Below are 132,365 nucleotides of genomic sequence, written 5' to 3' on the forward strand. Positions count from 1 at the left end.
GACTTTCCCACCCTGATTAAAATACATTCCTGAGGGAAAAACTGAATTCCTCTAATTTGTTGGACTTCTGTGGCATAAAAATGGTCAGATTCAATTGTTCAAATGTCAGCACATTATTTGCTTTTGGAAGCTACAATTCCAAAATATCCCCTTCAGTATCCACCCTCAAATATCTGCCTGCTCCTCGTTTCTCCTTCTTCACCTCCCACCCTAACGTTTTCTTATTCCTCATGTTTTCCTTTTCTCTCTGTGGAAAAACCCCTCATGTCTGTCTCGTTAGTGAGGAAGTAAACCTGTCCAACACCCACAGAGCAGAACTGAGCTGATCTGACAGCAGCACAACACTCTTATACAGTTAGGCAGTGGCAAAACACTGTGAAACTACTGAAACTGTTTGGTTCAGCCTTAATCAGCAGACTCTCGCTTTCTTTGTCAGGTTTACACTTCAATTTGATAATGTTTTAAGTGAGTTTTACTTCATCAATAACTTCATTGGTTAGAAATTTGCTGCAGCCAGCAAAGCATTTACCCACAGATTAAACCAACATAGAGCTTCTGCATGAACCTTTCATGACATGTTTAAAAGATAAGGCACTTCCATGAGTGGGATTGGATCATTCCAAAACACCATTGCAGCAAGGTCTCCATCCTACTGGTTTGTATTTGTGTACTCTCCTTTTTTATAAACAAATTAAGGAGAAAAAACCCTGAGGTTTGAATTAACTGCTGCGAGGTGTGAGAGCGCAAAAAATAAAACCCTGCCTAGCGGTCGCGGAAAGATGATTAACACATTTCTGCCTCACCAATTTGTTTGTATTTTAATCCACCCTTTATTCATTTAAATTACTGTTTAATTTGACCTCTTCAGGGCTTTAACAATTACTGAAATATAATGAGGCATTGGCAAAATTAAGAATATTTATTCAAATTTATAATTTAATCATACGAAGATTTATAATCGAACAATTGACCATGAAGATACACAACATCTGGGACATTATTAAAGCTTTTTCAGTCATGCAACATTTTACCTATAATGCAACTGATATTATAATATGGATTATCTGCAGTTACACTAGGTGTTCTGCAGAAAAGACCAAACCAGACATGTTTTTTGGCTGTTTATCCAGACAGGGAGGCAGACTGAGGATGGAAACATTTGGTTGCGGTTCGTATACACACTGCAGCAAGTGGGGCCTTGTGCTTTGACAAGAAGTAAATATACTATTTGAAGGGCTTGAAATGTAAAATATATTAAACAAAATGTAACAAAACTAGACATTTCCAAGAGGTTTTGTTTCCAAAGGATGTAGTAAGGAACAGTGGATAATTCAACATAAGTACAACAAGGTTGGGAAAGACCATATTTCTATGGGTTACTGGACAAAAAATAATACTGCTGCCTGTCACATAAATACTACAATACTATTAAATGTTATATTTGATGAAATACACTTGATGACCGTAAGTACAGTATGCATGTGGACACCCTAACATTACATCTCCTTGCCAAAATCAGACAAAAGATCTGTACCATGTAATAATAGCTCTCAGCAATTTAAATTTAATAGAGCAATGTTTTGATCTCACCAATCTTTGTCAGGCATTGTGAAATCACATCACAAAGCAGAGCAAGACACAAACACATGTATCACTCAGGTGGTTGTGATATTTATTGTGTCAATCTTCTCTCAGACTTTGTTGTCATTCCTCCAAACCGTTGCCACAAAGAGCTGAACAGCTCGCCTTATATGGCAATTTTAGCGGCGTTGACTATGTCAATGATCAAATCTCAGGAGCGCACCCCTTCTCATGGGCCGCATTCATCAGGCTGAAACTTGTAATCTATCTATCTAAGTGTGTAAGTAAAAAGTAAGAGAGGATGTGAAATAGCATGAGGTTCAACATCTTACTAAAAAGAAATTCACACAATCACAAAATCCTCTAAAAAAATGTCTTTCAAAGCAACCTTATCTTCTTAACTGTTCAGATAGGAGCTTGCAGTGGTTCCAGTCAGTATACTGGACTGTATATTGCTGGTGCAGATGGTATACAGTGGACCGGCCACCACACCTATGAAAATATCAAGGCAAGCAGCAAGTTAAACCAGCACACACAGGATATGAGACAGACATGTTACAGGTTACTTTACAGAGCTTTTCCATACATTTCTGATTGTTTCTAATCAGTTCAATAAGGACACATGTACAAGTGAATGTGGGTTAGTGAAAGTAGGACCAGAAGATTAATGAAGTACAAAAAATAAAAATGAAACTATCCGGATGTTGTTTTTTCACCCTCATGGAGACACTCGTAATTGAGAGTGCAGTTAAATTGTATGGGAATTGGGTTGCCTCCCATCCTCTTTCACCATCGGACTACTTGTGTTTGTGAACTCAATGCCCTGCCTGAGTCAGCAAACCCTCAGCACCACTTCATGTCTGTGGTTGTTCCTCTCAGGGGCTTTTTTGACTTTCAAAACCCCTTTCCCACCCTGTCCCTCCCTTTACTCACCCTCTGGATGAAACGTATGCCAGGAGTAACATGCCTGACATCACTGAATAATACAATTTAACATGGAAACCTTCTCTCCATGTAAAGATGCATATATCAAACATGTGGTGCTGTTCCATGTCCCTGTCTTTAATTTTTTATTTAAAGTTATTTTGACCAGAAAATTCCCCTCAAGACCCTCAGCAACTCCTAGCTTTAAGTGAAACCAGGAGTCCCCAGATGGGCCCTGCTCCAGATCAGAGTGGAGGTCTTGACCACAACTCATAAAGCCAAATGAGCCCCTCTCCGAACCTCTGTTGACATCCAAGCCATTTAGGTGCCCTCTGACTGGAATGTGTGGTCTCCTTCACAAAACTATAAACGCCTGGTATGTGTTTCTGCAGACGGCGAAGCTGAAGTTATAGACAAGTTATGACAAGAACATTTTCTTTTATTGTGGTTCGGCAGTGAAATGGGAGCTTTTCAGAGTCACAATCCCATTAACGCATCATAATTTCTCAGGACTAAAACCAATTTGGACAGCCTGGGTAAGTTTACAGGGGTTCGAGGCCAAAGGGGCGTGTGCACGATTCCCTAATAAACCATCAGTGTTTACTGAAGAGTATATTTGCACATCTGTACATCTACTACAATCTACCCAGTTACTGCCAGGTGTAAACGTTAGCTAACGAAAGCAACAAAAGTAGCGTTTACTCGCTTGTTTGTTCCGATTGACGAGGTAATGGGTCAAAAAATGGTCTAAATTGATTGTGATACAACTGTAACTTCCTGTTACATAGTTGATTGTTTTTATGGTGTTACCTGAATCACTACTATGAAAGATAGGAAGACATCTTGGACAGACTTTTCACATATTTAGCCGTGGATTTATGAATACCTGCCAACCCAATAGTTGGTTTGTGTGCACGCACGGACATTGCTATGTTGAAACAGAAAAACTGTTGACACAAAGTTAGAGGCAGAACATTGTCTGGAAAATCATTGTGTTCTAGTATTAACAAACCAAGCCAAACTACACAGAAGTATGTGCGCAAAAATAAATGAAAAAGTGTACACTGCGTACAGAAAGAACAAATCAAGATGACATCCTCCCCGTTCTCCTTTTAATCCAAATTCAAAATGCTTTGACTGTAAATGTGTAACGCTGGCACAGCAGAAGTGGAATTGAAAACAACAAAATCTCTCTGTCTGTACCTCCCTTTCTCTTCTCCCCTTCCCTCACTCTTTCCTTCTCCTCTGCCAGCCATACACCTGCCTCAGCTCCTCTGACTCCCACTCCCACCCCCACCTCCCCTACAGCCCTGAGAGGAATGTATGAGGCAGCATGTTTAGATCAGGTCGGGTAGAGCTGGAAACCACATTAACAGACCTCCTGTATTGTTCTCTGGGAGCTGTATATGTTCTTTCGGAGTTAACTTTCTGTATCGACTCACTGTTCAATGCAGCATCTCTCTGCTCAACAGGAGCAGAGACACAATGTTCTGACTGAAATATTTGTTTAATTTGGTTTCCTTTTGTTTTTTTCTTGCACGCTTTCCTTAATTTCCTGTAATTGGTCATGTAAAATAAAATCCAAACACACACTCCCAGCTTTCTGAAAAACAGTACTAAAATCCAAAAACCCATATCAAGCAACTGCATTATAACCTGCATCTAAATATGTTTTATAACGTGTTGTTCTCACAACCACACTGCAGAGCCTACATCAATACAGCATCCTTTTTTTTTTTTTTTCCTGCAGAGAAAGCCGAAAGCAATTTCTCATTTCAAACGTCAGTTTATCCGGCTGAATTGACAAATGTTGCTCGCAGACTTTATAGGCTGGAGCTCGCTATGAAGCTAAAGTGAGAGAAAACTTAGTCTACAGACTTTTCAATAATTCAAGCTGACGTATTTTAAAATGAGAACCCTATAAAAGAAACCTAAATATGAACTTGCTGACCACTTATGAAATCGTGCTAAAAGCCTGAAGCTAAAGCTACGCCCTCCGCAAAAAGATCTATGTAGATCGCAAACTAACACTAAATAAAGAAACAGCGTTGTTATTGTATTGCAGTGTGAAGCTAATTTGTTCTCGTAAAAATAGTTATTATAAAGAAAAATGTAATATTGTGTAATTCTAACTGATCCAGATTCACATTTACATTTAACATTGCAAGAGGCTGTTAGGATGATGACTAAACAATCAGCTGGCGGTAACGTTGGCGTGTGTTGCTGGACTGTAGTTACCGTTGCTAAGCTATGATTGGATAATTGCTGTTTAGGTTCAGTGTAGTCTATTAAAACAGCCCTCAAGAGAAACACCATCAAAACAAAAGCAAAGGAAAGAGGCATCAAGTTGTGTAAAAGAAAAAAGAGTTTACTTTGATTTAAGTTAACAATAATAAATACTGGAATGTGGCCATCATATATGCCAATTACAGTTGGTAATGAATATGTCAACACATGTTATTCATATTTTCAAGCTGCTACCTCACGTGATTTATTCCTCCTTCTCATTTCCTTTCTTTCCCACTGTAACCTCCCATCTCTGTCCGCCTTCCACTTCTTATACTATATATGTCTGGGAAGCATGCATGAGCCCCGGCCCCCTTCAAAGCCAGTGGCAGCTCTCCTTTCATGCCATGTTGTGAGAAAGCTCAAATTCAGATGTTATGTTTTCATTCACCCTCTTTTAAAGCGGCAGATTGGCAGGGCCAGGGAACATTTTATGTTTCATGAAGCGGTGCTGCGGTGTGTGCGCGCACACGCATAGAGATTTAAAGCTGACTGATCAAAGTCTCACATCCAAGAACAACAAACCGGCACTCTCTCAGGATCCACAGTGCCAAGATTCACAGCAGATGAGAAGCATATGTGGTCGCTGGGTCTCTGTGCAGGTGCCTGCCTGAATGCCACAATGACGGATACTGTTCCTGTCTCTATTTTGAAGTATTTGTAATAGTGGAAAATGCACCGAGGTGTTTTTGCAAGAATAGAGAGTAGGAAGATATAATTCACAGGTGCTCAGAATTCACACAATACAATAACCCTGAAGAAGTCAGAGAAAGTACTTTACCTTTCATGATTCTTCACTTAAGAATCCTTTACAAACAAGTTGTGGTCTAGTTTGCTGATGTTCAACTTGGCTGTGGTAATATGGCAGTCCTCTTCAATTGTTTTACACAAAGCAAGTGTCCAGGAACAACAAAGGTAGTCAGCAAGGTAGCTTTGAGGTGCCAGCAAACTCATCCGTGAAACATTTTCCAGTTTTGCAAAGACAGAAGAAAGCCCAAAAGTCCCAAAATGTCTTAATTCCACATCTGTAAATAAAAAGCGAGGACTTCAGGTTTTAGCCAGATTGGATGTTCTTCCATGTGGGCAAAATGCAAATGCACCTGTGCAACCTAAAAAACTGTCTGATGTCTATATTACTTCAAATATTCTTGCAAGTCTATCAGTGCTGAAGGACAAAGCACCTCTTGAGTTTGGAACATGTGTGTCAGCCTGCAGCTTTCTGGCATCATCCCTCTCCCATCCAGAGCTTGAAGAAACTAAACCTCCTCAGACAGAAACCATGTGCAACTTTTGAGAGGGAGGAAATGGAGCGAGAGGGGGTGAAAAGGAAGAAGAAGGTTGGAAGGAAAGAGCGAGAGGGAGAAAGAGATGGGAGGGGAACAAAGAAACTGGAAAATGAGGGAGGGACTGGAAAAGGGACAGGGTGAAAAAAAAAGGGCAGCGAGAGGGAAGGAGGGAGGGTCCATGTGTTTTGTTGAAAGTCAGTTTTGTGGCCGAGGCTAATTGGTAACAAATGTTTGAACATTGTGGTGTGAGCACCTTGAATATCTATGGCCTTGGCCTGCAAGACCGGCAAATATAGGTTCTGTGAACACACACTTACTCTCACATGTCAAAGCTATAATCCCTGTCTGGCACCAGCGCGCAGTCTTCTCAGCTTGATCCCGCTAACCTCGACTCCCAGTAAGACTAAACAGCAGGTGTAATATTCTCACCAACGCACACATCCGACCATCCAGCTGACGAGGCACATCCAGTGGCTGTCTGGCATCGTGGAGTTTTAGCTCCTTTATTTCCTTTCCTGCACTCACTATGACACTTTAACATGCACATACACACACACAGAAATATGAAGTTGTGTGTATATTCTACTGGGTTATTATACTCATCCACTAAAGGTGAACAAAACTCCACTGCTGTGTAGTTTCAGAGACTTAGCAATGGTGGTAGAAGTACACAAGATACACTCCTGCATTCAAATGTTTACTTCAGTAAAATTCTAAAAGTATTTGCATCAAATGTACTTAAAGCTGCTAGGAACTTTAATTGTGTGTCGATTTTGGCGGTCCCTGTGGATAAAAGCGTAGGTGGTCAACAAATGGTCTACGGATAAAGAAAAACAATTTAGAGAAACACTTTCCAGGCCCAAAAGGACATTGCTCAAAATGATTAATACAGAAGATTTTCAGAAGATCCTATCACGGTATGTCAGTGCTGCCAAATCTTTCTGCATTACAACTCAACCGTAATAATCGGAGTGAATAATGCCCTTTTGATGATTACTTCTTCATCCCTGAATGACTTTGAAGCTTCATCTTCCTCTCTCCCATCTTATCCTTTTCAAGTTATTTGGCCTTTGGATGCTACGGTTTGTAAAAATGAGAAACCCATGAGGTAATTTAATGCCCAACATGTGTTCGCTGGACTTTATCACAAAGCCACTGGCCTTTGATCATAAAACTTTCTTAATCATTCGGCTCATGCACATTCCAACACAGAAACACGATTTCCCCTAAATTGATACCAGAATCGTCCAAATGTTTGAAGCTCATTTGGGTCTTGTCAGCCACGGGTCGTTCCGTACCACCAATGGACCAATTAAGCCTGGTGGTAGTTGTGTTTTGTGTTGAATTGTTCAAATTCATGCCACTGGCTGAGGATTGGCTGCAGAACTTCAAGGTTTCAAATCACTAGATGGCCAATTACACACTAGAGCAGTTTGGCACATGATGCCCACACACACACACACACACACACACACACACACACACAGACAAAGTGGAGCAAAACACAAGTTTACAAAGGGTCACGTAACAGATAATTAGTGGAGTCACACTGGATCTGCGGCTAGTAAACTGTCCACACAGAGCAACACAAACCCCCGAGGCCAGCAGGTTTTAACTCCACATGTGCACTGTTGGCCATGTGGCGTCTAACTTACGTAAGTTACTGGTAACTGCGGAAACAAAGGAAGTCGTAGCCGATGGCTGGTTACCCTTTTTTCACTTCAGCGGCAGTGCTTGAGCCAGAGCTGGAGACTTGAAGAGATTTTAAGTCTTGGATATAACTGTGAAGTGGGACTTTAGCATCCTTTGTAGCTCCAGAGGGAGCTGTGTGAAGTTTGACAAATTAAACCTACAGTGTGGAACTTTTGTGTCCACTCTCTAGTAGTGAGAGTGATTAAACAATCCCTGTTGACACATGCTTATGACGAATGCCGGCAGGTCAGCTTGCTGCAAAATAAAAAAGTACATCCTAACGTCCTAACTCTTTTCCTTGACCTCGATAGAAAACGTCATGAGGTCAAGGAAAGATGTGAAGGAGAATTCACAAGGATTTTAAGAAAAGACAACTGCAGTGCTTCGTGACTCCGACTCCATCGCGATGTTAATTAGCTTGTTGACAGTTTGCTATACTTACTGTTCATTGTATTTGTTATTCTTGTTTAGTTTTTCACTTATTTGTTACATATTTTAAATAAATAAATATGAAAACAATGAACCACAATGGTTTGTCCCTGTCCACTCATAATTATAAACATGAAGGGTTATAAGGAATCAACAGTCCATGACTGTATGAAAATAATTGTGAAATCTGTGCAACATGTTGCACAGATTGTTTGTTCTCATGGATGGACGAATGGAGCCTCAATTTTAATTGTTGGTTAGGTATAAAGTTAATGAAAAGAATCTGGAGGTGTGCAGTTAGAAAGTAGTAAGTTGCATTGTGGGTAATAGTCACCATGTTTTGATAAGGAGGAAGAATGCGTGGAATAAAAAAGAACAACATCTCTCATTCTGCTGCAGTCATGTAATTCTTCACACTGGTGTACAAAAATTATATTTAAAAAACAGAAACTCAAACATATTAAACAAGCAAGTACACATAGGCAGCCTCGACCAATTCACTGATGTGCTAATGTGATTAAGATGTGCAGTGAATTTATCTAGTTATGCTAGTCAATGTATAATTCCAACATAAGTATTGTAAATATGGAAGACATATCGGAGGCTTTGCTCCATATTCATCTTCAAAACAATCGGTTTTGTTTTTGTTAGCATGTTTATCCAGATGATGCTCTTGCACAGTCATCATCTAAATATGATGGACTAAAATAAATTGTGCATGAGTTGTCCAGAACTGTTAGTTCTTAGTTCTTAGTTATTATTGTTCAGTACGGGATGAGGAGCAACTTTTAGGAACACTGTGTGTGTGCGAGTGAGTCCAGTGTGGCTATAAATCATTGTCAAGGATAAACACAGCAAGACCCTCCAAGAATCCCATCTCCTGCAGTGCTGCCAGACAGAAAGTAACTCTTTTGCTACAACAGCCATCATGGTTTGATGAAGCTCCATCCGGAGTTTGTTGTGAAGCAAACAAGTCTCCAGAAAAAGCCAGTTCCAAAAAAGGAAAAACATATGACTAACACAAAGTGATAAAACTATTTGAAAATGGTTATCTGGCTTGTGTCACTCCTCACCACATGAGCACTGATTTTAGTACTGTTTGAATGGATAGAAACTTAGTTTAGTAGATGCAATCAAATGAAGCTGCTGTTATGAAAACTGCCGAGCCGCTGAGGGATGTGGTGTCATGGCTGGCTGCAATTTCACACGTGGAGGCCATATTGGACAGAGCATAGAGGACATTTTTTCACAGTGTCTCACTCTTATCTGTAAGTATTCTCTTCATCCTCATTATCTTAGCACAGATGTTCTGGTCGCTATTGTTGATTTATTTAGACCCAGTTGGAGGCTGTTAACAGGCTCAAAGTGACTCGATTTGGTGAATGGACCACACTGAAATGTTGTTTACAGACAAAAATCAGACAAATATGGATTTAAATGATATTCCTAATTGGACTTCATTCTTTCAAGATCATCTTCATAAGTACTGGGAAGGAAAATAAATATCCAACACTTCATAAACAATTGAAATATTGATTATAAACAGCGATGGGATCTCTAGGAAGAAGAATTTACTGAATAAGAATGGCGCTCCTGCCACCTAGTGTCACATTCAGCTTTTGCACTGAGGGACAAGAAAACTTCATCACTTGTAAAAAAGACACCCTGTAACAGATTTAGAATATTAAAACCCTAATTTCTTCGTGAAACATTGTGGTATTTTATGTGGATGTGCTTCAGCTGCAGGCAGCAAAGAACAAGACAGCAGCCAAATGCACAGACTTGGTTCCTTCATAAAAAATAAATTGTGAAGATATAATCATTAACATTACTTAAAATAGAATAATTTGCATGATCAGTTCCACTTTTATCTCGGAGAGCATTTTTGTGATGCTGAATGTGGGGTGCATGTAAATTACCCCAAATTAATATTAAGTGTGGTGTACAACAATTGATGGTATGTCTTTATATTTGTATTTAGCAAGACCGTAGGTAATTTCAAAAGTGGGGAGTTCAAATGTCTTGATTAATTAAGATAGAGATACCAGAACCTTCAGTAGTAATACTACACCTTTGCGAGTGACCGATGACCTTTGACCTCGTGATGCATTATGCGCGACCGAACACCTAACAGGTGGCACACTGTCGGCTATTATCCAAGTGAAATAATAATCCTCAGTCACTTACGAATGGTAAGGCCTAGTTTTATTAAAGTGTTTCTCACGTTATCACATACAACAATTTAAATTCAATGAAACAGTTTCAGTGTCACATGCAACTAAAAATAAATGGTTAGTTTTATCCAGATTCAGACCTGGTGAAAACACACACTTCTGTTAGCAGAAGTTTCTAAGTGTTCCGGGGTTTTCTAAATCAGGCTGTCCCCAAGTCAAGCTTTAAAGCAGTGAGCCCTGTCCCAACCCCTGATCGTTCTCCTCTTTTGGTAAAGATGCTTATTAAATCCAGTTTTTTCAGAGATCTGGTGAAATCCCTATTCAGACATAGAGCTATGGTGGAAATCCTTCTGTGCATCACAGACACACTTTTTACCCCTCCTCTTTTTCTTCACTGGTCAATCCTAGATCCTATCGCTAAGGTCAACCACAGGGTAAACTACAACACAGCTATGTTACCATACAGGTTTGAACACAGGTTTGAACACAGGTTTGTTACCATACAGGTTTGAACACAGGTTTGACCACAGGTTTGTTACCATACAGGTTTGAACACAGGTTTGGACACAGGTGTGTTACCACAGCCCACAAACCTGTGGCCTATGTGGCCTCATTCTGTATAATGAACCCCATTCATCTGTGATTGTTATCATATTGTCAGATGCATCAACGGCTGCCGTGGCATTCGTACTCCTCCCCAATGTGAATATACGTTGGAGATGTTTCTTGACTTACAAAGCTCAGTCACTAATTGTGTTAATTTTAAATTGCAACTGCGTAATTCACCGATTTCATTTAGCAGTTTGACATATTGGGTATTTGAACCCCCACTCTGGTCTTCAACCTCTCCTGTTTGTACAAGTGATTGCAGGTTTGGTGTCAGTAGCAGAGCCCCGCAAACAACCTGCCTCCATCATTCAGACTCCATTCGGTCCACTGCTTTAACTCTTCAAGAAATGCATCGTCATTAATAGCAGTATCTGGTTGTATAGCTACAGATCCCCATTGTATACAGCAAACTGCATTTTCTCTAAAGAATGGGAACAAAATGAACAAATTATTATACCTAAAACTGAGGCACAAAGAGTTTTGATGAAACTCCACCAATCTTTGGGCCATATTGGTTTAGAGAGAATGAAACCGTTCCTCAAAGACCGTAAGTTAACCTTGCAATGGAAATGAATTAACCTCATCAATCTCCTTTAGAGAAAACAAATGTGATGTGAAACACTTAAATGTCTTTAAGTATTTATTAAACAGAAACTTGAAATAATTCAATTGAATGGACAGAGCTCGTCACCACAGATTGTTCGGAGGTCTGACCAGGAAGCATAGTTCAACATGAGTTTTATATATCAACAATTATTATTGAAATGTTTGTCCTCTCCCCCCTGCTCCTCCTCGCAGATCCTCCTTCCCACCAGACAAGCCTTGATGCCTGACTGGAGGATGTTGTTTGGCTGCGGCCCTGAGAGGCAAGAGTGAGAGAGAAAAGGAGAAAACAAAAGGAAAGGAATCCAAAACAATACAGAGATCCACCGGTTATTGCTTCACACGGATGGCGCTGATTAGACTGGGTCAAGATCAACAGAACTCTGCTTTCAGAGTTCAGCTATACACATTTAAGAATAAAGCACTTATGATAAATTTCCACCACAAACGTTTCATAAACTAAAAGAGAATTTTAATATAATGAAAAGACAATGTGACGATTGCGCGCTAAAAGGTGGCAAAAAGTGAGATGAGACACATTAACACTCATAAAACTGGAGAACACTTTTTGGCTGACGTAGCGGGACCTTTAAACCCATCAACCCTGGGTAGCAAATATGTTGTAGTTATCACAGATAGTGGGGGTGAAGATGCATACGTGTATCCTGTTCGTACTGCCACAGCAAGAACCATCAGCAGAGCAGGTGCATTGCAGGCTGTTTTACAGGCAAAACCCTGTTGACCCTCGGAATGGATAATGGCACACACTTAAAAAATAAATCAGTCACCAAACTATTAGAACAAACATGGTGTAAAAGCGGAGAGGGCTGTGAGACCTGCAAAGGAATGTGAGATGACCCATTACCAGTAAATGACCTGGAAAACTGTAAACAACCAGGATAATCAATACAAATTCCCTATTCAAATAGGGGAGATATCAGACCCTGAAAATCCTGCTCATTATCTCACCTGGAGTGAATATATACCAGGACAATGTGTAATTTGTGAAACAACAAAAGCAGCACTAATATGGCAAGAGGTTAGTCCGCCTAGAAAGAAAACACTTCCAGGATGATTATTAATTTGGAATGATGTAGCTGTAAGACTCTAACCCAAATCATAAGACAATATGTGAACATTCTCTCTGAAAAGGTTGATTCTGATGAAGTGAAGCAGAAATCTGTTCCATTTGAATTTTTTCATGGTTTAAAAAATATTGTTGATCCTTTCAATGATTATTTTGTGGATGTTAGAACTACTCTGGCCAAAACAAATAGTTGTGCCTGACAACAACAACAAAAAAGATTTGTTAACTTAACTTAGCTTCACTCAATCAAACCCAAACTTCGCACATATACTCCTAACATATAGCACTATGTTATATATTAAATTCAGCATTCATTCATATAGTTACGATATAATAAAATAACTTTTAGTTTTCTTTTTTCCCTTTTCTGTGTACTATCATAAACTAATATACCCTTAACACATATCTGAACTTATTATCTATATTCACAAGGGTTTTCTGTATATTATAGCCTTTTAAATTCTTAAAATAGACCTTGGGGTTGAGAAGATATTCAGTATTTAGTTGAATGCAAACCATTCGCAATTTCGCCATTAAATTGGCTGGAGCTAAGAAGGTTTTAAAGATTGCCATTGCCAATTAGAAGAGGTCAACTAAGGGCGGGGTCCTCCAAAACCTTACACTGAGGTTGAAATCCGATCCAGTTTGAGATTGTGCAGTCTGGTTCAGTAAGGTTTAACTTAGAAGTGTCGAGCTGATGTAAAAACATTTCAAGGAAGTTTCTCCCCCATAACATCCTGTTAGTATGTCATGCATTAGGTTAGTATTCTTGTCCTGGTTGCAGCTGCAGTATCAGTAGGCTGCACAACAAGTGCCGACCTCTGTTATAGTCATGTTTATAATAACTTGTAATATATTTTTCTCTCCTTGCCATTTTATTCCTATAGCTTCCTCTCATATTGTCGAGAGGTCACTGGTGTTTCCCCCTGCACATGAAAGGTCAGTTGCCCAGTCTTCAGCGGTAACGGTGCATGCATTGCACTTAAACGGCTTATCCACGTGTCTCCACATCTGCCAGGTGTCAGCAATAAAATCCCCTAATTTTGTAGGGTTTCATTATCCCTTTTTCTTGTTTTACTGCTGTTAGAATTATTCTGCTTTTGTCATCCTTCTTTGTGCACTGATGGTGTATTAATTCAACTAATTCCATCACTGTAGGGATTGAAGTTGTCCTGGTCAGGACATCTGTTTTGAGACAGGCGCCAGGTGGGATTATGAGCGGGATTTTCAGGATTTTCAGGGTCTGATAACTTCCCTATTTGAATAAGGAATTTGTATTGGTTATCCTGGTTGTTTATTCGCTCTGTCTACCCACACCTGGATATGAGAGGACACATATTCTAAGATAAGATAAGATAATCCTTTATTAGTCCCGTAGTGGGGAAATTGCAGGATCTTTCCCAGACAGTTGTCTAGATAATTTACTGGTAATGGGTCATCTCACATTCCTTTGCAGGTCTCACAGCCCTCTCCACTTTTACACCATGTTTGTTCTAATAGTTTGGTGACTAATTTATTTTTTAAGTGTGTGCCATTATCCATTCCGAGGGTCAACAGGGTTTTGCCTGTAAAAAAGCCTGCAATGCACCTGCTCTGCTGATGGTTCTTGCTGTGGCAGTACGAACAGGATACTCTTATGTAGCTTCACCCCCATTATCTGTGATAACTACAACATATTTTTTACCCAGGGTTGATGGCTTTAAAGGTCCCGCCAAGTCAGCCAAAGAGTGTTCTCCAGTTTTATGAGTGTTAATGTGTCTCATCTCACTTTTTGCCACCTTTTAGCGCGCAATCGTCACATTGTCTTTTCATTATATTAAAATTATCTTTTAGTTTATGAAAGGCTTATGGTGGAAATCTATCATAAGTGCTTCATTCTTAAATGTGTATAGCTGAACTCTGAAAGCAGAGTTCTGTTGATCTTGACCCAGTCTAATCAGCGCCATCCGTGTGAAGCAATAACCGGTGGATCTCTGTATTGTTTTGGATTCCTTTCCTTTTGTTTTCTCCTTTTCTCTCTCACTCTTGCCTCTCAGGGCCGCAGCAAAACAACATCCTCCAGTCAGGCATCAAGGCTTGTCTGGTGGGAAGGAGGACGCTGCGAGGAGGAGCAGGGGGGAGAGGACAAACATTTCAATAATAATTGTTGATATATAAAACTCATGTTGAATTATTTTTCCTGGTCAGACCTCCGAACCATCTGTGGTGACGAGCTCTGTCCATTCAATTGAATTATTTCAAGTTTCTGTTTAGTAAATACTTAAAGACATTTAAGTTTTTCACATCGCATTTGTTTTCTCTAAAGGAGATTGATGAGGTTAATTCATTTCCATTACAAGGTTAACTTACGGTCTTTGAGGAACGGTTTCATTCTCTCTAAACCAATATGGCCCAAAGATTGGTGGAGTTTCATCAAAACTCTTTGTGCCTCAGTTTTAGGTATAATAATCTGTTCATTTTGTTCCCATTCTTTAGAGAAAATGCAGTTTGCTGTATACAATGGGGATCTGTAGAGCTATACAACCAGATACTGCTATTAATGACGATCTATTTCTTGAAAAGTTAAAGCAGTGGACCGAATGGAATCTGAATGATGGAGGCAGGTTGTTTGCGGGGCTCCGCTAATGACGCCAAACCTGCAATCACTTGTACAAACAGGAGAGGTTGAAGACCAGAGTGGGGGTTCAAATACCCAATATGTCAAACTGCTAAATGAAATTGGTGAATTATGCAGTTCCAACTTAAAATCAACAGAATTAGTGACTGAGCTTTGTAAGTCAAGAAACATCTCCAAAGTATATTCACATTGGAGAGGAGTATGAATGCCACAGCAGCCGTTGATGTATCTGACAACAGATGAATGGGGTTCATTATACAGAATGAGGCCACATAGGCCACAGGTGTGTGGGCTATGGTAACAAACCTGTGGTCAAACCTGTGTCCAAACCTGTGTCCAAACCTGTATGGTAACAAACCTGTGTTCAAACCTGTATGGTAACAAACCTGTGTTCAAACCTGTATGTTAACATAGCTGTGTTGTAGTTTACCCTGTGGTTGACCTTAGCGATCAGATCTAGGATTGACCAGTGAAGAGAAAGAGGAGGGGTAAAAAGTGTGTCTGTGATGCACAGAAGGATTTCCACCACAGCTCTATGTCTGAATAGAGATTTCACCAGATCTCTGAAAAAAATGGATTTAAGAAGCATCTTTACCAAAAGAGGAGAACAATCAGGGGTTGGGACAGGGCTCCCTGCTTTAGAGACTAGACTTTAACAAGCTCCTTTTATTTTCAAGGTTTAAAGCTTGACTTGGGGACAGCCTTATTTAGAAAACCCCGGAACACTTAGAAACTTCTGCTAACAGAAGTGTGTGTTTTCACCAGGTCTGAATCTGGATAAAACTAACCATTTATTTTTAGTTGCATGTGACACTGAAACTGTTTCATTGAATTTAAATTGTTGTATGTGATAACGTGAGAAAAACTTTAATAAAACTAGGCCTTACTATTAGTAAATGACTGAGGATTATTATTTCCTCCGGGATCACTTGGATGATAGCCGACGATGTGCCACCTGTTATATTTTCACTATCAATGTTTTAAATTCCCAAAAGTCTCCTCACACTGGCACAGGTTTTTCAGTCAAAACAGTGTCATTAAAAAAATACTGAGTCTAGCTTTGTTGTGTCTTTGTTTTAGTTTTTAAATTGTTTATACATTTAATACAAGATAAACGATCTGTGTTACAAGGCTACATTTAATAATACCTTTAGTAAGTATAAATACTAATTGTTAATTAAGGTGTTGCTTAATGCATTCTGCCATTGTAGAAATTGTGTTATTATCTGTATTGGGATTTTTTCTAACGCTGGATTTATTTATGAAACTAGTTTACATATTTGTGTGTGAAAGTGCACATATAATCTGGTTTGGTAATGCAGACAAAAACACATTAAAGTTAATTTATTAAACGTTGAGCCACGATCGGGATGAATCAACTGTTTGTCTTTCTGAGAGTTGCTGCCAATACACGACACAACTTGTGGAAAAGTCTTACAGCTCAGGAGCATCAAGTCAAGGAGAGTTAAACGCCATACCTACCGGAAAAACGAATTTAGATTTCAAAATAAAACTAAACTAAAGATCTGTTTAGTTAGAGTGGAGGAACTGAAGGGTCTTTCGGGTTGTGCACATACAAAAATTAAAAGTGAAATTGCTAGCTTCATATAATATATATAAAAAAGATATGTCTTGGCCTTATACATTTTCTGTCTCGAGGCGCTATCTTACATGACTCCTACTGAGACTAATCTTATACACAAACACATATACACACACGATATGTAATGCAAGCCTCAGTGAAAGGTCTAAACCACAGAAAACCTATCTAAGACAAAGACATTGTTGTTGACCTAACGTTACCGTTGTATAATATGCAACTATTTATGATCATTGTGTAATTTTGTATGCAAAAATGACAAACAGTTTGTGGTTTCAGCTTCTCAAATGGAAGAATTTTCTCCTCTTCTTTTTATTTATTTCAATAATTTAAGTGGGTCTGAGGTGTATATTATCGCTGTAAGTGATGCCATTTAACACTAACACACACACACACACACACACACACACACACACACACACACACACACACACACACACACACACACACACACATATTTATATATCTATATATATATATATATATATATATCTATATATATCTATAGATGTATATAGATATATATAAAAAGTATACTTCTGCGGAGAAAGAAATCTATTAAAATAATGATTTACTTGCATACAAATAGTAAAAAATTAGCTCCACATACCTCAACTAACTACAAGCTAAATGTAAAATCCTGCTTTTAGATTAATACAGAATACACTACCTATTTTAGCCTACTTAAGCAACATTTTCATTACTTTTATTAGTATTTAATTAGTATTTTCACCGTGTGGTATTAGTATTTCTAAATAAATAAATAAAGCATCACGAAAGCGATTTATTTTGAAAGGCTCTACAGGAATCTGTCTTTTGATTGGCTGCAGCTTGACGGTGGCCGCGGAGGACCGATGAGTCACGTGTCTGCACCGTCCCCGTTATCCGCTGGTATAAAAACGAGCAGCAGAGAGGTCAGCTTCAGACGGTTTGGACTCTCAGGAAACAAACAGAGGTGAGTCAGAGGGCTTTTTTTTTTATTTGTTTGAAAGTCTGCAGCTCGGTAATGCTCAGAGGAAAATGGCCTCTCTATATTCCAGCTGATTATAATGTTGTGATAAATGAGAATAGAAAATAGTGCAACGCATTTTCCAGGTTCAGTTTATGAAATGTCTACATTTCTAACTTTAATTCGAATGTGCGTGTTTTTAATTTTTTATTTTTTTTATTTCTATTTTAATTCTGGCCTCTGCAGTTGTTTTTCTCCGTGCAGACTTAATGGCTGACAAGGTGACAGCTGTTTTGTGTTGCTTAATCATGGGTGTGACCTCCATCTTTGGTTCAAAACAACTGGTTGGTTCACTTTAATCATTTTTAGGCTAGGCGCACCCAGCATCAATACGAAGTTTAAAATATGAATATTAACTAGCTCTTTGATACAAAATGATGAGTGTTGCATACAGAAATTGAGGATATTAGTCCTCCAACTGTATACTGTAGAGAAGCTATTTGCAATATTAGTTCTAAAAATGGAAAATGTTGAACAATAGAACTGACCCTAATTCTTCTGCCACATGACAGGTGAATCCTCTGGGTGCAGACCTCTCCAAACACTTAAAATGAGGTCACACGTGACAGTCCCATTTGTGGCCAATGGAGCCCAAATGATCCAGATTAGTTCATTGTTCCAGCTTCTGGCATTGGGGAAGTTGTTTGTTTGAGACAGAAATAGGCGGAATTAATCAATTGTGAAAACAAGCACCAGCTGCAGTTATCAGCTGATGTATAAATGTTAGAAAAATATAGCATACCACTTTATTGAATTGATGTCACAGCAAAACAGTAAGAGGTACTATGAAGTTAGGAACATAAATACATTTTTCGAAAACCTTGCTGATCAATATTAAGCAATTCATCCACAAAACCTGTCAGTTGATATTCAAGTTGTGTATAAAATAAACGAACTCTACAGTATTAAAATGTGGTGACATGCACGCTGTATACAGAAAGAGAGAATATAGCCAAACATGTTATCTAAAGACACAATAATACCAATTTAATATTAGAGTATTATTATAAACTGTGATATGTATTGTTATGCAATGTAGGATGTTATTTTTAGATATGGACTCAAACAAAGCATCTGATGTTTTATTTGACTTGAAGCAGAACTTAGAAGGTCATGAACGCAACATCTGCAAGTTGGTGGTTGGCATTCTTTCAGTTGTGTAACTAGGATGTGCAGCAAACGATGTAACGAGACATCTGCAATAGCACTTATTTCTCCTTTTTTATATTTGTTTAACTTTCTCTCCGTCAACCTTTCTCTGTCTTAACTTTTTTTTTTTTTTTTTTTAAACTATCGCTCCTTCTTTCCTGCTTTTGCATCTCAAGTCTTACTCATTCTGGGTTTTTGGTATTTCATTAAAAGCATCAGGGTCACAGTCTGCCCCTGATTACAAACCTTCCAGTAGCTGGCCTGCTGTGATTAAAGCGAGCGGCTTATTGTCACATGAATAATGACCTCGTTGTGTAAGCGCCTGCAGTTTGCTGCACTGAAGTTGTTAAACTCGTGAAGGCATGAGCTCATGTAGCTGAAGAGGAGAATGTAGGACGTTTCTTAGCTCCCAGGTGGTGTTCAGCCCTTTTTTCAGTTTTTAACTGCAGACTAAAACCACAGAAATTCAGAGAGGTTATACCATCGAAACATTCACTATCACACACAGACTAAATCTACTTTATCAAACTTAATAGTTGCTGAGAAATGTATCTAAAGGGTTAGAAAAATATTTTTTCAACCCACAATTTTAAAGGATTTTTAAGGGATCCAGAAGTTTTCTTACTTCTGGCCTTCCCCTACACAACTTTGTTAAGGAGACCCGTGCCAACCAGGTGGAGACTCAAAAGGCCCCAAGAGACACATAAAATGACAAACAGCTGGAAAGAGGCACAACGAGATCCCATTGAGATGCAAAACAACTATTAAAAAGACTCAAAATGACCACAAAGGGATGCAAAGTTGTTTTTTTGCATAGAGTTGCATAACGATTACAAAGAGTCACAAAATGACTATTGAGACACAAACCAGAGAAATGTGGGAGGAAGATGGGAAAACACTAAGAGAAACTAAACGGCTATGAAGTGTGTCTTGGTCCTATGTTGAGGAGATAATGAGGTCAAAATGATACAAAACCAACATGCTGTGCACACTGTACTCTGCTGGTTTCCATAGGAACCGGAGATCATAGGCAGGCACAAACCGCACAAACTTCAGCGGGCGAGGGATGAATTAATGAAACAAAGTTACATAAGATGTGTTTTTTGTTTTGAGGACATTTTCTGTTTTACATTTAATAAAATCACTGATCAGGTAGTAAACAAATGAGTCAACATCTCTCTTGGTTTGGAGAATATAATGGCGTAGCTTACGCTACATAGTCAAACGTATGTGGACACGTTCCTACACTCTGTTGAAGATGTCATTGTTGAATATACAGGCAGCTGACTAGGCACACGTCATAGAGAAAATGAGTAAACAGAGAAAGGGCCTGCTGTTGGCTTTATATAATGCAGTTGGTCACAGGAAACACTGATCTGAGGTCAGTGTGACGACCCTCTCTGCCACTGTCCGTTGGCCCTGCAGGTGGGCGTGGCAGACAGGGTCGTCAGAGAGTGGGCACACCTGCAAGGCCCTGGGTTTGTGCTCGCGCTCTTTGCCCTGAGACACCGGTTGGGTTAGTGAAGATCAAGGTTTGTTCTGATTTTGTGCAAGTTAATGCACCCTCTTTTCTGTTAAACTGCTCATTTTGTCTGTATCCCCTTCTGTCGTGGCCAGTTTGGTCATTATGTCCTTTTTAATTGTCTTAGTCATGAAACGGGAGACGCGGTTAGTGACTCGCTCAGCAGGCATGAGTCTAAATTATTAATAAGTATTGATCAGTGCTGTTATTTTTATGTTGTGCTGAGGAGGCATGGGGAAACTGCTGATCAATGACAGTTACTTTCTACTGCGTAGGTCTCTGCTTTCTTTACAGCGTGTGTCTCCCTCTAGAGGAGATGGAGGAGCATTACAACATCACAAAACAAGCCAGGAGTTCATAAAGGACCCGGATGTTCATGTTTTGTTTCCCCCCCCAGGCTTTTTTTCTCATAATTTCCTGCTGGCCCCGTGAGAGTCAGAGAGGATGTTAATGATGATGATGATGATGAAGAAGAAGGGGTCGAAGTCTCTGGCTGTGGTCGCTTTTCTTCTGGCCTCAGTCAACTGTATCCTTCCTCCATCAGAAGAAGATCTTAACAGTAAGTAAATCAGATATTGTGGCACCAGCAGAAATGACAAACGAATAACTAAAAGCCTGCAGAACTACAACTAAAGTAGCATATGAAAGGCTACATATCACAAGAGAAGGAAAAGTCAGGAGTCTGAATTGTCACCTGCAGTAACTATGTTGTGTTTGCTTTTTACAGAGATCTCACTCCAGGGAGAAAAGTATCTGGATAAAAAGATTGAAACCGCTGTTATTGGAGTGAATGAGATGAAGAGTGTGATGCAGACATCTTCAGAGGACCACCAGAAGTTATTGGATGTTCTGGAGAAAACCAAGGAGCAGAAAGAGGTAGAAACATGCCACAGCACTGATGCTAGAATGAGATGTTTCTTTGTTACAGGATTTACTAGTGATTAACAGGTGCTTGTTTTTCATACATAGATGGAGGTGATAAAATATGATCCACTGGTTAATTTTGTTGTATAAATCTTATGCTGCGACTACAAGAACCCAAGGTCATACCTTATTTCATCAGGTGCACAATGACACGCCAAACAATTTTCCGGCATTACAGGGCTATATATTTGGGGGCAATTTATTTTTTAATGAAGATTATTGCCATCTGTATAATAAACACTTTTTGGATGACTGAGCAAGAAAGAAAAAGTTAAATAACGGGGTGTTATCAAGTTTAAAAGCTGGAAGAAGTTTCTTTCATATATTGAAAACAATCTTCAAACGGACTCTAAATATATTTCATTATATTACAATCACTTTGTTCTAACTGACCAAATCTCCACTGTGACCGGATGCAATGAGTTCTTGGATCCCACTGAAATAAGAGCTTACCTGATGAGTTATTTTATCTTCACAACAGGATGCAATACTTGTGGCTCAGGAGCTGGAGGCCAAGCTGGAGCAGGAGCAGGAGGTTTGTAACGAGAGCATTAAGGCTCTGTGGGAGGAGTGCAAGCCCTGTCTGAAGAACACCTGCGTGAAATACTTCTCCCGAACATGTAGCAGCGGATCTGGACTGGTGGGACGGCAGGTCAGACCATCGCATGTACACATGCATGTACACATGCATGTGCTCATCCTAGATCATACATACAGGGCTTTGACTACAATCCAGATGTTAGCTGCCTCCCTTTTTATGAGGGTGCGGTTTCATTGATTACATATTGCTTTGAGAATCAATACTTTGATTGTCAGGGAAATGTAAATAGTCCAATGTAATATTATTACAAGGCACAACTAAAACTACTACAACAAAGATTAGCATCAGAAACACAAAAGATGAAATGCAATCACTCATACTGCAACACTCTTTCCCATCCCCTTTCTCTCGCGTCTTCACTCCTGATGAAAATATGATCATATTTTAGATCCAAAATCATAAGTTCTCCTTTGACCTGCAGCTGGAGGAGGTTCTCAACAGAACATCTCCTGTCTCCATCTGGACCAACGGGGAGAATCTAAACGTCCTAGAGCGTGTGGGGCAGCGACAAAGCCAAGCGTTGGAGAACATGGAAGGCAAAATAACAGAGATGCGGGCTGTTGTGGACAACATACTTGCAGCGAATAAGAAGGTAATGTTTACTTGATAGACCGATGGATGTAAACACTGGACACAGATACATAGCGTCACCTTCCTAAAATAATGGCCCAAGTCATTATTTTTTTTTTTTTTTAAACACAAAAAACTTGTAATAGGGGTGCACAAGCTGCCTCTAGACACTGACTCCGCAACAGGCATACTGTAATACCGGTCAAATTCTGTTTATGATTGCTAATTTTATTTTTAAGATTTTCATTGACAAAAATGCTAACTTAAATACTAGCTTCAAAATGCCATATTGAAAAGCTTGTAAAAAAAGTCACATTGTCTTTTGGCTTAGGCAAAATAAAATGGCCTAAGTCACACTCATAGGGCGTTATACTACAGGTGTAGAATCGTATGATCTGTTCAACTGAGGATGTAGATGATTTCACCAGAGGTGGCCAGTATCATGAGGAGATGGCTTAGGCAAGAAAATCATTTGTCAAAAAATGACATGGGCCATTATTTTAGGAAGGTGACGATATGTAGGATTTGGCATAATCTACTGGCAGAAATGGAATAAAGTACTCGTTACTGTATTTGTGTACAATTACCTGTAACTAATAATCGCAGCAAGCCCTTTTCACTGAGTCCGCCATGTTTCTACAGTCGCCAACAGACAAACCAAACACTGGCTCCAGAGAGGGTTACCTGAAGGCCAAAGCCTTGGTAAAGGAGGGGTATTCAGTTGGTTGAAATCTGCAACCTCACGACTAGATGCCACTGAATTCTACATGCTGGCCCTTTTTTTTAAATGGCAACCAGCACATAATAAACTATGGCAGCAGTTAAGGAAATGTGGACAGCCACCATTCAAGCAGCAACCAGATTTAACGGAATTAGACATCTGATAATACCAGCTTTGAAATCTCTGAAACCAAAGTTTAAATCTGCACAAATCAACATTTGTACAGGGAATTTTGTGTTTACAGCTCATTCTGCTGAATCTTGATTATGGATCTTGAATCGTGCTTAAACCAAAGAGATATGGATACAACAGCACACTAACTGCAGAACAAAGAAGTTAACATGCTTCTGTGTCGTTTGTCTCAGGCGGTTGAGCGTGTGCGCGCCAGCATTCCAGTGTTCTCTATTCCCACTTTCCTGGGACCGAGGCGACGAGCTCGCGCTCTCTTAAACGACCCGATCCACGGCTTCACGGACAAGAACCGCTTCAGCTCTATAAGCTCTATGAGCTCTATAAACTCTATGAGCTCCATGACGGACTCAAGCTGGGCGCCTAATGAAGGTACATCTTCTGACTTGTTCTCATGCCCTGTTTACTTATTCAGAAAGCTTTTTCCAGTTCGTCAAACCATACATGTAAACTTAAAATGACCATTAGGTTGTGAATTGGAAAAAACAACAGCGTGTGTCTGTATCTGGTCGCAGACGGCGCCGTGGACGAGGACGTGGTCATCACCAAACCTTTTGGCAGCGGCAGTATGACCTGCAGAGAAATCCGCCGCAACTCAGCCGGCTGCCTCAAGTTCCGCGACCAGTGTCAGAAATGCAAAGAGATCCAGCATATCGGTAACATGACACTCGGACGAAAGAATAAAATGCGTCATCAATGTTCTGTGATCAATATTAGTCCAACGCATTAACATTGATACAAGATGTATAACATATGGGCTGCATAATCAAAACAGATTAATATTACAGAGATGCTTTTATTGGAGCAACGCAATCCGGAATTTCCAATAGTTTTGTAAAAAATGGCCACTGTCGTAATGAAAATATTGCTTTAAATACAACCCAGTGAACGCTTTGGTCAGCTGGGATCAAAATGCAAACAACAATATTTAAAAAAAATCATGCGATGAAACATGTGTCCTCTTCTAGTTAATATAATCCCAGTGTAGTAACGCAAAGTGATTCTTCCTTTACTCAAGCTCCATGATGTTTTCTTCACAGACTGCTCCGAGACGAAACCTCTGGGCCCTCTGAAGGAGGACCTGGAGGAGGCGTTGGCCGTGGCCGAGCGCTTGACTCGGCAGTACAGCCGCCTCCTGACGACGTTCCAGGAGCAGATGGTCAACACCTCCTTAGTCCTGGATCGGCTCAACAGGGAGTTCGGCTGGGTGTCGTCTCTGGGCAACACCACCAACAGCCAGGACGACATCTTCCAGGTTACGATGGTACGGAGAAGCCTTCAGTCCTGTCATTATCACACGTGACATCTTTTTTTACTTCCTGTTGTGTAATCACTGATGGCGCTTTCCTAAATCGGAATAGAATACAAATTCATAACACGCTGGATTGAGAAAATTTATCAAGAAATAATATTTTCAGGGTCAGCAGAGTGAGAAATAAGAAGAATATGAGAACATAAACTATGCATCTCCACAAAAATGAACATTTTTAACAATGTACATGTTTTTATGAATGATTTGGTTATTTTAATTGTTTGAAAGTGTTTAATTTTGTGACATTGTCTTTGCAGCAATATCTTTAATGCGTGACATTGTTTCTTTTGGAGGACAATAAATCCTTACTCTTTCATACTTTTAGCTTTACGACCACCTTGCAAGTTGTATCTAATACTAGGAATAATGTACTATTTCATTTTGTGACGGCAATAATGCAAATTGGAGCAGTAAAAGCCACCATGTCTGCATATACTGAGTTTAGAGTATCAGTGTTGTAAATGCATGTGTGCAGTGCCACTAACAGAAAGGGAAACCGTCCCTGTGATGCAGGTTAACAGCGCAAACAGTGAGGAGACAAATGTGTCCGTGCATGTCTTCGGCTCTCCACTCCTGACCTTCAGCGTGCCGAGCGACATCCACTGGAGCGACCCCAAGTTCTCCGAGGTGGTGGCCCAGGAGGCTCTGGACCGCTACAAGGAAATCAGCATGTGAGTGTCGAGCGAAGCTGACCAGCGTGTTTTTTTTTCCCAAAAGATCTATGACTATTTCTCAAAGCATTCGTATGTTTTCTTATTTGATTATGTTATGATCTTGAACTGCCACATGTCCTCAAGTTCACCCACAATGGCGCTTCAGAGCTGTGAATTTCTCATTTTCTAGATAACGGCAGTGAACCAAAGTAACAGGGCAGAGTTGCTGTAATGTTTTTCTTCAGTAGCGCAAACTACAAATCCTACTTAAATTATTTGAGAACGGCAACATTTTTGAAGAGATGTATGTGTTTATTGCCCATTTAGGGCTCTTTAGTCGTCTGTGGGGAGAAATCAACTTTCTAAGGGCGCTAGGATATAAATGAATCACGGACTATCTTTCTCTTTGTTTTTCCAGTGTGGTCAAATAAAGTCATAACCTGCGCTGCTGAATGTTCTGGACTCATCAAAACACACGAGACCCCGACGATGAACATACCTGAGCAGAAATACAACCTGAAGGCAACACTGGTTCTGTTGTAAATCCTCTTCAAGTCCTGCTTTTGCAAACAACTCAGTTTAACCTCGAAGATTTATATCATCACATTAGAGCTCTTTGTCCTGCTGTAAGAATATATTCAGTAGCTGTAGATGGCAGGTCATGTCTATAGTACCTTCCTCAAAGGCCTCCAAACACATGCGAGCTGGGGTTTGCAAAACGGGGCCGTTCTGCTTGTGCTTCGCGTCTGAAAGGCTTTTTTTTTTTTTTTTTTCTGCATTCAGCCTTTCAAAAGCATGAAGAATTGAACTGATATTTCTTTTGCCACAATAAAACAAATTTGGTTTGTTGCAAAGATTTGTAGAAAACTAAAGTTTAGAGCAAGTGTATTTTAAACTGTGTATAAAGACCTGATCTTCTCTTGATCTCTATCTATGAGCTGGCTGAAGTGGTTTGCTGGTGTTAAACTCTGATTGGAGTTGGAACAGGAGTTGATTATGTTCAGGATTGCTTTGAGCACCTATGTACAACAGTCTAATAAAACCTGCTCAACCTATTCAGTGTCTTTGCGTTTCTATTGACAGTATTTTTGTTTATTTATGCATTTAAGAATCTTTCTCATGTGTGGAAACAAATGGTGTGGGGGAATGGTGGCTAGGGACTTCAAAGTTCTTGTGACTTAACTGTTACGCTTAAGGGAGCCCAGGGTGCTAATCGAGAAAATAAGAGAAATGTGTCCTCTAGGCTCTCATAGCAAACGGTGCCAACAGTGGCTCGTTCACATGCACTAACATGCAGAGTACAGCAGCCTTATAATGTTACACACAGAAGCTCATTACAACAGAGGGGGAGTGACTTGGTTCTCTGCTCAGGGAGACATTACTCTACTTTCCAATGTGACTGGACTGTTGCTCTATGCACAAATGGCAAATAAAAAAACCTTGATAGCAAATAGATGTGTTGCTCTAGAAGTGCTCTGAATATGGCTCAACAAGGCTTCAATAGAGAAGCAGGTGAACACTGAACTGTTACCTCTCAGCTCAGCTGCATCCTGTTAGACTGTCCTTCAGACCTCTTGAACTTGAAGACTAGGCTGTAGCTTGTTTTTTCCGTCCTTATCCTTGCATCTTCATCGTCTGCTCGTCACTAAGTTCTTCTCTTATCCTTGTTGGATTTGAGTACTTCACTTTCATATTTATGTAGTATTATCAGATATACTATTAATTGCTACGCAAACAACAATGTTTGGGATTTTTTTTTTTAATCCCCCCATCTATTCAATAACTATCAGTAGAAAGACAAACTGTCAAACTCGGGACAGGTGAGAATCTTTTAAAATAGCTTTGTTTTAACGTTAAATATGCTTTTTAAAAAGTTAATAGAAAAATCTTGTGCAAAATATCCCAAAACTGCTCTAACCTTGGCAGAAATGTGTCATGTGGGACCTGACTGCTAATAAAGAGGCAAAGGTGAAACGGGCACCTTTAACAAGCAAAGAGAGCAGTGTTTAAAATATTGTGCCGTTTTTATTTTTGTGTAAAAATCACACAGCTGCTAGTTGACTCTGCAGAGATACAGTACATCCATGCAGTTAAACATCTAGGATCCCACAGCCAAGAGAAGAAATTAAATAGAATATTCTTTCGCTGTTAGTCAGCCATTAATGCAAATGTACATATGAGTCCAAAAAGTGTGTATCATATACAATATACAACACAGAGCTGGGAGCATATAGCATTCAAAATCCCATCAAAGACTTTGTGATTGCTCCTGCCTGCCTAGATTGCCTTTTGGGTTTAAGATGAATGGGGAGCTATTGTGCTAGCAAACAAAGGATTTTTAAAATGGTATTAGTTCCAGGTCTGGATCAATGTAACACAGGCACACATACACACACACCAAGTAAATCATCATCCTCAACAGCAGAAGAAAAAAAAAAAGGCGACCCTTGATACAACAAGGAAGAGAGGTCAGTCAGCCGCCGCGGAAACCTGAACGCCAGTCGGGAAGTAAGGCTTTAGTAGAAGAAGGGTTCTTCACGAACACACAGGAAGCTCTGGGGACAAAACAAACTGAAGATAAAACTTGAGTGGTTCATCATTATCTTTTTCTTCTTAAAGCTTTTTTTCTTTTTTCTATAAATGCATGTGGAAAGACGAGACCAACATGCAAACGTTAAAAGAAAGCAGAAGAGGGATGTAATATAAATACAAATAGAAAAAAAAGAAGGCGGTTGGGCGGGGTTAAGTTCAAAGTGCAGTTGGGTCATTCAGGTCTCCCATTGTGCTGACTGGTCTCTGATGTAATCCTGTTGAGCTTCATCTACACCCAGCAAGAGTCACATCTTGCAGATTTGGGTTGAACGTGTCCTGATAAGACACTGGAGGAGGGGAGGGGAGCTCCAGGGAAAGAGAAAGGCCAAATGAATCACAAACATACAGTAGATGGTGTCCTGGAAGATCTAAGATACAGAGTACACTGTTCACACAGTTGCTACTATCATAGTACCAGCACAGAAGCAGAGTTGGTCTGTGAGGATGTATCGCCCGTGCTTGCATAGTGCCGACTGCCCGATTAGAAAACAGAATCTTTAAACCAATATCAACTCTTATCCGCACAATCGGTTTGGATCTGTTGCTGATCGAAAAAAGAAAAATCAAAAAGGAGGAATTCTCCCCGATCAGTAACACAATTCTTCACAAATGCCGCCTCCTGCAGTCTAGCAGCTGGAATACCTTCAACCCCTTCAAGTGATTGATGTTTAACTAAATTGTTTCCCAGCCGGGTGAAGGTAAAAAGACAGGAAATGACCGCAGCAACCGAGTTTAAGATGTTTAAAAGAAAGACGAGATGTCGATGCACTGTTATGTTTGAAAATAAATCAAGATAAACCTGTAGGAGGGGAAAAGAGGTCGCTGTTCTTTTCTACACGGAGCTAACACAGAGGTGCGCGAGCAGGGGGATAGTTCAGTCATTTGGCATAAAGTTAAACCATTTAGTCACATCTAACCCCGGACACTGTTTAACAAACAGAAAAATAATAATAAAAAGACAATCTTTCACCACATCTGGCCATCAATATACAATCACACACACAGTAGACTTCAAGGGGCAGTAACAAGAGAAGTGGGCTGAATTCATATCACAGGATGAGTAAAAAAAAAAAATAAAAAAAAAATAGCCTTCACCATGAGGATTTAGCTGTTTAAGGCCTCACAAAAACACACACACAATTCCTGTCCAGAAGTAGCCCAGTATGTTTAATGAGACAAACCACACCAAACCCCAGTCAAAAAAAAAGGGTACATTTTAAGCTCGCTTACTGGCAGACGTAGCCTCCCGATGTAGAATGTTTTAAAAAGCCTCCGACGTATGTGTGGTAGCATCTCTTTGATCTATGTGTTAGCAGAGTATTTGAAGATGGGTGAATGTTCAATAGATAGATGATCTTTGGTGATATTTAAAAATCAGAAATGCTTTCAGAGTTTTCCACAAAGGCAGTAGAAAAGGAGATGTGCCAATAAATGATATTAAATGATAAGACATTTAAAGGAATAATTCTACTTTTTGAGAAATACAAATAAGGTTTCTTCTATAGTCAGTCGAAGCAATTTCAAACAGTTCTAGCATTTAACTCCTAAACTAAAAAACAACTTTTAAAAATGAATTTTAGGTGTGGGAAGTGTGGTTTGGAACTTTGGATAGAGCCAGGCTAGCTGTTTCCCCCTGCTTATGCTAAGCTAAGCTGCACTAACACACATGAGATTGATATGGATCTTCTCTATGAAAGAAAGCAAAGTGTATGTCACAAAAGTACTACACTGCTTCTTTAAATCTGCCTGATTTTAACAGGAGTTTGGTGCTGAGGAGTCTTTCCCTTAAGGGAGCATAAACACATCGGTGCTAGATTCAAGCAAGTCAATAAACAGGAACACAAATACACATGATCACACACACACACACACACACACACACACACACACACACACACACACACACACACACACACACACACACACACACACACACACACACACACACCAAACACACGCCGCCTTTCTTCTTCAGTCATTCAGAGAGTAAAGTAATCCGACACCAGCAGTTTGTCTTGAGACGACACTCGCAGTAGGAGCGTCTTGTCCGCCGCTGCGAACCGTTTCTCAGTCCGCTGTCGTCCTCGCGTTCACCTCTCTTTAGAGAAAATTGAAAAGTGCCAGTTTGTATAGTCTCCTCCCCTCACACTCCTGCCCCCCTCCTCCTCGTGGTAAGACTGTGCTCTCAGGTCCTTCCGGTTTTTGATTAATTAAGTGTGTGATTGAGCGCAAGAGTTTTAAGGGAGCACCCTGCAGCAGGTCGGAGCCTCCGGGGAAAGCCGTGACGGTGGGAGGAGGAGGGAGGGGTGGCGGGGGAGTCACACTGAGGGCCACAGCCTTGCTTCACTACAGCAGAGTTTTCCTCCTCACGTTGGTTAAAGATGAGAGAAAGGTCTGAGCTGCTCCAGCTGGACTTCTAGGGATATCCTCTCTTCAAGCAGGTCCTGGATAATGACAAGTTATCAGTGATCTTTTTGTTTTCGCCAGAGGGAAAAAGAGACTGAAGGAAAACGTTTGAATCCTACGTACCTTCAGCTGTTGCTGCAGTTCACTGTTAAGTCGTGCCAACACTGTGTTCGTCTCCTTGTTTCTTCTGATTGAAGCTTGAATTGCCTTTTTGTCTTTTCCTACTGACCTGAAAACACACACACACGTTTTTTTAAATTGATGTATTACTAAAATACATACAAAAACTAAATTAAACAATAACTTCCAAAGTTAACCAACCAAGTTTTTACCTGGGTATGGAGGGCTGAGTGGCCAGGACGGCAGCGATGACGTTTGATTTCTGCGGACCATGTTGCTCGTCCTCTGGTCGAAGCTCGTCTTCAGATTTCAACCTTCGCCGCACAGGCTTTGGAGGAGGCGCTAGCGGACCAGACCCAGAACCTTTGGCCTGATGGGAGGGAAAAAGTGAAAAAAAAATATTACTATGATCAGCATTTATATAAGAAACAAATCAATTAAATAATCAAAATAATAAAAGTAAATCGGCTGCTTAATCTTCAATGAAAATAATAATGGTTAGCTGCAGCCTCTACTTATCTTTAACTTTATCACATTAATACAATTGTTACTATTCTGCAAATGTGTTCACACTATTTACCAAAGACAAGACATGCATCTTCATTACATGTTGTAAATATTGTTCAGATTGTACTGTTGGAAGTATTAGATAATATATTCAGTTTGTTCACATTTTCCTGTTGACTTACAGAGTTGACAGTAGCGGAGGCTCTCTCATCTGCTTGGCCGTCGCTCTTGACCGTTCTTAAAGGGCCGGCTCCCTCCAATGACTTCTCCACTTGCTAATACAAAAAACATGACAGTTTATCTGTAAAATTATGGCTCAAATTTTTTTTGGGACATACATCCATCAAATTAACTGAATTATGATCAGAACTTTAATTCCCTTAAGACTTGTTGTTATAATGGAAAAGCGCCGACTGTCAAGGTCATTATTCTTATTGGAAATAATAAATAGTTATCATCCGTGGCTGTTGCGCAACGATAAATGGAAGAACCCTTGCAATGTTATCTGAATGCAAAATTAACTAGATGATACTGTTTTGCTAAATATAAAGTTAAAGATAAAGTTATTTTAATAGACAGTTGATTGTTTGCATGATGACTCGTTGTGAAGGCTTTGAACACTGAATGGCATCGTCAATTAAAGGATGACAGATGTCAACGTGCCTTCAGGAAGTTCAGAATGAGAGAAGAGCGGCGTTCCTCACAGCATGGTCAAGTATCAAGAGTTAATAGTGAAAGGATTATAATGAACAACTACTTAGTGACAGAGACACACAAACTCCAGGTGACAACATACCTGTCCGGGCTCACTGTGTACATCGACCTCCGGCAGACTGGAAGGCTGTTCAGATGCAGCGAAGGCCTGAAACTGACTGAAGTCAGCGAAGTTGGGCTGCTGGGGAATCTGTTGGGGGGAGGTGGTGGCGGTAAGCGCCGCACCGCCTCCTGGTGCACCTTCAGCCTCTGCACGAAGCCCCGTGTGTGGTGCTGATGTCTAGAAAGAGGGAGAGAGGAGTAGGGTGAAGGCCTTCATATTGTCAAGATTACACTTGATGCAGGATTCATGATGAGATGCAGTTGAACCTCATGATTTGTTTTTACCTGTGTGGGTAGCGGTCGAGGAGGCACAGCGGGCGGGTACGCTATCGTAGAGGATTGTGGTTGTCCTGCAACAACTGCGGCAGCGAAGGTGCGGTTCATGTCCAGAGACGAGGAACGAGAGTGAGAGGCGTGGGGGCGGGGTGGAGGTGGAGGAGGGGCTACCACCTTCAGAGCCTCTGGAGACGTTCCTGACTGAGACCTGAAGACAAGCATTTATGGTTCTGGAGTTATGGATAGGATTTACATTTACTTAATCCATTTCCTGCGCAGTTTATCAGAGTGGATGGTAATCTAAGTGGAAAGATGGTCAAAAACAAAGATAAACAGATACAAAACTCAAAGACGTCCACAGTGATTGTTCAACAGAAGTAAGAAAACAACATAAAACCCAACAATAAAGAACAGAAGCAAACTCAAAACACGTGATAGCCACTGACCTTTGTCTTGTGGTTGGCTCCTGGTCAGAGGTGAAGGAGTCTGAACTGCTGTAACCATCACCTTCATCGCAGACACACGCAAAAAACATCCCATAAACATCTGAATAATCTACTGATTATTATACATTTACAGCTGCCACTAGCATAACACACTTCAATCTCAGACTGAATGGCCTGCGATCAAGTTGCACTGTGGGTAATGTAGGCGTCAGGTTTGGACACGAAAGAGAAATGTGTGGAAATATGCCCTTTTTTTTTTTATACTTTTTTATATCTGTGCTTCGGTGGAGTTCTCTTTTGTAAACATTTATTATCTCACAGCAGCCCATCCTTTACTCACCTACAGTGTTGGCAGCTACGAACTTCAAGGAGGCAGGTAAATCACCGTCTTCTTCTGACAGTTCGGGAGGTTTAGCCAGCAGGGGACTGGTCGGGTGGTTGTGGTCTGAAGAATTGAGCAAAAACAGGGAGGCCAGAGGTGTTGAGTCAAGTGATCATGGTGACGAGAAAAACTTAATAAATGATTCATGAAATCGTAATCTATGCCATGGAGAGCCAGCCTTGAGGCCGGAGGTTGTCTCACCACTGCCAGTCCTCTTCAGCTCCATCTCCTGCATGTGGATCTTACTGGGTGTCATCCGGATGGGGACCGGGTGGACGATGGCCGTGTCCTGAAGGACAGATATGTGGGGACAGGAGGTGAGGAAGACCGATTTATGAAGTTTCACTGGAGATAGGTTTGTAGTCTACAACACGTTATTATCCATTTACTTTGTCAGGCTTTGCCTCCGTCTATCAATCCACTTGGTTTGATACATAGCAGCCTATCAAATGACAAACAAAGTAGACTCAAATGTATAATCGCTACAATCACATGACCTCATCACATTTTTGGATTGTGTTGACCCATTTTCATAATTTTAAACTGCCATTATCTCATGAGGACATTTAACATTTTCTGAATATTCTAATTGAATATGATTGAGGTTTAAGAGTTACTGTCTTTTAACTCCCTAACTAAGTAACATTACAAGTACAAATCTGAGGGAGGGAAGGGGGGGTTACGGCAATGTTCAAGTTCCGGTCAGGGATTTTTTATTTTTTTTCCTTGGGACTTCAGAGTACCCAAAAGCAATCTAAAGAAAGATGCCCATTTCTGCAATAAGGCAAATTGTGGTTATCACTACTGCACTTCTCACCAGATTAATATAATAGTGTAGAGCTATTCGTGAGCAAATAATGCTGGAAAAAACAAAAAGGGACTTTGACTCTTCAAATGTAAATGAGAAAGCACCACACAATTTTAAGTACATACAACATTTAACAATATATGGAAAGTGTATCTGTCAAAATCTGTAAAGTGATTGCTGGATGTCACTGTAGAAAAAAAGGTGATGTCCAATAGAGGCTAAGAAAATCACAACACATACCACACTTTGAAAGAACATCATGCACAGAGAAATATAGAGAGAGACAGGGAGATGGTTATACTGTCTATATGCATGTTATAAATATACACACACACACGTTGATATATACTTTTGGTCTTCTAATTCTGTAATTTGATCATTTTGGATAATTTCTTGCTTTTACAACAACTGACGCTGATGCTCAGTGTGTGGTGAAGAGTTTCATGTAGGTGCTCATTCCACAACCACACAGACCCTCCACTATCCAGGCACACACACAAAACTGTTTTCTCGTTTTATGAATTGTACGTTTTTCTTTTTAATCTCGTTGTTACTTGACATTTAGCCATTGTTACACTGATAATAATACTTAAATCTTATATAGCGCTTTTCTAAGTACCCAAAGACGCTTTACAAATGATAATGCCAATAAAGCATATCATGATGAATTCAAATTAAGAAGGAGAGAGGCAGAGAAGGAGAGAGGCCTCATGGAGATCCAGAGAGGGTTAATGTCTGTGCATTAATGGTGAAAACATGCATACTAAGTGATTGACTTACAGGGTCAGCTGGTGCAATGTTAGAGTCAAATTGGGTCAGAGTTTGTGAGCTGGAGGAGCGCTCGCTAAACGTCTCCCACTGCTGCAGGAGACAGACAGACAGTGAGAAAAAACACGTCAGTCAGCCAGTGCAGTGACATCACACATTTACATCATCAGCCTGAGCCTCTACCGTCATGTGACATCAGCCGTCACCAGAAGACGTGGCGATGAGACATTATCGGTAGGCTTTGAAACGAGACTTTCATACAGAACAGCAGGCTAACGCCACAGTCTAGGAAGTGAGAGAAGAGGTGCTGAATTATCAGTAATTATGTTTGAGGTTGAAGAGGATGAAGTGGCAGTCAAATCATGACGGATGGATAGAGAAAAAGCACCTAATTAACAATGCGCAATTAATTATGAGGAATCAAATGCAAACACAGCAAAAGCAAACAAACATGGAGCATACAGTATGTTTGAAGATACAATAAGAAAACTTTGTGTGTGCGTGTTGTGAACCTCGTTGCTCTGGTTCATCTCTGGCCAGGCCTGGTTGAGTGAAGGCATGGAGGGGGACTTGCTGGGGGTGACCTCCACCGGGGAGCCCGAGTATCCAACGTCAGCTGTCTGCTCCGAGCCCGAGCCCTCTGAATGCCGAAAAATAAAAACACAGGTTAGCCAGGCTCCAACCAAAAAAAAAAATATCTGAATTTTAATCCATGATAAAGAAAACACACACTTGCTTGGCGGTGGGGAGGGTCACAGCTAAAGCTTAAGTGGTCTGTGATGACCAGTATATTAGGTAGAGTTTATGACTCCTCTCCATTCGTCACACTACATTGGCTGTAATTGCCTTCTCTGGTCAAAGTGACCGCTGTTCAGTACATTGACATTTCTGTGACACAAACAAACCCTCAGAAATATAAACTGAGAATTGCCACTGAACATTATTCAAATGAATTCTGCATGTGGTACAATGGAAAAAAACACAATATATTTGTATTTACATGCAAAGAGTATACAGTTGTTTCCATTTTCTTCAAAAATGACACTAATGCAATGAGATGGGGGTGGGGGGAACAGCAAAATGATCTCTAGAAGTTTTAGAAACAGCATTTCTGGCTTGCACAGAACATGGCAAATTAGTAAAAACACTCTGTATATTTGGCAATTCATAGCTAAAAAGATTTACATGGAACTTGACACCCAAAAGAAGGATAAATAACTTTCTAATGTGTTGTTTTTCTCTTAAAAAAACAACACAATTCTCTTATAATACAGAAAACAATGATATCAATTGCAAAACATGTGTGTTTTTCTTTGCAAGCTTAATTGTTTTGGCAAGCTAATGAGAGAACGTGACATTAAAACAGGCAGCAGAAACGTACAATAGCTGCATATAAAGTACAGCCCAAGTTAATCTATCGATGAACTAACAAGATTCCAGTAGAGCACACTGTAGTGCTGTAACCTCACGGGTTTTATGATGAAATTAGGGGAAGGAGCAAAACAGAGAAAGAGAGAGAGACAGTGAGAGAGAAACTGTGTACCTGCTGAGTCATCCAGGTCAATCAGCTTTGGCATCAGACTCTCGGGCAGCTTCTCAGGGAGGTCGTAGCCATTCTTCCTGGCCACAACCAAGTGGAAGGCAGCGCAGAACTCGTCCAGGGTCAGAGCTCCGTCTTTATCAAAGTCTGACAGCTCCCTTCAAAACACACATTAGACATTAGTGAGTCTGCCATCCTCACAAAACACATAACACAGCAACTACAGAAGAGTTTTTCTTAAAATGGATCAGCTTTAAGAATTTTTTCTTTTTCTTCAATTAATCACTTAAACAATTTATTTAAAAAAGTATACAAAGCCAGAATTCTCATTTCATCAGAAAATTATGATTATTTTCCCATCAGATTTTAAACACACTACATGTCACACTGTAAATTAAATCATTAAAATGGTAATGCTTGGTTCCTGTCCAATCATCAATGTCATCAATACTGCCAGTATCAGCTGTCCAGTCGTAGCTTCACTGGAGACATCTACAGTCAAGTCCATAAATATTTGGACATTGACACATTTTTCATTATTTTGGCTCTGTACACCACAACAATGGAGTTGAAATAAAAAATGTAAATACCCTCAAATTAAAGCTGAAAGTCTGCACTTAATGCACATCTTGATTTTTTTCATTTCAACTTCATTGTTGTGGTGTACAGAGCCAAAATAATGAAAAATGTGTCAATGTCCAAATATTTATGGACCCGACTGTACATGGGACACTAAATATCTTCAGGACAGACAAACACAGCAGAGTTGGTGACTGGCAAGAGAAGTGAAGACTCACCAAATATGTGACAGCTCTAAAATCGGTAGCTTTGATTTGGTGAAGAATTCTTTTGCAGCTGAACCTGGAACACAACGAAACAGATGATTAACACAATACACTTGTTGTGTGTGCGTGTGGTGTGTGTGTGTATTTTCCTACCGGGTATGAAGCCGGTGAGGTCTGGCTGAATGGTTTTGAACTGGTTAATATAATACTGTCTTTGCTCGTCTGTGATTTTCCACGGATCATCGTAGCCGCTGGACTGTCGCTGGATCTCATTGGTCATTGCTGCCGAGGCCACCGTTCGTATTGTTGTGCTTTCCTACGGGAAACCACATGGGACATTTACAGACACATTTAAGACAGTAAAAGCTTTTTCAAGGAATATACAATAATTGTAGCAAATAATAGTTGTTGTAGTTGTGATTTTATAACAACATAATTGTTTCATTAATAATTTGTTTTAATGTCTCTTCATAGGAACGGACATTGAACTGTTTTCTGTGGTTATCCGACTAGTTGTTATGTTGCCAACACACGTCGGTGGGCTGTAAATTGTTGTCGCAGCTCTGGAGACGGATGGCTGGGTAGTTAGCGAGGGAGCTTGTTCTCGTCTGTAGCGGCGAGGAGTGAGGAGGGTGGACCGGTAAGACGCAGCGCTGCAGCTGGCCACTGCTGTTCGGATCATTTTCTGTAACCAGTGTAGCATTAAAGCTTGCACAGTGAGCCTGCTGCTTGCCAGCAGTCGCAATGGCAACGGCACAAACAAAAACAGCCACTGCTCTAATCATCCCACGGGGTGGTCAGAGCAGCCGTTTCACTCCCATTTTATTAATGCATTTGTTCACTGTATACATCAAAAACCGCCAAATAAGTGAGAAACTCCCTGGCAATAAAACTGTCTGATCAAGCACATAATTAAGTCAAACGGGTTGGAATAAAACCTGTAAGTATTCAGGTGCAGTTTCTTCAGTGGCTGTTTGTACTGTAGTCACTTTCTGACCAGTTTTTTTTACTGTATAAACTGTTATACATTCTCATAAAAGTATCAGGAATGTGGCACAGCAAAAGGAATTTGGACCGACAGAGGCCCATTGTCAGATCCCATCCATCAATGACAATTTGACAGATTTAATCGCATCATCTATGAAGCTAAAAAAAAAAAAAATCAGCATGTCACCTGTCTAAAATCAGGCACTGAGCATAGAGGCTTCTACAGTTTTTCACTTTGCCTGAGCAATGTCACACAAGTTGTTTGCGGAGTTTAAGTCTACTAGCTCTTGCAGATAAAGCCCCGAAATAAAATGTTGGCTCATGTTTGAGGCACCACTGCGATTAGTGAGATTACGCTCCATGTTTGCAATGTCTGACGAACATTTTCCATCTGACGAAGGAGGTTGATGATTTGCCCTGCTGATTAACACAGGCTGTCACAATATTTTCAGAGTCAGTCTCATGATATATATTGATGACGTATAGCATTACCTCCTGCCATAATAGCATGCAAGCTTATTTTTCTGTTTCTATTTTGTCACCACAAACCCCATTTCTGCTGTGTGATTAGCTGATGGTGTTGTTTGACAGCACTAATCATTTATCCGTTGCATGATCAGCAGTCTTTTTTATCTGCTTTTTAAGCATCAGGGCCAGAATGAAAGGGTAGGGGTTTGCTTGGCAACTGAAGAATTTAAAACTACATACATCTGACCAGCCTTAGTACTGAGGGACAGACGCGTAACACTGCCCTACCTGGACTGACGAGGGATGCATTCCTGGGATGGATGGCGGGGTGTCTGCTGTGAAACTGACCCAACTTTCCTGACCTGGAGGCGGGGGCGAGCGGGACGGCCACATTCCCTCACCGGGCACCGGAGCTGGAGGGAGGAAGAGAGGAAAGCAAACATTTACATCCCATGATACACAAAAAATATTTATTGCATGAGTAATTAGGAAAAGATAACAACTATAGACTTATCAATAAATTGTTGCAGGTCCTGAGAGGGTTATTTTCATACCATTCTTTTAAATAATATCTCCATCCATTTTGTGCTGATGAAAGCATGACACAGGTCATGTGATGTCTCTTGTTCCTCTAATGACTAACTGCTACTCTCAGCAAACACCAGGAAGTAACACAAACACAACCAGTATGCTCTGTGCTGACTCTTCCCAAACAGCTGGCATCACATTTTTTGCCAAAATTCTCTTTGTCATTATCCACACACAAAAAAAAAAAATCATTCACCTTGTGGTGTCTTCATATGTACTTTGATGTTGGGCTGCAACTAGCTATTATTCTTAGCATTACGGAATAAATAGTGAATCAAAGGTTACGACTTCATATGGACTTCTGAAAAACAGTCCAAATCCCAAAGATATTTAGTTTAACATGACAGCAATGAATAACAGAAAAGCAGGAAACATAAGATGCTGGACAAACTGACACTGGAGGTATATTAGAATAAATTCACTTCTAATTCATCATCACCAACTTGTATTCAGCAGCAGTGGGTCAGTGGATGTTACCTGCTTGTGGTTCTCTGAAATGCGTCCACACAGCTCCAGTTGGAGCCACCACCGCCTGTCTGTCTGCGTTTCCTCCACTGGGCTGCCGCTTGTGTTTCCTCCACGAGGGAGGGGAGGTGGGGGGAGACTGGTCAGGGGAGACCAAGGGGGACGTTGGTTCGGGCTGCTAACACACGTAAATACAATCAATCTCATGAAATATGTATGCAGATAAAGACGGCATTCAGTAAACACCTACACAGCTGCAGATTTAATGAGAATAAACATCTCCAGACATGCAATCTTCAAAGATCTTAAATGTGACACACAGGGAGGAAACAGGAGCTCAGCGTGCAGAAGTGTAGCCTCAACTGTCTTATCATGGTTTCACATGTTATGAGTATTAACTTTCAGATTCTAACTCATTAATACAAGATTTCCATCCTGAATATGCCACATCCGAGCTAATAAATGCTGCGTCAAAGCTTTTTCTCTGCTCATCACCGATATGGATGTTCAAGCAGCCAGCGAGCGAATATTTCACAATAGATGTAAATCGATGAGGTCTATGTAACTGACAAGCAACACACTGTGGGTTTCAGTAAAGAAAATGTCTTTGCTGAAAAAGACAGAAAAAACGCAGAAAAACTTTGAGCGTAATTACTAGAAACACTCAAACATGCAGAGGAAAAAACACACTATTCCAGTGGCATATCTAGAAAATGTGCGGCGGCTCAAAAAAGGTTGAAAAACACTGCTCTACACGATAGGAGTAAAATGACTAACCTGTGGTTCTATGCTGGGTGCCAGGGGCTGGATGACCTCGTGGGCAGGAAGTGAAGTGGCTGCCGGGGGTCCTTTCTTGTTCTGGAGACCCCTGGCTGGTGGTCTGGGCATTACTGGAGCGGCAGAGGCTGGGTACAACCCCTGACTGTCAGAGTCCTGGTACAGAGCTGCGTGCCTCGCCTCTGCTTCATTCTTCCCCACCACGAATCTGGGCAGTGGCAGGTCTTTGACTGGTGAGACAGGAATCCATACATAGAATTAGAGGAAATATTAGTTTCAGATTGAATTTCAGGTGCTTTGATGCACTAAGCAGGAGGACTGACTGACTCTCTGCACTGGACTAAGTTTGCCAGATGTCATCAGTCGGTTATGTTTAGTGCACTTCATCGATTACTTCTCACAGATGAGTTTACTTTTATGGTGAAGCCACTCCATCGTGCCTAATGTGCTTCTACTTCAGTTATTGACTCCAGCGATTACCCAGAATGCCTTGAGAAGGAGCATGAACTTCTCGCAATAAGCTGTGTGTTGTTACAAAGGTACAAAGGTAAGTATGAGAACAACAGTGTGAAAACAGAAGGAAACAGGTCGGACTGTTTCCTCAAAATAAAACATGGACTGAGTGCTGCTCTATTGATGCTACTGTTGCTGCACTAGACAGCAAGGTGTGTGTGTCTCGTCTTCAGTGGATTTACATGACGTTAAATGTCAGAACAAATAGTGACATTAGAAAAAAAGTCCTCACTATTGAGTCGCTTTACCAATGATATTTCTACTGTTTCAGACAAATGGTGGTGTTTTTTTTCTGCTTTTAGATTATCGGCTCATATTTAAAGAAAGATAGGAATTTGTCACATAACCATGGGTATATAAAAAAAAACTACTCAAAAACCTAGCAATATACTGTGGAACATTTTACAGATTAAAAATGTGCTCTCTGGGGAACAAACTACACTGTATACTGGTGAGATAGAATAACTTTCTATTCAATATGTCAGCATGACCAGGGTGGCTTTAGGCTTTCTGATAACACAACACAAGTGAACATTTTAAACCAAATTCTATCCATGACTTTAATTCACTGCATCTACTTCTGAGACCGCCTTATCTTTAAGCGGGAAAGGTTTATTAAGACCCAAAACATCCCCAAATCCAATAGGCATCACGTTGTACATCACGCTCATTTTGCTTTGAGGAAGTGGCCACTCCTGGGTTTCCTTATATTTATTCAAATGATGAAATAATTTCAGCAACTTCATGTTGCAATATTTCAGGTCAAACAAGTAACTTCACTCAGGAGGGTGACAGTGACATCTTCCCTTGTGTATTTTTTAAGAGCTTTCACGCCAAAGACAAACAGAAAAATGCAATTTTGCAGTTAAACCCTCGAGAGCTTTGACTACATAAAAAATAAATAGAAAGCTCTTATTGTCAAGCACCTGATTACACAAATATTGGGCTTCTACTAACTTCCATGCAGAATAGCTACACGTATTAAATAATTTTCTGATTTTACAATTAGTTAACACAGACTGCATTCTTTAAGACTTTAAATTTGAAGACTGCTATACTGCTCTTTGCTCCCTGTCCCATGATCTCCTCGAATTCATTAAGCTATCATTTCTGAAACAATATTTTGCCTGCCTTAGATACACAAAAAGCTTTTGTATCCAGTGTCACTGGTATGTTTTATATGACGGTACTTAGAGTGAATCTGCTCTTGCATGAGAGCGGGTTCTGAATTAAGATAAATGGTTCAATTCATCGGTGGACTCACCAGAGTTGAGGCTTTCCACCCTCAGGGGCAGACCGGACTGGGCAATGGCAATAAGCTTCAGAGCGATGTAGAACTGGCTCCGCCCGAAGTGACCCAGCCGAGTGGCTCCACATAGCTCTGTGATCTAAACCCACACACAAAAGAATAAGGAGGAACAGTTAACAACATTGTATTCATCTGAAACTCTGATATTAACTATTACTGAGAGAAGAGAAAACCAGACTATTCAAAACGTACAGAATTTTACATGGAAGAGTTACAAAACTTAGAGTTTGCTTTAACAATAGGCTAAATGTTTTTCTTCTCAGTGGTCACAAGCAACATTGTAACCACTTGATATATCTCAACAGTCTTACTGAGTTAATGTGATGTAGTTTACCTGCTTCAAGTCACAAAGAAACCGACACAAGAAACAGTCTCATTTGCTTAGCTTATTAGCAGATGATCAGTGAGACTGGCCGCTAATAAGCCTGATTATCACATATTTGGCTGTACTTGACGTCATGCTGAGCAGGCTTTGTCCAGAATGGTAGACTGAACATTCAGACGGACACTACAAAGTGTTTAAAAATGTGCACAAATAGAAAACACATAGGAGATAAGGCAATATTGTGGGGGAGAGTGTATAATTCAGTGTGGTCACAAGATAAATATGTGGGCCCCAGGAACCTGTCAATGATTGACACCCAGGGAGTTAAACCTTGTAACATTAAGATGATTCCTTCAGCGCTGAGAGGCACAACATCGACAGCCGGCCACAGCCGACTGATCCCCTTCTTGCTGACAAAGGATGTATTCTGAGTGTGTCTGGATACAAAGCAGCCCAGTCACTTTTCTCTGCCCGTTACAACATGACACTGTAGCTGTACATGTCTGATTGGCCACCACCATGTACATTTTGAAAGTAGATGATTACAATACTGCCCAATTCTTCCACCGCACAGCTCCCCTTGTTGACCTTGAAAGGGATTCTGACTCACAAACTGCAAATATTGGCCTGCTGCGATACTGGAGTCACACAAAAAATGAAAATGGAGCTGCTGAATTTTAGTTTAGTGAATTTTACAGGCAAAGCAGTGAGGGCGTGGATGGCATCAAGGTTGATGTGACAATAACGTTAATATAATATATGACAAGTAGCAAAAATAGATCTGTGTATGGGCAGGTTGAATGACACATTATTCCTAAAATCAGGATATTTCTGAGACAGTTGATGGTATGTTAGGCAACAGCTATTATAAATCACATTGACATGTAGACACTGGCATTGGGTCTGCTTTTCCATCATGTCAGTGGTGAGCAAAACAACAGATTAGAATGGAGTGAGAAGACAGGAAACAGTGGGCAGTAATCTGAAACAAAGGGGCTGATGAGGACATCATTTACTACAACGTTATGTACAATGGGCTATACTTGGAGAGCAGACATACTAGCGTATGTTATACGAATGAGATGCCAATTGGAGACCAAATGTTTAGCTTAAGTAAATGATGTGACTTGGCTGCCCACTCCTCTCTGGCTCAGGCTAACATTAGCCAGAAGAAGGTGTGTCTCTTCTGCTGCGCAGCATTGCTAACCACCACGACCAAACCCAGAGCTACACTTGGATGACAGGTCGGCTCTGACAGCCGGGCAAGTTCATCAAAAATCCACGACCAGCACCACGTTTTCTGGCCAGCTTTACAGTCTAACGATACCACTTTTCAAAACTGGCACTCGCTAAAGCTAGCTTACCTGCAGGACAACTTCGCTGGGTAGCTGGGCCGCCCGGAAAAGGTCAAGAACTCTCCCATTGGAAGCCACTTTCTTGGTGTTGTCCGTATCGCAGTAGATGAACAAATCCGAGTAATATTTCTGCTCGACATCAGTAAGCGTCAGACTTTCCATTGTGGCACCAATTGACCCCGAAAAACCAGACTACTTGGCTGTTGATTAGCCCAGAGCCAATGGCTAAGGCAGGATCCAAAAAAAAATGGGCGAGACTTCAGGAACCTAACTTAGCTCGCGTTACTGCACGAGCTAGGTTAGCAGCGACACTGTTCTCAGCGCGCTGTGTCGACTTGTTGTCGCCTGAGTCCACTCTCTGGAAAATAAAATAAAAACCGCCAATGCTATCTGTTGATAAAGGCGGCTGGTCAACAGTCAAATAATCAAACAAGGAATGTTTTCATACAGTTAATTACTTAGTTAACTTGTTGGGCCAAGTAGCCAACAGCTGGCTAGCAGTACAGTGAGCTAGCGGCTACCTTGAATCAAAGTCAGTTGCACCAACGTTAAGCTAACTAGCGAGTCGCAAAGTGCGTCCACCTCCTCGGCCGGGACATCTGCTGCGTTAATCTCCCGTTGTGGCACTTCTTCTCCCGGTAATCCGTTACGGGATGGCTTCTCTACGTTTCGCTGGAAACAAATTCCTCAGCGGGGCCGTTAGAAGTAAAGTTTCATGGTCTTTGGGTTCCTTCCTCTAGTAATCTTAGCCGCCATTCCTACCACCAGTGTCAAGCCCGTTAAAGTAACACTTCCGGTTGGGTTTTTCAAATTAAAACACCGATTCGACGTGCATTTAACTCGGAGCGCTTTAAACTAAAGGGCTGTGATTTAATCCCAAATTTCCATGATTTGAAAATATCCACAATATGTGTTATTAGTAAATATTTGAATTAAAGAATCATTATTGTTTTAATCTGCATTAACAGAGTCCCATAGGGGCTGTGTTAGTTAACATGTATGATACACATACATTTCTATGTTACAATTCTCCCAGAAGAGCTCCCGGAATACAACAGACACAAATGCAGTCTAAGGTCCCGGTACATCCTATTCCTTGCAGTTGCCACAAAAACACATCATTTTGAGTTTTTTTCTCCCTCACATCGGGTCCATGATGATGGATGATGATCGGGTTCACTGATTAGGCTGGAAGCCCATCCCCAGCCAGACGTGGAAAGGATATGACAACACAATTGCACCACACATCAAGACATCCCTAGTCCTTCGAGCTTGCCAATGTCAAAATATTCCTTAACGACTAAGAATAAGCACTTTTGCAAATGTTTTTGATGCAGTGCTGAATTGTTTTAATTTTCAATGTAGCTGTCAGCATTTCACAGAGGGGCTATCACTGCAGTCACCACTATTAAAGGTATGAGAAGACACACAAACATCCTTTTCTCCAGTCTCCTGTAGGCCAACAACCGAAAACCAACGAACAATTTAACAAGACAATATTGGACAATAGAAATTTGGAAAAATGTTGCCTAGCCTGATGAGTCTTCTGCGACATTCAGATTGTAGGGTCAGAAATTGTGATCAACATTATGAAAGTGTGCATCCATCCTACTCCTTCATCATTGGGCCTCTTAGAACTAATTGAGCACCTTTGCAGCACGTCCCTAAGGTGCTCTATTGGATTGAGATCTGGTGACTGGGGAGGCAATTTGAATCCAGTGAAGCCATTGTCATATTCAGGAAACCAGTTTGAGATTATTTGAGTTTTTTGACATGGCTTGTTAGTAGCCAATAGAAGAAGGGTACACTGTGGTGGACTTGGATGGACATGGTCAGCAACAAGGCTCAGGTAGGTTGTAGCATTTACACAATGCTCAATTGGTGCCCCCAAATTGCTGCCAATAAAATATCCCCCACACCACACGATCAGGATGGATCCATGCTTTCATGTTGTTTACGACAAATTGTGATGCTACCGCCTGAATGTTGCAGCAGAAATTGCTTTTCTAGGGCCAGGTCACAGGGGCAACAGACTCAACAGGCTCAGCCGGCTCAGGCTCAGCAAGTTTTTCCAGACGTCCATCTCCCCAGCAACTTTTTCCAGGTCTTGACAGGGGCTGGCTATATAATCTCTCATGTTCTCTAAAATGAGTCCGCAGTGGAAGTTTCCGCGCAGACCCTGAACGCAGCAGCAAAATCCACCGGAGCCTATTCATTAGAAAGCCGCCCGTCATCTTATTAGAAGTCAAGACGAAATTAAAGGTAAATACATATACATGTTAAAGTGACATTTAATCTGGTTGTGTGTTTACTGTGAATGCATCGTTTTGCCACCACTCGGTACGTCCGCCTCGCTGTCTGGAACTCCTCCGTCCTCCCTCACGAGATCATTTGTTGAACGTTAGAAGCTAACGTTACCGGCGAGCTCGTATCTGATGCTCCTTTCAACACTTTATATCGTACCTGACGTCATGAAATACGTATTTGAAGTGTAAACATCAACCCGCACGTAAGAATGACTTCACATCACTGAGGATGAATGAGTTACAGTGAGGATTTGTGCTCTAGGTAGCTAGCTTGGATGCTAATCCATCCATTTCCGCATTCATGTTCGCCGCCCTGTTCACGTTGAAGCTTGTTCCGTTTGATCTCAATGCTGATGTTACTTTTATTAAAGGTACGGCTGATGCTGATGTTTTGTGTGTTTTCGACTAAAATTGCATTTGTATTACTTTAGTGGTTATATCAATCGCTTTCCTATAAGAAGATACGTTTAGTTTCAAACTCCTTTCACTAATCTGGCAAATTGCCACTAATCCAATGAAATTCTTTTTTTTAACTAAAATAACTTTTTGAAAATTCATCGTATAATTAATCACCATCTAACCGTTATATATATATATATATATATATATATATATATATATATATATATATATATATATATATATATATATATATATATATATATATATATATACACACACACACTTTACCTCATCACTGTTGGTCCAGGAGGCCATGACGATGAAGACCTTTTATTATTATCATTTTCTTTTTATAAGAGCTGATTGAGAGATGGACTTGTGTTAAAGAGTTAAAAGGCACTACTGTTTCCTTAAAGCAACAGAAAATAAAATTACACATTTCTGAAATGGAGTTTGGTTTAGTGGTCTAATCCTGCAAGAGAGGGCTGTGTATCCAGACTGGGAGTAGTTCATGCTTTTCAGAAAATAAATGGATTAAATTCAAGCAAAAGTCTAATTTTGATGCTATATTTGTCTCTGTTTTCCCTTTCAGCAACAATGAATGTCGATCATGAAGTAAAAATGCTGGTGGAGGAGATTAATCGACTCGGCAGTAAAAGTGAGTCTGTGCTACGATTCTGTTTTGGAGGAGGATGTGTTTCATACTCTGGCATAGCTGAACAGTTTTGAAGCGGTTCATGCCATGAATTCTAATGAACCGTAAACATGCAATCATGTGATGTTGAGCAGTATAGTTCCAGCTTACTGCGCCTCATGATGGCAACACAAACAAACAAACTACCAGCTCACCAGCCTCAGCCTTCTCTCACTTGTATTTTGTGTCAAATAAACTCATTAATAATGTTTTCAAGCGCTAGGTAAAATATTAAAACTTGCAGCTGGTTCAGATGTGCTGCTTTTCTCAGTGTTTTTACTTTATTTATTTTTAAATTGTAAATTAAATATCTTTGGGTTCTGGAAAATTTGAAGAGAACGCCTTTTCAACAGTTTCCTGACATTTTGTAGTGTAAACAATTAATTAAATACATCTATAATAATCAGCACATTATATCAATAAGAAAAAGCCCATAAGCCACCATTACTAGGGGTTGAGTCAAAATAAAATCCAATATTTACACGCAAAAATGGGGTGGCTGAGGCTTACGTGGGGAAACATTATAGAATAATACATGAACGATCAGGTCATTATTACTTTTTAGATAATAATCCGTCCCATTTGGCATTCATTTATCGATCTGTCTCTTATATAACAGGTGCTGATGGTCAAACCAGAGTGAAGTTTGGGGTCCTATTTAATGACGAACGCTGTGCCAACATCTTCGAGGCCTTGGTTGGCACCCTGAGGGCCGCCAAGAAGAGAAAGGTGATCAATTTCGAGGGCGAGTTGCTGCTGCAGGGCGTCCATGATAATGTTGACATCGTGCTCCAGGAATGAGGCCAAAGTTGCTATCAGACGGTCTTCTAGCAACTTACTGAATCCTCGAAAAAATACCGAGCTTCTGCCGTCTACCGGCTTTTCACTGAGCTTCTGTTTTCAGTTTCCTTCATGTACAGGGCTCAGTATTTGAGTTTAAACAGATGAGATCAAACCATACGGGCCCAGCTGGCATGTCTGCATATGATTTCATTTGATTTCACTTTGCCAAACAGTATCACAAAAAGTAATATGAGAATATTTTAGGTTTCAGGGACTAAAAAACAGCCACATTCATGGTTTCAGATGACAAGGAAAATGTTTGTTTCTCTCCGTCTCAGGCGCTGCTGTTATCAACCACGGGTCTGACATGTGATTTTGATACACTTTTAAGACTATAAACGCACAAATCAGGAATGTAGTTATGTGTGACACATTAAAATGTATTTTCTTTTGTTATTTTTTTTTTAAGAATTTACAGTTTAAGGTGGCTATCACAACCAAATGCCTCTCTTGATAATATCAGTGTTGAGATGAAGGACATGCGGAACAAGACATTGACTTCTTCACACTTTTAATTAGAGCACTCTGACCTTGACATATTGTTTGTAATGATACTTTTTCTGAAAGCTACAACAAATGTCCCTTTATCAGCCTCAAGTGGCAATGGGAGTTAAGACCTCAATACCTACAAAGCATACAATGTGTTTTCACATTTAATCTAGTTTATAAATATTGGATTAAGTCAGCTTTAAAACAATGCAGAGTGTTTCCACCAACAGTGTCACCAAAAGGCAGTTCCATTTATTGTTTACATGAGCCATTTCTACTACCTCTTGTGGACTTTGTAAAAAGACCTTCTTAGACCAGTGCTTTTGGAAATACGAGAACAATTCCTTCATAGAAACTACAAAGACAAGTGCATTTCAAGACAGACTTTTCCACCTTTTTGTACTCGATGCAAGTAGTTTTTATTCCATCTTTTTACATGTGGTCAAAAGTGACTTTTTCCTGCTAAACAAATTCTAAAAGTTGCCTTTTGTAAGAAACAGTTGATGAGCAAATGGCGAATGTATTTCTTGTGCAATTTTTATTAGCGTATAATAATTACAGGGTGATTGGTGCCAGATGCAAAAGATGAATTTGTGATGTTTCTCAGGACCAAATCAACAGAACCAAAATATGTTTAAATGTCCTGTAGCTAAAATGAGGTGTCTTATTTGAGACATAAGATGTGCATTTATAGTTTTATTAGTTATTTTTATTCAATTTTATTTGACCATTCTTCTGTACTGTAGCTCAAATAATGTAATACTTGCAGATCAGGTGCGATCAATTTGCTTGGTTTCGACAAGCATTCCCAGCTTTCTGGAGGCCCGAAGTGGACAAAAATGTAATTAATATAAATAGATGCAGACAGAATTTGTAAAATAATCCAATTGTTTTTTTTGGGGGGAGGGGGAATAATGAAAATCTGGTAATCATAATTTATTTTTCCCAATAGCATTTCAGGTGCATTTTAATTTGACTTTTTATGTCAAAATGCCCCTTTTTCTTTAATTTATACTTCAAAATTACATTTTTCCAAATAACCATTGCATTTTAAAATCCCACTGTTCAACAGTGAGGATTTGGAAGGGCGGATACGGCTACGTGATTGGCTGTTCACTCAGTCAGACCAAAGAAACAGCCAATCGCGTACCTTGCTCTGCGCCATCGTCTTGGATAATCACCTGAAAGGCCAACTATCTCCAGATATTTTTCCTGAATGTAACACGTCATACTTGGCGGTCGTTGTGCTCACCTGCATAATATCAAGATTTATATCACAACAACCACGCCTCATCTGCAAGTTTTATGAGAACCATTTCACACTCACTGCTGTTGTATCAACCTAGCATATTGTTTTATGCTCAGGTGTTTGCTGTTTTGTTTCAGCTTGACTTGAATTATGTCTTTTTGTTTTTCTAAACCCAATAGGAGATTGTGCTCTAAACAGCGGTGGTGGTTAAAAAATGTGTTAAAATCAGGAAAACTGAATGCGCAAAATTGTATGCTGATTATGAATGAAATGTAGCCTTGAAAACAAGATGTAATCATTGGAATACAAAACAATATAGGCTAAGTAGAAGAAGGAAAGGTTATGGAAATATTGGAGAAAAGCAAGAGTTGGGAAGAAACATGCTGCTTGCATCACTGTCATTTTGAATTGTCCTGCTGTGTGTCGCTCTGGAGTGGGCTGATCAGACATGCAAATTACAGCACAAGTTAACGCTTACCAAGTGGAGAAAGTTGTGATCAGAGTTTTGCCAATACCTCAAGCCATTTCTGTGAACTTGTTGGCTGCCTCCATGATGTGTTCATGTGCGTCATTACTGTCTTTTTGTATTGGCAATAACACATTCCTGAACGAATAAAGGTTTCTGTTACTGCGGTATAAACACAGAGGAATAAAATCTCTACACTTGAAGCCTTTAACCTGCTTTGTGGTGTGTTTTGTGGTCATTTTGTGTTTCATGTGGTTGTTTTGTCTCTTTTCACAGTCATGAGTCTTGTAAGATGTATGAATGGTGGTTGGTTGCCTAATCATCTCCAGGAGAATTTTTCTTTTTTCCTTTTGTCTTGTCATACTTTTTATTCACTCTGGTGTTCAAACGTTTGGTTAAATTGAAAAGCCATTGATTGTTACACATGTACTCTTATGTATATTCTACATGTTCTTCTGCAAAGCTCCTGTTACCTTGCAGGATTTTTTTGGGGATCACTGCTGGGTGGATGAAATGTGTGCTGTCATAACGGCTAAATAAGACAGTGATGCCGCCCCACAGTTATGTGACATGTGCAGTGGGACTATTTTACCCATATATTATGATAGATCATTTGTTGTACGTGATGGAAAAGACACAAAAGTACGATGGTTGAATACAATTTTAGGTGTACTTAAGAATGTTCATGTATTACCACCTTAGACATTTTCTCTACTACATTGTCGTTGTTTTTTGACCTTTTACTTCATTATATTGATCTGACAGCTGTCGTGACTGTTGCTAATTAATATTTTACATACAATACCTATGATGGCCTTAATAAAATAAATACGGCAAATAGAAAACAATAATAATGTCGACAAGTAGGTAATAAGGTGTGTGTGTCAATAAGGGATTATTTTTGTTTTATTTACTTCTATCACTGGTTGTGATGGGTATAAACAAAACGACATCTTTAAAGATTTCAATTGTTAAGAATTCAATTGAATTTTGAAACTAAAAGTCCGAGCTTTCCCACAGGCCCTGAATGCAGCATCAATCGTTGACGGCCAGTTTGGGGGGCGGGGTCCCGTGACGTCAGAGGTGGAAGAAAACGGCAGAGCAGGAATCAAAACAAGAGACGGACACGCCTTCGTTCTTAAAGGTTATAGCAGCTTATATTGTATAACTGCTGCAGTCATAGCTGCATTAAACCCTGCCTGTCATCCACGAGGACACCAATAACAACAACAACAACAACAACACAAAGAGAAAGCACTGCAAAAAAAGAAAAGAAAAGCACCACTGCAGAAATGGAGTCCACAGAAATGTCAGACAGCGTTGACAGCAGCCGTTGACAGAGGTCGAAAAAAATAACACTGACGTCCGAATCCTGTACAATGCCCAACCAGAAGAACACCAAGGGAAAGAAAAGCAAACGCACGAGCAGCAGCGGGGATGAGCAGGAAAATGGAGCCTGCGCGGCCGCAACAGGAGGCGCGGCCGCGGCTGCTGCTGCGCCCAGGCACGAGCGCTCCAGTGGTAAGAGAGGAAGCGGACACAGATGTACAAGTTCAGTGATGCTGCCTTCCTGCCAGGGGGGAAGCTCTCTGTCTCGTCTGTGCGACTGTGACATGCATGCACGGCGACGTTTGCAAATGGCTCTTCGCTCTCCCGCCACTTCTTTCCAAGTGCAGAGCTGCACTGTGCCAAACTTCGATAGAAAAAAACGTCTTGTTTTAATGGTCATTGGATAGTCTGCACGCACAGGCTGGAACGGTCGATCACGACTCGAGGCCTCGTGTGGATTGTGTTTGTTCGTTTGTGTATATGTAGAACCAGCAAGTTGCCAGTTTTCTACTCGGCTGCATTGCAACCTGAGTTTGTGCAACACGATGGACAACTGTTTTGGTGCAAGAGGCAAAATAAGTTGAGATATTACTGAAACAGGTGTTGGTCCGGTTGGTCCGGTTGTTCGCAGAATTGAAGAGCAGTTTGTGTGCTTTCGTAAATAGTCTTTTAGTCTTGTTTTTACATGTTTGAATAGTACCCGAAATGCAAGACACCTTTAAATTGTCGGATTTATGAACTGAATTTGGCGAAATACACCCTTATCACACATGGAGATAGTACTCCTTGTGGACACATATAGACCCAGTGAGTTCTTAATGCAGCGCTTCTTTGACGTCAGTAATGCCTGTTAGGTTTGGTGTCAGGCCTCAGCTTTCTCTTCCTGAAGTGCACCTGGTCTCCACAGTGTTTGGTTGTGGCCTTCCCCAAAGGGTAATACTGACAACTCACCGCTTGTCTGCGCACTCCGTTCAACTTCCCGCACAGACTCACAGCAGCGAAACAGAAAAGCTGCCTGGCTCCTCTAACAGACCTGGAGTTGAACCTCAGAACATTAGCAGGTTCTTGCACTTTAGATATGGTGGTCTTCTGAGTCACTTTATCACATTGTTATTACACTTGTAACATAGATGTATAGACTACATTCCTGTAGAAAGACCTGAATGCATCACAGTTGTATGTATATTTATTTTTCAGAGTTAAGTGTATTGTACTGAATTGTCTTTGGGTGTGGAAAGGATGAAATAAGCTTTTGGAATACTACAACTTCCATTATTTTTTTTACTATTTTCTTATTTTCTTTCATTACATGTCCCCAAATGAATCGATTAACCACTTAAATAATAATAATAATCATCAGATAAATCTGCATCTACACAATCTGTAGCACACAATAATATGATTTATATATTTTCTTTTCAGGACAGTAAAGTCAGTAAAGTTTTGAAAACATCTGTATAGGGCTGTGGGGTTATGTGTCAAAGCAAGAAGTAATTTAAAGCAGAACTCAATGTGGAACCGTATCAGTTTTATCCACTAAAATAATACACAGGGCTAAAAACCCGAGTATGTTTTCCTCCACTTTGGTGACTTTAGAGGGAGAGAAAAAAATGCTGACACTGACTGTACCGGAAAAGGTACACACACACACACACACACACACACACACACACACACACACACACACACACACACACACACACACACAGAGTTATCATGAGCTATTTCTTGTAGAGAATGAGTGCCCACATTTACTTGAGTCACATCCAGACTTGATAGTTGGCAGAGCCTGAAAAGAGCCGCTCACAGGCTTGGATGGCCTAGTTGAATTTCATAATGTTCACCCCATGTTGTGTTGTTGATATGTAACCTATGATGGAGAAACTGTTTTAATGGTCCCGTTGTCTCGGACAAAACAACAACACATTTGAAAAACATGTTATGGTTCTAGCTTCTTTAGTGAAATAATGTATCAGTCTTATTTTATTGTAAGTTGATTATCTTTGGGTTTTTTGGATAGTTAGAAGACGTCAGCAGGGACATGTTTTAAATTTTTTTTTTTTTATGTTTACTAGACCAAGCAATTCCATGATTGATTAAAAAAAAAAGTAAAAGGCAGATTATTCGATAATGAATATATATATATAATATAATGAAAATAATCATGAGCTGCAGCCGTAAATTTCAAAACGTTTGGGATTTGGACTAGAAAATGAGCAATTTCAAGAGGCTACTTGTTTTCTCCACCCACAATATATTCAAATGATTAATCAAAAAAGTAATTGACCTTGCATGGACAATGCAGCATAGACTCATCAAGATATTACACATGTACGAGTTGAATAAATTGTGTAACATTGTGATGAGAACACAACTAACTAGCCCTCCGGTCTTCCCTCATCCAGAGGGCCAGTGTGCGACCCCTCTCGGCTGCACCTTGGCCCGTCCCATCGACCTGGAGAAGGACGACTACCAGCGCGTCGTCTGCAACAGCGAGCTCTGCCCTTACAGCAACTGGATGCACCTGCAGTGCTTCTACGAGTGGGAGAGCTCCATCCTCGTCCAGTTCAACTGCATCGGCCGCGCGCGGTCCTGGAACGAGAAGCAGTGCAGGCAGAACATGTGGACCAAGAAGGGCTACGACCTGGCGTTCAGGTTCTGCTCCTGCCGCTGCGGCCAGGGCCACCTGAAGAAAGACACCGACTGGTATCAGGTGAAACGTGCGCACGACGATCGCAAGAAGAAGCCGACGGAGAGGAGCAGGAACGGGTCCAGTGGGGGCTCTGCAGGGGACGGGCTTTTCGACGAGCCCAAGAGAAGCAAGCCACCCGGAGCGGCAGGTTTAGGAGGAGGAAAACTACCCCTCCGGGCCTCTAGTCAGGACTTACCTCGGAGACAATCAATGGACCGTCAGAACTCTACCGAGAGAGGAGCAGCAGGAGGACCCTTTTCTCTGGGGCCTCCTCAGAAGTCGCCATGTGACTCCCCGGAGCAGTCTCCCCCAACGGGTTTCCCCTTTCCCCCCGCCGCCGTCCTCGGAGCGGCAGCTGGAGGAGCGGGGTTGCGAGGTTCCCGTCAGTTGGGGGAGTTCTTCAAATCAGCCGTCCACATGGACCCGCAGAGGAAACACCTGCTGGTCGGGGGAGCTCTCGGTCGGGGAGGCGGCTGCTCGATGGGCGCCTCCGGCGGCGGAGCTCACCTCGACCCCGGCTCTGGGATCCCCCTGCCGCTGTCCTTCGCCCTCCCGCTCCACCACCGGCTCACCACCGGCGGCGCGGGTGACGGCGGGCACTCTCACCCGGTTCAGTTCCTGAGGAGGCTGGACCTCTCGGAGCTGCTCACCCACGTCCCGCGACATAAACTCAACACCTACCACGTCCGCATGGAGGACGATGCCCAGGCGGGCCAGGGAGAAGAGCTGCGCAGGTACACCGCAAAACATGTTTCCCTTCTGCATTCAAATGTGAGTTAACTGAGCTTATCTTCATTATTTAGATCAACGATGTCTCATGAGTTTTTTAAATATATAACTGGCGGCGTTAAGTTAACTGGATACGAATAATCACTTTTGACCGATGAGTAAGTCAATAACTTTTTAGTCCAACTGACATTAGCTACAACCAGACTTGCTTTATGTTACATTTCTCAGGTTACAAGTCGGTTATGAAGGATAAAACCTGTTTTGGCTGCGGGACAAGTCTGAAATTCCAGCCTTCATCGTGGTTCAAATTGTTTTTATTTATTATGAAAAGAAACAACCATGACTGAACTCTACATGGAATAAAGACACACAGCGGGTTCTCTTCAAACTTCACAACAGTGGACTCTCGGAGAGTCAAGCAGTGCATGCTGGGAGGTCTGCTAAAATACACACTGTGTCATATTTAAAACAACTCATGAGCATGTGTTTGAATCTAATTAACATGTAAAGACAAAAGATGATCCACTAAGTTCCTGTATGATGTTTGACACAGTATAATAAGACATGGATTGTAACATTGCATTTTTTTAATTGGTCTTACTGTAGTTTATAGTTTATGTGCTATTATAAAACCAAATTTGCTCAGTCACATTGGTCGTTAATTAGTTGATACACATACCACATTGCATACATTTTAATATTAGGGATTTAGTAAGTAAGTTATTGCAGGAAAACTACCACTGCTTTCAGATTCGCCTTTTAAACACCTACACATAATATAAGTAAGAGAAAAAAAAACATTACAGGCTTTTAGTGATGGACACTAAAGTTTTCATGAATCTCAATCATAGTTCAGCTGCTGTTATAATACCATCCTTGCTTAAATTAAAAAAGGCGAGGCAATGAACGCTTATTTATAATGCTCCTTTTAGCAGCAAAACAATTAAACTTGTTGTACATTAAACATAAAAGGCATTGATATGGCGTGATGTAAAAGAAACACAAAGCAATATAGAGGGGATTACATTTTTTTTATTAATAAAATGAAAAATAAGCTAAAACAGTGCATTGCAAATTATGAATGATTGAATGCAGCTGTTTTGCTTTTTATAGAGATCTGCGAAGACACCATGATATTAGCTTCTTTAATTAGTACTGATTGAAAAACACATTTATGAAAGAATACTTCATTTTATTCTGCTGTTAATCACCTTAATCACCTCATGGTAAGACCTGCACACGTTATTAGTCTAACCTTCACAACGTCACTAGTTTCAGCCTTAAAGGTACTTGGCACACAAACAAAACTACCCTCGGGATTGATTCTGTTGTTTATAAAGACAACTGTGATAAAACCAGAAGGAATGTCATGTAAATCTGCCACAGGACCCATTCAGTGCAGCGGAGCTAAAGGTGTTGTTTCCGCCCGTGTTGTCCTGTAGGTTCATCCTGTCGGCCCTCAGCGCGAGCCAGAGGAACGTGGTCAACTGTGCGCTGTGCCACCGAGCGCTGCCTGTGTTTGAACAGTTTCCTTTGGTGGACGGGACTCTGTTCCTCAGCCCTTCACGCCACGACGAGATTGAGTACGACGTCCCCTGCCACCTTCAAGGTCAGACCCGGTTTCAGGAGCACGGCGGAAGATACAAAGAATTAAAGCTACAGATAATAATAACCTTTTGTCATATTTGCTCAAACTATCAACATACCCAAAAAGCAGCTTCCTCTGCCTCCTTTTACTGCTCCTAACTGCATTCATAAGAGTCCAATCCACCAGAAAGAAGAGAAAGAGTCTCTAAAAAATGTGCACCGATGTTCATGGTGCCCAGAGGATGAATCCTACTGGCTTGTGATCCTCCGACTTTTCCCCTTGCACAACCATGAGGTTGACACAAGTGTTTTTTTGTTGAATTTCTCAAATGCTATTTGTATGGATTGCCTTACAATTAGGTACAGGCATTTTTGGTTCAGAGTATGAATTGTAATAGATGATCCTTTAACTTTTATCTAGCACCGCCATCGGTTCACTATTTAAATTCGTTCTATACTTAGTTTTATGACCAAATAAATGCAAAGTTGTATTTCCATCAGCCTCATCTCTACTTTGAGTTTGAGCTAGTCAGCAAATAAAATGCTAAACTAAGTGGATAAACACGGTAAATATTAGCATTGCCATTGTGTGCGTGTTAGGATGCTGACGTTAGCATTTAGCCTGTATAACCATTTGTAAGTTATATAAAACATGTTAAAGCTATTTGTGTTATGTTCAATTTGTATTGTAGGTTTAGTGTTTAATCTGAAAACACAAATACACACTTGATGACAATACACAAGCATTGTTATTAAGCTCTGGATCGGCTGAACAGATGCCAAAATCGTTCTAATAAGAAAAAGAAAAAACGTCTTAATGTGTACATGAATTGCAACCATTAATATGTTATTTTGCTCAATTATATATTCACGTTCTATTTCAAATGTCAAGCTTTCTTTTCTACAGATACATTACAACTGGTTAATCCATCAATAAGCTCAGCCCACATTGTGAATATAGACATGGAGGTTTTCTTGCTGCCACAGTCCCACATGAATGTGAATTAGCAGGCCGGCCGCATGAAGCTTCTTTGATGTTTTGGCCCACAAGCTTTGATATGTATGTCGCTTGATATGCATCAATATGAAAGGATTATTTATTCCGTTTTTCATGCCTTTGTGTCAGGCAGAATATAAATGTTGGCGAAAGAGACATGAACCATGCAATTCAGTTAAACACTGAGGTGTGATTAAAATCTGTTTGTTTATAGCCAAGACCTGCTCGGCCTTACGAGGCTGAAGAGCTTCATTTTGTCTTTTTTTAGTGAGCAATTGTGCAGGGACGTATTTTTACATGTTCACCAAACAAAATGGTGACTCCCTATGTGAGTGGCGTTGAATGCATTTGTGTTTACATGGGATATGGATGGTAAGCTGCATTGTATTTGCTCCATAGCTTCAAATGGGTTCAAAGCTCTTGTTGGGTAGCATAGATTTAAAAAGTAACACGCTGAATGTGAATGGCTTGTTTGGCATTCACACATAAAGTATACAGAGCTGGGAAGGTTTCATGTTGGTACCGGCCAGGTGGATCTTTGGGGATGTGATCACTCCAGTAGCTTAGTCTCTGATCTATATACAATATGACATACACCTGTTATTTATCTTGCATGCACTGTAGAAGCATGATAATAAGCCATGGGAGCAATCAGGAGTTTGTTATTTTTCTATTTTCCTGGCTGATTATCCGATTACCCGTCGTGTTGTTGTTTAAACTGTACTTCTTTATTGCTAACAGGCAGGTTAATGCACCTCTACGCCATCTGCGTGGACTGTCTAGAAGGCGTCCACAAGATTGTCTGCATCAAGTGCAAGTCACGCTGGGACGGGAGCTGGCACCAACTGGGCACGATGTACACCTACGATATACTGGCTGCTTCCCCGTGTTGCCAGGTAGAAACGGATTTCTCTGACTACTATCACACGTGTCCTCGGGTAAATGGCAAGTAAAACAGTGGTACTCTCCCATGCTCTTCATCCACCAGCGGGAGTTAAGTTGCACTAACGGCGGTCAGTCGCTCCACAAACATTTCCCCCGCCCACAGATTTTGCCTTAGGAGGCGGGGAAAAAAAAGGTCAAGCGTTACAACCTCCTATTGGGGATTTGCACATGTATAATGAAAATGGATTAAATTACTATATGAAATTTGAGGCGTCACTCGTAGTGGCGAATCAAGAGAATGATCATCCCCCTCAGATTTATGGAACATTTTCATGTCTTTCAGCTCATTGTTTTTGGTTTTCTGGCCTGCAACTTCTCTGTTTCGGTTGAGTCTCTCATCAACCCACAGCAGGCAAAAACTGTACACTACACGTCCGGCACCAAACAGCAGACAAACTCAGTTTAATACGAGCTGGTGAACAGAGTGGAGCATTGAGAGACCAACAAAAGAGCCGGAAGAGAGTGAATATTGGACCAGAAACGACTTCCTGAGTGCTATGGTTGCTCTTTTGCTAAAAAGCCTGCCATACGAACGTAAAGGTACGAACGCTAAAATAGTTGTTGAGGTGCTCAAATGTTACTATCAGCACACAAGATACCAAATTCGCTTAGTACAAAATAATTGTAATTATAGATCCGACTTAAACAGAAGAGTCAGATACAGTTCTGTCTTTTTGCTCGAGCCAGTGCACATAAAGTTGGTAAAAGCTCCAGGCTGAGTCCGAACTTATCAACAGCTGGTGCAACTCGAGTCCAAGGTCACTACTGCTTCACCAGAGCTGATGAGCGCTGTGAGCTGCAGTTGAGAGCTCAGAACAAACTAGTGAGTGGAGCTTTGGGTTGAGATGGCTTTTTTTTGTCACACATCCTGAACTTCCACAGACAAATCTTGTACGGCATTAATTCAACGTCCTCTGAAGTGACCTGCGTCCTCCCTGTGTGTCCTCAGGCTCGTCTCAACTGCAAGCACTGCGGGAAGCCGGTGGTGGACGTCCGAATCGGGATGCAGTATTTCTCGGAGTACAGCAACGTCCAGCAGTGCCCTCACTGCGGCAACCTGGACTATCACTTTGTGAAACCGTTCTCCTCCTACAAAGTACTCGAGGCTTATTGACAAATGCTTTCCATGCAGGCTAGTTGAGCTGCTTTTGTTCTCAATTTTGTAAACACAATATAGGAAAGATTTTATTTTTGGGGCCTTAATTAAGGTGATTTTACGTTTTTAAGTTCGCTCTCTTTTTGGTTTCTTTTTTATGTATAGAAGAAAGTATGACTCTAGTTTTCAAAAAAAAAAAAAGGAAAAAATTAAAGAAAAAAAGTTCCAAGACAGTATATCTCAGCAGTAAGAGAAAGGTGTTGATAAAGTGTGGAACTGGCACAGTCAAGCAACACACTTACCTGGGAGAAATTAATGTACCTGTATGCCAAAATTGCTTTTATTTAATTTTTTTTTTTACCAAAAACTTCAAGCTGAATCTCAAATAAAGCAGAGAAAGAAATGCGTTTGTGTTGGTTTGATATTTTCATCCCATATATAAAACGTATTTCACTTTTGACATATTGTAAAAAAATAAATCATCATCATCTAATTACTGATGAAATCCACTTGTGCTGTCAACCTAAAACAAAACATGTATTCATCACATTTTGGGTACAAAGGTCAGTTCTCAATGTCACATGTGAAGACTCAAGACCCATCTAATCACAAACATCTGGTCCGGTCATGTTACATTAGCAGACAGGACAAGTTAAAGGGCCAGTGTGTAGCATTTAGGGGGATCTATTAGAAATGCAAGTATGTCTCCTTTAGTGTGTAAATAACCTGAAATAAAGAACCGTTATGTTATCGTTACCTTAGAATGAACCGGCTGCCATGTTTCAGTAGCCCAGAATGGACAGACCAAACACTGGCTCTAGATTGGGCTTCCACGGGTTTTGTGTTATTGCCTCAGCCTCTGTAGTCCTCCTCCACGCTCGGCACATGGGAAAAGTTTCAGTTGGCTGCAATCTACAACGTCACTGCTACATGCCGCCAAATCCTACACGCTGCACCTTAAAAGGAAAAAGCGGAATGATGAGAAACTTACTGCTTTCTCTTTTAGTGGAGAGCACCACCAAATCTTCTGAATGGCGACCTGCACTTATCAAATAAAGTGCAGTCTATAGGTCACTATAGCCTGAGGTAATGAGAGTAAAAGCCAACTATACAACTAGCTGGCCAGTTAGCGAGTGCAAATGTATTAGAAGTGAATGCAGTATATAAACATGGGGCACTATACTTGCACAACATTTTGGTCCCAGCGTAGCTCAGCCACCCGTGACACTGATGGTATTTCCCTTTGGCTGGATGCGTCATTATTAGACACCAAGCTTTATTGAACCCTTAACACGTTACACGACAAACGGAGCCCGATGAAGGAATCTCCACCAAACTAGGACATTTAGGCGCAGACGTCAATTGCTTTTTATGAGAATGTTTTTATTTCCAGCAGATCACTGCTGTATAGTCCCTTCTGTTGTGTCTGTGTTGCTAACAGGAGGGGCGGGTGTTTCGCTCTCAGTGGCACTTGAAGCTGAGTCGTCAGACTGCGGAGCTGCATCCTGATTCTTCTGTTTTAGCTCCTTTGCTGAAGGCGGTCGGAGGATGCACATGGCTGCTTGACCGTCACGTATGACTTTGGGCGTAGAAACAAAGCCGACCATCACCTCTATTTGTTGCACCATCTGCGCCAGAGTTCTGTCCTGTGAAAAATAAAACAATGTGTTTTTAGGATTGTTTTTTGGGGGGTAACCTTTAAAGAAAAGGAGACGGAAAGAGTTGAGAGCAAGAGCTCATTTTTCTTCTGCTAGAGTTATTGGCATAAACAGTGACAAACCTCACTGAATGGAACATTAATGAGCCATAACACAACATTTTACACATTTAACTCCGCAAATTAAAGTTAATTCCATCGCAGAGCCTACACAACACTGGAGGCCAGTTCCTATATTGAGATTATATATATTAGGCCTTTCCTAAACTGGATATATATATATATATATATATATATATATATATATATATATATATATATATATATATATATATATATATATATTGATACATGATAAGCATATAGAAGCTGATATCTTGTTTTGAGCACAAACAAATATTTTGAATACCTTTTAATTTGTGTTTTTTCAAGAATAGTTCTCAGTCGTCTCTGGTGGACAAGCTATTTAATGTGAACACATTTCCGTACTGTAGTTCTTTTGCAGACATGATCATATCTTCCCTGCAGACTAGACAACAGAAAGCGTCATCTTGTCATTCTCCCCTCATTCCCTGTGAGCTTTCTATTGTTCCAATCTATTGTCTCTCCTCACCAGGTCAACTGCAGGTCCCCTGCGTCCGGATCGCAGAGTAATTCTAACATGGTTCTTCTTCCCCAGCCAACTCTCCACTTGTTTCATCTTGTTGGCCAGGTCGTGAGCTGCGATGCCGGATGAAAAGGTGAGCTCCTTCACCTGCACGGGGGCTGAGGAGAGAATACATGCGTTTCATCACGTTGGACTGTGTGAACAACATGTTTTACTTTCTGTAGAGATTTGTTGAATACGGATGGCACCGAGAGGAAACTGCCAGGTTGCAGGTAAAGTGTTATTTTAAAGAGTTAGAGCCTCGTTTTAAGAAATATTTTGAGTAGATCCTATTTGGAAACGATTGAACCAATACCTCTAATAGACAGAAGAAGCTGTACACTCATCAAGTTAGGCCTCAACTGTCAAGGTTTTAATAAATGTCTATTAAAAAGTGTGAAAACAGCTCCCAATGTATATGTATTGACAATGTTGTCAAGTGCAGCAGTCAACCAAAGACTACTTGTCAAGCTTGTGCTGTACGTCTATTACAACAGTGGTTGCCAACATTTTGGGCTTGTGACCCTTTGAAATGAGCGAATGTCCACCTGTGACCCTTCAGTTTACATATGCTGTGTCAAACAGAAAGGTTTTCTACCTTCTCGGATTGTTGAACTTGAATATGTTTTGAGAGCCCAGAGGAAGTAAAACATCCTGGTATTTAACGAGTAAAAAGCAAAGATCTTAGAAATATCACCTTTCGGTCTTCCTAACTTCTTAAACATCTTATGACCCTGACACCGAATTGCCCTGAAGACCCAATTCGGGTCCCTGCCAGGACACCACATACCTGCTTTTGCTTTCTGCTTCTCCCTCAGTTTCATCTGCTCTTCGTGGATCTGTTTGCCGCTCATCAGCCGGTAAACGGGGGGAACTTTGCTTTCACTGAGCAGCACCAGCTTGAAGCCCCGCTCATCCAGGATTCTGATCACATCTGCACGGTGCATGGTACCCAGGTTCTCGCCCGTCTCACTTATCACCTGTATCTCCCGGTGTGGGATCTTACGGCCAACAGCGCTGACTGTGGCATGAGCTTTGGGATCGTGCTTGTTTTTCTTCTTCGGTGCGAGAGTCTGTTCTGTATCATCTACAGCTGTGGAGAATGGAGACCATCTCCAGGAGGAAGCAATGACGCTTGATCTCTCACCGGGTGTGGTCAATCTTGACGCTGCTGTCCAGTAGCCTCGGCTGCCACCACACACAGCTCTCGCTGTATGGCTCAGCATCCACCTCACACAACCTGCAGACATTTTCTTTTCAAAGAGAGGGGACAATTAAGGTTCCATATTTGATCATGTGAAACAGCATAAATCACAAAAAGGCCATAAATAGGGGTGAAAGCATCTCTTTTAGCACACGTTTTTCACTCATATGACACATATACAACCATTATTAGCTTGCTTTCTCTTTGTTTTCTCTGGCCTTTGCGGGTGTTTTAAGTAACGTCTTGTAGGCCACCTTTTGGCGTACACCTGAATTAAAAATATAATTGTCATGCATTTCCTTTCGCACTTTACGGGCTAGGTAGGCCTGATATCAAAAACACATCCAAATGGATGTTGAGTTCAATTTCATCTCAAATTCCGTTTGTATCAGCAGCCAGTTCATACAGTTGTGACGTAAGGCCCGCCCCCATTGAAACATCCTCCAATTAAAGTTTGACCTTTCCTAAACTGTCAGAGCACACGCCACAAATAAGACCTTTTTAAACCCTCAGGGTCCACTGGGATGTATTTACTTATCGACTTACTTTTGGAAGTGTAACACTTGTTTTTTTTTTCAGTTTTCTCGTTCACCACTCGGCTTTCAGACAAGCGTCTGCAGGTTAAACACTCTGACCACTGCAAGCAAATTGCAAAAAGCTAACATTTCATTAAAGGTTCGTCAGCGACGTTATGCCGAAGTGACCAGTAAGCTTTTGTCAATTCATAAAATACCTTGCAATAAATGTCTCGTGCTGCACTTGGTGTGGAAATACCTGGTCAACATTCAACTGTAAGATATCCAATAGGAGTCTGGCGTTGACCGAGAGAGCTGTTTACAGTCCTCTTGGCAGCGTTTATTTTGGGCCCAACGTCTTGGAAATAATACCGTTTGATTTATAAAAGACCACTTTAACAGTTGTCAAGTATTACCTTGTTCTCCAATTGTCTTCTGCTGTTGTGCGGTTTACTCACAGTCGATCAATGTCGTGTATTCATGCTGCAGGGTGACTGTTGTGTGTCTTCTTCCGCCATGCACTTCTTCAGCCCAGTTGAGCGAGAACAGCAAAACCACGATGCTGCCCTCTGCTGGACAAAGCATGACACGACGCCACTTCATTAAAGGGTCAGTTCACCCAAAGTACAAAAGGGCACGCACATCTAACATCTAGGTGGTTCTAGCTTTATTTTGCTCAGGTTTTTAAATGTCGGTCTATCCACCCTGATGCTAACAAAATGTAACTAATTGTTTGATTAGTAGGCTACATGTAGCTCCCCCAGTATAGGTTACACATGTGTGGTTATGTGCCAGTCTATGTTTTGCTAAGGAGCAGTTACTTCCTGAATAAAAACAAAAATTAAAATATGTTGATTTTATCATCTTTAACTGTTGTTTGGTTGGACTTTTAGCAGTTTGTTGTCTTTGTGTTGTTGTCATGTATTGTATATAAGTCCATGCCTTATAAAACACTTTCATTGCTATTTCATTTTAGGATCATTTGGCACATCTTGTTTCAAAGCCATGAAATCATTTGGATGTATTTGATCTGTAGGATGCCTGTTATTGATTTGCTAACATAATGTAATGTGAAATAGATGAATTACTTTGTTTGGCCCAATTAGTACATTTCATTTAGCTGACGCTTTTATCCAAAGTGCATAAGTGCATTCAATTGATTATACTTTGCTCTGGAATATTTACCATTGACTTTACATTGAACACATGAGAAAAGACGTAGGCTATGAGCACATAAACACAACCCTTGTCGTAAAAATCAGGTAGGCTATATTCTTGAGGATGTGTTTGGTCAAAGGACAAGTTAAAGAGTGAATAAAAGGCTAATTTACACATTTTTACTTTACACTGACAATGACTATATTCACACAAGCCACTGTGCCTCACAGCCATCATTCATTCCTTGAATTCAGTTTCATCCTAACTGTAGAGAGCTGGCTATTTGCAAAACAAAATACTTTCAGTGGGCAGCTGTATGCAAAGTCCGTGAGACAACACATGCAGTGTATAAAGGGTTCAGTTGTTGCTCCTCAGTGCTTTGATGCCACTTCAACCACCGGAAGGTAAGAGTTAACATACTTTTGTCTGATAATCTGTGTGGGAAAAGTACTTTGGATTTATACCTGCTATTCATTTTATGAAGCCGGGAATAGATCACTCGTCCTGACAGAGAGTTATTGCCATCAACACAACATGAACTGGACCACTTGGGTTTTGTTTGTGGGCCTTCTGTGGATTTATCCTGTTTGTAAGTAATCAAAATCTCCAAATAATAACGTCTAGTAGCCTCTACATATCATATCGCATTATTCTCATATGGAATGACTTTTTTTTTTCAAAGATCAATTATGGTTATTATGTGTCAACATATTGTGTGAAGAATAGTTTATTTTTTGTTTAACTTGTTATCTCATTTGATTAAGGTATTTTAGCCGATGGACAAAACGATACTGCTCAGAAACTCCAACATTGTTTGATGAACACGACACAACATTTTTTTATTGCTGATAACTTCAGTGGCTTCATCTCTACAACTAATCAAAGAAATTTGAGTAAGTTTAAACTCTAATAAACCTTTTAATTACAGTAGCTGTTGATTGGGAACAAAACTAAGTCTGGGAGTAAAGGTGCACCTTTACATGATACAATACAAATATATCTTAAGCATGGGGTCCATCTGACCACATGTAGATCAATAATAAGCTGTTATTAAAGTACACTGATCCTTTTTGCTCTTACTTTGTTACTACGTGACATAACAATACTGCATTATTGACCTCTAAGCAGGTAACGGTTGCATCCTATTTCTGCACAACAACGCGTCAAGTGAGTACAACCAACTTATTACACTAAGAATATTGAATTTCTTTTGGCGTTGACGTTCGCGTTTAAAAAAAAATAACGATCGAACTGTGTTTCTGTTTTTAATTAACAGAAACGTTTGAGAAGATGTTTCCTGAAATGGAGGAATATAATGGTTTTCCTGTGCTGCGCGTCTCAAAAGAGTTCACCAACTTTGCAAGGCGTCTGTATGTCCTGGAAGGGAGGAAGTGTAACTCCACATTATCTTCCCCCGAAGGTGATATTACAAACTTTTTTTTCTTCCATTCTCCGAAGTTGTGAGCAACATTAAACAACATTCTATTCACCTTTACTGTATTTATTACTTATTGCGCAGGGCAGATGAGAAGAGAGGAAAGTTGGACGTGTGTGTGTGTGTGTGTGTGTGTGTGTGTGTGTGTGTGTGTGTGTGTGTGGCTCTTTAAAACTGTAAAAAACAAACGTTCTAACTTGATGATTTGTTTTGGTCCACATAGATTCCTGTAAAAATTCTGAAGAGTCAGGTAAATAACTTTCTTTTACAATTCAGTCTGAAAAAAAAAGCAGTGCTTAAAAAAAAAGACTCAACATCGATATCCCTGTTTTTCTATCTATCTATCTATCTATCTATCTATCTATCTATCTATCTATCTATCTAATTCAATTTGGAACCCCTTTTTCTTCTTATTTTTAACCATCCCTCATAGTTTCAGCTACTAGCTACATATTTAATAAACTCAAAATAGTAATTTCAAAGAGAAATAAAATAAATTTGAATAATATAATAAATATGTCCTTTATGTTACTGTATATGTGAAGATTCTGACAGTGTTTCTCTTTGTAGAATGCACGATTGCATGTCTGGATACAAGTCCATGTCAACAACCTTATGATGAGGAGATCTGCAACCAAAGGGGTGAGTTCCTTTCAGAGAAGCAATGATTGTGTAAATATGTAGTGTGCTATGTAGTGCACCCCATGCTTGCAATGCTGCAGACACACACATGGCTTTAATGGCACCAACTGTACATCTTACAGATTCTAACGCTTAAGATCAAACCGATGTCCCTTCTTTTCAGTTCTTCTGGACGAGTACATCATCAACATACAGGACAACACATGTTTTCCATGTAATAATCCAATGAAAATGCCGGTAGATACAATTGAGTTGGCCACGATACCTCCGACTGATGGAGGAAAACTCGACGCCTCCAAAGCTGCGTAAGACATTTGGGGAAACATGCTTTGATTTGTTGTCTTGCCGAGAGTGAAATGAGAAGAGTATTGCCACTGTGAAGCTCGAGCACAGGTTGTGAGATTGGAAACAGCTCGACTGGTTCTCTTCACACCGTGGAGCACCACTGAAAATGTCAGGAGCATCAGCGAAAACAAATTAGGAGCTCCACTAAATCGACAGGCAACGCAACACATTCATATTTGATATCAACTGCTGATAATGCGTTGATAATAGATAGACAATTTACAGAAATTCACTAATTGTGCTGTTTTATTTGAAAGGAAAAGTCACAAAGGGAATAAGTGCTCATGAAGTGACATCCTTTTGGGCTACTACCTATTAAGGTGCTGTATAGTTTTGACTGATGATGTGTTTGAATTCACAAGTGAAATTAGTTATTATTCAGGCTATGTCTCTGACTGACTGACTGATAAAACCCTAACAGCAGCTAACACCACCATTACAAATAAAAAGGGTATCTGTCGTCGGATCAACAACGTTCTTTTCACCCTGCAGAGAAAAATCTGATTAACATGTTGTATAGTTTGTTGGTTCGCAAATAGAAATGCAAAATTTTCAATTTTCTCCAAGACTCCAGGAAGTCGCTGCTCCCAGAAATAGTTAAAGCAGGGAGCTCCGTGTAATACCACAAAGCTTTACAAGATTAAGATACAATATCTCCAATATTGACCTTTAGAGTTGCAATTAGGTGGATGGTTTTTAATAAACTAATAAACCATTCCTTGTAACATTAAAACTAAAAGAGGGAAAATATTAGTTTTTAAATGTATTTACTACAATATAATGTATATCTACTGTATGTCAAAATTTATATAAAATTCACAAAATATTGAATATTCTTCCTTCTGTCAACAGTGACGTCATGAACACAATGGCCGACCTTGCAGCCTCCATAAACGGGTCTTCGGCTGCTGTGACTATGGGAGAAGGAGTATCGGGTATCTTAGTGAAACAAACAGACCCCGAGCATGTAGACAAGATCTCCGTTGGTTATGGATCCCAAAATGACGATATATATGTGGGTGTATTATTTTTTATTCGACCTGCATATGCGTGATATGTGGTACTATTCTCAGTACAGACTTCAGTATAACAGTATGAATCCGTGTCCGTGTGAAGCCTTGCTCGTGCTTTCTGTGTGGACGGTCGTAGGGACATGAGACGGTGCAGAATTGTGACGAGGAAACTGCCGACATTCTCAAAGCTCCTCAAAGTTGTCAGTTTTCTCCACCTATCCACATCCGTGTAGTAAATGGGACAGGTGAATAAAAACCTGCCGCATGGAACCCCTGTGAAGGTTTTAAAACAGGCCTTTGACCGTCAACTGACCCGGTATAAAGAGTGAGGAAGAGCACAAAGGGCAGGTCGGATGCAGGGTGGAAACAAACAAAGGACTTTCACCCAGGAGGCCGCTGCTTGTGTCCGCTGTGAAACCATGTCATCGTTGACTTATTCCATTTTCTGTGGGAATACTTGATTCTGATTGGCTGCAGGGTGTCCATTAATTCCTGATAATGGACACCTACCAAGTAGTTCCAGTTTAAGTGTCTGTTCACTGTTCTAAATTACTGTGCTGGCTACATTAAATTAAAAAGAAATCCATCTGAATTTTGTATTTCGCACACTGAGGTAACGTTAGTCCTTCAGCGCCTCATCTTCTTTGTGCCTCACACACACAAGCAGCAAGAAGTAAGTTACACTCCCTCTCAACTTAAGGATTCTTTGTAGCTCATAAGAAGTCACTTCCCCTTTGAGGCTCCCTGATAATGGGCACTCCTTCAGGCATAGTCCCTTACTGATTTACTTCAGTCATGAAACAAGTAGTCCATCTCAACTTTGAGGATATGCCATCCTGTTTCTCATTTGGAAATGACTTCATTTGTTCAACATTTTCTCTTGAGATTGAGGTAAAAGAATCAAAACCAATGTAGCACAGCAGGAAGACTGCTGAGTCATTTCTTAAATAAGTCTTTTCCTGGATTGTAATTGGATTGACTTCAAGTGAATAGTGTCATTATTCTTACATCTTTAAAACGGCACTGTACAACATGTTAACACACTTGTGTTCTTCCCTACAGATTATAAATGGTGAATCAATTCCGCCTCAATTCTCCAGATCTGTCACACTGTCAAAAGAAGCGTTTGAAAAAGCCGCGAGTTTGAACGTCAGCGTGCCGTTTGTAGCCGTTTTACGGTTCATCAATCTGACTTCGGTAAGAAACAATATCCAAATTTCACCTTCAGTGAAATGTAAACATGTTACTTTATAGTTGTTTTATTTTTTTCAGGATGCGAAGAACAGTATTCTTTTAGGCAATGAGGTTTTAGCAGTTGAAATGGGAACCATTATCACCAATCTCACAGACAAAATAAGCATCAATTACAAGAACGTTGGCCATGTAAGTAAACACACATATATATATGTGTGTTTATATATATATATATATATATATATATATATATATATATATATATATATATATATACGTATATATATATATATATATATATATATATATATATATATATATATATATATACGTATATATATATATATATTGTGGATTATCGAATGTGTAATATTTGTATTTGATCCAAGAGCACGTTTAATGCAGTTCTGTGGTTTTGTTGTTGTTTTTTTTTTACAGAACGGAACTTGTCATTCATGGAATGGTGTCGGTAATTACAAGATTTTCTTTAGGTCTGCACTATGAGAGAGCAGAGCTTTCCCCACAGCAGACATTTTGACACATCAAGTGTAATCGATAACGATGGCTTTTAGGAACAAAAACCCAGTATGTGACTGCTGCCATGACCCAAAATGTAGATTAGAAAAGTATATGAAATAACAGCGACTACAATGATGAGCTGGTATAATAGACCTTTTTCACATATCACATACCACTGGTGTAAATAATACAATAAATGACTGCTGAATTCTATTTAGCTGCGTCAGTCTTACTATTTATTAAGTATGCATTATACTATTGTATTGTGCATGCTGGCTAACTGACACACTGCCATGGCTTACTGTACTGGGACGGATACAGTGTTGATGTCAAAGTAATTATTTTTCTCACACATTTTGATTTTGATTGACCTTAATTTACATCTGGGTTTAATATTCCAATATTTTCCATGTTTTAAATCTACTATTCGCATGGAGCGTTGATGCTTACTTGTGGTTTCTCACTGAATGCACTCATGAACTCTCCAGCTTCAGCTCTGCGTTGTCTGGATGTCTTTTAGGAAAACGACCAAAGTGGACTGATGAGGGATGTATGACCAAAATAACTGGGGACACCGTGAAGTGCGAGTGTACGCATCTGACCTTTTTCGCTCTCTTATTGGTACGTTTTACGACTTTTGGAATATTCTCATTATATCCTAAACTTCGTACTTTCAATCGGCATTCCCAGTGGAATACACATGTATGGACATTCCTCCTTCTTGATTGCACTATGTAGCTACTTCATTTTTCATCTCCCCCCTCTGTAATGAAATCCATCCTAAAACATCCTCATTATTGCCAGTTCATGGGATATAGTGTTTAATTTGTGCTCTTTGCAGGCTTCTCCTAATCAAACCCTACCTGCTGCTGACCTGGAATCCCTCACCATCATCACCCAAGTTGGCTGTGGCTTGTCCATGTTCTTCCTCAGCATAGTCCTCTTCATGCACGTCCTTCTGAGGTAGTTATAACAGGTCTCCATAATTAGTTTCAGATTAAATAGTTTTATTTCTAAGAAATTATCAGGAAATTATCACTATGTAAAACAAAATGTTGTCTTTTTTTCAACACAGGGTGGTCAAGATCAGATTTTCACGAGCTAAATGTTTTTTCAAAGACGTCTCCATGCAAATGACAAACAAATTGGTCTATTCAGTAATAAAATAAGTCTAAATACTGGACTTGGCCTCAGTAATAACAACTTATTGTAAATTTTTAACTGCAGATTGAAAAAAAAAATTCGTCCAGGTTTTGTTCAAATATACTGCCATGGGAGAATTCATCTTAATCTCTCTCATCATGTTGCCTTATACTGTAATTTCCTGAAGAAAAAAAAGAAAAAGAATGAACAAACAAAAATGGATGCACAGTTTCCAACCTGTTGAACATTTATATTCCGAAAAGGTTTGAATGACCAATGCTGATGCCGATATTTAGAGAGAAGGGTGGCCGATATCATGTTGTCGTTGTTTTGTTTATTTATGTGCATCTGATAAAAAACTATTTATTGATAATAACAAATGAGACACAAAATTGCTGAACTTAAAATAACTTTTATTTAACATGTTAGCTTCGGTAGATAAAAAAAGTAGTACTAAAAGATACAGGGTTGATTTCAAAATAGTTCTGATTATTTAAAAAAAAAGAAGCCATAAAGTGAATCAGCCAAACATTTAATCAGTTTATCTTTAATTCAGATATCATTGACACAAACGTGCTTAAGTCTTTATACAAGTAAACAAAAGATAGCGTTGTGGTCCCACTGCCATGATATAATAAAAATGTATGTAAATAAGTGTCCTCTTCTGAACAGCAGATCGCTGTCCAACATTTGCATAGGAAAATGAGACTGTTGAATAGTAGCTTCTTTGTAAGAGTGCTATGGAAACAACTGTGTTATGTACCAAATGAATGCCTTAGTTGTCCCTTTCTTCACTTTGTATGATCACATGAATATTTTCAGGCAACTATTGCACTTACCTTTGCATTTAAACACTGTTTAAAGATGAATAAATATTATAATACATTATGTAGTTAGTGAATACATATGTGACTCAAGTTTTCTATATGACTTATTAAATTACGAGACAATGATAAATGGTAATGTTAAATTTACAGAGGTGGAGGAAGAATGATGTTTTAATACCACGGTGTAAAAAAGATCTCCTACAAATAAAAGTGCCGTATTGGACAGTATCAGGAAATGTACTTCAGGGTATCAAACGTTAAAGTTCTCAGTGAGGATTTATGATATCTAATGAATAACAATAATACTTTGATTGTATATAGCGCTTTTTAAAATGCTCAAAGACGCTTTGCATAGGACAGAGACAAACCGAACAAAACAAAAAATAGAAAGACAATGGAGAAAACAAAACAAACAGAAAAATGTTGATATACTATTATAAAGAATATGATTACATTATTATTTCTCATGCATTAATGTGTAAGCAACGTTTTACTCTTGTGAGATGGAGCTAATACTTTAACTATTTAACATAAGGCTGCAACAAATACTAATTTTCTTTATTGATTAATCTGCTGTTTTTTATTGATCAATCCATTTATCGTTTGGTTTGTAAAGTGTAAAGAAATAGTGAGAAATGCGATCACAATTAACCAGAACTCAAACAGACTCCTTCACCAGACGCGGTAATCATAAAAAACATTGACTTGTCTATTAGCAATATGTGTCTCTCTTACAGGAGGACCAAGGCCAGCACAGCCACAAAGATCCTCATCCAGCTGGTGTCGGCCATGTTCCTGCTGAACCTCACTTTCTTGATCAACAACTTTGTGGCCGAACTGAAGAGCTCTGTGGCCTGTAAGATTGTGGCGGCTCTCATGCACTACTTCATGTTGACTACTTTCACCTGGTTTGCTGTGCAGGCCTTCCACCTCTGCCTGAATCTGTACCAGGGGGGCCAAATTGTGATCCGTCATTACGTTCTCAAAGTCTCCATTACCAGTTGGGGTGAGTCCACATCATTATTGTATGTTGTTTTATCGGCACAGGGACATGACATTTGCAAGTCAGTGGTTACTTGGGAAATCTTCTTTGTGCATTTCCAGTACTGCCGAGTGTAGTTGGGATCGTGCTGCTCCTCTTAGGCAAATATGGAGAACAAGTCATCTCTACTGATAACCCTGAATACAGTGTGACCATGTGAGTGTGTGGATAATATACAGAATGATACATTCGTTCATACGCTTCTTTTCCTTCACTGACACGTCTCTCTGTTCTCAGGTGCTGGATAACGGACAATAACGTGCACTACATTGTCAACATAGGTTACTATGGGCTGGTCTTCCTTTTCACCTTCACTACCTTCATCATCATGCTGTCCTGGCTCTTTTGTCTCAGGAGAGTGGGCCGTGGAACAAGCACCGCAGGAATGAGCCCCACTAGAAAAGGCATTGCAATCATCCTGGGACTGTGTTGCATGATGGGTATCACTTGGGGTTTTGCCTTCTTCGCCTACGGTATCCTCCGGATCCCCTCCTACTACATCTTCACGGTCTTGAATTCTCTCCAAGGTCCTCAACTGTGATAATAATACGCTTTCAATGCTCTGTTGCAATTCAAATAATTGAATTTAATCCTTTTTTATATTCACTGCTCATATAGGTTGTTTTGTATTAACTAACTCGCAGGATACAACTGCTGTAATTTATATTTAGATATGTTTGCACGGGAAAGTGTTGCTTGTAGTGACATACACACAGTGAATTATCGGCCGCATCTTCAGTTCCCCACTGCAAATCTCAAAGCACTACTTTAAAACCTGCAACGTAAGCGTTTTGGTTGACTCTTCCAGCTCTCATTGGCATCAATTACAGCTCCAGATGAATGAATGAATGATAATGTTGCTCCATGTTGGCTGGATGTGTCAAGAGGCAAATGTTGCTTTATGTGAACACCAACTTTATAAAAAGGTGTTCACATCTCACACCCTCCTATGGTAAAAATAATAATGAATGAATGCAGGTTTAATTGGGGGAACAAATGCACAATATTTCACAGTTCTATCAAAGCTGACAGGACGCTACAGCAGTTACTGTGTTTCAGTGGTTATTACAACATTATTGTATTATAAACGTAAGCTGTAAAAGGATGGATGACTGAAATTAAAAACCCACCTACATGTCAAAGGCTCAACTTGTCCGTATGAGTGACCATCTTTTTCTTTGCCTGGCAGGTTTCTTCCTGTTCATCTACTACTATAACACCAGCCACTCAGGAGAGATACTCAGTGGTCAGGAAATCTCTACCAGCGCCAGCACCAGCACTATTCAGAGCAACATGGACAGCAGCGAGAACCCCTACGAGAACATCAAAAAAATATAGCCCTATGACCAGCTTTAAGTAAAAGACTACAAGGTAGTATAACTAGAATGTGTACTGGTTTATAACATTGTAATAGGCGTCTGCCCCGACATTTATTGAAGGTCATTAGTGTATGGGGAATTACGTTAATACTACTTTGAATTTCATTTATTAATGTGTCGTGGAGTAAATTATACAATGTGTATTTTTGACAGATTAAGTATTTTATTAAAAGTACTTTTTCAAGACCCTCTGATCTTCAACTGGTAGAATATCTGCAGTTATGAATATAAAAGTAAAAATAATGTTTCCTAAGCATGTTTTGACAATTTGGAATATGACAATGAGATAAGTAGCAGAAGGATAAAGAATATTTTATTCAGGTTACAATAACAAACATACATTATGGATAAATACACAATTGTGTTCTCAACTAGTCTCTAGTTGGGAAATTATTAGAACAGTTACAGCAAGAGAGCTTCTGCTTCCTTGAGAGCCTTTTCCATTTCAGCCACCTCCAGGGAGAAGTTCTCTCTTTCCTGAGTCATATGTTCCTGTGCTTTTGTGAGTTCCGTCATCATTGTTTGGATTTCCTATAAATGTGTTAAATGAGGATAATTTGAAATACACTATACAATATATGATCGTCACTTAAATAATTTACAACAAAAAGCAAAGTGTGACTCACCTCTAACCGGGCAAGTTTCTGTGTCGCATCGTCTCCAAACGCTTTTAATTCAGTCAGCAGGTTTGTGGAGACGCTCTGAAATGGAGACAATGACAGTTGTGTTTAATAGACGACCAAACAGCTGTTACCCTTTTATGTGTAGGATACAAGTATAGTGTAAATTATTTTAAAAACGAGTAATATTTGTTCTCCCTTTAATTGTGTGGTTATGTGATATATAACAAGTGCATGTTTGTAGTTATTTGCATGAGTGTTATAAAAAAATAAAAAAAATAAAAAATGACTGTGCTTATAACATCCAGTAAAATGAAATAAAATATACATACCATAACCTCTTTTCTTTTATCTTCCTTTTGTTGAGCAGCTTCTCCAACCCTTTCTCCTAAAACTAAGAATCCAAAAAGATATTACGTCGTTTTATATCAAGCAACAACTGAAATCAAGCAAAGAAAAACACATTTGATAGAGATACATATTCACCTGGGTCTATGTTGGCTGTGACTAAGAGTATGCGACAGTCCTTCAGGTTTTTCTTAGCCTCTCCAGTCTCCTTTTTAAGTTCACTGAACTGCAGCTCCAACTCAACTACTCTTTGCTGCAAAGTAACAAGGAAAGAAATGCTGGTCAATTGCGGAAGACAAGTGAAATGTATAAATACATACAATTAGTTATGTTAGAATCATACAAGTACTTCATTCAAACTGCTTCTCACACCTGTGTCTCTGTGAGGTTTTTCTGCAGCTCCTCATTGGTAGCAATCAGATGCTGATTTTGACCCTTAATCTCTGCCTGTTGCCCATACCTGGTGGAGATCCTAACAGGTGCAATATAATGTTGTAAACAAAATAGGCTGATGCTCACTGCATGTTCAGGATATGCAATATGATGCAAGGCTTACCCTTTGTGTACATTAGGAGGAAAAGTTTTCCTGCAAGACAAAATAAAGATAAACAATGAATTAAATAGCTGTGAAGCAACCATTCAGAGTATAGTGTTGATTGGCACATGTCTTACTTAGGCATGTTTTCTTTTTTTGCTGTTGTAGATACAGTTGCTGTGTCTTTGGATTCAAATTTATAACCTGCTTTCTTCATTTCTGCAGGTAACTGCACACCTGGAACACATACGTTTGTTAATCAGACATCAGCTTTGTCAGGTTTTAAACTACAATAATACAATTGAAATATACATAAATGTAAGTATCAACACAGTGCAAACACAGCAAATTCTGCACACCTCTTGGAATTTTGGATGACATTTTCTTCATCTGTTGTGAAATGAATACAATGCCAGCAATGAAAAAGGCACCTGTATGAAGAAACAATCTGATTCAAGAACTTATAATTTCATTCCAGGAAGATTTTACTGAACCAGCAGTTGAACGGAAATGTTAAAACACGTTCTGCGTATGCGTACTCTAAGGTTTCAACAACCTAATCGTAGAAGTATAGGACATTTACAGTCACTATTAAGCGAAACATAAAATACGACTATTTTTGAATGAAGTTTGGTGCGAGTTTCCAAAATACAACATTAAGTACAGGGCTTCAAAGGTCGAGGTATAGTTAGCTTAGCTTAGCTAGGTGTTCGTTAAACGTTCGACACAACTGAAACATACTAACATGAGACACAACATCAACGCCTACCTTTAAGGACACGTTAAATATAAAAAGGTTCGTCCACAGTCAATTCCCCAAAACGAGCCGGACGAATTTAAAAACGTCCCGCCCTGTGCGGTTATATCCGGTTTGATTTCGTTAGTTCCGGTGTGGCAAAAACTACTTTTCTCTATTTCTTGTCGTTGGAGGGTTTGTATTTCTTCATTAATTCGAGCTAAGCGTTATGTGTATTCTTCTGTTATTGTTGTTGAGTGAACATTACTGCACTAACCGAAATAAGCAGCGAACACAAAAACAACAACATTGAAATAGTCCACTGCGCATGCGTGGAGGCGGCTAAATTCAAAACTAAAGACGTTAGCGTCGAGGCTCGTTGACGTTAGTTAGCTGCAGTTCACAGTTTCGCGCATCGACCAGGCTACAAAAAAGCTCCATGAATGTGGTTTCACGTTAGTTAAGAAGTAATACGGCAACACTATCCGGTGTGAAGCCGTGGAAATAGCTGAAAACAACTACAAGGTATGCGCTGTCCTGTCGTGTTTCTTTTGGGTTCAGTTGTTTTTCCTGTTCATTTTGCTAATGGCAGACGTTGCAACACGAAGGTACTGCTTGCTCCCGAGCTCATTACTAATCCTGAAGTAACGCGGTGTTTATGTAATTCATGGCGAGAAATTGGAACTCATTAGATGGCGTTAAACATTTGAGGGAAAGGTGTTTAGTTGATGTAGACTAGAGGAAATCCCATACATTATGTGACCGCTTACATTTGACACCTTCCTCATTCCTTTCATCATCATCCATTAACTTAACTACTATTTGCCTCAAAGATCCTTTTTCATAAGACGTCACACATTTACTATTACGCGTAATTTCAATCACAATTACCTGTAACTTCAATCACAATTACCTGTAACATATCAAACGTCTTGTTGGATTTAAAAGGTGGAATCCACATCCAGCTAGTTGCACATCACGTATTGCTGTAAAATTAGTTATTTACTCGGATAATTTCAGCTCCGTGTCGATAGCATCAATTATTTTGCTAATACATATGATAGATACGCATTTAACGTTAACTGCTGTTCAATAACGTGTGTCTTTATTGTCATGCCACAAAGTCATTTTCTTTTTCACACATCACTTATATAGGTTAGTTTATCATTACTTCTAAAACCTGACACACACAGCACCAGGTCTACCTATTATTCCACCAAAAATGATATATTTGGTTGTTAAATTAATACTGAAAAGGCCATGTCTTGGCAACTTACATGTAATTATGTACTGCAGAATCTGTGATTTGCTGTATCAAGCTCTGTTTTCATTTGTACACAGTTGAGAATGGAGCCTCTGGATCCTGCCAAGAATGAGTAAGTACAAAATGATGTTATTGTGAGAAGAAAGCACTTATGTGTCTTTGTGCCTTTTAACCTCAAAGCAACATACTACACATTGCATAAATTCCACACTTTGTACCTGGCAATAACATTGATTTGTGATATTTTAAATAAGAACAAAGCTGAATACTGTGTGTCATGTGCTGTTACAGTGAAGGCAGTGGATTCTCCAAGCGACGCATTTCTTCGGTCAGTGCTATAAAATAATTTGTGGACAAAGTATATTTACATTTCTTGTGAAAAAATCACAAGCCTGAATCATAACCTCTGCTATTTCTAATTTTTAGATTTTAAAAGCACCAAGGAAATCAGTCCATTTTCCGGAACCACAGCAACAAGAAAAAGTGGTAACTGAATTGCAAGATTTTAAAATTTGAAGTTTTTACATGTAAAGTTGGGGATTTTTCTTATAATGAAAGATAAGCTCAAATTATACTATATTTTGTGTGTGTCAATTCTCACCCTAACAAGGATACAAACTTTGCTTATGGTTTTATATTTTATTTCATATGTTTTTATTTTCACAAAGGTGGAGTGTGCCAAACCAGTGGAAAAGAGGGCTTCAAGAAGAGTCAGTTTTGCCCCTGCCAACGATGTTCTTTTGTTCTCAAAGTGAGACACTAGGAGGGAAAAAGTCAGGCTCAAATGTACCGCTAGGACACTGACATGTCAACCTAACCTGTATTTGGTCTTTACAGGGATGTAAACAGTGCCTCTCCTGCCCGAAGTTCTTTACAAGACTTAATAACAACAAGTATGTAATGTTATTATGTATCAGTATTTGATTTATTATTAGTTTTTGGACCAGCTTTGTAATATTTGTCCTTTGTTATTCCACAGCAGCGACAGACGCACAAAATGGGTAAGGTGCCTCTATCTTTTGAAGCTCCCTATATTAAGCTTTTTCCCTCATTAGCAAGGACAACAAACCTGGAATTTTTGTATGCTAATCTTTGACCTACAGTCACCCCAAACCAGTCAAAAATGTTCTGTAGTAACAACATTAATATTGTGTGTTTTCTTTCATAAGGGTCCAGGTGGAGTTCACTGAAGATGGGATTCAACAAATTATGGGTAGGGATATTACTTTTTAAAATTCAAATGGCTATTACCACATACACACATTATTTGTTACAGTGTAAGATGACTCTTACTAAATTCAAGTCTCTCAAATTCAGGAATGGAAACCCTGTTGAATGCTCCTCTACATGTCTCTCAACAAAAGGATAAGGTGAGCTTGAAGTCAATTATCTTTTTGTCAGAGTTGTGTTTTTTTTTACCACTGTCACCACAGCCACCAGTGGTTAAATGGCTTTGTTATGATTATGTGTATTATATTAATACAATGCTTCATTATAATCTTTATGAGAAGTTGTCATGTAGAACTTGATATTTAGTGATATTCATTGACATAAAGCCACGTATCTTCACCAGGCCGACTTTGATCCTGGGCATGACTTTGGGGAGAAAACAGTAATTTTTTCTACAGATAATGCATTCATGGACATGACCCAAAGTCACACAATAAACATTGCATATGATCAGTTACCCACAAGCGGAAATCTGGATTTAAGAGAAGAGAAGAGAAACCTATCATCATCAGCACTAACTTTGGATCCCGGATTTGAAAACTTCCTTGCCAGTCTCTCTAAACCGAGGGACCCCAGCGTTAATCCTGTGATCACCGCAATGACGCCTGCTGCATCGACTGAAAGAACAAACCGCTCCGTGGGCCAAACTAAAACGCATCGGGCTGATGTGGGCAAAGAAAATCAGGCTCCAACTTTGGTTTCAGCTGTGATGGAGAAGTCACTCAGTACATCCAGGAAGATCGGTGAATCATCTTATGGAAATGCACTCTGTCCTGAAGAAGATTTAAGCATGGATATGACTGAAGCTCAGACGGGTCACATTTTGGGATCCAGTGATGACGATGATCCCTTTCAGTGTCTTTTCCCCACACAAGAAATGTACTCCCGCCTTGAAAGTAGAGTGTCACTGACAAAAGAGAAGACCAAACAGCAGCCGATCAGTAAACCACAGGCATCATTGAACCCTAAAGGTATTTCATTTTCTATCAACCAACTAACTGATTAATGGGCTAAATGTTCCAACATAGTTATTTCTTTGACTTACAGTAAATATTTTGTGTGTTGGGACTGTTGATATTATTTCACAACCGATGGTACGATGATTCATTTACAGTTTAATTAGCATCTTATTTCAATTTCCAAATTCAGATATGACATCCTTGAAGACTCCATCTCTACAGGAATTTAATCAAAGACACAAGGTGAGTTATATAATAACGTTACTTCAGTTTTAAGTCTGAGAACAATCAATCATGCCGTACTGACATTAACTGAAGCTAAAGGTGGCTGAGCTTTTTCTGTTACTGCTCCCAGGCTTTGGGAGTCCCTTTTTAAGTCCTGTTCTACGATTGGCAATTTAAAATAACATTTAAAGAGCCACCTTAGTTTGCTTGCTTTTAGACCAAAGAGAAGCAAACGCCATGACGTTTCTCAAATCCTCCTTACTTTATTTCTAACAACCTCTTGCTGCTTTTTTAATCTGATATTGGTTTTATTCTATTTATCTTAACTTTATATATGTATTTTTTTCTTTCATTTATTGCATTGTGTTATGTGCTATTTCCAATTACGCACCTTTTGTCTTTAATTATGTATACCTGTATTTGGTCAGATCCTAAACCCTTCTGCCTCAACTGGAGAGCACTTAAAAAACAATCCTGTTTTTAAATATGCTGTGTGTGTGTGTGTATATATATATATATACACATACAAACTCAATGATAATTATAGATTGTCATTTTATAGTTTTCAGAATGTTGTCTTAATGTTCTCCAATATCTTTTCGCTTTCAGGACAATCTCGATTCAGCAGACGAATGCAGAGAGAAAACAATAATGTTCACTGCAGGTGATGAGATTGTGGATATGACTCAGAGTCACACGATAAAAATTGATATTGATTCATTTGCTCCTTCAAACCAAAACGTGGACATTTTTCTCACTCGTGGAAAAATGGACTATGCTTCATCTCTGGAGGAGAGAAAACATGGCTCAGATGATCCTTTCCAGTTTCTTTTCCCCACAAAAGACATGTACCCAAAAGGAAGTCTGAAGAAACAAGAGATTACTTCACGACGGCAGCACAATGAAGCACTGGAATCATCTGACCGCAAAGGTATGGAAACACCAAACCCTCCATATTTTTTGACAGTGACAAGGCTGTCGCCAAGAGACTCAGTTAAATAATGTTTTAATATTGGAACTGGGTTTAGAAAGCCGTTTTTCTTTTGTTTAAACTGTTTCTTAATTATTTCCCATCTCCACATTAGGCCTAGATACCTCATTGACTGCTTCTTTAAAGACGAAGGTGCAAAAACATCAGGTAAGCCTAAAAAACCTTACCTTAATTTCATCTTTCACACATTTGTTTTCTGAATGCACCACTATACCACACACTTGACCTAACGCTGCATCTTTAAACTAACATTAAAGCTGCGGTACTAAGTTTATAATTAATTTACTGTAATGTGACAGGGGGGCTCATAGTGACAAACCCAAATATTTCTCCATATCGGCTGGATGCGTAAAAATAGTACACATTGTACAAACTAGTATTTTTCAAGTATAACCCGACCCTAAGCGGTATTAATTCACATCTATCAGATAAACCCATTTGTATAGATATAAATAACCACAGGGATTGTAGTAGTTTCTTTGATTTAGAAAGGTCTTTGAGATTTTGGCTCTGAAATGGTCAAATGTTTAAATTATGAAAGGATCATGTTAACTTGCTGTCCTATAAAAGTTTGATACATTTTCTATGGCTGTCTCCTTCAGGTCAAATGTGATGCTGAAGATGACTGCAGAGAGAAAACAGTGAGGTTCACTGCTGATGATGCCTGTATGGATGTGACGAGAAGTCACACTGTAAATATTGAAGCAGATTTACAACTGCAGTCCCACCAAAATGTGGACTTTTTACCTGCTGGTGGAGAGAAAACAGTGAGGTTCACTGCTGATGATGCCTGTATGGATGTGACGAGAAGTCACACTGTAAATATTGAAGCACAGTTACAACTGCAGTCTCACCAAAATGTGGACTTTTTACCTGCTTGTGGAGAGAAAACAGTGAGGTTCACTGCTGATGATGCCTGTATGGATGTGACGAGAAGTCACACTGTAAATTTTGAAGCAGATTTACAACTGCAGTCCCACCAAAATGTGGACTTTTTACCTGCTTGTGGAGAGAAAACGGTGAGGTTCACTGCTGATGATGCCTGTATGGATGTGACGAGAAGTCACACTGTAAATATTGAAGCACAGTTACAACTGCAGTCTCACCAAAATGTGGACTTTTTACCTGATTGTGGAGAGAAAACAGTGAGGTTCACTGCTGATGATGCCTGTATGGATATGACCCAGGCCCTCACTGTGAAATTCGACCACAATTCAGCATCAGATTCACTTCCGCACCGAGATTCTGAAATTTCATCTACCCATGAAAACATGAATTTTCCTCTATCAGCGGAGAAGACACATCTTCAGCGGAGAAACCAATCTTTATCAGCATTGGCTTTGGACCCAGGATTTAAAAACTCCCTATCTGGAACAAGTGGCCCCTGGGCTGATCCTGTGATTACCACAGCAGTGGCTCTTACTGCACTGTCCCCTCAAAAAACTGAAGACACAAATGACTTCCTGGAGCAAGTTAAAACACGGAAGCCTGATGTGGTAGCTGAACAGCAAGCTCCAGCTTTTGTTTCCTCTGCCGTAAAGAAGCCAATAAATAAAGCCATGATTGAAGGTCCAGAGCCCGACGTATGCATTGAAATGACTGAAGCTCAGACATGCTGCATTTCGGGACAAACAGATGAGCCACCCCAATGCCCTTCTTTCACACAGGACCATTTGAAGAAAACCGAGGTCACTTCACAATTGAGCCGTGAAGAGCTGGGATCCTCCAACCCTGACGGCATGGAAATCACAAACCTTCCTGATTCTCTTCACTCGAATGAAACCGTCACCAGTTGCATACCAAGAAGTCAAACTCTTACTTTATCGACAGAGAATTCACCCGGTGCAGTCAACCATGATGTTGATGCAGCGCCTTCACGGAAGTCTCGACGAATTAGTTTGGCCGATCTTCAATTAAAAGTAAGACGTCTGAGCCACATCATTAATACAGCTCCTGTTACTATTGGCATGGAGCCCTGCACGGCACCTTTGCCTCGACTGGAACACAACATGGACAAAAGCCCAAAAGTCAAAACCAAATGCCCACCTGTAACGGAGTCTGAACTCGGAATGGGTTTAGTAAACACGGAAGAAAATACAAAAGATCAAAGTCTTGTTCAAGAAGAACAACCCTCTACTACTAATACTACTATTCTAACTCCTTTCATCCTGAAGACTAAACAACTGATGTCAAGACTCTCAGTGGGAAGCTTTAAGGCAAAACTCCCTCAAAGAGGCAAAGATCCAAAGAAGCAGACTGTTTCTGTTGGAGAAAGTACGAGGACAGCCACTGTCGATGTTGCAAATAAACTGAGCAACTTTAACAATGATTTGGGCAATATTTCGGACGAAGAGCTTCCTATCTGTGAAGATATGTCCGAAACACTGGACATGAGTCCCCGGAGAGCCACTGAAAAAGTGAGTGCTTCCCAGGATTTAGAGGACTCTGTATTCCAAGAGGACTTTGTTAGTTCTGTCCATAAGAAAAAGAGACCTTTGCCGGCAGATGAAAACAACATGGAGGATGAAAAGAGAATGAAAACATCTACTGAGGCGCCCACTGACGTTGAAACGGTAGGTCAAATTTAGAGAATTATACATTCTCAGATCATGGATAATGTCTTTGTTTACCCTTTTTAATTTACCTTGACATGCCTATTTCTAATGGTATATTTATCATATTTTTGTGAGAAACCTGGCTGGAATTAACTTCACCTCACTTGCAAATTGAGTTTGATTTACGAATTTTCAGTATATTATATTACACTTTGGTAGCACTTTATAATAAGTACACACTATTTAGCATTAGAAAAGCATGAATAAACACTGAATTCATCATTTATAAAGCATTATTCCAACATGAACACTCATTAGTAACTCATTAGTATGCAATTCATAAACACAGTTATAAATGTATCATTCTTGATTTAATAAGCTTGGGTTTTCATACTTTATAAATGATGAATTCAGTGTTTATTCATGCTTTACTAATGCTAATTAGCGTGTACTTATAATAAAGTGCTCCCTACACTTTCTTGTTATGGATATTCTTAATTTTTTTTCTTCTATTTTCAGTCTCATGTTGTGGACTCTCTCCACACTACACAGACCACAGATTACTCCAACAGCATTCACACTTCTAGCACCAGATGTGAAGCTACATTTGAATCAAGTAAGTTGTTATGGATTCACATGAGTATCATCAAAATTCATATTTGATTGTGTTTTTCGGACATAATTGTGCTTACTTAGATTCTCAGTCAATTCTTTTTCTTTTTTTTTCAGCTTTCAAACACAGCCTGTTTGAATCCCAAGTTGAGGACTACACCAATGATTTACACAGGGTATATTGTTGACTTATGTTATGGATATATCTTTGAAATATCATGTTTTTTATTCAGTCATTTATTGCCCTCAATGTTTTGATTACAGAAACTCAATGATGGCAACATTACAGTGTCAGAGTTCTTTAAACTCTTCAACATAGACTTTGTCATCCATAATCCTCGGCAAAGCATCCTTTCTGGCAAAGTAGGTTCATCTTCAATAATATTAAAAATATATGGAAAAACAGCCAAATATAGTAACATGACCTTTTTTTAATCTTTGTTTGCAGCTTTTGTCAGACACAGATTGCACACCAATGGATTTATTGAAAGACAGACACATCTACCGTCCTAAACAGATGGTGTATGAGACAGACGTCCTTAACCTCACAGAACAGGTGGAGGGGTATGTACGCCTGAGTTTGTGTCACACATTTTTTGTTGTTTATCACAGTACGCTGTTTAACCTTGTGGTTTTTATTTCTTGAAGGCTGTTCATGTCTCATTTTCGGTCAGCATGGCCCCTTAAAAGGTGCTATGTGTGGTACTTGGCCATCTGCTGCCAAGAAACTGGGGTTCTGCATTTCACCTCTGCGAGGTCGATGCAATCTAAATTCATAATCATCCGTTATTGAAAAATATTCGACGACAAACTAACACTAGAGCAAGAACACACAGAAATCAACCAAACTGGGGAAACTCTGAGGCCAATACAACACTGTTCTCTTTAAATCTCCACATGTGGCTTCTACCTATAGTCCATACATGTTTGGATAGTTTGTTCACCAGACCAAATCCAAAGTGGCAGAGCGTAAACTTGCACAAACCTCAGTGCTGGGAGTTGCCGCGTTATGCCCAGCTGGTGTTAATCACCTTGACGGTACAGCTTCAAGGTGATTGACAAGCCCTCGGGGCAGCTCTACGCCCTTTCACATTGTACTGAGGGCAGAATGGACACTACAGTGACTCACTATCGCCTCTCGAAGAAAAAAGCAGTATTACAAGACGGGACGCACCGGAGTTAGCGTGCTAGGTGTTTTGTTAAAGGCAGCCTATCTTGTTGGACTGCGTCAGAAATTGCAGAATACAATCGGAGGAGACATAGAAAGATCCTGTCGTAAGAAGGTAAAATCTAACACAGCCCTGTTTTGTCCTCTTCCCAGGTTGAAGGGCAGAATGCAGGACCTGGACAAACCACTGAAGATTGTTAATAGATCTTTGTGGGAAGAAGTGAGAAATTCTTCAGAGAAAGAGGTATAAAAGGATAACCCAGTGTATTTCTTTCTAACTGCAATTTATTTTCCTTGTTGTTACATGATGGCCATGTCATGTGACATATTTACAGTGTCACATGAGCAGTATATCAATTGGGCATATGATTTTATCCCTGACCCTCGCTGTGTTTGTTTGAATTTGCAGTTCAACTCGTTTGGTGCAAAACTAAAAGAGCGAAATAACCTCTTCAGAAAGTTGAGCAGAGTTCAGTCCCATGAAATGAAGGAGGTGTTGTACTCTAACATTGTGCAGGCTAGTCTGGTAAGAGCCTCCACACACAGAAATAGTGAATAGCAACAGTGTGGATCTTTTTAAGGACATGGAACATGAAAGATCATTTCTATCTTTTCAGGAGGAGCAGCAGAGGTTGAGAGGAACGATTGGGGAAGCAGATGAGATGCTAAAAAGCTTGGATGACTGTATTCATGAGCTAGAAACGGGTATGCTACTGTGGGAAAATGACTCGTGGAGATCCAGTTTACTGTTCCACCTTCTCTGTATGAACGGTTAATGATTCAGACCCACAGAAACGGGGCTGTATTGGTGTGGATGTGATAATAAAATGCACTTTATCTCATTTTACCGTCCTCTAGAACTTAATGCAGTTGAAGAAAAGAGCTTCGACGATAAACCAATTCTGAAATCATGTCAGGAAGGTAACTTGTAATACCTTTTCATTATCATATTTATTTATTTGTATGTGCTTGAATTGAATATTTAATTAATGTTCCTCTTTTTCCAGAAATGCAGAAAGTCGCAGAGGCTTTGGCGGATAATGACCGGTGAGTTACATTTTAATGAACATATTTTCTTATGTTTAGATACTTGAAATATTCATTATTTTTCTATGCTTTCGCCACAGACAAATATCCGAACTGGAGATGCAGAAGAAGCAGAATTCAAATAAACTGAAAAGGCTGAAAGCTGAGACGAGGAACCTTGAGAGCCACATCGATCTGCTGCATAGGTCAGGTTCTGATTTTAATGGGTTTTCAGATCTCAAGTATCAAGTAACACGTAGCACCTCATTTACAAAATGCTGCTTATGCTGCACCTTGAACCACTTTTCATACTACAGTGATATTTAAGTAAAATCCCTTTTGTACATTTCTTACCTCAGTGTAAACGAATGGAAGTTTGTAGAGAAGACGGACAACTGCACCACCTACACTTTCCTTCATGAGACCTTGCATCTGGAGCTGGTCTATGAAGAATCCAGTGGTGAGTAGTCCAGTGTTAATTTAATGCCATGCTTTAAAAAAATAGATATTTCTCCATTTAATACTATTTGTCTTTCTTGTGGGTTTTGAAGGAAACGATGCTGGTAATCAGTCTGAGAGGAAAATATCAGACCTCGCATTCAAATTTCAACTTGATGGTAAGAAAAGGCAATAGCATAACAAGACAGTAGTGTGACCTGTCAGAATATGTGTGATGAGTATTGTGTTTGGATTTACATGAGCGCAAATCTTGATTCATGTCTCTTTCTTGTCTCACCTGTCTAAATGCCTTCCATGTCAAAGGATGTTATGCTTGTTAGAGCAGTTCACATTTCTGAGAAGAAAAAACTGGCATCATTACTTAGCTTTATAATGAGGATACATTTTGAGCATTGAGGACATTATTGTTACGGGTAATTTGTTTAAAACTACTGTACATTTTGTTTTCTCACTAGATGAGGAGTCACAGGGCCACGTCTGCTTCGTTCACAATCTGCTCTCTCAGTACATCGAGGGAGAAAGTGACTGGGTGAAGAAGTATCCAACGAGCAGACATGTTCCAACGGTAGGCGAGAATGGAGATTTGTTCTGTTCATTACAAGAGGGCCACATGTGTAGCTGCATGTTGTGTTTATCATGTTTAATGTCAGGCTTGTTCAAGTTCTTTCAGTCGGCAGACAGTAGTCCGTTAATATGAAACGTTCATCTGATCTGTTTTGTCTCCTGTTGTGTGAAGCTGCTCCATGATGTCGGCCTGGTGGTGAGTCGCTGTCGTCTGCTGGGAGAGGAGCTGCGTCTGATGAAAATGTGGGGAGGTATAAGGCTTGATATTCTAAACATCAGCTGTGCGGGCACTCGGTAAGAACTCTTCCCAACAAAAGATAGCAACATTTTTTTTAAGGCAACTTAAGACAACAAGACAAGTGGCCTCAAAATCTGCGACAAAAGGACCACAAATACTATTGTAATATGATGGTTAATAACAAACTAATTAAACTACTGTTCCATTGTTAAGAAATGGAATAAAAGCTCACATTACATTGTTTAATATCCTTTCTTTTTCTTCTTCTTCTTCTAGAGTGCACATTGTCTTCAGCAGTCTCAAGGCATTGTCCAAGTTTGAAGTGATCTTCTCTGTCAGTCTGATCGACCGCCTCTATGTCGTCCGATTGCAGAGCTTCACAAACGTGTTTGGAAACACAACGTAAGTGCGACTCAAATATGAATTCAGTAGGCATAAGTGAGGTTGTGCTCTCCTGGCTTTTGGGTGGTGGCGAAACGCAATTTGAAAAGCACTCAAGCAAAAATGTGTTGTTTCTGTATGACACAACGGATAAGCTCTCATGTTGATCTACGCAGCTGTCTACACTGCCAACCAAACGTTCTTTTTTCTTTCTTTTTCAAAGGAGGTGTTGATGGCCAAAAAAAAACACTATTACTTTACTACATGTCTACAATGTATTACATATTTTAGGGTTTTATTATTTTAATTATTAAACATTTATCATATGATCTTTCTTTTCCTATTATGTGACCTTCTTCTTTGATTGCGTTATTTCCAATGGCCTGTTTTCTTATTTATTGCTGTTTAGTTATGGATTATGTTTTTTTGAACTTTTTCTTTTGCATTTTTAACACAACAGAACAGTCTTTGACATTTAAATCAACATAATAAAATAAATACTAAATAACCTTTATATACATGCACATCTACACCGACAAATTCTTATACATATGCATCTACATATACACAACCATCTACATCCACATACATAACCTGATTATGTTTTTTTTTAATGACATAAAAAGGTGTGTAGTTATAGCCTTCAAATAAAGTTTCCTTTAGCCTAAAGCTTTTAACACACGTTCTCCGCCAGGTTATTATCAATGAGTGTTGTTGATGGGGATCAGAATACTCACACTAACCAAAGGAAAACACACTGCACAGAAGGTTCGGCTGCTCCAGGCTTTGAACTTAGTATACAAGAAAGGAACTGGTATAGACGGTCACTTCAGTGTTGTGTCAACGCTGCCGTTCCGTAAACGCAGCGCTATTTAGTTTGATATATAATTTATATTTTTTTAATATGTTTTCATTCATTTGCAGGTTCCAGCAGATTGAGGAGAGCGTTGCGTCGTTCAGTCCGTCAAAGAACCTCCTGACGAAGATTGTGAAAACAATTCATGATAATCTGCTCTGTTGAGACCAGGAAGTTTTTGTTGTTTGCTTTTGTCATTTAGAGACCAAAACTTGTTTATTAATAAATATATGTATATTCAAAAGATTGTTTGAATATTTTTTTCTCTGCTTTTGTTGCTTAACTGTGTTTTCTTTCCCCAGGAGGCATTATCTGATAATATAAAATGACATACGGTACTTATAGTCTCTTCTTAATCTGCTTGTCTACAACATTTAGGTTGAACTGTTTCAGTAAAGTATCATTAATGTTAATACTCCCTTTGCATAATGTTTATATATCTTACAAGACCAATATTTTGTCGTTGTTTAGACTAATGGGCAGACTGGTATTACCTCTACTGGTTTGATAGACTGTTGTCAAGAATGTCAAACATCAACATCTGCCCTTATTCTCTAAAGCAGCGGTTCCCAAACTTTTTAGACCACGCACCCCCTTCTACATCCCGACCGGGTTCACGCACCCCTAATCCCCCACACCTTAAAAAAAAACGCAACAGAGCCTATTTATAGCCGCATAAAATCGGACCAATGCGAGAACTGTTTGCTCGCGCGTGGCGTTTGTTACAAGATTTAGGCTGCTGTATAAATTTCAGTTACACAAGGCGTCACTTTTAAAGAGCAATAAGGATGGCGAGGGCACAGGCTCAGAGGCAGATTGCATTTCACATGTATTTACTTAAACACAGTAAGCCACGTAAAGAATAAAGAGTGGCACATGCATAGGCTCAGAAACAGATATAAATTTTAAAAAAAAGGAGGCTCCAGGGGTGCGCGCACCACACTTTGGGAATCCCTGGTGTAGACCCAACACATGAATGAGACTGCAATTGTTTTGGCTATTTTGTAACTCTTCCAATTTTGATCTAAAAAATGTAAGGGGCTTCTGACTTGCACTGGCATGCTTGGTGTTCAGGTGGAGGCGCAAATAAGAGGCTTCAGACAGCTGTTAGCCAGAACCTCACTGCACAACACGCACTGTGGCTTCGGGCAATCTGCATTGCCAATCCAAGTGAAGCCCAGACCCAGATAATTGTCATCATATTTCCTCTTTTTTTTCCCAGTCTGATGCTCACTCTCGTTTCCTCTTTTTTCACCTTGACTCCGCGATGGGCCTCTGTGCTCCCGGTTTGTCTGTGATATCCCTTCCTCCTTCTCGGTCTCCTCCGTCTCCTCTTTCTCCGACTCCCGGTCGATTTCTTCTCCCGGTCTCTCCCCAACGCACCTCTCCGTTTCTCTCGCCTCCGGTTCCTCACTCTCTCTGTCCCTCTCCTCTTTTATTACTGATAGCTTCAGATGTCCCACCTGACAGCTTCCCCGATTTCAGCCAGTTTAACATATTTTCATGGATGTTGCTGAATGAATGAAATGACGTTAGGTGCACAAGCTAGGCTAGCTAGTGTGTACGTAAAAGACAGTCTGGAGGCCGGACCGGAAGTGCATCTATTTATTAAATTGTACGTTTTTAATTGTAATTAAATATACATCTTACAAAGGGAATTTTAAAAGTATGTTTAATATTAATTATTACACCATTAGACCACCATTACATTTTTTCCTCTCGCGCACCCTAAGGGTGCGCGCACCACACTTTGGGAATCCCTGCTCTACAGCAAAGTGTTGTCTTTTTTAACTCGTATGAATGCTATCAGTTTGCTGCTCTTTTCTACTTCATGACAATAACCAAGTGGACATCCCCTGAAAACACACCTCCAGTGTTAAATGCTATACTGTGGTCATGCTTTAGAGGGCGCCGTGGGTCTGTAAAATAGGTAACGTATTCAACACCCACTTTGGTTTGTGACCTCTTAAAGCAATGTCTACTTACGCCCCCTCCTCACAGAAAATGGCCTGAGTGTGGATATTTGTGAGCCGTTGATCCGGTGTTTCTTTCCTGCCCAGATTGTTTGGTTTTAATGATGAGGTAGCTCGACATTTCTTTTCAAGCTGCAAACATACAGTATAGATGTTCTTCCCTAATTTTTGCAATCATCTTGTGACCTCTGAGATTTATCTTGTTACCTTTTTTGAGATCTTGACCTTGAGGGTTGAGAACCACTATATTTATAGAACAGATGTAAGATATGCATTTTTAAGTTGTTTCTAAGTCTGAGATGAGAATGAGCTGCAAATGACAAATACTTTAGTGGAGCTTTTCATCTATGAAATGTAAACAACTTAATAACATAAAATTAGACTTTGTTTTAGATGCATTTTCGATTTTTGTGTGTTTTTAACAATGAGTCATAGATTTCTAAGGCTAATAGACGCCTTGAAATCCTTCAGCGATGACCAGAGAGCAGCTGCACCTTGGCATCAAACAAAGAAAGCTCATCTGTGGAGGCTCTCTGTCGTTTACTGAACCAACATAAACATGGAAGTATTTAGCTGCAGATCTTGCTACTGTTCAAAGCTCATTGGCAATAGCCGAAACATGACTGACATGGACAGTGTCCTGAGGTTATTTGAAAGGTCAAACAGCCAGATACAAGCCTCTGAGAGGGGGTCTGTATGTGTGTGTGGTGGGGGGTTCGGACGGTCCATTCCTCAAGCCTTGACGTCAAAGGTCAAAGAGGACTTTCCAAACCGTCACCCTCTAGTGAGCCGTCAGGGGACACGAGTTCCTCCGTCCCTCCCCCAGAAACAACGGCTGCTGTCAAACCAGATCGAGGACACACAGGGTGTCCTGGCGGGGGTTAAGTTTGGCTGAAGTAGCATTTGGGTCTCCTGACCTCAACCTCGGGGTCAACTCAAATTCGTTTCAATCGATCCACTGAAGGATTTGTCCTTATTTACAATGTGAAACTGAATCATTCATTAGTTCAGAACACAAAACAAATAGGTACTAGTTGTTTTTTACTCCAAGTAAATTCAGAGGGATGGATCAGTGTTGTGAGTATCGACAGCGGTTGCACTGGCGCCTGGTAGTAATATATTGGGTTTGTGTGAGTTGCAGGGCATTTGTAGTTTAAGGCAAAAATATAATACTTTTCGGAAGATATACAAACAGTTTTATCACATTAGCATGCTAATATATGACACTAAACCCAAAGTACAGATCTGACTGATGTAATACTAAAATCAGATATTAACATTTTTGACTTCATGATACCGCTCAATGGAAAGAGTTTAAATTGGTCGGTCAGTCAGTTATGACATTAACACATTTTGTGGAAATCCACAATAGTTTTACTCAAAACCACAAATGTCAGCCTCATGGTGGCACTAGAGGAAAAGTCAGGGGATCAGTCAGTGAACCCCAAATATATACATATTGACATGCTGCCGTGCCTTGAGCCATGCTGCCACTGTGGCTAAAAACATGTAATTCATTGTCTTTTAACATAAAAGTGAAACCTGTGAAACAGCTATGATCTGGTCACCATTGCACGCCATTAAACAATTGTTTGTAAAATGTGTCTGAATCAGATAAACGGGCTGATTGTAAGGGTGGCTACAAAAGAGTCCAATTGCAAATGGACAAACAAAAGCAGAAACCTTTACGACAACAAAATGACATGAAACAAGAAATAAAATCCATCTAAGTGAATTAAATAAACACTAGTGTATTGATCAATAAAGTAAAGATCTTTTTCACTTGACATTAAATGCATCACCACATATGAGAGGGGCAATGAAACACCTTTCTGAGTGACAAATGTAACAGTTTATTGGGATTTAGATGAAAATAGATGTATAATTCTGTAAAGTGGACCATTTGGCCTCAAGCAACCTGGTCCCAGTTTGTTTATCCACAGATCCAGGAGCAGTGTTTCACCAGGGAGGAGCTTTGAGGTGGGAGAATTGGTTTTGGAAGATGGAAAAGGGCCTTAAGGTTTCCTTTGTATTTAAGTCAAAACAAAACCACCTGCCAAACAAACTGGTGCTTCATGCAATAAAGAAAAGAAAGGGAAATGGAGTATGCACTTTAATCTAGTAGGAAGAGCTATTTTTCATTTTTATCTCTAGGAATAAGATTAGAAACAACAGCAACATTCAGCTCCAAGTCCTGCTTGGATAAGGATTTCATATTCAGAGACATAAATAATGGTTTTGACATTTCTGAGTGACCGAACCCCCCACCATACTTCCATGTAGTATAACTTGGGGTCACCCAAAGCTACATTCTGGGATCAGTGTTGTTTGGCTTTACTGTGTCTACAATGCTTGACCAGACCTTTATTAGTATATGCATTTTAAAAGAAACAAAAGGATATATATATATATATATATATATATATATATATATATATATATATATATATATATATATATATATATATATATATATATATATATATATATAGTAGCCTCCCACTACAGAAAGAAACAAAAGGAACCAATGCTCCGTCGTCCACTTACTCAAGAATATGATATTGTTTTCTCTTAGGTTAATTTGCAGCAGATATTTGGGCAACAAAATAAGCATGTGGATGTGCAGTATATCTCATTATCATGCTTTATTTCATGTGTATTTTTAAAGAAGGTCAGAGTTCAAGTATGCCAACGACCATTGCTGTAACTGTAACGACAGCCTGCCAACACCTCCAGTCTGAAGTAATTTGCCTCCATTGTCCCTCCCTTCCTCTGGCCTTGGTGGCCATGTTTGTTCATAGAACAGCTCCATGTCTTATAATTATCTCACAGTGCTGCTGGAGTCCAGCTGTGACAGCTTCACTCATACAGTCAGAAATGAAGATAAAGGCCACTCATTTTAAACAAAGTGTTGGGTTTCACAGCAGCGCACGAGGAAAAGCCAAAGCACAATGGACTTATTCTCAAGGTGCTTCTGGACATTCACAGCCCATAATGCTTTCACAAAGAGTTCAGAGAATAGGAATGAAGCGGTCAGGTTCAGGTCCCATTGTACACTGGAGGTAGTGGAGTGGTTTATTTAAATCCACCACTGCATAACATAGAAAATATTCCGGTTTATAATGTGATTGCTGTTGCTGTTGATTTGGTTTAAAAAGTGTTTTTTTTATCAGATTGATTGCCATTATTAAGTAGATAATGCTCGATCCAATAGACCTTCAGTCATTTGTCATGAGAGAAAATAGTGTCATCCCGTTAAGCCTAAATATAAAGGTTGATGTCAAAAGCGATGAGGATATCACCCACCTTTAGGTAAATGTATCAAATAATCGAATAGGCTATGTCTGAAGAAGACACTGTAGTATCCATAAAAACATTAATGTATGCCGTATGGAACGTCTTTATATCCAATCAAGAGCAGAAATGCATTGGTGGTTTCAAACTTGCAGCTAATCTGCAATGTTTGCTCTTTATTTTCTGAACACCGCTGTGATTTATGAGATGGAGAACTGTCTATATGTGATATCACTACAAAGAGTTAATCCAGGAGAAAAACAGGGGCTTAAATAATGAATAAACATCACTGTGAACAATTGCATAAAGCTGTGGGGAAAAGTTATCCCCCAAAAATGTATTACCCGTTGGTTTTAAACCATTGTTCATGGCGGAAAAAAACAGTTTTAGATGAAGGGAAAACACGTTACATAAAGAAAATATGGAAAAGTTAAGACTTCAGTCCATTAAAACCATTTGCAAGGCTCAATCAAATGTTTCAAACTGAAAAGGTTTTGTTTCATTCACTTTTTTTGTGGAAACACATATGAAACCAGTACAAAGAAGGATGATGAGAGCATGCTTTTGCTACGTTTAATAGTGTTTTATGTCTCTGCATTACTGTATGTTTAACATTTCACTACTGGGACAGAAAGTATGTTATCTTTGAAACATGAGAAGCACAGATACTTTCAACTGTTTTGAACCCCAAATTGTATTAAATGTTTGTGTTTGTATATCCGTGCTTTGGCATCCTGAAACGGAGACAGACGGAGCCGTGTCTCCACGCAGTTGACTTCAAATGTCACTTTTCATGCCTCCGTCCTGTTCATCTTTTTGGGGGCATTAGAGGGTGTCTTAATTGGTTCTTCCAGGCAGGTAATTAGCTCTGATGGCATGTGCTCCCATGGTGATGCGAATGAAAGCGACACAGCCTTGTCCCACCACTCACCCCAATGACCAGCACACACACACACACACACACACACACACACACACACACACACACACACACACCCACACTCACACACGCACACACGCTAGTAAACACTGTGTGACCCAGGGAGTTGCCACATTCTCTGGTCATTCTTGGGAAAAGACAATAGGCCTGCCTTGTTAAAATGGGCTCCCTCTCAGCAGGGGGACACAGCAGCTGTCCCTTAGTATCAAGCTTCAATAGTCCCAACAGCCTCACAAACCCTCCAGTCCAGAGGTTGTTTCTAAACTTTTGTGACGACATATTACATCTCATTAGAAGAAGGAATACACAAAGAAGTTTTCATTTAAATATTCCCTTGATATATTTGCTGTTGGAGAATGCTTCCCACCATTCAAAACCTGTTGACTTTATTTAAAAAATGAAGTTTGGCACTGCAATGTTCCTAATTAAAACGTATGATGGGTTTCTAAAAACATGAAAATGTATTTACGGCAACCCATGAAAACCAATACCTTTGCATACCTGAATGTTCAGGTGTGTCAGAGGGCAGCAGAGCTTGAATACATATGAAAAACCTACTATAAATGAGGACATGCAGCCACCAAGCAGGATACTGATGGCTGTGGGTTAATAATTGAAGTTATGACAAAAATACTGAGGTCATAATAGTGTTATATGGTGTATTATGTTGTGTTTGCCAATGGAAAATGTGGTCTTTTCTCAGAAATCCAAGTTGTCACATATCCTCCATATAAACTGCTATGTCTAAAACCTACATGCATCTGAATTATCATTAATTATATTATTAATTACGATGCATCATTAGGCCTTCGGACACTTGAAGGGGAATTCCCCTTTAAGGGCTTTCTTTTTGTTCTCTGGTCCATCAATAGCAAATGACTTCAGGGTAACTTCCAGCTGAGTTAAATTGATTCCAAACTATTCTCTGCCACAATAGCTTCACTTAGCTTCGGCCAAATTCCATTTCAGATCTATTTGTATCCATGGAAGACAAACAAGTACCAGGAACAGAAAGCATTGTGGGCGAGTTAACTATTCTCTGGTTGAATAATGATGACAAAACAGGAATTCTGACCTTGTTCGGGGAAACGCATCCTGGAGCACCAAATACAAGAGAACAGAACAATAATAGCGTTTCCTAAAAATATAAGGGCCGGGCAGAGGAGGGTTTCCACTACAATGGCCTTGACATTTGGATCTTGCAGAGGCGTACGAAGAGTCTTCACTTACAACTACTACTACTACCTGGAAGAGAAATACTGATGAGGCTAACTAGTCCAGCCATGTGCCTCACACCTGTATTATTATTGTAGTAATATTGTTTTCACATAGCTGATTTCAAATGCATTTAGTAATTAGCACTGGCGCCTCACAGCAAGAGGGTTCTGGGTTTGAACTCCCTGGCCAGCTTGGGCTCTATAATGTTCTCCCACAGTCCAAAGACATGCAGGTTAGGGTCATTGTTGAGTCTAATATTGCCCGTAGGTGGGAATGTGAATGTCTCCACATGACGGCCCTGTGATTGACAGGTGACCTGTGTCCCCATCTCTTAACCAAGCAGCTGGGATCGGCTCTCGCCACCATCGCCCCTGTAAAGGATAAGCAGTCACCAATAATGGATGGATGCATTCTTAAATATTGATGATGTGTGGCTATTTAAGATCAGCCAAAACTTGTGACGGAATGATTTTGCTTTCTAGGGAAGTTCATTTTTCCACGGAGTCAGGTCTCAGTTCGGTCACTGCATAGATAACTTAAGTCTAAACCAAGTTCTTGTTTCTTTTTTACTTGAACTTGCATTTTTTACTTAAACTTGCATTCATTTTTTTTTTGGCCAGTGCAACATGTTACCTTTGAACACAACGTTCACATATTGTCATTTTATGAAGTTAAATATGGAAAAATTGTTAAACACATCAAGCATACACAGGGAAACATTAGCATTTGTTTGAAGTCGTGCCTTGGGTCATATGATGAATGCAAGAACAATATTAAACCAAAACCCCCAAAAAAAGCTGAGCCCCTTAAACCCAAATTGGAAGAATCCCAAAAAAAATACACATGTATAGTGTATAAGTATTCATTAGTGCAACTTTAAGTGAGTCTCCAACTCTGTATACGTTTTGATCCTTCCAAAAAAGTCCTATTACAATATACATATTTTTTAAATGTGCAAATATGTGAACCCCAGTCCCGTCACCTTCATGTTTTACTGTCCTCACCTCGGATCCACCATCAACTCCTCACACACCTACACCCAACAACAGTTGTCTGTGCTGCGCTATCGCGTGCCCTTTCGACACATGGCCCTATTTTGAAATCCAAGCTCACATGGGAGGATATAGGAGCGTCTCCTGGACAAGACGAGTGGCGGCTGAACGTCCAGACTGCTGGACGGGTGGATAGCGGCCATCTTGACCCACACCCTGAGCCCGCTAACAGAGGTACAGCAGCCACCTTGGTTAAGTGCATTCCCCGAGCCTCTGGCCCAAATCCCTGCTTGACCCTGGCTGATAAACTATGCTATGGATAGACCAGTGGAGAGCTTTTCCCTTTAAAATAAGGGTTAGTCCAAAGTTTTGACAACAGCAACTACGGTCCATGTTGTGGGCCATAAAACCCATTGACATACAGTATATGTTTTTTTTCCCAATAGTATTATCTTATATGATCATACTCTTTGGTCTATTTCGTCCAACAATCTAGTCTTCTCAATAAAAAGTGAGCATTCACATAGAATAGGGGCATTTCCACAACACACACACACACACACAAACACACACACACACACACACACACACACACACACACACACACACACACAATTGCCAAACTTCGCTGAAGTCAACTTCCCAAATTATAATAATCATCAAGATGTTGCAGTATAGTGTATCTCCATCACTTAGAAATGAGGTAACTATTGATAATTGTATTTGTTTCATAAATAAATATCAAAGTGCTTCCCATTCAAAATATTCAAGGTCGAGAACAGACTAAGTTTGATAATACTAAAAGTCAAAAGTATCACATAACTAATACATTAAAGTTGCTAAAGTAAATGAAGTATACAGTATGTGACTGATTTTATACCCAAAATTTGAAAAGTTTTGAATTGTGGTAAATTAACTGTATACACTATGATGTAATGAAACAATGCAGCAGAAAAATGAAAGTTAGATGGACACCGTTTTAAAACAGACACAGCAAGACATGAAAAGACAGAGCAGGGCAGACAGGAAGGACGATGTGGTGGCTTCAGGAGGCTCCAGGTTTGGCGTTGAGCTAAGCTAGGAGAAGTCTGGCGTGCATCAGCCGCATGCAGGCTGTAATTGGTCGCGACTGCGAGGAGTCTGCACCCGCGTGTTCTTGGAAGGATGGGATTAACACGTTATGGGTGCCTCAGGAGCTGATAACATGTTTGGAGGCCTTTTTGTGGGTGAGGCTCCAATGTGAGGCCCAAGACAGGAATCAGTGTCAGGACGGTCTACTATGTAATGAAGTTTAATGTTTCTGCTGCTGACTCCACTGAAAGAACTTTAGCTGTATTTCAGAGTTCACAAAAAAGAGACCCATAAAGTGTTTTTAACATTAAAGCATGTCTGAGTAGAAACCCCAAATACACCTGCAAATAAGCACCATGTTCCCTTTAACTCAAGTACTGTACTTAGGTGCTCTATATTTTATGCCACTTTATCCAGCTACTACATTTCAGAATGAAAAGTTGTTTATACGAACTTTGTTTAACTTCTTCCCTTTCCCATTAATCATCTCAAGACCCCTCAGATATCTTGTGAGACCCTTTGAAGTTGGGAATCGACCTAACTGTATATAAAGTAGTTAAAACTACTTACGTGTTACCAGTTATTGCTTTGTTAAGGTGACAGGGAAAAAGTTTGTATTTGATAGTTGTTGTCCAAAGATAACTTTTACAAACCGTGAACACTAATTGGTGAGAAATACCTGTTTTGACATCAGGGGATATTCTTTAATCTTTACTTCTTTATGCCTTAGTATATTTCAACCCCTCATTATTCTGCCATAGTTTCCTTGTGTTCAGCAAACCAGAGCAGGTTGACTCCAGTTCAATACTTCAACTCTGCAGTACCCCCCCACCCCTCCGTCTTATCGTGTCCTGCAGCTTGGCTTGATCGGGCAGTATAAATTGGACGTGCCCAGAGGAGAGACGCCGGTTCCTCCTTTGGGTCCGCACATTGTTTCGTCTAGGCCGGTATTTATTTAGATGTAAATCAGCTCTCAAAAAGTGTTACGTCCTGTCCTTGTGTAGTGGGCGGTGGACGGGGCTCATTTGTTGGAGGAAGTCAGCCCCATGGAGATTGGAGCTCTGCAGATTGTTTCCCATTATAAGGCTGTTATTGATGTGTGGGGGTGACATCATGCAGCCTCACCCTTCAAGGCTGGGTTGGTGAGAAAGAGCTCCCACACCCATTTCTTATTCATTGCTCAGCACAGTGAGGGTGCAGGTCCTCCCATCACGTTTAATATGAAACAGTATTGGACATTTAAAGGTGCTTTACATACTCAACACTCACGGGATTGGATCCAAAAATCTATTAATAATCAATAACAACAATAACAATTTATATTAAATGATGATGTCTGAAGTGTTCATGGAATAGAACAATATTAAGGACCATTTTCGGGGACGTTTTTGTAATGCAGCTAGCAGCTAGATAGCTTAGCTTAGCAACACTGGAAGCAAGGGAGGACAGCTAACCTGGTTTTGTCAAAAGTAAGAAAAGCATTTGTAAAGTTTCTCAATTTACACATTGTATCTCATACGTGCAAAAAAGTCAAAAAACAAGTCTTCACTGTAAAATGTCTGGCACACGATTCCCTGTAAAACGACAAATATTCATCATCATCTTTATATTTAATTTACAAATACGGTATCAATCTTCTCTGATCTAGATCTTTGAAAGGAAGTAAGTAAGCAGATTTCTCAAAATGTGAATGTAGGATTCCCAGAAGCCCTCACTAAAGACAATCTCATTTAATATTGTTCCAGATTGTATTCCAAGTAGTCTACCATGGGTTTTTGTATGATGATATAGTGTGGCAAGGCAAGGCAAGGCAAGGCAAAGCAAAGCAAGGCAAGGCAAGTTTATTTGTATAGCACATTTCAACAACAAGGCGATTCAAAGTGCTTCACATAAAACCATTAAAAGCATCAAAACATAATGCAGATTTAAAAACAGTTAAGAAAACATTAAAACAGTCAAAAAGCAAAATAAAAAAAATAAAAGTTGAAAAAGCAAAATAAAAAAAAAAAGTTGAATAAAAGTTGCAGTGCAGTTTAAGAAATAAAATGCAGTAATGAGATGCAGTAATTGAATCTGGATCAATTAAAGGCAGCAGCAAACAGAAAAGTCTTCTATGTGGACTTAAAGGAGCTGAGGGTCTCAGCAGACCTGCAGCTCTCAGGGACCTTGTTCCAGATGTGTGGAGCAGAAAAGCTGAACGCTGCTTCTCCATGTTTAGTTCTGACTCTTGGAACAGACAGTAGACTCGTCCCAGACGACCTGAGTGGCCGGGATGGTTCATAAGGTAGCAGTAGATCGCAAACATACTTAGGCCCTAAACCATTCAGTGCTTTATAAACCAGCAGCAGGATTTTAAAGTCAATTCTTAGTTTGACAGGGAGCCAGTGCAAAGACCTCAGAACTGGAGTGATGTGATCCACTTTCCTGGTCTTAGTGAGGACTCGAGCTGCAGCGTTCTGAATCAGCTGCAGCTTTCTGATTGACTTTTTACAGAGACCTGTGAACACACCGTTACAGTAGTCAAGTCTACTGAAGATAAATGCATGGACAAGTTTCTCCAGTGTGAGTCAAATACAAAATATATCAGCATCAAAATTATGCATTTCAGAATAATATTCATAATGTTACTGGATAATAATTGATGATTTAGTAATGTACAACTGTACATCAATTAAATAATCAGTATCGACCATAATCAAGTGAACTGCTTTCCATCCTGAAATCCTTTCACCTCTCGTGCCACCCTCGCGGCTCGAACTCATGTCCTCTCCCGGCTTCCGTAGACATTCCTTCACTGTCAGTTAGTGTGCGGTGACAGATACCCATCGGTGAGCCAACAAGCCAGCTCCAAGTGTAAACTATGGAAGAGATTAATAACGTTGACGTCACTCCGTGCACAGAGTCCGATTATCTGAAACCGCTCAGGGTGCACTATAACCAGGTGAGTTGTTTCTGTCTGATAGCGGCTGAAAGAGGCTGCTGGAGGCTGCAGGCTAGCCCAACCCCCCATTCATATTGCAGCTAGCATGCTAGCATAACATGAATGCTAAACCGACCTCAAACAGAGACGATTACTACGAGAACTGGCGTTTACTTGGACCACTACCACGAAACGACCGCTTTGTTTTCGCGTCCGGTGTGTTTCTGTGTTTCTGTGTTTGCCTCGGACCGAGGCAGCCAAGGCACAGCTGTAAGCTAGCAGGCTAACGGTAGCTTGCTGAAGAGGTTTTTTTTTATTTTTTAGATGGAGCATCACGTTATCGTTAGCGCATGCTTCACATTAGTACTGCAAAGGGAGCTGTAGTTAACACTGTTTAACAGCGTGACGTGACAAGTTAACTTGTTTTCCGTCTGAATAGCAGGTCAGGCAAGACTTGTTGATCCCAAGTGTCACATTGACTCCTGTGTGGATGCAGCCTGTGAGGTGTTGGTGTCTGTGGGTCAGAGGTCTTGACAGTTCAGCTTGGCTTTGAGCTGCATTCTCTATTTACACGTGGACCATGGAGAGACTTGCCCGTTCAAAGCCTGTGGGGTTTCGCAGAGGTACAACTACTCTACATGTGTGTTTTGCCATATTACAGTGAGAACGCAGGTCAAATATATGACATTAAACACTTCATATGCAGACAGCGAAGGACAACAGCACTCTTTTACATTATTGTCCAAGTATCTTTATAGGTGTAGATCTTTTTTCCTCTCAAACCTGATTATTTTGTACATACTGCACCTTTTTTGTTGTTCATATTTGGTCATTGATTACTTACATTTTGTTTGGTCTTTCAAGGACTTTTTGGTGAAAGTGTGAATGGGTAGACCGAGAGATTGCTTAAGTCATGGTATCAGATAGTTCATCATATGAGAATAAAGATCATTAACGCATATACTGCATTTGCCTGGCATTGAACCAGACAAAAAACTTTGTTTGGTTCCTACTTTAAACATGAAGCATATTGGATATTGTGCCTTCGAACCCAACTCCATTTTTGCCTGAATGAAGCCTTTAACTACTGCCCTTTTCTGAGTGAGATGATGGTCTGATGTGTTTATTTTGGCATGATTTGTTAACTGCTTTACGTATTATTTAGGGATGTCGATTGTTAAGCAGACACTAATTTTTATTTGTCATTTTAAAATGTAGTATGTTTTGCTATTAATTCACATTCAAGGTGACTGTTATTAATGGCACAGCAATCTTCTCATTTTACCTTTTACATAATTAGAAATCAATCTCTTCCTGATAGAAACCCTCTCCTATTATATATTTTTGTAGTGTTTCTTGTGTAGATTTAGAAGTCCTACTTTGTTACATTTATAAATACTGTATTCTGAAGGGCCTGTGGGTGGACGTATAGTCGCTTCCCATCTATCCATCCTTTCAACTATCCTTTTTTAGCTGCCTATCCAGGTCACGGTGGCAATCAGGGCAGGCAGAGTGAATCTTCTGTGACCGAAATCTCGTTAACTGTACATTTTTATCTCAGGAGATCAAAAGCTGTCAAATTTCCTATTAGCTGCCTCAGTGGCTTGCAGTAAATGCTCAATATTGTTCACTGCATAATGGAAATTAAAAGGCATGAGTTGCGATCCTGGAACATGATTCTGAATCAGTATTGCTATGCTTTATTTATCTTTGTTTTATAGGTTTATGAAAAGTAAATAAATACAGAAATATAAGTGTTCATGCTGAAAGAAAAGTGTGAGGACTGTGTGTGATGGTCTCCAGCAAAGTGAGAAACGCTTCCTCACCCAAACATAGGCTGCAGTCCAGGATGATTTTATTTTTAGGTTTCAAAACATTTGTGCAGTATCTCTGTTCTTGGGTTATAGACTTGGCTTCTGTTGTGTAAAATCAGGATAGTGACAGTGGTGCAGTAGATGAATCATAGTAATACTCACTCTAAAGACACATGCCTTACCCTAGATGATAGAAAGATGTTATTTAACCAGTTTTTACTCATGAACTACAGTTAATGTCATATATTTACATGCAAGATAAGGGCTATTTTCTTCAGTCAGGGCTGGTAACAGTGTTCAGAGGGGAAAGTACTTTTTAAAACATAAAGAAACTGCATATACAACTGGAAAGTGCTCTTTTGTAGTATTGCTTTCAATTTAATCAGAAAACTCAAGTAGCAAGGCACTCATGTTGAGGGGAGCTCATTGAGGAGTTTTTTTTTTTCTTCATTTGGGGTTTACACCTGTGACAGCAGTGGGGTGGGGGTTAAGCTTGTCAAGAGAATGGCGGAACGGCTAAGACAGCAGATGGACAACAAAAGAGATGACTCCCTCTCCGTCCTGTCCTCCCTTTCATCTTCGTCATCTCTCCTCCGCAGCTCGGGAGGAGCTGTTCAGGGACTCTCCACAAAGGCCTTTCAGTCATACTGAGGGAGCATCTCTTCCCCAAACCTTTTATGTTCGTGGGTACATCTGCAGCTTAGCCACTGGTCACTAACCGAGAAAAACACACACACACACACACACACACACACACACACACACACACTAAAAGTAGATAATGTCATGCGTAAGAGGCTCTCTTCATCATTAGTGTTTACTGGTGTTTTGTCTCCTCTCCCTCGGCTCTCTCAACAAGGCAGGTGATTGTCCCTCGTTGACTCTGGGAAACCCCTCTTATCTCTGTCGCCTGGTGCTTACTTTGAATCACGGGTTGCTACTTGGAGCAGGATAATTACCTTCCATTTATTCATTATAATGATTTGAATTATTCATCTGGAATTATTTAGCTTGTATAGCTTACAGTCAGTGGCCCCCACTACTCCATCAATGAATACGAGATCTATTGTGAGCTTGAAACACACGTTACCTCTGGTGAATAGTTATTTATTGGCCTGAGCTGGATTCATGGCAAATGAGCCCAATGTGTTTTGAGTCTGTCTGTAGGTGGAGAGACAATTGTTTGCATGAGTTAGGGCATGTATTTTAGTATATTGTATCACCTGTGATAGAAACTCCAACAAAAGAGGTTATTTAAGTTCTTGTTTTACCTGCTGAACATTTTTTTCATTTGAACTCTCACTGTAAAACATTTCCCTGCTGTCTCAAAAACATCAGTCACCTGAGCTAAAGTTGAAAAGTCGGTTCAAAGTTGTCATAAAAGTAGAGGAAAAAACTAAATATATATATATATATATATATATATATATATATATATATATTTTTTTTTAAACCTAATCTATTACGGTAGGTTGAAGAAGCTGACTTATTGTTTTACATATCAGTACAATCATTAGGTCATTTTTAAAATGTTGTCCAGTCCTTTGATTTATGACCAAAATACCTTAAAATAAATCAGCCTACTTTGTGTTTAGTGGTAATTAGAAAAAGTTAGCATGCTTAAACTAACATGGTGATCATACCTTATACCTGCCATACATCGGCGTGTTAGCATGATAAGCATTTAGCTCAATGCATCTCTGTCTAAGAACAGTTACCGAGCTGCTAGCCTGGCTGTAGACTCCTGGTCTTGTTCCTTGATTTTGACTTCAGTAATTGAGCTATTATGTAAATTGTCGTTTATAAAATAAGTGCTTCAGTGTTTTATTAGTCCTAACATGTCGTGAGATTTTACACCCTAAATTAATTTAAGATAATGATCTTGCACAAATGCTACAGACTGCAGAATAAGAAAATGTTAAACCACTTTAGTAAACGGAAATATGCTGTGGTCAACTCCTCCAAGTAGTCACTTTGCATTGCAGGGACTCTAACATGTAAGCTGACGTGACGCGATTTGAGTTCTCCATGCTTTCTGTGTATTTTACTTGAGGACACAGCCACATGGGTGTGTACTTGAGGAGCGTGTCCTTGACACTAGATTTGGCACTCGTGGAAAGGAACCATTCACCAGGTTGCTTTAATGCTGCAGATCTGTAATTCCGTCATGACCGGTCGATCAAGTTGCAGGTGCAGATGCTCTCCGTCATTGTCATTTTCAAACTCTGTTGGTCATTAGTTCACTGGTCGTAATGTGTGTATGATAGCCGCGCTGCCTTTGTTCAGGCTGGTGAGCAGACAGAGACCGGAGCTAAAAGCAGAAAAAAAACTGGAGAGCACATGTCGAGATTTAAAGTGCTATTGTATTTGAGGACGGTAGTCGATTTTCTTTTTCTCTTTTTTTTTGTTCTTTCTGCTGCAGCTGCCGGCTTTATAGTGTATGGAGGTGTGTGTGTGTGTGATGGTTATTAGACTTTAAGCACCTAAAAGACCATACATCCAACCCTACAATGGCCATTCACACAGGAATCTGTCATTTTTGATGCCCAAAGCCAGAGGGACCACATTCATTTCAAGGTCCTGTGTAGCAGTGTTCCTGCTTCCTCCCTCTCTCTCTCTCTCTCTCTCTCTCTCTCTCTCTCTCTCTCTCTCTCTCTCTCTCTCTCTCTCTCTCTCTCTCTCTCTCTCTCTCTCTCTCTCTCTCTCTCTCTCTCTCTCTCTCTCTCTCTGTCTGTCTTCGTCTCTCTCTCTCTTCCTCCCTCCCTCCCTCCCCACGGGCTAATCTCTCTGTAGTAATCCATGTCGGCCACGATTCTCTGTCTCCCCTGGGCCATTCAAGCCTTCCCCGCCCCCCTTCTCTCAGCAAGTGGCCCCAGTAATGAGGGGAACCCCACCATCTGTGAGTTGTGACAGGATACAAGAGAGGCAGCATGTGTGTGTGTTTGTGCGCGTGTGCATGTTAGTGAGTCGTTTTAACTCGTACAGTATGTTGTTGTTGTTGAAAAAGAAATCTATCTTTTTGATGTTTGATCAGTGAAATGAACCATTGCTTAATTAGTTGTGATATATTGAAAAAGATTACTGTAAACATCCTAGACTTTAATCAAGATGGTGGTTAGTCTTTCACTTAGTCTTTAACTGACATTACTGGTATTGTTGTGTTTTTGCAAGTTTCTTTTTAGGCAACTTCCTGTTGGGAAAACATCGTTCTGACCTCTTTCCAACCTCCCTCCCTCTTGATGAGTTACTTTTCTCTTTTGCTTTTCTGAATTGTCAGACCTTCTTGGCAATCATTTTTTTTATCATCAGCCTTTCACACCTTCCATCATCCGCTGATAGGAATCTAGAAAAGCTGTAGCTCCCATTTACACGAGAAGGACAGCACACTGTTGCACAGTTTGTGTGATAAAGCACCTCAAGGTGGCCAAATTTAATGTTTTTCTCTAGGTTTTTGCCTTCAATCCAGAATGGGCTTAGGCTTTTTTTCCACTCTTAACAAAGGACGCTTTGGGAGAAAATGTGGATGAATCTGAAAGCCTTGTGTCATGTGTTACCAGAACTTTTGACTACAACCAGCACAGACTGTGTGCAGAAGCAAAAAGTTAAGACCAAACAACTTTCTGTTTCAGCTGATTCAAGCTGAATACTCATTTTACATGTCAATAAACAGCAATCATGTTAGGTGGTAAGCCATTGCTTAGTAACGCATTGCAGTAATGTGATTACTTTTTTCAGTTACTAATAGCTTTATTGTGAGGTGACAACCTCCGCCCACCAGCACTAAGCTTTTGATGGTCAGTAAATGCCCCCAAACCACAGGCTGTCTACGTCATTTATTGTGGTCAGCCAAGACTCAATAGGCTTTTGAATGATGGGAATTGGCTTACTAATTTTCTACAGTTGATTGCCTCTAATGTTTCAGAGCCGCAAAACATACATTTGATTTCTAAATATTGGTGTTGTCTCGTATGTGCTGTATCCTCCAGAAAGTGCATTTTATTTATTACAAAAATGAATTGAAGAACGCCAACAAAATAGGAATGGAAAGTCTCATTTGTTCACATTGCTACGTTATAATTAGAATTGGATGCCACATGTTATGTTCGCAAAGTATCCTAGTTGTTCTAGCTTCAATAAAAAATATTATACAATATAGTAAGCGTGCAACATTATAATGTTGGAAAATCTAAACATCAGTTTGATCTTTGTTTGTAGTCTACATGAAAATACCCAACAATTTACAAGTGAAAGGTTAATAGACGAGATAAACCGTTTTGTCTCCTACTTCATACAATAATCACGCTTAACAAAGTAACAAGGCACAGGAAGCACATCACCGCCTCATTCACGACAAGTAATCCATCACACACACACACACACACACGCACGCGCACGGCTTTACACCAGTTTTGTTTTCACCGAGGAAAAGCGAGAGGGGTGCGGCCGGCCTGGCCTCGTGCAGGAATGATGCTGTGTAAGACACTCGGCACACTTTGTTGACATGACAGGTTTTTGTGAGAGTAATTACATCGGCAGACCGTCTGCAGCGCATGCAGAAGATCATTTGATGACAGGACAGAGCGAGTGCTTTTGATGACATCGACTCCTCGCTGTTGGCTGACAGCCAGAGAAGATCTTTGTGTTCCAATACCTGTACTAACATACTATTTAGTAGGCCATAACACCTTTTAGTATGTCTTAATACATACTGTAGCACGTCAAATAGAGTATGCCAAAAATACCAGGATGCTATTCTGACCCACAATCCTCTGCGCAGCGGCTGTACAAGCAAGAGGGTCAAATTTCAAGGTGCAATGTAAAGATGGAGTATTATGTCCTAATTGTATGCAACGACAACGACACGCTGTCTTTCTGGCTGAGTGTATAGAAACCTGCAGCCTGCAGTGCTGGTTTATAGCAAGGTCAAAGAAAATATGCATCTTTTTTTCTTCTTTTTCTTTTGCATCATACTGTTCAACTTGTATATAAAATACAGAGACAAGCAGTAGGTGAATACATATTTGTGCTTGAAATGATGACCAACTTTATTTTAGATTAAAGTCAGGTGTCAGGAGTATCTGCTGAGCTCAGTATTCAAATGTGCACACGGTAAGCTTTTATCATAGCACTGACATAATAGCTATTACAATATATACAGGCGTAAGCCTACACAAACTTTGGCGTCATGCTCTCGTTTCACACCACAACATGATAGTTAATGATGCATGAACGGCATTATAGCAGCTTGGCTTCACTTTGAGGCCCTGTGGATGTGACCCGTTTGGTCATGCACTGGTCGTTTGAAAGTATGATTTATAGTAGTTCTCATGTCCGATGTACCTGAGGTTAACACAAGGTTGTCGCCCTGAAGGAAACACTGCATTTTTGAAAGTTACACTAAGTGTGCTGACAGTCTCAAATTCAGCTAGATTTGAGAGTGTAGTGTGCTGTATTTTAATTGCAAAATATTGTGTTATAAATGTTGAAGATATTTTTCATAGCTACTCAGTTCTAAGAATTTTTTGAAATGTCAGAGAAATCAGTGAGTCAAGTCGGTCAGTTGCAATGGAAAGCTGTGTGTGAGTTTCCTTCCAGATACACATCTTGAAGTTGCTCTTTGGCACAGTGGCACATCCAACTCAAACCCTGTGTTGCAACAACAATAACATTATTATTTCTGATTTCATCAGTGTAATTAGCTTGCCATTTCGCCTCCTCCCATTTCTTGGGTGGTACTGAAACTGCACCACCACACTGGTACACATAAAGGCACATCTATTGTAGCTGAATATGAGCCTGTGCTTGTAAAGCTGTCATCCTTGCTTCTGAAAGAGCTCGTGGGTGGAGAGGAGGTGTAGCCTAAATCTGAATTAAGGCCATATTTCCTCAGGCATAGAAAATGTAGGCCGACTTTACCATATTTATACAGCATGCAGTCTGTGGATAGAGGAATAAATGCTAGGTTTTCAGTTTATTCACATATCTTTGCTGATCCGATGTGAATGATAAAAAAATTAGAGTCTTAATTATTACACAAGGGTTTACGGTCTTACTTACCTTGAGGACTTTGCCGGTCAACTGCAGCCCTTCATCTGACCTGATCACCGTGACTTCTGCTGGATTTACCGATTACGATTTCTGCCTTACGAAACTGAACCCACATTGGACGCAATAATATTTAAATGCAAATTTTGAAACTTAAAAACCAGTGGGCTGAAGTCTGTCCTTTTTGTAGAGACTGAAATGGCTGCAGGCATTTCAACATCAGTAGATGCAAACTATTTGTTGACCTCACACGAAAAGCAAAGTGAAATGAAGGGATGCTTTCATCCTTTTGATTTTCTTTCATACAGTTTTGCGCCGTGAACACACCTTTCCTCTCTTCACCTTGCATGAATGAAAATGAGCTCAAAATGAACTGGACTATCAGGATTGTTGGCTCATAGTCCCTCCACACTTACTGCAAAGTGATGACAACAATCAAGACAATGTTGGTGTCACTGCCCACATATTTAAGGTCTTTGTATGCATTTTGTGTTGATTGTGTCTCTATCCTTTTTGTGCCCGTCACATACCTGCCTCGGCTGTTTGATTGTAATTGCACTGCTGGAAATTTACTGAAGGAGTGTTCAGCTGCACGTCCTGTTGATGCGATGGTGTGACCTCAGGGCATTGAAACACTTCGTTACAACAACTTCTCTCACGTGTGTTTTGTAACTACAGGTCATGTTTTAGTACGTAGCTATCGGGAATCTCCTCCTGCTACCAAATCCAGCGGCGTGTACCGGGGGTCCTTTTTTGACTGGGGATGCAAAAAACAATTACTGCGTTAGACTCTCAAAGATCAACCATTAATGAGGTATTAACGAGACAAAACATGCACAATATGACACGTATTTTTTTGTACTTTTAAGATCACCTGCACAATTAATCCAGATTTGTTCAAAATCGCAATATGGCCTACTGCAATTTACAACTCTTAGGAGACGCAATATTTGTTGAAGGCGCAATGTGTGTCAAAATACTATTTATTTATTTTAATATTGTTGTGCTACAGAGATGTTCCATCCCAAAGCATCTTTGGTACAGATCCCTGCTAAAATGTTTTTCAAGAAGAAGAATTATGAAATGACCACTCCCTCTAATCATGTTGCAATTTCAAAATCGGTCAAATTATTCACAATGAGATATGTATTTCAAAATCTTCAGCCCTGTCCAAGCTGTTGACTCTTGAATTAACAGACATTGCTGTTATTTAACGTCTGAGTTTTGGCTCTAGTTCAAAATATGAATTATTACAACCAATAGCATTTGCATTTGTCTTCCACATTCGTTTTGCCGAACTTCAGTTGATAAAACTCAACAGTGTAATGTTTGGTGCAGGTGCTGTGTGTTTTGATTTTCATCTGCAAATGTTTTTTTGGGTGTGGTTTGTGATACTACTTCAACATGCCCATGCAGGCATCGGTTTTCTACATCAATTATATTAATTAAATCAGCGGCGTTTTGTCATCCTGCCATACGAGTCACATTCAACAATGCAAGAGAGCAGTTGTGCCAAGCTGAATGCACACTGTATTCACACTTTTTGTATACTCTGTTGTTTCACTTAGTTGTCAAACCCCAGTGTTTGAGGATTAAAATAGTGTACCGTTTATTGTATTAACTTATGCTGTTTATTTTGTCTTCTTCCTTCACAGAATGGCACAAAGAAATCCTGGGACTTCATGCGAACCCACGATAGGTAAAAACACATTTTCTTCTCAACTGTTGGATGGAAGCAGTCCCCCTCTTATTCTATGTGTGCACCAATAAACACACACATGTGCACACATGCAGAAAGAGATGGTACAGCTGGCTGGTGAGGTGTCAGAACCGTTTGGTTTGCATAGCCAAGATGTGACCTCTAAAGAATAGCTGCCAATGAAATCGCTTTGAAATGTAAAGCAAAAGCTGCACGTCCAACATTTTGCAATCTGAAGAGCTTGTCACTCAAGTATCTGAATCTGATCGAGCTCCTGGGGAGCAAATAAGGATGAATTTGATGATCTGAGTGACAAAGGGGCACCAATCTTGAACCTCACCATCTCTGTACCTCTAAATATTACATCTACTCTCTATTCTTTACCTTTTTTTTTTTTTTTTACAAGCAGCATATTTTTTTTACATTTATTTCTGATGCACCATTAATTATATTGATAAAGTTACATTCTCGTGTGTTGTGTGCACAGTAAAAGAAATACCCTGTGTGAGTTTGTACTCGTGTCCTTTCACCTTTCAGTCATAACTAGCACCTCTCACCCATCTATTGTCTATCAACACTAAAATATGGCAAATACTGGAATGGCTGTCAGATCAAAACATACCTTGTTTTTTCCGGGAACTGGTGCCCTGCTATTCTACTTGGCAATGGCTATAAATGTCTTGAGCTTCACAGGGGGCACAGTAAGAGAAATATCACACATTTGTGTCAAAACCCCGGTCCCTACTCTCCATTCTACCCCGGGTACCATAATGCCCTGCAGTAAGTCTCAGGTCATTTAAGCCCTCTTTCCTCCACCTCTGACCCTGAAGAGAGGTCCCTGGGAAAAACAGTTCAACTGAGGCAAAAGCAGTAAACCCCATACTGTACTTCCTAAAGCAATAGCCCATGGGAACATCCAGCTTTCCCCCAGGTGGAAAGTCTCCAAAGTGTTATTCCCCCTTTAGGCTGTATTGAAAGGATCCAGGGTTGTTTTGCATTTTTGTTTAAGTGCGCAGAACATTTTCTTCTTGGCAGCACACTTTAGTGAATGAAGCTTCCTTTTCTTCATGACAATCCGGTAAAACACTGGCTTTACCACAGATGGCACAGCAATCCGCCCTTTGATCTCATACAACATCTCACCTTTGAGATATGGACCCAAGGGAACTGGCAATGGCTAAATCCATTATTTTCCATCACATGTTCCATGGTCTCCAACTGGGAGTTCCTCTGGAGGTCACAGCCAGATGAAGCCAACAGAATTGCATCACTGTCAAAAAGCAGATACACAATGTTGAAATCTCTGCCCACTGAGAACTTCCTTCACTAACTGCCACGAACGCAGAGCCTCCAAGACGTCCAGTGGGACACGGTCATAAGCCGTCTCCAAATCTAAAAAAAACACATGTCGGCTGGGTGGGCAAACTGCCATTGCGTTGGCATTTCGTCACCTATGTGTTTATGGGAGTATTTACGTACAGTTGCTTGTTTATCACTGGAAGTAACATTTAATGACAGCCAGTGCAAGAAATTGAAGAGACCGTGGTAATGCATATGTTGAGCTCTCGCTGTAGTCCTGCTCGTGTGTCTTTATTCACTTCTATGCCTATCGCTCTACTGAGTTTGATATTGTCTGATGTATCCCCCGCCAGCTAATACATGTAGATCTGTACATTTGTAAACAGAGCAACACAATCAGTTTAATTTCTCCCTGGGAGGCTTTAATATAGTTTTCAGGGAATCTCAATGGAATAAGATGTGCATCTACACTCAATTAAGTGCGTTTAGCAAGGGATTTTCTATTAAAAAAAACATTCTATGAATATGTATCACTTGGATTCATGAGTAAACGCATGAAAACTAGTCTAACCATTTTTTCATGTGGTGCAGACAAATAAATCTCAATTAGCAAAAGTTTAAAGAACAAACAGAACATTTGTCTCCAGACTTGTTGGTCTTGGGTAATGCCATTGCCTCCATTCTGGAATCAGAAGATGGGTTATTTAGTCCATAACCCATTTATTTCCTGTCCAACAAAGACCTGATCGTAGTGTCTTGGTACCATACGCTTTGCAGTGCAACCAGTCCTCACCTGAGCTCTGCTCCTCATACGTCTGTCATAACCCAGTTTTCCCGCCGTCCAGCCAGAAGCCCCGCGGACAAAGCTTAACGGTGCATGAAAAGTCCTGAGCGTCCGTTTAGCCTGCTTCTTGGTTTAACCATTAGAGCATTTATCTTCAACGGGAGGCTGTAGAACAGCTGTAATGGTGTGGAACAGCACTACAAGACGCAGGCCTGCCTCAGTGGACAGCCTTCACGCCTCAGGCCTGTGTTTCCCCACTTTAAGACCAAATGTACCAGCAACATGATTTCAGTCCCACTGGGAGTCCATGGGCTCATGATCATTTCAGCCTCCAAATTGCTCAACGCTCAGGTCAGCTAATATTCATATATTGTTGAAAATGGACATTAAACTTTAACTTGAAATATCTGTATTGCAGACGGATATTAAATCCGTATCAGCCCAGGCACTGTAGCGAGAAACAAGTTGTAATAGCAATGTCCAATAAAGTCCTCTCACCCTGGGAAAGACGGGGCAGGGCTTCCTGCTGCCTCGTACACATCCGCTTTCCCAACACCGACAGCAGGCCTCAAGTCTCCACTGGCAGCGACAGTCACGCTCACATACTCTCACACACCGCAGTGAACCACCTGCGTGTACACAAGTCACTGGGCGCTGAATCTCCACATCTTCCTTGTTGGGAGTCAGCAGTTGAATCTGGAATTATTTGGTCCTCTTATTCCATAATATTGTTCATGCTCTAGTTCATCCTTCCTGAACGCCAGAGGCAGTGCTTAACACTGGATATCTTCCGTCTCGCGCACGCGCAGGTCGAGTATTTATAACAACAAAGTCACCTGTGACCTCGGATGACCCCAGTCGGGTATAAATTCCGGCCTCGTCCTGAGATCAGTCCTGTGGAATCTTCTCACGAGATTCCGAGTGACCAAGAACTCTGGCGGTCATCCAGGATTCATAGAACCGTAGTTACCTTCCTAACTCTCGTTTTCCATTGTGTTAGATTTGAGTTTCAGTATAAATTAGTTTGTAGCACTTCAGCAATGAAGGTTGACAAAAGACATCATTAGATGCTTCTAGCACAGCGGTACCCAACCACCGAGCCGCGGCCCGGTACCGGCCCGTGGGTCCCTTGGTACCGGATACAGCCTTTTGACACGTGTCAAGATGTTACGTGATACGTTACCCCAAAAACTAACCTTTAAAGTTCTGGTCTAAAATCAAGGCAGATTATCCTGAGGTTGCCAAAAAAGCTCTGAAAACCCTGCCTCCATTTCCAACATCCTGTCTTTGTGAAGCGGGATTTAAATTAAGCAGTAGACTGGACGTAAAGGTCTAAGTTACTGAGTAGACTGGATATAAAGAACACACGTCGGGTGTCTCCCATCAGCCCGACCCGGCTAGTTGCAGAGAAACAAGCTCAAGGCTCCCACTAATTCGACGTAATGGTGAGTTGTATTTTTAAGCATTTTATCGTCTTTATGCCGGTCGTTTCATTTTATTACGTCATATTTACCGTGAAGGCCGATCCGTGAAAATATTGTCTGACACGAAACCAGTCCGTGGCGCAAAAAAAGGTTGGGGACCGCTGCCTAGCACGCTGGACGCGCCCGCCAGACAACGGTTGTCAAGGTCCGGGATGGAGCGATTCAATTGTTTGACATTGATTTTAGTTAGTTTACACAAACCTTATCCTCATCTTCAGAAAAAATCTTCCATCCATTGGGGTTTGCGTGGACGTCCACTTTCAGCCCCAGATGTATGACCCTGTAGTCAGGTTTAAAAAAAAAAAAAGACTCCGTTTCAGATTCCCATGCCAAGAATACTTGTGGACCCACCACACCCAAATGCTGTTGTCAGATTTGAGTTAAACGTGACCTTTTTGTCTCTCTTTCTTTAGTGTGTCAGTGCTGATCTTCAACACCAGCTCACACTGTTTTGTCCTCATCAAGCAGTTCCGCCCAGGTAAGTTTTCAGCACACAAAACAGGAGGCTAACTTTAATCTGCAATTATTTTCTTCTTGTCACCCAGATAGATTTAGATTGTTACATCCGGTGGGCACTTTGACTAAAAAAGCAGTACATTACAATCCCTGTTTATTCTACTGGATCTTAGTAACAATGCAGACTCATAAATAGACCGCAAGAGGCCCCGTTACAAAGCACCTAACCTCCTTTGTTAGACGTCGCCAGGGCCTGTTCCACAATGCAGTGTGCTAAATTCAAGGAAGTCTGGGCATTGATATGTTTTTTTCCTCTCCTCTCTCTTTGCTGTTGGGGAAAAAAATACTGTCCTTTTATCGGATTAGAAATAAATTCGTCTACAACCTAGAATTTTTTTAAAGGGAGTGGTCCAAATGTTGGACAGCTTATTGGTATCGGACAATAAATGCTTAGTTTGTGCTACAGGGCTAAATATAAAGTACATCAAGGGTTTCACCCAAGATTACATTTCATGAAATTTGAATGCGTCCTTTATTTCAGGCGAGTCGTGATGCCTTCACAATAAAACGCTGCTCGAAACTCTGATATGTGTACAGTATAATATTATACTGTATGTGCTTCACTTTCAGTTGGTATTTACAGTCGTGGCAGTGTTAGTCAGCATTTTAAGAAAAGCTTTCAAAGATTAGCATGCATCCTGTCAAGATGCAACGAATTACTGTTTTCATCATTGATTAATTTGTCACTTATTTTATCATTGATTAATCATAGTCTATAAAAGAAGAGGCAAGTACACATACATACATAACAGGAATAATGTCTTACTTCCACCCAGGTATAACAGTATTTTTTTTTCCTACCAACCAGCTGTATTTATGTGTGAGTGGGAAAGGACCAAGACGCAGCCGCCTCAGTCGGATGAAAAACCCGAGGAGGGCGCCTCCGAAGCCACCGCCCCGGCCCCCGAGCCCCAGGAGGGCCAGTCGGCGGCAGAGGGGGAGAGCTCTTCTCCGCAGCCCCCGGCCTCAGCGGGGGTCACCTACGAGCTCTGCGCCGGGCTGGTGGACAAACCCAATCTATCTCTGGAGGAGATCGCCCGGCAGGAGGTGCTGGAGGAGTGTGGCTACGATGTACCGGCCTCTAAACTGAAGAGGATTACTTCTTACAGGTAAGCCGATTGCACATTCGTGTGTTCTGAAGCTGTAGGAAATATCGATGAAGTTTAAGTCTGTCCATTCCCAACACAAATACGTTTTGAGACGAGGCATTTCATTGTCTTTTTAAATATCTACTTTAGTCTCTCCCACTGGATTTCTTGTCCCTGAACAATTAATATCATGTTGTCCAATTTTTTTGTATGATTTTCATCTATCATTTCTGAACCTCCTTGAACTATGTTCACTCAGAAATAACCCACATTTGCAGCTTTGTTTCATTAGTTGGACTGATTGTTCTAAAATATAATTCTAGGTTCTATTAAAGGGTAACCTTATTTGTCCATGTTTTTGTGTTTAATTGACTAATAGTGACAATGTGAGCGCTGCAGACGGGAACCGACTGCATGTAATCCTATCGCACAACCTGGCATCGTCAATATATTTGTTATTTTTGCCTTTATCCTGCCTTCCATGCTTTTGTGTGTACTGATGCCAGGTCAACATAACAATAACATTATTTCCACTTTGTCTGCAGCAGCTCTCTCCACTCCTAAAAGGTGCTTTAGTGTATTTTTTTTTCTTTCTCCTCTGGCTGGCAGTACTCATCCTGGTCTAAAGGGTCAGTCTGCATGGTGCAGTGTATGGACAGGAATGTCAGAATCCACAACTAGCCACAACTTCAGCTTGTCCGTATCCAAAAGTTGTCCATAAAGTTGTGTGAAGCATTATGTTGGCACAATTTGGAAATGTGCAAACATGAACCATAGTTCTTTACTCAAACCCAATAAGCTCGGCTCGGCTGGCACTGGCATGTCCACTATGGATGTATTCCACTATTTCACAGTCTTCTTCCGGCAACACGTCAAGACTCTTTTCATCATGCTGTCAGATGCCGTCGGTGACAAAAACAAGTACTTGAAGTGGATGTAGCGGTGCCAGGTTGCCCAATAGGATTACATGGCAGTGGTTCTCAATACAGGACCATTTTCAAAAATAATTGTCCCTGTCAGTTATGTACAAAAACATAGGAAAATAGTCTCCAGGTTGAAAAATACCCAAGTTACCCTTTATAAACGCAGAGTGATAGCTCGTTCAAAAATATTTTATGCAGCAAACACAGTCATTAGACTTTAAACAAGGTAGAAAAGTTCTTTATGAATGAGTACTGCACATTGCCAGTTTTCATGACGTTCTTTTTTTTTTTTTTTATGTCTACAGAAGAGTTATTTAAATTCTGGGTTGAGTATCCCTTTAAACTCGAAGCCTTCTGAAAGTCCACTTAATAGGATGCACCCAAAAGGAAAGCATGCATTTCCCATGAATACAGTTTGACTTTGGTGGAACTACATCAAGATTAAAAAATGCAACCTTAAATTGGTGATAGACAGAATTTTAGATGAAGTGCTGATGTTATGTAAGTGAGCTGTAGAGATGCATCAGGGAAAGCAGCCATCTTTGTCAACACATTATTAGCTCACACTATATCTTGCCGCAGCAGTTTAAAGATGAACAGTCACACATTAAACAGCCGCACCTGGACAGCTTTGACTGACAGCTCTCATAACTCTGCTTTTGATTTGACTAGCACACCTCCTCAAGCTTTGTTGGTGTTGTCTATGACCGTTGTTATGTGTGGGCTTCTTCCATTAAATAGATGGGTATCGTTTTAACCCTCAGGACCCCTATGAGGGTGGTTTTGACAAACGCATGTGGTGAAGTTTTGTGCTAATAGTATGCAGCCCGAGGTCAGTTCGGTTGAAATGGCATTGAAGATACTTCCAAATACTGGTGTGTCACTTATTACCAGCATTCACAGACAAGGCTTTATAGATTTCATATTAATGTAGACTACATATTTATAACATAAAGCCTACAGTATACACTGGGAACGATTAATTTAAAAAAACATGGGTGTTAAACAGACAGAAACTTAAAAAGACACTCTGGTTGGATTAGTAATAGGGACTAAAATTCCCCTACTTTATGGAAGTGACAGCTTGAAACACTGATGCATTTTATTAAATAATAAAAAAACAAGATTTTGGACCCTGTATTTAAATATTCAAACGATATCCAGCCCTGCAGTATTTGCAAAACATACGTGCATATCAATAATCTTTTTCTTTCCCTTCTTCTCCCCGACAGGTCAGGCGTAGGCGTCACAGGTGCCAAGCATACTATGTTTTACGCCGAGGTGTCTGATGACAACTGCGTGAGCGCAGGTGGAGGTGAGCCGCGGGAGGGAGAGCTTATCGAGGTGGTCAAAGTCCCGCTGCACGAGGCTATGACGTTTGCCTATGATGAGCGTATACCCAAAACCATGGGCGTAATTTTTAGTTTCATCTGGTTCCATAATAACATGTCTCCCAAGTACAAGATCTCCACCAATGTGTAACTAGTATTAACCAACCATCTTTATACCGTTTATTCCAAATTAAATCAAACACTGGCCCAGCACATCCACTCTTCCCCTCATGGCTCTTCATCCTGTATTGCCTTTTTGCTTATTGGTACATGATGAAAGGTGGGCCTCTTGTCTTGTTGCCAACAGGTATCTTTAGGTTTTGTCCTGTTTACCTTAAGTTTCATGTGGTCTTAATATTTTTTCCCTAAAAACAAATTTGCCATAGCTGGTTGTCACTGGCACACTTTTCTCTTCTTGATGATTTTTGTGGTCTGTTAATCATTTCATTTATTGTGCCATCTGTTTATAAATGGCTGCATATCACTGATTTCATTTGCCTGCCCTTGATTAAAGGAACACTCCACTGCTTTTAGTGTAGGTTCTTGAATGTTACCTGCATTTATAAAAAGCAAAAAAGCATTTAAACACACCTGATATTGGTGATTAAAAACATAAAGTCATTTGCCATTCTGCTAACAGTCAAATAGACTAACTTGTCAAACATATTTTAAGTATTCCTACAACTCCCAGCATTCATTGCAAACTCTGTGATGCTAACCAGCCATGTGCCCCTAGTCAGCCACAGTTTGCTCACATTTAAGTTAATATTTGTATTGGAGTTAATGCAAACTGTTCCACTTGCCTGGCAAAGTGTGCAGGAGGAACTTTGCATATTAATATGAAAATACACATTGTATGAACAATAGCTACTTTTTGTACGGGTCATTCCATGAACCATTAAAGATACAGATAAGGTAACGAAGCCCAACCAAACAGTGGAGTATTCCTTTAATCCATGATCCAGTAATGCAAAAACTATGCTAGTCAATGGTGGGGCCTTGTAACGATTGAGGTGTTCGGTGTGTTTTACCCACCACTTGTTCAAGCATGCCTCAATAGTTTTCTCTGATCCACAGCCTTTAAGCAATACTTATGACAGTACCCTGGGCTAAACAAACACTCAATGTCACTGAAATCGACTCGGTCAGAAAATCTTCATGAAGTCAAACCAGTGGGCATATTGGCAGACTTTTTCTTCTACAAGCCAAGTGGAAAAATGTGATTTAGGTATTTTTTCACTTCACAGAAAAAGCATACGCCCACCTGCCCCGAAGGCTTCGCCTCAGTTCTATGTGTCATTGTTCTCAAGCACAATCCTGCAAAGGGTTACCGATATTCAGACTGTAACATGTCAGTGAATAGTTTTCATTTCGTTTTTGAAGGCGTCCTTTTTGCTCTCCGGTGCATAATTTTTTTATCGTTCATCATTTTATATCATTTTGAGAAAGGAGGAGCATATTTAAAAGGACTTAAACCCATCAGTACGATTGGTCATAATTCATTCCAGAGGTTCTGCGTTGTAAATCTCGGATGGTCATTAACACACAAACCTTATCTCACAAAGTGAATCTCGACAGCAGTTTGCCAAAATCTCAGGTCCAAACAGTCAAACTTTTGGTCATTTTCAGGGTGGATCTCTGGATGTGATGATGACCAGCATGTTATTATATTAATATTTCAAATTTATTTGCAGCCCAAAGGCAACATGGTTCTTACTATTCTTACTATACGTTATTATTTTTTCTTCATTCTAAAAGGGCTGGTACTTCATTTATTAATCGATGTGAATAGGAAGCAATTCCCCCACCTTGTAGTTTTCTTAAAAATATGCAAGTTCTGAATCAAAGACAACACCATTTTTAGAAAATTACCGCTCACAACAGATAAAACATCTCATTATTTATACATAATTACTGTTAACATAAGAAAGAGACTCTTCTTGGTGCACCTGCAGAGTTTGGAAGTTGGAAAATATGTGTGACAAAATAGTGAGTGACATTTTACGTTTATTTAAAAAAATAAAATAAAAACAACTGCCTGAATAACTTGGTTAGTTGACTACAAAATAAAAATGCTGTATGTTAGTTATTTGTTCAATTGTAGTTCAATGTTAATAACACCTTGAATATATTGAAGGTAAAATCATAAATTAAAACCTAATCCTGCTGTTCCAAACACAAACAACCATAATGACACAACTTACTTGATGTATTTGTCTGAACTCGGGTGAATGAAGAAATACTTCAGGTAACGATGAGCATCAATCCAGGATTAATTTAGTTCCTCCGGCTTTTTTTTTTCATCCTGAGGAACAACTGACAATCAAATGTAAACATTTGTCTTCTTTGACCCATAAAACGTTGTGTTTTTTCATGAGTGTGTTTGTCCCAACTGAGTCTTACAGGGGTTCTCTTAGAAGAGGACTGGGCATCAGTATCGGACATCTCCACACAGTAATCTGCTGCGGCTCGAGCTCTTAATTCATTGTTTTTATCTGCACAAACAAAGTGAAGGGAATTTGTATCAACCAAACTAAATATGTTTCACGTACTTGAGTCAAATATATCCACCCAGACTTTGTAGGAATATATGCAGAACCCTTAAGCCATATTTATCTCCCCTGACTCCCCAATCATTGAGCTCCGGTATCCCTCCGCCCATCAAAGATCATTCCTTGATGTAAGATTGTATAGTTTGCTGGAACTGCTTGAACACATTTTATTTTGTTAATTTTCTTTGCAAAAAGAAAAATGTCTCATTTGCTAAATTGCTTCATATTCTCTCAATTTAGCAGCCAGACCTGATGTCCATCACGACATCAGATTCTCTTTGTGTTTTTGGTAATGATCGTAAACAATTGGACGAAAGATTTTGAGCGCATACAAACTACAGGAAGTATCTACGATGTGTAATTGCACCTTTGGAAACCCATGAAATGACCGATGGGCATCTTGTTAGTGTTATGTGTGGAGTTAATCAAAAAAGACGTTCACACTAGCCATGTTTCCATTGACATATTTGTTTGTTTTTCAGGAATAACGTTTTAACTTAAATGACTTCAGCTGACTGCGTTTTCTCGAATATTCCGGTAACGTGCTACTTCTTCGTCTCCAGACAACATGAAACTTGCCCAATTTAAACAAATTACTCTCTCCATTTTTCTCTCGTAGATGGTTTTATGGCCGAGCCGGCTGGTTTTGTTTCCGGTTTGCAACCTCTACTTCTTTTATTCTGTTTCCTGGCAGATTAAAGCAAATGTTTGTTTAAAATCAACTTGCTAATTGAATGGAAACATGGCTACTGCAACACTCACAGGGTTTTGAAACAATATTTTTTTAACCACACTTTACATCATGATAACCAACCATCATAATATCTTTAGATACTTATTTTTTAGATTTCAGCAAGTTATTTAGTTGGCACCATATCCTCATTAGGTCCCAGACCTTCTAATTTCCTCCATCTTCTTCCGTGTGACAAACCTTCCTTTCGTCTTCAGCTGAATACGGTTCAAGTGGATCTCAACATGTTGAGTTTAATGGAGAACCTTATTGAAAGATTCCCAATGGTGCTCACAGTTTCCCATCGTCCTGTTCTCGTCTGGTATGAGATGAACCTATTGTGGCAAATAATGAAGATGGTGGTCATTTTTTGTTGCCCACATTTTAAATGGGTTAGCCATAATCATTCCAAAAGTAATATTCCTCTGTGTATCTCAGTTTGCTGTAATTAGGCCAACTGCTTCTGATATGGCTTGATGTAAAACAAAGCCATTTAAACTTTTAAGGCCAATCTGTAACTTTGTGTGCCTGTCAAATGTGGAGAACTGCCATGTGACTTCTCTTTTGGCTGAAATAATTTTTCTTTTTGAGGAAAGTTATAGCAAAAACACAAAGGCTTTTTCTTGGCCTTTTCCATGGGCTTGTCACTGGGCAGCATCGGCCCAAACTTCTCCACAACTTCACTCCAGCTTTTATCTGAAAGTTGAGTGCATTTAGTGAACATCACGGAGGACAGACGGCAGCCTTAATGATTGACGAAAACAAAAGTGGCATCCACAAAAATAGACTGCAGCTGCATGTGGCAACCAGAATGGCGACACGTTAGTTTCAGCTGGTTCAACCAGAGGCAGTTAAATATACAATGGACATTTAAATTGATGTGAGGCCTGTATTTTATTTTTGTTCAGCCTTTGACGTCAAAACTCACAAGCTGGTCTGTTATCAGACCTGCTGTCTATTTTATACTCTACCATTTTTTTAATTAGTTTTATAAGCTATTCAGATGTGACGGGCTATGTTTTTATAATCTCATTTAGTTTCACACTTATGCGTTTTTTCTGAATAAAATGCTTAATAGTTTTTCCATGTAAAGGTTGTTAACGCTTGTGATTGGCAGTGTTCTTGGAGGACTTGAAGGAAAACGTTTGACCTTTTAGAAAAAATGCTTATTTTAAATTTTTTGCCGAGAGGTAGATGAGCGGATAGACTTCCCTCGTGTCTGGATGATACATAGGAAGCTACAGCCAGCAGCTGGCTAACTCAGTTTAGCTAATGCTAAGCTAAATAACGGCTGGCTTTAACGTCCTATTTACGTTTACGGCCCGTGAGAGTAATATCAATCTTCTCATCTAACTCTCAGCAAGAAAGCTTATCACCCAGAATGTTGAACTATTCCTTGAAGTCTCCCACCGCGACAATCCTGACCTTCCCCTCTATGACTAAAGTAAAGGCGCTTTTGACAGTCCAGAGTGAGGTTGCAGACTTTGCCACTGGCAAGCCATACGCTACTTCTATTGAATAAAACACTAATATATGAGGTAAGTAAATGGTTGTTGAATTCATTCTTGCCTATGCTGGAAATCAACCATTAACTCGGCATTGGATATTTCTACCTCCATCTCTCAGGCACATAACGACAATATTTAGCGTCCGTTTGCTTGCTTTTAAGGCGCTGACATATCAAATTCTCAGCAACATGTCTGAAACGTCAACAGTCAGTGGTTCTCTGTGACAGAACACTTAATTCATCGGTACCAGACTTTTATAGATGTACCCCCATGGCTATGCTGTAGTTGCTTCTTCAACTGTGATCGTGTTTTCGTTTTCTTCTGTTGATGGTTTGTGCACCGTTTGACAACTACTTGCTGTATTTTTAGTGATCATGAGCTGAGCAATAGTTAAATGTGAACATGTTTTTAAAGGTGCTATGTGTAGTATTCTCTAATTGCTGTTAAATTGGATCTGGTCTTCTGCTGACAATACTTCATTTGTTGGGAAAGTCACTTGGTTTTGGATGAAGTCAATCATGTTTGCTTCTTTGTTGGCAAACTGCAGCTGAATATTCAGAAGCAACAAGGGGAAGATAATCAGATTTGCTGCTATGAAGCTGTTCATAGTGATTATAAAGTGTAGCACATGTTATTCTGTTAGGTAGTTTTAATATTCAGCTAAAATCCTACACATAATACCTTTAAGCGAAAGAAGTATGATTTTTTTTTTTCTCACGGTAAAAGCATAAAGATTTTTTTCCAATTGTGATTTTTTTTTTCTCTGAATTTGTGTTTAGAAAAATGTATTTTCTGAAAAATAAGTACAAACACTATTACGAACATTGCAGTTTTAAGAATTTATCATGCTTTTTTATTTGTTTTTGCTTTCTTAAAAGTGTATACTCATTGTGGGCAGTGTTTTAAGTAATGTTTAAATTTTGTTAATTTATTACCTAAATGTTGAAATATTAAAACTTTTAAAACATGACACTTGGTACAAACATACAGTATATATTTAAATATGATACTTTGCATGTGCACTAACTGTGTTGGATTAAACTGCATTAAGTTGAAATAAAATGGGTTTTATGCCCAAAACTCAATTTTTTTCTTTTCCTGTAATTATTATATGATATGCTCCAAGCCTATTTTAGGAGAATGTCACAACTGCTACACTACAAACATAAACTGTGTTTGATGTATAACTGAACGCTGGCATTTTTAGGCAACATAATTTGTAAACTGTACGCACTTTTAATAATTGGTATATGAAGCACTATAATGTAGTTGTATGCAGATATATGGGTTCACAACCTGTGTCAATAACTATAATTCCTTCTGTAGACGCCATGAGTGGAGGCTGCTGTATAAACAGATGATAAATTACAATATAGCAAAACACAGGTGCTAAAATACAAAAATGTGTCTTCACAAGTCATAATCACCGACGAATAACTTGCATTACCAAGTCCTTATATCTGTTTACAAGAACATTATAGAGTCTTATAAACTGTGTGCACACTCCTGGGAGACTTTAAACCGTGTTTGCATTAAGTGTAACAATCACTTCACTTCCAAAGGAAACTGAAAGAACAGAGATAAGCAAGTATAATGTGATTTACTTAAATTCCACAGCGCTTTACCTGTTGCTTACTTGGATCTGTCAGCAGCAGCTCGTGATACACATCATGTCTCTTGAACAAACACATCCTGATCAGAGATAAGCCCAAGCTAATGTAAATGCTGCAGACCTGATGCTGATGGGCATCCTGATTGATGGTTTCCCAGAAATGAAAGCAGAGTTCTTGCATTTAGCCAGAGAGGAAATAAAAACTGTTGCACTGTGGAGATGATTTTATCTAGCAGAAGTGAGTTTAAGGAAACAGGAAGCACATTTTCTTTCTCCTAGATTTACTGTTTCAAATACAAAAGTCTTCATCTTTTTATTTTCATGTTCACCCGGCTTCATTTTTCTTCAACAACCTAATTGCTAAACCGTGTCTGTTAAGCATGACTTTTTACATCAGTTTCTCTATTTACAAAGGTCACACTTAAAAGCATGTTGCTAAGATACAAATGGCAACAGGTGACCCTTAAATACGCCCTCCTACTTTAGTATCAAACTCCTCTTCTCTGGTAATGTCTCTCCTGCAAAGAGGCACACTATAGACACATCTGATAATATACTAGTTGTTAATTCCATTTTCATGTATATATTTTGACTTTAATAACTTTTTGGTTTATCGCTGAAATCAAAATACTCAAAACATGTTCAGTTGTACATTTACATGAATATTGGGGTCTGTTTCCATTAGTAAACTGTCTTCTAAAGTTACAAGATAGGTTTTTTTACAATCACTTCGCAACATCATGAAATGTAGAGAGTGTTTTTGATTTGTTTTCACTTTCAGGCCTTGAAGTAAGACTTCAACAGTTTGGGAAGTACTCGTATTCCTTCGCCTGACTCTAGCTCCATACTTAATACACTTAACGAGTAGCCTGGTATTCCTTCTCCTCATCCGTAAGCAAACATAAGCTTACTTCACAAAATCAAGCTTATTCTTCTGGAGATTGCTCAAAATCTTATCTTATGGCATACTACATCCTACATACTGCATACTCGTTAGTTTTTACTGCATACTGCCTTCTAAATTATCAATGAAGTGGTCCATTACCAGCAGACTGTTCACACTGAAGTAAAGTCCAGCGAGACGTCTTCTCTGCATCACATGACTGTATCGATCTCGCCTTTCCCAGTCCTAGCTACCGCTAAATGAAAACTGCCTCTGCACCTGGAACGCACTACATGCTCAATTTGACGTCATACTAATATGAATAATACATTGCGGTTCTGAACACAGCCTGTGAGTACGACAACATTTCTGTAAATGCATCTTTCCCGCGCCATTTACTACATGAGGGTGGTGCGGATGGGTGGGGAGACTGGTGCTTGAGTTGCGTCCCTGTTGCTTTCATGTTGTAACTGGACACATGGGACGGCTCTGTTCTCCAGAGACCATCTGGATGTGTGTGTGTGTGTGCGTGTGTGCGTGTGTGTGTGTGTGTGTGTGTGTTACCACAGCAGATGGATTACCTCCCCTCTTTCTGAATGCAGTTCTTTCACAGGTGGGAGCTAAAACCTGCTCTTTTGAAGGACAGACAAGATCCGGCACCGCGGTGAGGAGACACGGATGTGCACAATACCGGAGTGATTCCAGCACGCTGACACACTCTCCATCTGTATGCAAATGAGACCCTATACGCATGGGAAGGAGGTGGGCTTTTTAACCTTTGTCGACCTCTGCATCTTCACCAATCTACTGTATGTCTTCTGGAGACATCAGTAGAGTTCACGGACCGTAGCATTATACATGTTATACTCTTAATACACTTAACAGATCCACTGAAGCAACTGGGGACTAAATGCCTCACTTGAGGGCACAGTTATACCAGTGTTCCCAGCTGAGGAGGTCACTCATGGTGGAAAGCAACTAAGCATACCTCCTTAAGTGCTGTAATTAACAAATTAATTGTGTACTTAACTTCACTATTTCCATTTCTAACCCAGTATATTAAGTAATTGAAATTAGCTCTACCTTTACCAGCTGCATACATCACTATTTGTGTGATATAGTGATGCAATATATAATATTCCTTTTACTTTTGGTACTTTAAGTATATCTTGATGTCAACACTGGTTCTTTCACTTATTTAATATTTTTAATGCAGTTCATTTACATGGAACATGGAAAGTATTTTTACAATTTATTTAGTATTCCTACTTTTCCTGATGTCAACGTTCTGACTACCTCTTTCCTCTCTGCAGGTAACTCTCTGGGAAGGCATAATGTTAGAGGTTACTGTTCTAATTAATACATAGAATAACTGTGGAACAAATGCCCTTCAACCAGTGGCCACCAACCTTTTTGGCTTGTTACAACCTCCAAATGAAATGATAAAATACATAATTCATCCATTCCTTCCAGAACAACACACATAAGCGTTGTGTAAAAATGACTACTTTGCTAAGATCGGGGATCTTAATCTTTGTCATGGTTTGAATAATAACCACATGAGGTAAGGAAATGGTATTGTCATGACTAAAATAATCCAGGGCTTACTATAAACAGTTGATTTGTTTTACCTATCCTTTTACCCTTTGTTCGGACAACTCAAATTTTTCTTGGACTCTCACCTTTAAAGATACTTGAAACCTCTTAGTCGCAGGTTGCATAAAGTATGTCATTGAGACATGACAAATTCAACCAAAGAAGGATGCTCAATCTTTCCTAATAAATATCAAAGATTAGAAAAAATACATCAATTTGTTTTCTTTTTTCCTAATCTTAGTAATCTCACAGCCCTTCAGATGTATCCTGCAACCCTTTAACATTCACCAAACCTACACTTGAAATAACTGCAAGATGTGCTGCTCTTCTGCCCTCAACTCTTTAGCAGTTAGGTCATAACCTTGGATTAACATGGCATTGTGCTTTGAGGAAGAGCAGAGGAGGCGACTGGTTTAAACTGATAAACAGTCTTTGGTGAATACCGACAACCTGTTTCTGGTTTAAAGGACTAAAATCAAGCTGGCCATAAAAGTTTTGTTGCTCTTTTTTCTGAGGCCTTATCAGTGACGTATTTTACGAGGTCCTGGTCTGTGCATGCTGGGATGGATTGAAGGGTTTAGAGCAAGTCTCCCCTTAGGTATCTCCATATGTGAAAGTATTCTTATCTGCCATGTTTACACTGACAAGACCAGATATCCTCTTTATTCCGTGATTCATAGAAGGAAGCATGGCAGGCAGCATTTAGGAGATCTGAGCATCTTATATCTCATCTCTGAGTTCAGTGATAGTGGAAGAGAGAAAGCAAAAAGAAGCAATCATTTGGATTCAAAGGTCTTTAGGTCGCTTCCCTCACTTTTTGTTTCTCTGGGGATGATGGCTGAGTTTTTAACAGCAGACAATAAACATTAGCGTATTTAGTATCGCCATGCCGCCACAGAAAATACAAAAAAATGAAAGGCTGTCCTGGATGAGCAACCGTTCATTTTGTTGTCATGTGTGTTGAATATTAAAAAGGTTAAATGGGGACTGCTGCTTACAAAATCAGTTCTAAAGCATGAACAGGAAAAGCAAGAGATACAGTACGACATGTCGTTAACTGGCCCAACTGGTTAACATTGTAGCTGTCGTAGTTACGTGTGTGTGTGTGTGTGTGTGTGTGTTGTGTGTTTTGAGTGTTTCCGTGTTTGCCCAGTGTTATTGAAACCCAACTATGCATTTCCAGTTGGTTTGAAAATGTCTGTCACTGTTCTCTGAACAGTAACATGTCACACACACTGGCATGCAATCTGAGCTCTGCGCATGAGAAAACATGAATGCATACAGCACCATCAGCAGAGCAGAACATAAGGGTATGATAAAGGTATCGGTGGTGACGAACATGTCTCATCTTATCGTAGAGGAAATGCTCTTTCCACACACTGGATAACTCAGTCAGCCAAGGGAACTCAAGGAGCAAATGGGTTAATGAAAGTTATTATAGTAAAACTTCATTCCAGTTCCAGCAGGAAAAGAAATATGACGTTTGTAATCAATAAATCACTATTATCAATCTGTGCTGCAGAGTATTGGTCGAAGAAAGCAGGTAAAAGCATACAAACTGGTTAAAATGTCTTCATAAGGAACTTGTGAGGTTGTACTTTTTAAGTGTGATATCAAGTATGTAGGAGTGTGTTCAAGTGGTTCAGGTCATGAGAACACTGTTGCATTGTGGGCTAAATGCCTCACTCAATGGCACTTTTACAATAGTTTCCCTAGCTAATGAGCTGCACTGTCCAATCATACTGCTGTGCCATCTTTGCTAATGTTTAGAATTTGTTTTCTAGGAAACCAGTGGTTCAGGAGTTAGAGCGGTCTTTGAGATAGTAGGTTCTCCGGTTTGATCCCCGGCCCCCGCAGTCTACATACGTGTGAATGTTTATCATTCCTGATGAGCAGGTGCCACCTGGTATGGTAGCAAATGTGTGAGTAAATGGGTGAATGATGGCTTTAATATTCATAAATGTCACCTTTATAGGTCTACAATGCAACATAATAATTTACATCAACCTTTTTCAGCATATCACAACAAAGACCTACTATGCGGCCTATAGATGAGCTGGTATGATGACAGATGAGGTTAGATTTGGTTGGGTTGGCTAATAACAGGATGTAAAATGAGAAGAGGACTCACACCCCTGCATGGATATGAAAGCTTTGAAAACCGAAAATGATTCAGATAAAATGTGATTATCAGTTGAGGTGAGACCAGGTGTCCCACATATTCAACTCCCAACAAGAATTAGAAGAACATACAAAATGTTGTATTTGTTGTTAAACTTTTATTGCTTTTCATAAATTGCCTGAAAATAGTACGTGGATTGTTGTCATTTTCACATCCATATGTTATTTTTCAGATGCACCAGTTTAAATCTGGATATTCTTCTACTACTACTATTGCTGCTACCTCAAAGAACATGATAATTGGTGCCGCTTAAAGGCTGTTGTGCTTCACGAGGAAGGGTGGAGGCCAGGAAACAAGTTTGGTCAATCATGATGAACCACAGAGGTCAAATGTGATGTCATTAATTATTCAAAGCCCCTTTTAAAAGACATATGCATTTGAATTAATCCACAAGGGAAATAAACTGCTATTTACCAGTACTGTTTATGTATGGTCCACGTGGTGTGACCTTTATAATATTCCTATGAGATAACCACCTCCATTGAGCCATCTGCAGTGTAAAAAGAACATACAGATGCTCATCGTCATTATCACCTATTTAGAATTCAGTGTCTTTTGACTTAACCATTGGAGAAAGATACTGCAGTGAAACCACAATTAAAACCCTGAATACATCAGCAAATGAGCGCCACTTTGGTGAGATAGTTATTAGAGATGGATGGAAAACAGCATGTCTCAACCTTGACCCATCCTGCCCCCCTTCGACACACACACTGAGTCCCCAAAAGATGCTTGAAGATAAAAGAGAATCGACCCGTCAGCCGTATGTACAGAGACCGGAGATCTGAAAGGAGAAAAGCCATGAAAAATGGATGAGAGAAGAAATCCCCTTCACCTCCCCCCTGGAGGCTGGCTGGCAAACCCCCCACAGCGCTCCCACTCATAATCCCTTCTCCTCCTGCACACACACACACTCCTCGCTCTGCGCCTCACACACATGTATGCAAACAGGAGGACGAGGTAGTCACACACCACCCGAGGTCCTCTGGGAAGGTGTTGGTATTCGGGAGGTACTATAGTCTGGAGCCACATTGGACTAATGTGGGAGTAATATAACTGAATCACAGCTTCATAAGAAAATATAAAGTCGGTCGATGTTATTTTGCAGTTTTTTTTTAAGAGACATTTTTGATGTGAAGGCAAAGTGTGTGGAGGTTCCTCTGTTGAATCATTCGAGCTTCGAGAGACGCTTGGAAATTTGATTAGTCACCGTTTCAATGCCGAGGCTCATTTTAGTGAATCTTTAAAGTCTAGATGTTTTTATAGATGCATTCCCACCTTTACATGAAAACAGTTCTGGGGTAAGCAGTACAAAAAATATTGTTAAATATAGATTCAGCACAAGATATTGATGTTTTATAAAGTAGTTGATATTCAAGTCTCCAGCCATGCTAGCTTGTCTCTGTAAGGCTGTACTTTTAGTGCTAAAGGCTAATAGAAGCATGCTAATTTGCTCACAATGACAATGCTAGCATGCCGATGTTTAGCAGGTGTAATGTTAGCATGTTCACCAGCTCAGTTCATTGGGTTTGCACGGTAACGTTTGCTTATTAGCACAACAGATGGATAAAACGTAACAGGAACACCAAATTCATTGCAATCCATCCTGCGGGGGGGACATTCATGTCATCCATCCAATAGCTGTCGAGTCATTTCACTAAAGAAACAACAAATGTGAACCTCATGGTGACCCTAGAGAAATTGTCAGAACGTCACCAGAGTTATTAGGATTCATCCTCGGGGAACCATAAATGTTTGTACAAAATGTCAAAGCTATCAGCCCAGAAGTAGTGTAAATATTTCAGCGACATGGCCAACCACAGAGCTAGACCATGGCGAAAAAAACAACACAGGTCAAAACACTAAAACGCACACCAACACACATACACACACTGCTCCTTCACCAACAGAGGGCCCTTTGCTAGGTGTGATGCAACTTAAGGCACTCACATGTACTTGTGACAGCGTGTGAAATGTTCCAGTCAAAGCGGCTGCAGCGGCTCAGGCTATCGGCAGCCTCCTTTAAGGCCTATCTGGGCTGGCAGTCGCCTGATGAGAAGGAGACAGAGACATGGAGGGCCGGTGGGGGTGGAGGGACTTCAGTGGTAGCATGTTGCATGTCACTTACACCTGAGCAGGGATCCAGTTTTTGTTAAGCCTTTGTTCTTATTGTCACCAGCCATAATGTGTATGCGTCTCAATCACCCATTCATTATTATATTAACTGCAAAATGTTACAGAAGCAAATAAGATGAACAACTTACTCAATCGCATTGTGACGTCAAAGTGCTTAATAGAGTCGTCCATGAAGGACAGAATAGTCTATCACTCTAAAGAAGAGAGCAAATAATGATGTCTGTAAATGAACATTAGATATAATGATAATGCACCGTCTTCTCTGATTACACCTATTTACACTTCTTTTTTTCACTACTTATGTACATAACAGTCTTCTTCTCTGCCCAGCTTTGTTGTCCTTGTCCCTCGCTGTTGTTTCTATATCTATGGAAGTACATTGCGAGAGATGCAAAACAAACAAACAAAACAAAAACAGAGACAAATTCCTTATATGTGCACACGCATTCTTGGCCAATAAAGCTGATTCTCAGTACTGGTTCACCTATAAAATAAAGTATGTCACCCAAAACACATTTGATACTTTCATGTCTTTGAGGGTGTAACATGTGAACACTGAGTGAGTAACAGGCCAATTATATGGCAGATAAATACTCCAAATGCTTTGAATTACATAGCTATATTTAACTAATTTGTGCATTTTCTCTTCCCCTTCACACAACCCTTGGTTTCCATTTCTTACAGAACACTATGC

At 40.0% G+C, this 132,365-nt stretch overlaps 10 protein-coding genes across 12 annotated transcripts in view; 6 read left to right on the forward strand and 4 right to left on the reverse strand.

The window, feature by feature from the left end:
* Window positions 1-5,615, reverse strand: part of scara3 (scavenger receptor class A, member 3) — a 16,353-nt gene extending 10,738 nt beyond the window's left edge. The window contains exon 1 of the mRNA XM_079215051.1: window positions 5,573-5,615. Coding sequence (XP_079071177.1) covers window positions 5,573-5,579 — 7 coding nt within the window. The 5' untranslated portion in view covers window positions 5,580-5,615. The remainder of the gene's footprint in view (window positions 1-5,572) is intronic.
* A 12,210-nt stretch (window positions 5,616-17,825) lies between these two features.
* Window positions 17,826-26,587, forward strand: clu (clusterin). Its single transcript, XM_079214646.1, has 10 exons — window positions 17,826-17,843; window positions 20,966-21,127; window positions 21,296-21,444; window positions 21,974-22,144; window positions 22,515-22,685; window positions 23,750-23,945; window positions 24,089-24,229; window positions 24,614-24,837; window positions 25,399-25,556; window positions 25,957-26,587. Exons 2-10 carry the CDS (start codon window positions 21,013-21,015, stop codon window positions 25,967-25,969), a joined length of 1,338 nt encoding a protein of 445 aa, XP_079070772.1. The 5' UTR covers window positions 17,826-17,843; window positions 20,966-21,012; the 3' UTR covers window positions 25,970-26,587.
* Window positions 26,588-30,328: 3,741 nt separating this feature from the next.
* reps1 (RALBP1 associated Eps domain containing 1) lies at window positions 30,329-43,933 on the reverse strand (the record flags this gene model as incomplete). Its single annotated transcript, XM_079215471.1, has 19 exons — window positions 30,329-30,574; window positions 30,660-30,765; window positions 30,869-31,026; window positions 31,346-31,438; window positions 31,960-32,157; window positions 32,265-32,463; window positions 32,702-32,762; window positions 33,042-33,146; window positions 33,285-33,372; window positions 34,672-34,752; window positions 35,172-35,299; window positions 36,203-36,357; window positions 36,997-37,060; window positions 37,138-37,300; window positions 38,728-38,852; window positions 39,505-39,670; window positions 40,270-40,499; window positions 42,047-42,170; window positions 43,781-43,933. The coding sequence occupies 19 exons, from the start codon at window positions 43,931-43,933 to the stop codon at window positions 30,506-30,508; spliced, it is 2,466 nt and encodes an 821-aa protein (XP_079071597.1). The 3' UTR covers window positions 30,329-30,505.
* Window positions 43,934-45,962: 2,029 nt separating this feature from the next.
* On the forward strand, window positions 45,963-50,423 carry abracl (ABRA C-terminal like). 2 transcript variants are annotated; one of them, XM_079215103.1, is made up of 3 exons: window positions 45,963-46,033; window positions 47,072-47,137; window positions 47,793-50,423. In XM_079215103.1, the coding sequence occupies exons 2-3, from the start codon at window positions 47,077-47,079 to the stop codon at window positions 47,972-47,974; spliced, it is 243 nt and encodes an 80-aa protein (XP_079071229.1). In that variant the 5' UTR covers window positions 45,963-46,033; window positions 47,072-47,076; the 3' UTR covers window positions 47,975-50,423. The 2 variants fall into 2 exon arrangements, with proteins under 2 accessions (XP_079071229.1, XP_079071230.1); XM_079215104.1 differs by lacking the exon at window positions 45,963-46,033 and adding an exon at window positions 46,247-46,339.
* A 905-nt stretch (window positions 50,424-51,328) lies between these two features.
* On the forward strand, window positions 51,329-59,992 carry heca (hdc homolog, cell cycle regulator). Its single transcript, XM_079216259.1, has 5 exons — window positions 51,329-51,741; window positions 53,955-54,975; window positions 56,413-56,579; window positions 58,296-58,450; window positions 59,449-59,992. The coding sequence occupies exons 1-5, from the start codon at window positions 51,600-51,602 to the stop codon at window positions 59,611-59,613; spliced, it is 1,650 nt and encodes a 549-aa protein (XP_079072385.1). The 5' UTR covers window positions 51,329-51,599; the 3' UTR covers window positions 59,614-59,992.
* A 988-nt stretch (window positions 59,993-60,980) lies between these two features.
* Window positions 60,981-64,141, reverse strand: mtif3 (mitochondrial translational initiation factor 3). Of its 2 annotated transcripts, none has more exons than XM_079215591.1 (4): window positions 64,034-64,141; window positions 62,689-63,151; window positions 61,866-62,017; window positions 60,981-61,241 (listed from the first exon to the last, which is right to left on the reverse strand). In XM_079215591.1, the coding sequence occupies exons 2-4, from the start codon at window positions 63,146-63,148 to the stop codon at window positions 60,993-60,995; spliced, it is 861 nt and encodes a 286-aa protein (XP_079071717.1). In that variant the 5' UTR covers window positions 63,149-63,151; window positions 64,034-64,141; the 3' UTR covers window positions 60,981-60,992. The 2 variants fall into 2 exon arrangements, with proteins under 2 accessions (XP_079071717.1, XP_079071718.1); XM_079215592.1 differs by having other exon boundaries at window positions 64,076-64,129.
* Window positions 64,142-74,610: 10,469 nt separating this feature from the next.
* LOC306734724 (uncharacterized protein) lies at window positions 74,611-76,196 on the reverse strand. The gene is made up of 8 exons (XM_079216102.1): window positions 76,177-76,196; window positions 75,955-76,054; window positions 75,839-75,868; window positions 75,655-75,754; window positions 75,421-75,535; window positions 75,267-75,328; window positions 74,941-75,015; window positions 74,611-74,845 (listed from the first exon to the last, which is right to left on the reverse strand). Exons 2-8 carry the CDS (start codon window positions 76,032-76,034, stop codon window positions 74,717-74,719), a joined length of 591 nt encoding a protein of 196 aa, XP_079072228.1. The 5' UTR covers window positions 76,035-76,054; window positions 76,177-76,196; the 3' UTR covers window positions 74,611-74,716.
* A 7,398-nt stretch (window positions 76,197-83,594) lies between these two features.
* Window positions 83,595-84,813, forward strand: LOC306734419 (uncharacterized protein; the record flags this gene model as incomplete). Its single annotated transcript, XM_079215776.1, has 5 exons — window positions 83,595-83,795; window positions 84,297-84,393; window positions 84,507-84,565; window positions 84,654-84,752; window positions 84,796-84,813. The coding sequence occupies 5 exons, from the start codon at window positions 83,595-83,597 to the stop codon at window positions 84,811-84,813; spliced, it is 474 nt and encodes a 157-aa protein (XP_079071902.1).
* A 30-nt stretch (window positions 84,814-84,843) lies between these two features.
* LOC306734654 (outer kinetochore KNL1 complex subunit KNL1-like) lies at window positions 84,844-89,285 on the forward strand. Its single transcript, XM_079216017.1, has 13 exons — window positions 84,844-84,953; window positions 85,711-85,801; window positions 85,967-86,083; window positions 86,175-86,262; window positions 86,416-86,478; window positions 86,565-86,604; window positions 86,685-86,789; window positions 86,943-87,043; window positions 87,135-87,200; window positions 87,498-87,607; window positions 87,779-87,900; window positions 88,121-88,246; window positions 89,150-89,285. The coding sequence occupies exons 1-13, from the start codon at window positions 84,865-84,867 to the stop codon at window positions 89,244-89,246; spliced, it is 1,215 nt and encodes a 404-aa protein (XP_079072143.1). The 5' UTR covers window positions 84,844-84,864; the 3' UTR covers window positions 89,247-89,285.
* A 12,144-nt stretch (window positions 89,286-101,429) lies between these two features.
* nudt14 (nudix (nucleoside diphosphate linked moiety X)-type motif 14) lies at window positions 101,430-118,623 on the forward strand (the record flags this gene model as incomplete). The annotated part of the gene is made up of 5 exons (XM_079216271.1): window positions 101,430-101,510; window positions 111,004-111,047; window positions 115,028-115,092; window positions 115,939-116,239; window positions 118,374-118,623. 5 exons carry the CDS (start codon window positions 101,430-101,432, stop codon window positions 118,621-118,623), a joined length of 741 nt encoding a protein of 246 aa, XP_079072397.1.
* Window positions 118,624-132,365: the final 13,742 nt, after the last annotated feature.

Source organism: Taurulus bubalis, assembly GCF_910589615.1.
Source record: "Taurulus bubalis genome assembly, chromosome: 3".
NCBI lineage: Eukaryota > Metazoa > Chordata > Actinopteri > Perciformes > Cottidae > Taurulus > Taurulus bubalis.

Excerpts from the sequence above, each read along its gene's own strand:
- clu (XM_079214646.1), top strand. The coding sequence starts at position 21,013 with ATGTTAATGATGATGATGATGATGAAGAAGAAGGGGTCGAAGTCTCTG. Across the intron at positions 23,946-24,088 it reads AAGCTGGGCGCCTAATGAAG|ACGGCGCCGTGGACGAGGAC; the intron begins GTACATCTTCTG and ends ATCTGGTCGCAG. Across the intron at positions 24,838-25,398 it reads ACATCTTCCAGGTTACGATG|GTTAACAGCGCAAACAGTGA; the intron begins GTACGGAGAAGC and ends CCTGTGATGCAG.
- abracl (XM_079215103.1), top strand. The coding sequence starts at position 47,077 with ATGAATGTCGATCATGAAGTAAAAATGCTGGTGGAGGAGATTAATCGA. Across the intron at positions 47,138-47,792 it reads TAATCGACTCGGCAGTAAAA|GTGCTGATGGTCAAACCAGA; the intron begins GTGAGTCTGTGC and ends CTTATATAACAG.
- heca (XM_079216259.1), top strand. The coding sequence starts at position 51,600 with ATGCCCAACCAGAAGAACACCAAGGGAAAGAAAAGCAAACGCACGAGC. Across the intron at positions 51,742-53,954 it reads CAGGCACGAGCGCTCCAGTG|AGGGCCAGTGTGCGACCCCT; the intron begins GTAAGAGAGGAA and ends TCCCTCATCCAG. Across the intron at positions 56,580-58,295 it reads CGTCCCCTGCCACCTTCAAG|GCAGGTTAATGCACCTCTAC; the intron begins GTCAGACCCGGT and ends TATTGCTAACAG.
- mtif3 (XM_079215591.1), bottom strand. The coding sequence starts at position 63,148 with ATGTCTGCAGGTTGTGTGAGGTGGATGCTGAGCCATACAGCGAGAGCT. Across the intron at positions 62,018-62,688 it reads GAAGCAGAAAGCAAAAGCAG|CCCCCGTGCAGGTGAAGGAG; the intron begins GTATGTGGTGTC and ends TTCTCTCCTCAG. Across the intron at positions 61,242-61,865 it reads GGGGACCTGCAGTTGACCTG|GACAGAACTCTGGCGCAGAT; the intron begins GTGAGGAGAGAC and ends TATTTTTCACAG.
- LOC306734724 (XM_079216102.1), bottom strand. The coding sequence starts at position 76,034 with ATGAAGAAAGCAGGTTATAAATTTGAATCCAAAGACACAGCAACTGTA. Across the intron at positions 75,755-75,838 it reads CCTCCTAATGTACACAAAGG|GATCTCCACCAGGTATGGGC; the intron begins GTAAGCCTTGCA and ends TGCACCTGTTAG. Across the intron at positions 75,016-75,266 it reads ATAAAAGAAAAGAGGTTATG|AGCGTCTCCACAAACCTGCT; the intron begins GTATGTATATTT and ends TCTCCATTTCAG.
- LOC306734654 (XM_079216017.1), top strand. The coding sequence starts at position 84,865 with ATGGATTTATTGAAAGACAGACACATCTACCGTCCTAAACAGATGGTG. Across the intron at positions 86,084-86,174 it reads ACATTGTGCAGGCTAGTCTG|GAGGAGCAGCAGAGGTTGAG; the intron begins GTAAGAGCCTCC and ends CTATCTTTTCAG. Across the intron at positions 86,479-86,564 it reads TCTGAAATCATGTCAGGAAG|AAATGCAGAAAGTCGCAGAG; the intron begins GTAACTTGTAAT and ends CTCTTTTTCCAG.